General features: G+C 49.0%; 2 protein-coding genes and 1 long non-coding RNA gene across 3 annotated transcripts; 1 reads left to right on the forward strand and 2 right to left on the reverse strand.

Moving 5' to 3' along the window:
- The first annotated feature begins 40,582 nt into the window (after positions 1-40,582).
- Positions 40,583-76,004, forward strand: LOC140405367 (uncharacterized). The gene is made up of 3 exons (XR_011938604.1): positions 40,583-40,682; positions 54,577-54,688; positions 75,213-76,004. It is a non-coding gene; the product is annotated as an uncharacterized lncRNA (long non-coding RNA).
- On the reverse strand, positions 46,535-53,129 carry LOC140405433 (uncharacterized). Its single transcript, XM_072493835.1, has 2 exons — positions 49,576-53,129; positions 46,535-48,302 (listed from the first exon to the last, which is right to left on the reverse strand). The coding sequence occupies exons 1-2, from the start codon at positions 53,114-53,116 to the stop codon at positions 48,271-48,273; spliced, it is 3,573 nt and encodes a 1,190-aa protein (XP_072349936.1). The 5' UTR covers positions 53,117-53,129; the 3' UTR covers positions 46,535-48,270.
- Positions 76,005-78,065: 2,061 nt separating the features above from the next.
- On the reverse strand, positions 78,066-112,113 carry LOC140405434 (5'-AMP-activated protein kinase subunit gamma-1). Its single transcript, XM_072493837.1, has 12 exons — positions 112,067-112,113; positions 102,259-102,365; positions 98,926-99,007; positions 96,638-96,696; positions 95,522-95,567; positions 92,623-92,677; positions 91,322-91,448; positions 88,580-88,745; positions 87,923-87,960; positions 87,696-87,842; positions 82,983-83,076; positions 78,066-81,882 (listed from the first exon to the last, which is right to left on the reverse strand). Exons 2-12 carry the CDS (start codon positions 102,328-102,330, stop codon positions 81,857-81,859), a joined length of 912 nt encoding a protein of 303 aa, XP_072349938.1. The 5' UTR covers positions 102,331-102,365; positions 112,067-112,113; the 3' UTR covers positions 78,066-81,856.
- Between the last annotated feature and the right edge of the window lie 32,066 nt (positions 112,114-144,179).

Raw genomic sequence — 144,179 nt, forward strand, 5'->3', positions numbered from 1 at the left:
GTGGCGGGGGGACCTGCTGGAATTCTTGACGCTTGAAAAGGTCAAATTTGAACTGAGGGGAAGGACGGAGGGGTTCTACAATTCACGGGCGTTATTCATTATGCACTTTCAAGAATTGAATTACACGAACATTAGGGGGGCGGGGGCTGGGAGGGTCGGGGGGAGGGGGGGCTGTGTGTGTTAATGGTGACTATGGGTGATTCCTGATTCCTCTTTGCCATTTGTTTATGTGAACATGCGGGCCAATGTTTGGGGTCTGGTGGGAGGATGGGATCGTTGTTATTGATATGGGGATTGACATTACATTCGTTACGGATTATTGTTCATTGTTGAGTGTACATTTGGGAGAAAATGTGAAAAAGGAGGAGAATAAAAAAAATCTTTTTTTTTAATCCTTCCACTTATCACTTTAGCCCCCTGGTTCTTGACCTCTCTGCTCAAGAAAATAGCTCCACCCTATCGATTTTATCGAGGGCCCTCCCTAATATTTTACACTTCCGTCTCCTCTATTACCAAAGAAAACAGTTCCAGCCTATCCAATGCTTGCTAACGGTAAAAATGCCCCATTGCCGGGCAGCAGGATGACATAGTGGTTAGCACTGCTGCCTCATGGCGCCGAGGACCCGGGTTCGATCCCGGCCCCGGGTCACTGTCCGTGTGGAGTTTGCACATTCTCCCCGTGTCTGCGTGGGTCTCACCCCCACAACCCAAAGATGTGCAGGGTAGGTGGATTGGCCACGCTAAATTGCCCCTTAATTGGAAAAAAAAAATTGGGTACTCTTAAAAAAAATGTTTTTTCAATTCTCCATTGCTGACAACATCCTTGTAAATCTGCTGCTATAACCCACACGGGACTTACAGGTACGATTAACTACCCCGTGGATCTTGCAGAGTACGAGCTCCCCCGATAAGGGAGTGGGGGACCCTTATCAATATTTGGCATTGTATCAATAGAGTCGCCCAGTAAGGCACCCACTAGAGAAGACTCCGTAGTGAGCTGTACATAATAGTTATTATAAAATAAAGTAGGTTTTTGTTGCGACCAAACTCGATGTGAATTCTTTGTTCCCCTTTCAAAATCGCCTCTGGATCCTCTCTACTACAATCACACCCTTCCTGTAATGTGGTGACCAGAACTGTACACAGTAGTCAAACTATGTACTATTGGACAATCCAAGCGAAACCAACATGCTCTGTACACCTTCGCAAGAATGAAGTGTATCCTGTATTCCTTCTTAACCACCTATCTATCTGCTCCTCATTTATTGCCCATCCCTAATTGCCCCTTGAGAAGGTGGTGGTGGTCTTCCGGTTGCAGCTTTGCAGAGCTAAGTCGCACGTGCGGCAGCTCCCGCTTGGAACAGACTTTTGGGCTCTTTTCAGGGCCCCCAACAGCATTTTGTCGACGTTTCCCGGTGTGGGAAGAAGACTGCAACATTCCCCCGACACTGTATGGCTTGGACCAGTAGCGGGGCGACTAAAAAGTGGTGGTGAACCCAAAGAAAGTGCGAGGGAGGAAGAGTAAGATGGGGGCGGGCGGGGACCAGGCAGCGTGGATGCAGTGGGCGCAGGAGCAGCAGGAGGTTATCCAGCGCTGCTTCAGGGAGATCAAAGCGGACCTGCTGGAGCCGATGAAGGCTTCTATCGACAAGCTGCTGGAGACCCAGACGGCCCAGGGGGTGGCGATCCGTGAGGTCCGACAAAAGATCTCCGATAACGAGGACGAGATCTTGGGCCTAGCGGTAAAGGTGGAGGCGCACGAGGCGCTCCACAAGAAATGGCAGGAGCGGTTCGAGGAGATGGAAAATCGGTCCAGGCGGAAGAATTTGCGGATTCTGGGCCTCCCGGAGGGGCTGGAGAGGCCGGACGTGGGGGCCTATGTGGTCACCATGTTGAACTCGCTGATGGGAGCGAGGTCCTTCCAGGGGCCCCTGGAGCGGAAGGGGCCCACAGAGTGCCGGCAAGGAGGCCCAAGGCTAATGAGCCTCCGCGGGCGGTGCTGGTGCGGTTTCATCGGTTCGCTGATCGGGAGTGCGTGCTCAGGTGGGGGGGACCGGGTTGCTGCTGCTATGGTCAAGGGGGAGCTGGAGCGAGTAGAGGGGGTTGGGGCGGGGGTCTGCCGCCGTGGGGAACGGGCCGGGCGTGGGGTGCGGGCGAGTGGCTGGCCGAGGCAGGGTTATGGCTAGTCGGCGGGGGAGCGGGGCGGGTAGCCCCCTGATCCGGCTGATAACCTGGAATGTAAGGGGACTGAACGGGCCGGTCAAGTGGGCCCGCGTGTTCGCGCACCTGAAGGGGCTGAAGGCGGATGTGGTCATGCTCCAGGAGACACACCCGAAGGTGGCAGACCAGGTAAGATTGAGGAAGCGGTGGGTAGATCAGGTGTTTCACTCAGGGTTGGATGCCAAAAATCGGGGGGGTGGTGATCTTGGTGGGAAAGAGGGTGTCGTTCGAGGCGTCGAGCATTGTGACAAACAATGGTGGCAGGTACGTAATGGTAAGTGGTAAGCTGCAAGGGGAGAGGGTGGTGCTGGTCAATGTGTATGCCCCGAACTGGGACGATGCGGGTTTTATGTGGCGCATGTTGGGTTGGATCCCGGACTTGGAAGTGGGGGGCCTGATAATGGGGGGAGACTTTAACACGGTGTTGGATCCAGCACTGGACCGCTCCAGGTCTAGGACGGGTAGGAAGCCGGCGGCGGCTAACGTGCTGAGGGGGTTTATGGACCAGATGGGAGGGGTGGACCCTTGGAGATTTGCAAGGCCGGGGGCGAGGGAATTTTCATTCTTCTCACATGTCCATAAGGCCTATTCACAGATCGACTTTTTTATTATGAGCCGGGCGCTGATAGCGAGAGTAGAGGATACTGAGTACTCGGCGATAACCATTCCGGATCACGCCCCGCATTGGGTGGACTTAGAGCTGGGGGAGGAGAGGGACCAGCGCCCGTTGTGGCGCTTGGAGGTGGGGCTGCTGGCGGACGAGGAGGTGAGTGAACGGGTCCGAGGAAGCATAGAGAGATACCTGGAGGTCAACGATAACGGGGAGGTCCGAGTGGGGATGGTATGGGAGGCGCTGAAGGCGGTGGTTCGGGGAGAACTGATCTCCATTAGGGCCCACAAGGAGAGGACAGAGCAGAGGGAGAGGGAGAGACTGGTGGGGGAGATGGTGAGGGTAGACAGGAGGTATGCGGAGCTGCAGGAGGAAGGATTGTTGAGGGAGAGACGTAGCCTCCAGGCCGAATTCGACCTGGTGACCACCAGGAAGGCGGAGGTGCAGTGGAGGAAGGCCCAGGGGGCGATTTATGAGTATGGGGAAAAGGCAAGTCGGATGCTGGCACATCAGCTTCGGAAGCGGGACGCAGCTAGGGAGATCGGGGGAGTTAAGGACAGGGGAGGGAGTGTGGTGCGGAGTGGGGTTGGCATCAATGGGGTCTTCAGGGACTTTTATGAGGAACAGTATCGGTCCGAGCCCCTACTGGAGGAGGGAGGGATGGGCCGCTTTCTGGACCAATTGAGGTTCCCGAAGGTGGAGGAGGGACTGGTAGCGGGATTGGGGGCCCCGATTGGGCTGGAGGAGCTGGCCAAAGGGATAGGGAGCATACAGGCGGGGAAGGCACCGGGGCCGGACGGGTTCCCGGTCGAATTCTATAAAAAATATATGGACCTGTTGGGCCCGTTGCTGGTTAGGACTTTCAATGAGGCAAGGGAGGGGGGGGTTTTGCCCCCGACGATGTCCCAGGCACTGATCTCCTTGATCCTGAAGCGGGGCAAGGATCCCCTGCAGTGTGGGTCTTACAGGCCGATTTCATTGCTAAATGTAGATGCCAAGGTGCTGGCGAAGGTCTTAGCCACGAGAATTGAGGATTGTGTGCCGCAGGTGATCCACGAAGACCAGACGGGGTTTGTGAAGGGGAGGCAGTTGAACGCGAATGTGCGGAGGCTCCTGAACGTTATTATGATGCCGGCGAGGGAGGGGGAGGCGGAGTTAGTGGTGGCGATGGACGCTGAGAAGGCCTTCGATAGGGTAGAGTGGGGGTACTTGTGGGAGGTGCTGAAGAGGTTCGGGTTTGGGGAGGGGTTTGTCAGGTGGGTTAGACTGTTGTACGAGGGCCCGATGGCGAGTATGGCCACGAACAAGAGGAGGTCTGAGTACTTTCGGTTGCATCGAGGGACAAGGCAGGGGTGTCCCCTGTCCCCCCCTGCTCTTCGCACTGGCGATTGAACCCCTGGCTATGGCACTGAGGGAGTCGAGGAACTGGAGGGGGTTGGTGCGGGGTGGGGAGGAGCATAGGGTGTCGCTCTATGCGGACGACTTGCTGCTATATGTGGCGGACCCGGTGGGGGGAATGCCGGAGGTAATGAGGATCCTCAGGAAGTTCGGGGATTTCTCAGGGTACAAGCTCAACATGGGGAAGAGTGAGTTGTTCGTGGTTCACCCAGGGGACCAGGAGAGGGGGATTGGCGAGCTCCCACTAAAAAGGGCACAGAGGAGCTTCAGGTATTTGTGGGTCCAGGTGGCCAGGAGCTGGGGGGGCCCTGCATAGACATAATTTCATGAGGCTAGTAGAGCAAATGGAGGAGGGGTTCAAGAGGTGGGACGTGCTGCCGCTGTCCCTGGCGGGTAGGGTGCAGTCAGTAAAGATGTTCCTGTTCCAGTGCCTCCCCATGTTTATCCCGAAGGCCTTCTTTAGGCGGGTCAACAGGAGCATAACGGGGTTTGTGTGGGCACGAGGGACTCCGAGGGTGAGAAGCGTGTTCCTGTAGTGGAGTAGGGATGGGGGGGGGGGCTGACACTGCCCAACCTCTGTGGGTACTACTTGGCCGTCAATGTGGCGATGGTGCGCAAGTGGGTGATGGAGGGGGAGGGGACTGCATGGAAGAGGCTGGAGACGGCGTCTTGTGAGGCTACGAGTCTGGAGGCGCTGGCAACGGCGCCGCTGCCGCTCCCTCCAAGGAGGTATACCACGAGCCCGGTGGTGGCGGCTACCCTCAAAATCTGGGGGCAGTGGAGGCGGCACAGGGGGGAAGTGGGGGCCTCAGTGTGGACCCCGATACGGGGAACCACCGGTTTGTCCCAGGGAGAATAGATGGAGGGTTTTCGGGGTGGCACAGGCCAGCGATAAGAAGGTTGGGGGACCTGTTTGTGGACGGGAAGTTCGCGAGCCTGGGTGAGCTGGAGGAGAAGTACGGGCTCCCCCCGGGGAACACCTTTAGGTATTTACAGGTAAGGGCGTTTGCTAGGCGGAAGTGGTGGAATTCCCGCTGCTGCTGCCACGCACGGTACAGGGCAGGGTGCTCTCGGGGGTGTGGGTTGGAGAGGGGAAGATCTTGGCAACTTACCAGGTGATGCAGGAGGAGGAGGAGGCCTCGGTGGTGGAGTTGAAAGGTAAGTAGGAGGAGTTGGGAGAGGAGATCGAGGAGGGGACGTGGGCAGATGCCCTAGGGGGGGTGAACTCTTCCTCTTCGTGCGCGAGGCTCAGCCTCATACAGTTTAAGGTGCTGCACAGGGCACACATAACCGGGACAAGAATGAGCCGGTTTTTGGGGGGTGAGGACAGGTGCGTTAGGTGCTCAGGGAGCCCAGCAAACCATACCCATATGCTCTGGGCATGCCCAGCGCTGGAGGAATTTTGGAAGGGCGTAGCAAGGACGGTGTCGAGGGTTGTAGGATCCAGGGTCAAACCGGGCTGGGGGCTCGCAGTATTTGGGGTTCTATTTTATTTTTGTTTGTCTATATTGGGGGATCGGAGGGGGTGTATATATTTGCTATGTTTGCTATGTGTTTCGGCGGGTGTTAATTTATTATTTATGTATAGGGGGGAGGGGGGCACGGGGGTCGTTTTATTTTGTTTTGTATTTAATTCTCTTGGGTTCCTTTTTCATTTTGTTGTTGATATTTTGTGAAAACTTCAATAAAAATTATTCCAAAAAAAAGAGAAGGTGGTGGTGGGCTGCCTTCTTGAGCCGCTGCAGTCCATGTGGTGTAGGTACACCCACCGTGCTGTTAGGGAGGCAGTTCCAGGATTTTGACCCAGCGACAGTGAAGGAACAGCGATATATTTCCAAATCAGGATGGTGAGTGTCTTGGAGAAGATCCTATGGGTGCTGGCATCCCCATGAATCTGTTGCCCTTGTCCTCCTAGATGGTGGAGGTCACAGGTTTGGAGAAAGTGCTGTCAAAGGAGCATTGGTGGGTGCATTTTGTCGATGGTACACACGGCTGCCACTGTGCGTTGGAGGTGCGGGGAATGAATGTTGAAGGTGGTGGATGGTGCTGATCAAATGGATTGTCCTGGATGGTGTGGAGCTTCTTGAGTGTGGGATAAGCTGCACTTATCCAGGCAAGTGGGGAGTGTTCCATCACACTCCTGACTTGTGCCTTGTAGATGGTGGACAGGCTTTGGGGGGTCAGGAGGTGAGTTACTCACCGCAGATTTCCCAGCCTCTGACCTGCTCTTGTCGCCATGGTATTTATATGGTGAGTCCAGTTCAGTTTCTGGTCAATGGTAACCCCCAGAATGTTGACAGTGGGGGATTAAGTGATGGTAATGCTATTGAATGTCATGGGGAGATAGTTGGATTCGCTCTTGTTGGAGATGGTCATTGCCTGGCACTTGTGTGGCGTGAATGTTAATTTACACTTTTTAGCCCAAACCAGATCTCGTTGCATATGGAAACGGACTGCTTCAGTATCTCAAGTATCTGAACAAACTCTCTGGAGTTAAATCACACAGCTATGGAACAAGATTCATTTTATATTTTAAATCACTTGTATTTTGTGTAAAAAAAAACAGAGTATGAAAAAAATCTGCTGAGAAAATAACATTGAACGATAGATTGTTATTTCGTTTTGCATTTGCTACTTTTCTTCACTGTTGAAGACATTGAGTGATGCTATGATACAGTTCCACAATTGTGCTGCTATGGGAAGGGATGGCGTTTGATATATAACTGAACTAAGTAAATGAGGAATGTTAGCTTCAGGGAATTGGTGCTGTCTGTGCAAGTGTTGGATGTACAATTTCCCAGTAATTGGTTATTTGTCCCGTCGGAGGATTTTGACTCTCTTCTCTTCCAAACAATGTAACACACGCTGGAGAACAAATGTTTGATCCTTTCAAATATTAATATTCATCGTGTAATTGATCTGCTTAAATAGAGAGAGAGCATGAGACTCCAAACTTTTTCAGATGAGCAGGACAGGGCACAGTTGATGGAGGCCAAGAGGGCCATGTTCATGACTAGGGAAGAGTTAATTGTTCGTAACCATATAAATATGATTGTGCACATCCTGCGCTAATGGCCCCATGGGTTCCATCTACAAAGCCCTTGCACACATGGGAAAATGATTGGCAGCTACTGGCAGGAACCAACAATGTGCGCATCCATAGCGCATTCAACATGGGAAAACATCTCAAAACACTTGCAATATAAGCAAGCAAAGATTGGCATCTGTTGCCACCATCAATAGTAAAGGTACACATTGGATCTCGTCATGTCTCTTTTCACCCTTTCCACAGAACCATAGAAAGGTTACAGCACAGAAAGAGGCCATTCAGGCCATCGCATCTGCACAGGCTGGAAATAAACCAGCCCATTCAGGTCCCACCTTCCAGCACCCAGTCCACAACCTTGCCAGTTACAGCACTTCAGGTGCAGATCCAGGAACCTCTTCAATGAGGTGAGGGTTTCAGCCTCAACTACCAACCCAGGCGTGCAGATTGCAGGCACCCACCGCCCTCTGGGTAAAGCGGTTTTCCCTAAAATCCCCACTCATCCTTCAGCCAATCATCTTCAAACTTGTGGCTCCTTCGACCTGAAAATACACGCCGCATGCAAATGAGTAATTTACAAGAGATAAGACGGGATGTTCCGACCATTCCCGCCGTGGGATCTTCCTCTCCTACAAGGCCTCCATGTCCTACTGTTCGACCCAACTCCTGAGAGGGTGAATTGTCAGTTACACTGGACTGCACCTTGGATGAAGGAAGCGTGTGTGCAGGAGCTGCAACAGTACACTGACCTTGGAAGTGCTTCACACGACACTGATGTACTTCCTCTTGGCATGGTGGTTAGCACAATTGCTTCACAGCTCCAGGGACCTGGGTTCGATTCCCGGCTTGGGTCACTGACTGTGTGGAGTATGCACGTTCTCCCCGTGTCTGCGTGGGTTTCCTCCGGGTGCTCCAGTTTCCTACCACGGTCCAAAGACGTGCTGTTAGGTGAATTGGCCCAGATTGCCCCTTAATGTCATGCGGTTACGGGGATAGGGTGGGGGGAGTGGGCCTAGGTGGGGGTGTTCTTTCAGAGGGTCGGTGCAGACTCAATGGGCTGAATGGCCTCCTTCTGCACTGTAGGGATCCTGTAATTCTATTCTATGATTCCCAGTCCAGATGGCCTGGGACACAGCACTCACTTGCCATGTGATCAGTTCCCAGCAGATTGAACATGCAGGATTGAGAGAGGGGAGTGAAATTTGATGGGATACCATCCTTTGGTGTACCCCCCGCACACTCAGGGCTAGCTGCTAAAGACTTTGGCATAGCCTGTTATTGGAAGCAGGGGCCTGCAATTCCAACCCCAGCAATTCCAACCCTGTGCTCCCCCGTAAGGAGTTCGGGCAGACTGGGCTTTATAAATAGAGGGAGAGAGGGCAGGAACAATGGAGTTAGGGGACACATTCATGAAAGCCCTGCATTCTCAGCTGGAGTATTGTGTCCAATTCTGGGTACCACCCTTTCAGAAGGATGTGGAGGTTTCAGAGAGGTTGCAGAATAGATTTGCGATTGCGGTTGCAGAAGCTCAGCTATGTGGATAGATTGGAGGAGCTGGGGCTGTTCTCTCTGAGGAGAAGTAATAGAATATACAGTGCAGGAGGAGGCTATTCGACCCATTGAGTCTGCACCGACCCACTTAAGCCCTCACTTCTGCCCTATCCCACTGAATAACCCCTCCTAACCTTTTTGGACACTAAGGGGCAATTTAGCGTGGCCAATCCACCTAACCTGCACGTCTTTGGACTGTGGGAGGAAACCGGAGCACCCGGAGGAAACCCACGCACACACGGGGAGAACGTGCAGACTCCGCACAGGCAGTCACCCAAGCCGGGAATCGATCCCGGGACCCTGGCGCTGTGAAGCAACTGTGCTAACCACTGTGCTGCCCGTTCTTAAAATTTCTTTTGTGCATTCAGTTTCGGTTGCCCAAGTACAGAAATGCCAGTGAAGTTCGGAAAGCAGGGTGAGGCCGGAGATTGGAAACTATTGTTGTGAGGAGACTTGCAATGCTGGCACTACCTGTTCTAGGAAAAGGAAAGGCTTAATCGGATGTTTTTCAAATTCTGACAGGTTTTAAGCATTTCAATAGTTTTATAGCTAACTAAAGAAATTAATGTCACTAGCTTTCGGAGCGCTGCTCCTTCCTCAGGTGAATGAAGAGGTCTGTTCCAGAAACATATATATAGACAGATTCAAAGATGCCAGACAATGCTAGGAATGCGACCATTAGCAGGTGATTAAATCTTTACAGATCCAGAGATGGGGTAACCCCAGGTTAAAGAGGTGTGAATTGTACCAAGCCAGGACAGTTGGTAGGATTTCGCAGGCCAGATGGTGGGGGATGAATGTAATGCGACATGAATCCCAGGTCCCGGTTGAGGCCGCACTCATGGGTGCGGAACTTGGCTATAAGCTTCTGCTCGGCGATTCTGCGTTGTTGCGTCCATGCAGACGCTGCGACAACGAATGAACGGACATCGCGCGACAATCACCAGGCAGGAATGTTCCCTTCCAGTCGGGGAACACTTCAGCAGTCAAGGGCATTCAGCCTCTGATCTTCGGGTAAGCGTTCTCCAAGGCGGCCTCAGAATAGCGGGGGTGCCGGAGAATCACCATTTTGGGTGTCTCCAGCGATTCTCCGGCCCGCGAAACTCGACCGGGCCGTTCCCGCCGCTTGGGAGAATCGCGGGAGGGCGTCGGACCGGCGTCCCCGGCAATTTCGGCGGCCCAGGCGATTCTCCCAACCGGCGTGGGAGTGGAGAATCGCGCCCATGATCTAATTCCTAACCCCATCCCTTTAACTCACCCCCACCCTCTACACACACACACACACACAAGACAGCCAAACAAACACAGAGGGAAAAAGAGGGGTGTAAAAATAATTATGAAAGTATAAAAGATATTCTAACGCACCTTCCTTTAGTTTAAACTTTCAGTTTGAGGTTCCTGCTTTCAGTCTGTAATGGTTTTGCACTGTAGATTCATCCAGGTTCTCCGTAGGTTCAGAAATACAGCAGCTATGCAGCTTTCATGGAGAAATGGAGAGAGACACACAGCTTCTTCGCTGAGTGTCTAGAACCCTGCTGTCTTTCCCTTGGTTCTCTGAAAACCATCCAACTTGGGTAGGCCCCAATCACCGCCTGTCACCGGGCAGAATACAGCCTTTCGAACCAAGCCCCTCCGATCTCTCGGGTGCCAGAAAGTCTGAGTTCTGCTGTTCGAAAGCTAGCACAGTGTACTGCTTTGTAACTTTTGAGTTCCTCACCGCCTCTGCTCGACATAAAGATTTAGGTCCATTAAACATCTATGGATCAAAATTGGTAGCAGCAAAATAAAAAGAAATGGGAAATAAGGGCGGACCCTGACATAAACCAGTTTTCCTGCTTCATTCATTGTCTCATAGTGGTGGGCAACCTTTGGCCCCACCGGGTACTGAGTACGACCCACGAAACACTTTGTTAACCATTGACCATACTCAGCATTGCCAGATTCTGCTGATTTTTCTCCATGTCGGGTTTTTCTTCCTCCGGGTATGATTGGTAGACACACAACACTGGGGCACATGAGGTGAGGTGCATGCTGGTTATGCACAACATTGACTGCCCAACCAAAACGTAAATATTTGTGTTTTTACCATTTGACCACAAGATATAGGAGCAGAAATAGACCATTCGGCCCATCGAGTCTGTTCCACCATTCAATGAGATCGTGACTAATCTGAACTGTAGAAGTCCTACAGTGTAGAAGGAGGCCATGCAGCCCATTGAGTCTGCAACCGACCCTCTGAAAGGGCTGCACGTTAGCATAGTGGGTAGCACTGTTGCTACAGAGAAGCAGGGTCCCAAGTTCGATTCGATTCCCGCTTGGGTCACTGTCTGTGCGGAGTCTGCACGTTCTCCCCGTCTGCGTGGGTTTCCTCCGGGTGCTCCGGTTTCCTCCCACAGTCCAAAGACGTGCAGGTTAGGTGGATTGGACATTCTGAATTCTCCCTCTGTGTACCCGAACAGGCGCTGGAGTGTGGTGACTAGGGGCTTTTCACAGTAACTTCATTGCAGTGTTAATGTAAGCCTACTCGTGACAATAATAAAGATTATAAAGAGAAGAAAGAGCACCTAACGTAGGCCCAGTCCCCCACCCTATCCCTGGAACCCCACCTAACCTGCACATCTTTGGACACTAAAGCACTCTTTAGCACGGCCAATCCACCTAACCTGCACATCTTTGGACCGTGGGAGGAAACCGGAGCACCCGGAGGAAACCCACGCACACACGGGGAGAGCGTGCAGACTCCGCACAGACAGTGACCCAAGATCGGAGTTGAACCCGGATTCCTGGCGCTGTGAGGCAGCAGTGCTAACCACCACTGTGAAGCATTGTGGATAGCACAATTGCTTCACAGCTCCAGGGTCCCAGGTTTGATTCCCGGCTTGGGTCACTGTCTGTGCGGAGGCTGCACGTTCTCCCCCGTGACTGCGTGGGTTTCCTCCGGGTGCTCCGGTTTCCTCCCACAAGTCCCAATAGACGCACTGTTGGGTAACTTGGACATACTCAATTCTCCCTCTGTGTACCCGAACAGGTGCTGGAGTGTGGTGACTAGGGGCTTTTCACAGTAACTTCATTGCAGTGTTAATGTAAGCCTACTCGTGACACTAATAAAGATTATAAAGAGAAGAAAGAGCACCTTACCTAGGCCCAATCCCCCACCCTATCCCTGGAACCCCACCTAACCTGCACATCTTTGGACACTAAAGCGCTCTTTAGCTTGGCCAATCCACCTAACCTGCACATCTTTGGACACTAAAGCGCTCTTTAGCACGGCCAATCCACCTAACCTGCACATCTTTGGACTGTGGGAGGAAACCGGAGCACCCGGAGGAAACCCACGCAGACACGGGGAGAACGTGCAGACCCCGCACAGACAGCGACCCGAGATCGGAGTTGAACCCGGATCCCTGGCGCTGTGAGGCAGCAGTGCTAACCACCACGCTGCCCCATGAAGTTGATGACAGTTCCATTAAGCTATGCATTATGAAGCATTGTCCATAACTCACGATGACATTTTCGGTGGGCATTGTATGCTAATTCTCTTATTCATGGACTTATGGTTAGTGGACAAGGCCGATTTCAATCTTGCGGCCCACTAAGATGAAGGAGGGTCACTGATGCGGCCCACTCACTGACCTCGGTTGCTTATCGTTACGGCAAGCAAGCCTTGGGTGTCACTGCCGACTGATATGGGCTCATTGGGATTCAGGGCACCCTGCTCCACGCAAACCACATTCCAGAACCATGAGAGCACTGCGCACCGGAGGGCACAAATGGGTTAATCTCATGCACGGAGCAAAAGCAAAGAAAGATGGCATGATGGAGAGGCCTCTGGGAAATGCCAGGCAATCCCATCAGGCAGTGGGGATAAATTTGTCCATGGAGGGGTGTCTATTTGAGTAGATGGGACAGCACTGCATGTCAGCAGCTTCTGTGAATGAGCTATTGTTTGTAAGGATTGGAATCAGTGTTAATTACATCAATTAGTTACAATGGATGTGTAATAAATAGCGACTTAGTGTCTGATTGCCCGCTGAGCCTTCGAGATTAATTCAGCCCCTGAGATGGAGCTGAAAGCAGTGATGGACAATTCATTAAGCCTGAAATGCCACACATCTTACCCATGAAGATTTGCATTAGACACCCGTGGCTGTGCAGAATTGTCCTGATTGTTCTCCCTGGCTATTTGGCGAGCATTTAAACTGCGAGCCTTTTAACAGAAAGTAGGTGCGCACTGGTTCAGAAATGTGTGGTGCCCAGGGGATTAGCCATGGTTGCTATGGCTGGGCATCACAGCAGTTGCAGAATGCAGAGTGATGTGCAGGGAAGGCAGTGGGGCAGGGGCGTACAAGGTAAAGCCATTTTCCCCACATTGAAATGGACAGAGAGAGTTAATTACAAACGGCTGAGGGAACCTTGGAAACAATAACCACCTTGCTGTTGGCGTTTCCCCTGCACTGCAGCTAAATTCTTTCCATGGATTACTCCAGATTTTTGTTTTGTTTCGTGTGTATGTGCGGAAGGCACTCTGCGAGTGAAAATGTGGTCGGCCCTTTGGAAAGAGGGAATGTCGATCTTTTCCCACACTCCCATATCCTCCCCTGTGACATGAGGTGACCACAGGAAGCCTTGGGAAGGTGGGGGTGGAATCTATATATTATTCTGAAGCAAGGCCCTGATTCACTGCTTAATGGTGTGTGTCTCGGTCTTGGAGCAATCAATCAGATATGTGTGTGTCAAACTCTTTGAATCACATCCCCCCCCTCCCTAGAATTAACCCTCAATGTGATGATGGAGCCTGTTCAACACCAACAGGGGGACAAGTGTGGGGTGTGTTTGAAAACCCGATGGTAACTGTACACCACGTTTAAAGTTGAGCGCGAATTTGAAACATTTCCGTAAGGTTCTCCTGCGGTCTGTTCCCACAGGCCGTCCTTCAGTTTCTGACACCCCCCCCCCAGCTTCCATCAGACTGGGTTAGCCAGCTATGGGACAATAGGGGAATGATTGTACCCAGGCTGGATGTTTGGACATCACACTCGTCGAGAGGGGTTCCTGCAGTACAGTCCCAAGGTGAGGTCCCTAATCGGTTCCATCGTCAAGGCCCAGAGCCCAATCGAGTCGCTGCCGGTGACTCAAACCTGAAACCAGTAATTCAGGCCTGGCAGTGGTCCATGTGTATGGCTTATCCGTCCATTGGCTGGCCAACAACTGGGCCATTCCCGGGAGCAGTTAAGAGTCAACTACATTGTTGTGGATCTGGAGTCGCATGTAGGCCAGACCAGGTAAGGACGGCAGATTTCCTTCCCTAAAGGTGAGCATGGGCTGGCACGGTGGTCGGCACTGCTGCCTCACAGCGCCAGGGTCCCAGGTTCGATTCCCGGCTTGGGTCACTGTCTGTGCGGAGTCTGCACCTTCTCCCCGTGTCTGCGTGGGTTTCCTCCGGGTGCTCCGGTTTCCTCCCACAGTCCAAAGGTGTGCAGGTTAGCTGGATTGGCCATGCTAAATTGCCCCTTAGAGTCCAGAGATTGGGTAGGGTTACGGGGACAGTTTGGGCTTAGGTAGGGTGCTCTTTCAGAGGGTCGATGCAGACCCGATGGGCCAAGTGGCATCCTTCTGCACTGTCTGGGTCCTACGAGTCCACGACATGAGTGAACCAGGTGGGGTTTTACAACAATCGACAATGATTTTATGATCATCGTTAGACTTTTAATTTCAGATTTATCTTGAATTGAAATTTCACCATTTGCCGTGCTGGATATTGAGCCCAAGCTCCCCGCCCAGCCCCCACCAGAGCATTAGGTCCGGGGCCTCCTGCAGATCATTAGCCTGCTACAGCCCCCCCCCCCCCCTCCCTCCCCGCCCCCACCAATCAGAGCATTAGCTCAGAGACACCCCCCACGCTTTCCCCCAGCATTAGCCTGGGCCTGTTCCCAGCTTCCCAGAGCATTACCCCAGACCCCCACTCCCCAGCCAGCCTCCCCCACCCCACCCTGAGCATTATTCCCCCCCCCCCCCCCCCCCCCCCAGAGCATTACCCTGGGGTCTCTGGATTACTGACCCGGTGACAATCCCATTATATCATCACCTCCCTAGAATATACGCAGAGGACATCTTTGCAGAATAACACCTCCTTCAAACGTTTCATTCTGCAATGAATGTGATGCCAAATCATTACAATTAAAGATTGCAGTGTGATACTTCCCTCGAGTGTGCCCAAAGCCACAGGGGTTACTTGCAGCATATTCCCTGGGTCAAGGCCAATGTCGGGGCCTGGCTGAGCTGGACATGTGTCAGCCATGGCTCGGGGCACAGGTGCCTCCGAGTGAGTGGGAAGGCTGTTGGTTCTCGCTCCGGGACTCGAGCACAGAGATAGGGACCGACACTCCAGTGCGATACTGAGGGATTGCAGCACTGTTCCTGCCTTCCAGGTGAGGCATTACACACCAAGGCCCTGTCTGCCTTCCCGGGTGGATGTGAACGTCCCCATGGCACTATTTTGAAGTAGAGCAGGGAGGCGAGTTCTCCCCGGTGTCCTGGAACAATATTTATCCCTCAATCAACATCACAAAAACAGGTCATCTTGTCATTACCACATGGCCGTGTGTGGGATCTTGCTATGCGCAAATTGGCTGCTGCATTTCCTGCATTAAAATGGTGGCTACACTTCAAAAAGTACTTCACCCTCTGAAGTTTATGTTTGAACCCTGACGTTAGATACAGATTGACATCTATTTGGTCATTATGAACATAGAACATACAGAATTTACAGTGCAGAAGGAGGCCATTCGGCCCATCGAGTCTGCACCGACCCACTTAAACCCTCACTTCCACCCTATCCCCGTAACCCAATAACCCCGGCAAACCTTTTTGGTCACTAAGGGCAATTTCTCACGGCCAATCCACCTAACCTGCACGTCTTTGGACTGTGGGAGGAAACCCACGCACACGCGGGGAGAGCGTGCAGACTCCGCACAGTCACCCAGCGGGGAATCGAACCTGGGACCCTGGCGCTGTGAAGCCACAGTGCTAACCACTGTGCTACCGTGCTGCCCATATGTGCTGCCACCAACGTTGTCATGTCTGCATTGACATCGTGCATGTGCACTCAAACCTGGATTGTGATTGAAAGAAACGTGTGAGGAGTTTAATTTTTGTAGATTTTAATCAATGTTTGCCTGGGATTTGTAACCTGGGCAGACAACGTTCCTCTGAACGGAAGGTTCTGTCAGTTTTCTGCCCTGTGAAGTGAATCAGAGAGCACAATACTGAGCTGGCGATATCACCCGTTACAATCCAGTTGTCCAAAAATACTGTGACAGCTGCCGTTTGCTATTTCCCCTGCTGTGCAGAGTCTGCCAGGACTGGAGCAGAAACAGCCTCTCCCGACATCAGCTCTGAAACTGCCTTCAAGAACACACATAGATTGTGATCCCGGACACAAACATTCAGTAACATTGAAATCTGTGCTCAAAATTAGTTCCTGTTTGAATTTGGCCAATATTGCTGCAATACTGTCCGTGAAGCTGTTTCTGGTATCGTTTCTTGAGCTATTAGTCACAAGGTTAAACTTAAAATCGAACTTAGGTACTTAACTATACCACTCTGCTCTGCACGCAACCCCTTTCAGAACGTAACACACAGGTCAGTCGAGGAAGGTCGTTCCCTGATAAATCTGCCGAAGAGCAGGTTTACTGTACAGCACCCCAAGTCGACGCACACCTAAAACCTCTGCGATCTTCTGAAGCTCCAGCAACTACAGTAATACATCACAAAATAAAGACTTATTCTGGCGCTGTGTGAAATAGTGTTAGAAACACTTGTGGGGTGAGAGGGGAAAGAAATGTGTTCCGAACATGGCCCCACAACCAGTTTCCTTCCCCTTTGTTTCCAGTTACAATGTGGTTTCCAGCAAACTCTTGTACAATAATCTCTTACTGTGTTGCGTTGTATATCCCATAACTGCAGAGACAAGATGCAAACAAATATCAAAGTATATACCAACAGGTACAAACGGGAAATTCAAACGCATGATAGGTTAATCACCATTGGAGTAATGTCAAGCCCATGTGATTGGATGATGACAATGTGACATCACAGGATTGCTCTAGAGACCATACTGAATCAGATCAGGTCCACAGCACGGTAGCACAGTGGGTAGCACAATTGCTTCACAGCTCCAGGGTCCCAGGTTCGATCCCGGCTTGGGTCACTGTCTGTGCGGAGTCTGCACGTTCTCCCCGTGTCTGCGTGGGTTTCCTCCGGGTGCTCCGGTTTCCTCCCACAGGCCAAAGATGTGCAGGTTGGGTGGATTGGCCATGCTAAATTGCCCTTAGTGTCCAAAAGAAGGTTAGGTGGGGTTACGGGGATAGGGTGGAGGTGTGGGCTTAAGTAGGGTGCTCTTTCCAAGGGCCGGTGCAGACTCAATGGGCCGAATGGCCTCCTTCTGCACTGTAAATTCTATGATTCCTTGGCAGATGCAGCATAATGTGGATAAATGTGAGGTTATCCACTTTGGTAACAAAAACGAGAAGGCAGATTATTATCTGAATGGCTATAGACTGAGAGAGAGGATGGGCAACGAGACCTGGGTGTCCACCAGTCGCTGAACGTAAGCGTTGCAGGTACAGCGGGTGGTAAAGAAGGCAAATGGTATGTTGGCCTTCGTTGCGAGAGGATTCAAGTATAGAAGCAGGGATGTGTTGCTGCAATTATACAGGGCCTTGGTGAGACCACACCTGGAATACTGTGTGCAGTTTTGGTCTCCTTCTCTGAGGAAGTATGTTCTTGCTCTCGTGGGAGTGCAGCAAAGGTTTACCAGACTGATTCCAGGGATGGCGGGACTGTCATACGAGGAGAGATTGAGTCGGTTAGGATTGCATTCGCTGTAGTTCAGAAGAATGAGGGGGGATTATGGAAACCTATAAAATTCTAACAGGACTAGACAGGGTCAATGCAGGAAGGATGTCCCCGATGGTGGGAGTTCAGAACCAGGGGGCACAGTCTGAGGATACAGGGTAGACCAGTTAGGACAGAGATGAGGAGCAATTCTTGATCCAGAGAGTGGTCGGTCTGTGGAATTCATTACCACAAGAAGCACAAACATTGTATGTTTGCAAGGAGTTGGTATAGTTCTTGGGGCGAAGGGGTCCCAAGGATATGGGGGGAATGCGGGAACAGGATACGAAGTTGGACGATCAGCCAGGATCAGAATGAATGGCGGAGCAGGCTCGAAGGGCCGAATGGTCTCCTCCTGCTCCTATTTTCTCTATTTCTATGCCTCAATCCTTACTTTACATTTGACTTTGTCAGTGCCATTTGTTGACTTCTCACCTTTGATCAAACAATCCCCATTGGTTCCAACAGCGTGAGAGAAAACTGGTGTAAAATGAATAACTCTCTGTGCTGACTAGAAGCCAAGACTCAAAAGATTTTTAATCCTGTTTTTCTGGTAAGTGTTATCATTCGTGGTGAGAATCAGTGGAAGATAGATTGGTGGTGAGGAATCAAATTGCACAGATTCACCACAAGTGTAGCTTCAGACACTTACTGATGTCCATCCAATGCTGTCACCCCGGATCACTTACAAATAGCGTGAGACATTTTGGGTTGGTGCTATTGGGAGCTCAAAGAAGAGCATTATGTAACGTCTAAGAGACATTTGAAATGATCACTTCTGAAGCTTGCAAGCACAGCATTTTGCGGGGAGGGCGGGGGAACTCAAAATAAAGGGTCTCCATAGAAAGAGAGGTTTACATTGTGGATAGTACTTGGTAGATGAGTTGAAACTAGGCTCTCGCTAATGAGCCAAGATTAGGAGAGCACGTTCACGTTCAAACGCCCTAAAATGCCTCCCAGCGGGGCGGCACGGTGGCGCAGTGGTTAGCACTGCTGCCTCGCGCCATCGAGGACCCGGGTTCGATCCCGGCCCCGGGTCACTGTCCGTGTGGAGTTTGCACATTCTCCCCGTGTCTGCGTGGGTCTCACCCCCAAAGATGTGCAGGGTAGGTGGATAGGCCACGCTAAATTGCCCCGTAATTGGAAATTTGTTTAAAAACGCCTCCTAGCATCTACTGTCTGAAGTTATTTGCATGAATATTGCAATGGCTTAAATATGGAGACAGAACGGGGAACAAGATTGCTCCAATTCTGCTTTTATGTTGCACTTGGAGCAATTGCGCACAGGACATGACTTTCTCGAGTTTGTTCTGATAAAGTAGTGCAACGTAAAACATGCACAATGGCTCTGTTTGGGTATAGAATAGGTCCAGGTCCAACACTGAAATAGTGCAGTTGTCCCACTGAATAACTGCGCCCGCACTTTGCAGAATCCATGACCTCCTCTCCTGCCCAAGAGCAGCAGATACCTGGGAACCCCACCACCTGGAGGGTCCCCTCCAAGCCACTCACCATCCCGACTTGGAAATGCATTACCGTTGTACAGTGCTGCTGGGCGGCACGGTAGCACAGTGGTTAGCACTGTTGCTTCACAGCGCCGGGGTCCCAGGTTCGATTCCCGGCTTGGGTCACTGTCTGTGCGGAGTCTGCACGTTCTCCCCGTGTGTGCGCGGGTTTCCTCCGGGTGCTCCGGTTTCCTCCCACAAGTCCCAAAAGACGTGCTTGTTAGGTGAATTGGACATTCTGAATTCTCCCTCCGTGTACCCGAACAGGCGCCAGAGTGTGGCGACTAGGGGCTTTTCACAGTAACTTCATTGCAGTGTTAATGTAAGCCTATTTGTGACAATGAAGATTATTATTATTAAAATCCTAGAGCTTCCTCTGTAACAGCCCTGTGGGTGCACCTACATCACATGGGCTGCAGCGGGTTCAAGGTGGTGGCTCACCCACCACCTTAGGGCAATTAGGAATGGGCAACAAATGCCAGCCTTGCCAGCGACAAATCCTGTGAATGAGTAAGAATAAAACAAAGACTTTTTTCTGATGTTTGGAGAAGGAAGGAACATCATTTAGGTATTTTCCTCAAAGTGCGTTAAAACTATTAATTTTTGGTGGGGGTGGGGTGGGGAGGGTCATGACCTTCCTGGCATTCTGCACCCACTAAGATTCATGGCTGCGAATGCATTTGTTTGCTTATTTTCCAAGCCCTCATTTTAATGCCTTTTGCGGACAACATCCAACAATGATAGGTTTCGGCCAGTGAGTCAGCAGATATGCAGCTTAACCACAATCGTTACAACTTTGTGATTGTCCAACAAAGTCCGGAAGGTCACCAGAGCTGGCCGACGATTGGCTGGAGAGATGATGAGCACCGGTTTTCCAAAGACAAATGAGATCACTTGTGCGTGTTTCTGAATGGGTGGTCAACAATGAAGTCACCATTATAGAGTTGCCTTTGTTTACGGTGGAATCCTCTCTTTTCATGAAGAACTCCAGCAGTGATCTGGGCTATACCCACCTCAAGCGTGGCAAATGTGAAAGGACAGCTATTTGGGTGTAACAATGATATACCAACATGTTACTTCTATAACTTATTTCACATTTCCATGGGGCAGGATTTCCCCGCCACTCCCCCCCCCCCCCCCCGTGGTGATATGCATGTGCACAGTAATGTATATAGTTATCTATTAATGTATATAGTTCTCGATACAACCTCCAACCAGCAGGTGCCAATAGAGATCCACCATGTGACTCCAGAGATCCGGCAGTTGGTAGTAAGTCGTACTAGAGGACAGTTACACTCGACGTAGCTCCAGGAGAAGTCACTGAATTCATTTATTCGCTCCCATTTGTATCATAGTTTGTTAGTTACCTTTCCACGTGTTTAGTTTGTTAAACTACCCTACTCGCCAAAGAACTAGATGTTCTGTGTGCATCTATACTACAGCCACAACACAGAGCATAACACCCTCGTTCCCCCACAGCATGTTTTATGGCAGGGGAAGCAGCTCGCCTTGAGCTGGTGGTGGGATCTTCCAGTATTGCCGCTGCCAGCGGGTTGTCCCATTGTTTGCACCCTTTGCCACCAGGAAGGGGGGCGGGGTCCATGGATCCATGTTCTCAAGACTTTCAAAGGACTATCTAATAGGAAGCAGCATTTCTACAGTCTTTCATCACCATAGGATGCCCCAGAGCACTCTCCGGCCAATGAAATACTTGTAATTGTACTCACTGGTGTAATGGCGGGGAAAGTGGCGGCCAGATTAATACACAAAGCAATGCGATAATCGCCAAATCGCCTGTTTGATTGATGTTTGCAGTTGAGGGATAAATATTGGCCAGGACACATGCTCTGCGCTCTTCTTTAAGCAGATCCACAAGATCCTTTACATCAACCCAATAGGACAGTCAGTGCCTCGAACAACTCTTACCTCCGAGAGTGCAGCACCCCCCGGGGTAGCAGCGCCAGCTTTCTAGCTCAGAGGTGAGAGTGAGAACGTGATCTGGATTCCATTCACCAAAATGCTCAACCGCTTTGGGTGTGGATCGTTTGCAATTATGGCACAAGAGCTCAACCCCCTCATTTGCAGCCTGGGAGCATTGGTCATGTGGCACTGATATTCCCTGGACTCCCAAGAGCATCAGGGGGATTTTGTTATTCCTGAGAGAAATCTTCTTCCAATGCAAACTTTGCTGGAGAAAATGGATCCACGGCAGGGATCTGCCCCCAGTTGTGGCGATATGCCTGTGCCCAGTTTTGTATATAGCTATCGATACGACCCCCAACCAGCAGGTGGCGTTAGAGATCTACCATGTAACTCGAGATAGCGGGCAGTTGGTAGTAAGTCGTACAAGGGGAAGTCGCACTAAAGGTAGCTCCAGGAGAATTCACTGAATTCATTTATCTTGTTACCGTTTGCATCACAGTTCATCAGTTATCTTTCCACGTGTTCATCTTGTGAATAAATTATCTTACTAGTCATAAAACTAGATGGTCTGTGTTGGTCTTTACTACGACCATAACGCAGAATATTGAGGTTTCAGTGTGTTTAGAAGCCACAGTTTCCATGGGTCCAACAGCACAGCAGAGGGTTGACTTGCTGTACTTAATAATAATCGCTTATTGTCACAAGTCGGCTTCAATGAAGTTACTGTGAAAAGCCCCTAGTCGCCACATTCCGCCGCCTGTTCGGGGAGGCCGGTACGGGAATTGAACCCGTGCTGCTGGCATTGTTCTGCATTGCAAGCCAGCTGTTTAGCCCACTGTGCTAAATCTATGTGTTGTCCATGGAAGCATGATTAGAGGCCAGGCCATCCCTGCCTCAGTTTGTCCCCTGTCACTAAAGAAGCAGTGAGACCAAGCTGCTTCAGAACAAGTCACTTTGAACACAGAAACAGCTCTCGGCTGCAAAGGTCACAAAATCATTGAACCTCTCGACAAGTGGCTCTTTTCCAGGGTCACCTGATGGGGACATCTGATAGCGAGGCCGTTCTGCATCTCATCCTTGTTTTTACACGGCGAACTATCTAGTTAATACTATCCACTGGCAACTGGGAGAGATCCTGGGACTGTTGTGACACTGGGAGGTGAATGCTATTCTATCGAGTTATGGCGTGTGGTCGCTCTGCAGGCGAGGAGCTGAATGCAACTATAATGAAACGTGAAACAACAAAAGAAAATACTGGACAATCTCAGCAGATCTGACAGCATCTGTGGAGAGAGAGGGAAAGAACTCAACGCCTATGGCAAACTGCTGTACAATCTCCTAACAGACTGCAAAACTACATACAGGCCTGGCTCCTCCCATTAATTGCACCATCTGTAGCTCACTACGTTGCCCCATGCTTAGCTAGGATTAAACACTGCTCCCTCATAAATTATTCACATCTCTCCACAGATGCTGTCAGACCTGCGAGATTGTCCAGTATTTTCTGTTTTTGTGTTAGAAGAGACATGCTAACCTGGTGCGCAGCGGGAGGTGGCCTCCTTGTGAGGAGGTTAGGATTGTATTCGTGGAGTTCAGAAGAATGAGGGAGGATCTCATAGGAACCTATAAAATTCTAACAGGACTGGACAGGGTCGATGCAGGAAGGATGTTCCCGATGGTGGGTGTGTCCAGAACCAGGGGTCACAGCCTGAGGATTCGGGGGAGACCATTTAGGACAGAGAGGAGGAGAAATTCTTTCACCCAGAGAGTAGTCGGCCTGTGGAACTCTCTACCACAGAGAGTAGTTGAGGCCAAAGCATATGTTTTCAAGAAGCAGTTCGATACGGCACTTGGGGGGGTCCAGTCAGCAGGCGGGCGAGAGGGCCATGCTGCCCCTCTACTGCTGCTAGCCTCATGTCTGGCTGGCCTCGCACAGAGGGCACTTGGTGTCCACCAGAATGTCTCAGCTCTTCGATGATCTGTGGGCCCAGTGGGGACTGGGGATGCACCATCACCCTGGGGAACGATATTTTGGTTTAGTTAGTTTGGTTTACTTTGATGTTTTGTTTTCGGAAGGGGTCATTTTTGTTTCATTTATTGATCTTTTGTTTTAGAACATACAGTGCAGAAGGAGGCCATTTGGCCCATCGAGTCTGCACCAACCCACTTTAGCCCTCACTTTCACCCCATAACCCAATAAACCCGCCTAATCTTTTTGGGTCACTAAAGGCAATTTATCACGGCCAATCCACCTAACCTGCACGTCTTTGGACTATGGGAGGAAACCGGAGCACCCGGAGGAAACCCACGCAGACACGGGGAGGATGTGCTGACTCCACACAGACAGCGACCCAAGCCGGAATCGAACCTGGGACCCTGGAGCTGTGAAACCACAGTGCTATCGTGCTGCCCAGAATCCAACGTGACGTATCTGCAGCAGCCATGAGCAGCCTGGCACGTTGGTGATGATGTCCACTGTGGTACCATTCAGAGAGCACTTTGAAGATCGCTGCCTGTTGTTCAACGACCTGAAAATGAGGCACCGTCATTGAAGAGCACAGACAGGTTCTATTGCCTCCTGTAATGTCTGTGCCTGTGTATCTAACACTAATTAGGAACCCTAATTCATCCTGATCGGCAGAGATAGATAGGTTCTTGATTAATAAGGGGATCAGGGGTTATGGGGAGAAGGCAGGAGAATGGGGATGAGAAAATATCAGCCATGATTGAATGGGAGCAGACTCGATGGGCCGAATGGCCTCATTCTGCTCCTATGTCTTATGGTCTTAATTGGAGCCTCTCGAAGGTGAGGCGACCCCAGTCTTCACGGAGGTGGCTTCACAATTGAGAAAAGAGCAACGGCGGCAAGCTTTCTGCTCTGCTGTCTGGGGGACACACGCACAGCTGATGCGAGCAGATCTGTGCACAGATAACTCTTTGTGTACATGAGCACAGAGGCATCCAAAAGGCACATGGGTGTCACGCATGTCACGGGTTCGAGCACACACTAAGTAGCTGACTAAACTCGGCAGATCCACAGACTAGTGAAGACTGACTGCATGCGAGCAGATGTGGGTCTGAGCGATGAGGGGACAAGCTGCCCTGATCACTATCGCTTTGGAAAAACCGAGTTTACAGTAGCCAGTGAACTTTATTGGAGGAATTATAAACACTGCTGTGGGTGGGGGGGGGGAGACACACCACTGCCGTTTGGGGGGGAGGGGGTGTTTGCTGAGGAGGACTTATATCTTCCAGCCTCATAATGCATTCATAATGTTGAAATAATGAGCTTCATGAATATTGGTTTGTTTTAAAGTATATTAAACAGGTTTACACAGGGCAATGTTGACAGGTGCTGGTTTAGCACCGGGCTAAATCGCTGGCGTTGAAGGCAGGCCAGCAGCGCGGCTTCAATTCCCGTACCAGCCTCCCCGAACAGGCGCCGGAATGTGGCGACTAGGGGCTTTTCACAGTAACTTCATTTGAAGCCTACTTGTGACAATAAGCGATTTTCATTTTCATTTCAGGGGACAGCAGTTTATGGTGGAGTTGTTCGCTGGCTTAAGAGTACACTGAGAATGTGTTTATTCCCGAGGGCAAACCCCAGGTGAAGATTGAGTGCATAACCCCCCCCCCCCACACCTTGAGCAGCACTCTCAGCAGATCCCCCCCCCCCCCCCCTCTCTGGTTCCTGCCTCTTTTCACAGCTTCCCTGATGGCCAAGTAGCTACACGACCAGGTCCGACAAGAGGCAAAAAAAAAAACCCCAGCCCAAAGGAATCTCCACGTTCACAACTCAGACAGGGATGGGTTGCTTTGAGTTCGCTTCAGCACCCTCTCAAGCCAGGAGCGTCAGATTCCAGATCCTCGAGGAGCCCTCACTATCCAGAATGCAGGATGACAACTTGAATGAGATGCCGTTGGAGGAAACAAAATAAAAGAGCATGGAATTTACCTACCTTATCTGTCCGACCAAAGTTCATGATTGCTGAAATCATCCCCGTCCTGTCAAATCACTACCTGGAGCGTTAATGACGCACTTATTTATTAAGAGAGTCTGAGTTTCATCGATCTCTCTGCAGGCGATCGGATGAACTCTGAAGTCATATTGGCCAGGGGCAATCGGGGAGAAGAGTGACAGACTTCAAGACGAGCAGCCACATCGTCCAGGCCCAGGGAAAGTTCCAACCTTCAGTCAACCCTTAAATAGATTGGACCAGTACAGAAGGAGGCCATTCGGGCCACATTGTGTCGGTGCAGGCTCTCTGAAAGAGATATACAATCATAGTCATTGAGAGGCCTACAGCGCAGAAAAGGCCCTTCGACCCATTGCTCTGGTCGAAAACAACCAGCTAACCATTCTAATCCCATTTCCCAGCTCTTGGCCCATAGGCCCTGGGATCGCAAGGGCACATCTAAATACTTCTTCAATGTTATGAGGGTCTCCGCCTCCATACCCCTTTCAGGCAGCGAGTTCCAAACTCCCAGCCCCCTCTGGGTGAAAAGGTTTTTCCTCACATCCCCTCTAAACCTCCTGTCCCTTACCTTAAATCTCTGCCTCCTGGTCATTGAGCCCTCCACCAAGGGGAAGAGTTTCTTCCTGTCTACTCTATCTGTGCCCCTCATAATTTTACACATCTCAATCATGTCCCCCCCCCCCCCCCCCCCCCCCTCAGTCTCCTCTACTCCAAGGAAAACAACCCCAGTCTATCCAATCTCTCTTCATAACTAAAACTCTCCAGCCCCGGCAACATCAGTCCCACTCTCCTGCCCTTCCCACACAAGACTGTGAATGTTTTCCCTTTCATTCCCAGATCCCCTTTTCCAAGTTCCTGTTGAATCTGCTTCCACTGCCCCATCAGGCATCACCTTCCAGCTCACTGCAACTCACTGCGTCTAGCAAAATGGTCTCCGCAGCTCTCTCCCCCCACCCTCCCCCCCCAATCGGATGTGGGCGTCCATCGGATGTGGGCGTCACTCGTTAGGCCAGCATTTATTGCCCAGCCCTAATTGCCCCTTGAGCCGGTGGTGGTGAGCTGCCACCTTTAGCCGCTGCAGTCCGCGTGGTGTAGGTACACCCACAGTGCTGTTAGGGAGGGAGTTCCAGGATTTTGCTCCAGCGACAGTGAAGGAACGGCCGATATATTTCCAAGTCAGGATGGTGAGTGACTTGGAGGGGAACCTCCAGGTGGTGGGGCTCCCAGGTATCTGCTGTGCAGCAACAAATCATTGGGTATGTGTGGAAGGCAGGAACAAGCGATTGAGTTGGATGATCAGCCATGATGAATGATGGAGCAGGCTCGAAGGGCCGAATGCCTTCCCCCTGCTCCTATTTTCGATGTACAGTGACACCCCCGGCTACGATATGACAGTCCCCTCACTCCCACCGTACAGCGTGTCTATGCTCTCAGTTTGTCTGCAACAATGTCACAATCTTCCCACACTGGGAGACATTGCGGCTCCAGCACCGGCCTTTCAGGCAAACCTTTGGAAACAGGCCGGCCGACACTTCAACTGTGGCCTTGTGTGGCCTGTAGCACTCCCCCTGCAGCCAGACAGTGCTGAGCAAGCCATTTACCTTCCCAGCTGTAAACAGGAAGTGGGATTCGCAGAACCCATTCTTTCACTGCACAATTCTGATGAGCTTTATAGAGCTCGAAAACTCATCCCAGATGTGTTTAGTCGGCCAGACGGCAAGGCGTTCACTGTTATGATGGCACTATTAAATATAGCAAATCAGCAGCTAGGGAACAATTTGAGAAGCTCTAAAAAAGCACAGAAGATTTTAATTTATCTCAATGTTCCCAGCTCCAGAAACAGGGAGTTGCTATTTATTTATTTTTTAATGCTAAATAAAGATTTCAGGCTTTGCTTGTGAAGGTAGTCTTACATTGCTTCATGACTTGTACCACCCCCAAGCAAAATTCTCACCCTGATATTAGCCTTTGTGTTGATTTCCAGCCGGGTACCCACTTGTGTGTTAGACGATGGTGAAAATCACTTCATCATAGAAACTCTGCCCCTGCTAGATCAATAATCAGAATAGCACTCGATTCATGGCTAGCTACAAGTTCCAATGCCGATCACACTGGCATCTGAGCACTTCTGCATCTTTGGCATTGAAAAAGAAACTTGTTTCGGTATCTTCCAACAACATTTCGAATGACAAACTCTGAGGACAATAGCGGTTAATGAGCAATAACCGTTAATTCTCTCAGTTTCACAAAAGAAGCGTTTCTGTGCTCAGAGGATTTCAGATATTAGTGAACGAACCAGAGGGGAGATGGGGACATTTCTTTTGATTTTGTCTTTAAACTCAGCGAGTTGCTGTGATCAGTTATTGCCATGCAAGTGCCAGCCATTGGCCATCTCATAAGAGAGAATCAAACCATGACATTCAAATAAATAAAATAAATAATCGTTATTGCTACAAGTAGGCTTACATTAACACTGCAGTGAAGTTACTGTGAAAATCCCCTCGTCGCCACATTCCGGCACCTGTTCGGGTCACAGAGGGAGAGTTCTCAGCTGGTACAGGAATTGAACCCGTGCTGCTGGCCTTGTTCTGCACCACAAACCAGCTGTCTAGCCCACTGAGCTAAACCAGCCCATATCATGGCATTACCATCGCTGAGTCCCCCACTATCAACATCTTGGGGGTTGCCATTGATCAGAAACTGAACTGGACTCACCATATAAATACCATGGCGACAAGAGCAGGTCAGAGGCTGGGAATCCTGCAGTGAGTAACTCACCTCCTGAGCCCCCAAAGCCTGTCCACCATCTACAAGGCACAAGTCAGGAGTGTGATGGAATACTCCCCACTTGCCTGGATGAGTGCAGCTCCAACAACACTCAAGAAGCTCAACACCATCCAGGACAAAGCAGCCCCGCTTGATTGGCACCCCTTCCACAAACATTCACTCCCTCCACCACCGATGCACAGTGGCAGCCGATGAACTACAGAAACTCACCAAGGCTCCTTCAACAACACCTTCCAAACCTGCGACCACTGCCATCTAGAAGGACAAGGGCAGCAGATACCTGGGAACCCCATCACCTGGAGGTTCCCCTCCAAGTCACTCACCACCCTGACTTGGGAAATATATCGGCCGTTCCTTCACTGTCGCTGGGTCAAAATCCTGGAACTCCCTCCCTAACAGCACTGTGGGTGTACCTACACCACAGGGACTACAGCGGCTCAAGAAGGCAGCTCACCCCCACCTTCTCAAGGGGCAATTAGGGATGGGCAATAAATGCTGACCTAGCCTTTTCCGATGTCGCTCACTGGGTCCAATAAATGCTGGCCAAGCCAGTGATGCCCATATCTCGTGAAAGTATATATATTTTTAAGTATACAGGTACAAATTAGTAAAAGGGAAAAATTAGGGTTAACACTCAAAAATTTCTCTTCATCTGACGACTAGCCTTCCTAGGTGGAATAACCTAGGAAGCTTTGTGAAATCAAAACTTTGAAATATTGGCTGAAATGAAACAAATGGGAGGAGACTGCAGCCTCTTTCCGAATTCATGGACTAAGCTGAGTCCATTAACCTTCCCAACCCTCTAACGGTTCTTGTGACCTTGCAATCCACATGATGGTCAAATGATTCAAAAGACACGGCGGCACGGCAGCACAGTGGTTAGCACTGTTGCTTCACAGCTCCAGGGTCCCAGGTTCGATTCCCGGCTTGGGTCACTGTCTGTGGGGAGTCTGCACGTTCTCCCCGTGTCTGTGTGGGTTTCCTCCGGGTGCTCCGGTTTCCTCCCACAAGTCCCGAAAGACGTGCTGTTAGGTGAATTGGACATTCTGAATTCTCCCTCTGTGACCCGAACAGGCGCCGGAATGTGGCGACGAGGGGATTTTCACAGTAACTTCATTGCAGTGTTAATGTAAGCCTACTTGTGACAATAAAGATTATTATTAAAAAACATGTCTCCATGAAATGACGGCCCTTTAATATACAAGAAAAAAGCTACAGCATGGCTTAGCATCGATTATATAAAAGAGAACACTGGTTATCTGGAAGCGAACAAGTTAATGTTTCAATAAATGCCTGCAGTTTGATTTTTGTACTATTTCAAATTATTCGGAGTTTGTTTTGCCCTCTTCAGATTTACAAGAAAAAGTCTTTCATTCCGGACCGGCCTCAGAAGCTTTCATGTGACACGACACATATCATAGAATTTACAGTGCAGAAGGAGGCCATTCGGCCCATCGAGTCTGCACCGGCTCTTGGAAAGAGCACCCTACCCAAGGTCAACACCTCCACCCTATCCCCATAACCCAGTAACCCCACCCAACCCTAAGGGCAATTTTGGACACTAAGGGCAATTTATCATGGCCAATCCACCTAACCCGCACATCTTTGGACTGTGGGAGGAAACCGGAGCCCCCGGAGGAAACCCACGCACACACGGGGAGGATGTGCAGACTCCACACAGACAGTGACCCAAGCCGGAATCGAACCTGGGACCCTGGAGCTGTGAAGCAATTGTGCTAGCCACAATGCTACCGTGCTGCCCCTAATATCTTAGGAACCTGTGGCTGGATTCTCCAGTAATGGGGCTATGTCTCCGCGCCTGCTGGCGTTTCACTCTGGACTTTCCTTAAGAAAGTCCTGAGCGATTCCCCTACCTGTAGGGGGCTGGCAGGGCCCCGGAGTGCTTCTCGCAGCTCTGGCTGCGGATATGGGGCCCTGCACTTCCAGTCGGGAGTCCTTCAGTGTGATTTGGACAAGTTGAGTGAGTGGGCAAATGCATGGCAGATACAGTATAATAGAACATAGAACATACAGTGCAGAAGGAGACCATTTGGCCCATCGAGTCTGCACCGACCCACTTAAGCCCTCACTTCCACCTTATCCCCGTAACCCAATAACCCCTCCTAACCTTTTTGGACACTAAGGGCAATTTATCATGGCCAATCCACCTAACCTGCACATCTTTGGACTGTGGGAGGAAACCGGAGCACCCAGAGGAAACCCACGCACACACGGGGAGAACGTGCAGACTCCACACAGACAATGACCCAAGCCGGGAATCGAACCTGGGACCCTGGCTTGTGCTACCGTGACGCCCTTAATTGAGTGGAAGAGCAAAGAACAAAGCCACCTTCACAAGTAGACCGGACACAATGGCCTCCCATCAGAGCCATTCTGAGGAATGGTTATTGACCTGAAATATTTCTCCCTCCACAGATGCTGCCTGGCCTGTTGTATATTTCTGCCGCTTTCTATTTTTATTTTCAGATTTTCAGCACCCGTGGCATTTTGTACAAGACTCACAATTTCTCTGGCACCCGCCCCGCGCTGCGTCGGGACATCCACGACGGGCTGGCAGTCACGGTTGCAAACGCAGCAGCCAACCTGCGCACAGCACGATCCCACGAACAGCACCGCGATAACTGACCAGCGAATCCAGTGGATTGAGGAATAATTATTGACCATGGCGACGGGGCGAAACATCCCGCCCCTCCACGCCCCCCGCCCCCCCCCCCCCCCCCCGCCCCTCACCACCACCCGCAACCCACCCTGCTCGTCTTCGAAATAGAGGCCATGGGGTCCTTTACGGCCACCTGCTCACACTTCGCAACTTGGAAGAGGAATCCTCTGACGGAGCAGCGCGAGAAATAGACGAAAAGAAAGGGAGAGCGAGCAAGGAGATTAGAGACACTGCTACATGTGTTCCCACTCTGTGTGGCTCGCTAGTGATAGTTGGCCACTTGCCCAGAACCTTTGTCTATTTTCATTCTTTCCTTATGTGCTGGGAAAGGTTTTGGTCTGATATTTCAATGTGTCGGTTAATCTTTCTGAGTGCTCCAACTCTCAGGGTGATGTATATCCATAGATATCTATCACGGGAGTAGAGGTTGTTAGTTTAACAACCTGGGTGATAGCTCCAATCAGTGCTCTAAGGTGCAGTGCATTCTGATTAACATCTAGTAGCTACAGAGAGACTGCAGCAAGGTTGTGCATGGCTCTAAACCAAACCTCTCAGTATTGTTCAAGTTTCTCTTTATTCTGCTGTTAAACCAGGCTGTTCGGCTGACAGTCGAAAATCATCTGTAGCCATCTAAAATGGCCACCTGCAAAGGACCATGGGAATTGTGGTCAACTTGGACACAGACAAGTACACAGCCTCTGTGTATTGTGCAAAGAAACCAGACCTGACCAAAACTTGCAACCATTAAAAGTCACTCACCATTTCCCCCAGGACAATAGAGTTTGAATCAAGGAGTTAGAACAGTAGCAGACTAATCGGCCCGACTTCCCCTTATTTGGAAAGGCCTACGTGCCTGGGACAATGATAGCTGGGACCTGCCCAGCCACCGAGGTATCCGCCCCTTAATTGGCCAGGATCAATGAGGGTGATCGAAACCCTATCGATCCATTGGATCTGGAGTTAGGACCGCCCATAAGAGCGCGAAAGAGAAGAAGGATAAGAAGCCCTGCGCACTAGGGATCGGCCTCTTTCGGACCGGCCTGTGTGCGACCAATTGCAGCGTATCAACCAGCCAAGTTCAGGGACCCGCGATCGCTACCTGAAGGACGAGCCCAGCCGAGACGAACCTGACGACTTCCAACCGACCCACGTGGACACTGAGAAAGGCCTTATCCCCCGCACAGAGCCGGTCACCCGAAGTTAAGTAAAGGTCACCTTAGTTATTAGGTCTATTTTAGTGCATAGCCGCATGAATCATTGCACATGGAAATAAGTCTTGTGTTATTAATAAACTGTCTTTGAACTAATACACTAGTTGTGTAGTCATTCGGTCAATATAAGAAACAGCTTGTAGCTCACATAGAAATAAAGAAGAGAACACATCCAATTGTGTTATGAGTCTATTTGCTTTCCAATCGGTGTATGAAGGTCAGTGGGTCACAGGGATGGACGTGTTGGCCGACTAGTGGCTGGAGGGTGGGTGGAGGCAAGTCATGTGATGAAACGTTCAGGAATACATTTGATGATAATTTGGCAACCCTAAGCCAGGGGACAAACGCCTGGCTCAAGACGTCAGAAGGAGATGAGTACCAAAAAAGGGAGATGCGACTGCATTCTGCATCTTTTGCCGTCCGTTCCAATATTAATGAGATGTGAGTTTGACGAGAAAGCACTGCCGTGGTCAGACCTCTGAAGGACAAGTCTCAGAAAGACTCTAGCTTCACTTTCCAGTCTGGAGGACCAGGTGAGCCGAGAAGAGAGGCAACTGTACGTGCCCAAAGCTCCCTAAGCTGCAAAGGAGGAAATGAATACCAAGCAGCCAGTGCACACATCAGCCCTAGACATTCTTGAGCTGGACCTTCTTGACCCCATGGTCAATCAGTCAGCCAACTGTCACCAGCAAGAGTCAGACATAAAAAATGGGAGGCTTCTGTTGAAACACTGTTTCCCAGGAGGAGTCATTATTTATGGGAAAATATTAGAATTGGAAAAAAATTCGAATTGTACTCTGAGTCAATATTCAGTCAGAATCGTACAGCACAGAACAAGGCCCTTTGGGTCATCATTTCTGGCCCAACTCTTTGAGAGCGTTAGGCAATGAGTCCCATTGCCTCTCACCCTATCCCCAGAGGAAATATTTTTCTTCATTTCCCCTGTTTGGCAGTAATTTATTCAGCGACAGAGATCTATTACACTTTATGAATTGGGTTCATGGTTTGAATTACAATGGGTGTATCATTGAACTGAAATGAAAATCGCTTATTGTCACAAGTAGGCTTCAAATGAAGTTACTGTGAAAAGCCCCTAGTCGCCATATTCCGGCGCCTGTTCGGGGAGGCTGGTACAGGAATTGAACCGTGCTGCTGGCCTGCCTTGGTCTGCATTCAAAGCCAGCAATTTAGCCCTGTGCTAAACAGCCCCTTGGAGATGAAAGTTTGTCTAAACATGATAAATGGCTGATGTATCATTACTGGGCGGCGAATGTGGAGAAGGTGCGGAGCTGGGTCAGAGGGGTTGATTCCCAATGGGTCAGAATGGAGGAGAGTTTGTGTAGGGGGTCGGGATTCATAGAACTTACAGTGCAGAAGGAGGCCATTCGGTCCATCGAGTCTGTACCGGCCCTCGGAAAGAGCACCCTACCCAAGGTCAACACCTCCACCCAACCCCATAACCCAGTAACCCCACCCAACACCAAGGGCAATTTTGGACACTAAGGGCAATTTGGCGTGGCCAATCCACCTAACCTGCACATCTTTGGACTGTGGGAGGAAACCGGAGCACCCGGAGAAAACCCACGCAGACACGGGGAGAACGTGCAGACTCCGCACAGACATTGACCCAAGCCGGGAATCGAACCTGGGACCCTGGAGCTGTGAAGCAATTGTGCTAACCACTGTGCTGCCGTGCTGCCCGGTCGATACAGAAAATCAAGAAGCTCACTGAATGCCTCAGCATTTTGGTCCATCTATGCCGAATCTCACTGGGGAGTGTCTTGTTGAAGTTCAGTATGACCTCCTCGCTCTTGTACTCCATATCCCGATTAATAAAGCCCAGGATACTAGGTTTTATTAACCGCTCTCTCCACCTGTCCTGTCACCTTCAATGATCTATACACAAATACATTCAAGTCCGTTAGCTCCTGCACCTCCCAATTTACCCCTTGTTTCCTATCGTCTCTTCTTGCAAAGTAAGAGCTTCTCCTCTGCCCCCACCGTAACAGATATCTGTGGTATGACTGAGCAACATTTAATCGCACTTTGTTGAACATTGGCGCATTTCTGGACACTCCTGTTTTTATTTGTCAGCCACCATCTGCTCCGAGTGGAGAACCAGCAGATTTATATTGTTGAGCAAAATGCAGGCGTACAAATGAAAACCAGTCCTTGAGGTCTAACAGGGTGAGGCGATTCCAGCACATGCTTCAGGTCCAAGGACATGTTACCAAACCTCGTAGGTTTCCTGCTGTGGTTTTGCAGTTGGCTACGACACAGGAGCTCACTGTATGGCATATACGTAAAGCTCGCTAATTTATCTAGCTAATTCTGACCAGTGGTTTGATCTTTTATTGAGGAGCAGCTTTTAAAGGCGGGGAAAGACGACCTGAGCAGTTGTGCGAATATTATAGCGGTGATTTTATGCAAAGATTTTTAACATGTTAGGAAACATATTTAATTCTCCTTGGTGTTTGAGATTCAGAACTGTTGCTCTGGCATTTTCCTCCTATCCTTTCGTGGGATGGGAACATCGCTGTAAAGGCCAGCACTTATTGCTCAGCCCCAATTGCCTTTGAGAATGACTGTAATCCAACTGGGGCAAGTTCACCCACAATGTTTTGGCTCAACTACTTTCCGTGATAACAAATTCCACAGGGTCACCGCTCTCTGGGTGAAGAAATTACTCCTCATCTCTGTCCTAAATGGTCTACCCCGTCTTCTCAGGCTGTGGCCCCTTATTCTGGACACCCTCACCATCGGGAACATCCTTCCTGCATCTACCCTAGTCCTGTTAGAATTTTATAGGTTTCTATGAGATTCTCCACTCATTCTTCTCAACTCCAGTGAATATAATCCTTACCAACTCAATCTCTCCTCATACGTCACTCCCACCATCGTAGGAACCTTTGTTGCACTCCCTCTATCGCAAGAACATCTTTCCTCAGACCAAAACTGCACACAATATTCCAGGTGTGGCCTCACCAGGACCCTGTATAATTGCAGCAAGATATCCCTGCTCCTGTACTCGAATTGTCTCGCTATGAAGGCCAACATACCACTAGCCTTCTTTACCGCCTGCTGTTCCTGCACGCTTACTTTCAGTGACTGGTGTAAGAGGACACACAGGTCTCGTTACACATTCCCGTCTCTCAGTCTATAGCCATACAGATTATAAACTGCCTTCCCGTTTTTGCTACCAATGTGGGTAACCTCATATTTATCCACATTATAGGGCAGCACGGTGGCACAAGTGGCTAGCACTGTGGCTTCACAGCGCCAGGGTACCAGGTTCGATTCCCCACTGGGTCACTGTCTGTGCGGAGTCTGCACGTTCTCCCCGTGTCTGCGTGGGTTTCCTCCGGGTGCTCCGGTTTCCTCCCACAGTCCAAAGACGTGCAGGTTAGGTAGATTGGCCATGATAAATTGACCTTAGTGCCCAAAAAGGTTAGGAGGGGGTTATTGGGTTGCGGGGATAGGGTGGAAGTGAGGGCTTAAGTGGGTCGGTGTAGACTCCTTCTCCACTGTATGTTCTATTATACTGTATCTGCCATGCATTTGCCCACTCATTCAACTTGTCCAAATCACACTGAAGGATCGCTGCATCCTCCTCACAACTCTCCCTCCCAGCTTTGTGTCTGTTATTAATTTCAGAGGGCAGTTAAGAATCAACAACATTGCTGTGTATCTGGAATCATGTGTAGGCCAGACCAGGTAAGGGTGGCAGATTTCCTCCACATTAGTGAACCAGGTGGATATCTTAACAGTAACCCACTACTAGCCTTTTAAACAATTTTGTTAATTAACTGAATTCAAACTCCCCATGATGGGATTTGAAGTGATGACTCTGGAGCATTCGCTCTTGTGTCTGGCTTACCACTCCAGCGACATTACCATTACACTACCGTAATATACTGGCATTCCTTATCTGAGGAAAGATAGACTGGCATTGGAGGCAGTCTGGAGAAGGTTCACTAGGGTGGTCCCGGGTATGGAGGGATTTTTTTATGAGGAGAGGTTGAGTAGGTTGGGCCTGTCCTCATTGGGGTTTAGAAGAATGAGAGGCGACCTGATTGAGACATATCGGATTCTCAGGGGGTTTGACAGGGTCGATGCTGAGAGGTTGTTTCCTCTTGTGGGAGAGTCTAGGACCAGAGGGCATCATCTCAGGGTGAGGGGTCGCCCATTTCAGACAGAGATGAGGAGGAATTTCTCAGAGGGGAGTGAATCTGTGGAATTCTTTATCGCAGAGAGCTGTAGAGGCTGGGACGTTAACTATGTTCAAGGCTGAGATAGACAGATTTTTAATCAGTAAGGGAATCGAGGGTTATGGGGATAAGGCGGAAATTGGAGTTGACGATAATATTAGATCAGCCATGATCTCACTGAGTGGCGGAGCAGGCTCGATGGGCCGAATGGCCTACTTCTGCTCCTATGTCTTATGGACCGTACGCTGGAATTCATGGCACTGTGCTGAGCTCAAGTCATAATTATACTCAAAGACACAGCATTAGAGAACAATGATCGCTAAAGGCAAGTGGCAGGACAAACCAGGAAGATGCAATTGGACTGATTTTATATCTGAATTTGGATCGTTTTAAACCTGCATTCTCAGGCACATGGGGACACCACTACTTGCAAGTTCCCCTCCAAACTTGGGAATATATCACTGTTCCTCTACTGTCAAAATCCTGGAATTCCCTCCCTAACAGCACAATGGCCTACGCCACATGGGCAAGAAGGCAGCTCACCACCACTTTCTCAAGGGAAATTAGGGATGGGCAAGAAATGCTGGCCGAGCAAAAAAGCAAATGGGCAGAGTTCGGGTGAAGCCACTGTGTTTGAGTGTTTTGAGTATCAGATCTGAAGTACTCAGGACCAAAAGTAGAAAGGTATTCCCTTCCCCAACACCCAGCATCCTTCATTTTGATTGACATTTGTTCGACCCTCGCCCCTCCTCTTCCCAATCCAGTACTTGGTGCTGAGGTTGGACGGCAGTTGGGTCTCATCGGAGCAGTCATTCGTCACAAGTGAGCACGGATGGTATCGGTCTATCCTCACTCGAAACACTGCACACTGCCTTTCCTGACAGCAATCATCAGTTGAACCGTGACTCTTGCCCTCTTGATCCAGGATTAACTGAGGCAAAGCTGCAGTCCCCACATCTGAAGTCAGGACAGGCCAGAGACCGGATTTGAGACCCTCCCAATCTGCTTGACCACATCACAGAATCTTCACAGAGCGGGAGGAGGCCATTTGGCCCATCGAGTCTGCACTAGCTCTCTGAAAGAGCATTCTATCCAGTCCCACTCCCTGCCTTATCCCCATAACCTTGCACATTCTCTCTTTTTGAAATAACAATCCAATTCCCTTGTGAATACCTGGATCAAATCTGCCTCCACCACCCAATCAGGAAGTTTGTTCCAGACTCCAAACCACCCTCTGGGTGAAAAATATTTCCCTCGCATCACTCCTACTCCTTTTGCCCATTATTTTGAACCTGTGACATCTAGTTCGTGATACTCTGGAAAGGGAATAGTTTCTCACTATTTACCCTGTTCATATCCCTCAAGATCTTGAACACCTCTATTAAGTTTCCTTCCAGCCTTCTTTCTATAAAGAAAACAGTCCCAACCTCTCCAATCTATCCTCACAGCTACAGCTCTTTATCCCTGGAATCATTCTTGTCAACCTCCTCTGTACTCTCATTACATTCACCCTTTTTTTTAATAATCTTTATTGTCACAAGTAGACTTACATTAACACTGCAATGAAGTCCCAGTGAAAATCCCCCAGTCGCCACATTCCGGCGCCTGTTCGGGTCACAGAGGGAGAATTCAGAATGTCCAATTCACCTAACAGCACGTCTTTCGGGACTTGTGGGAGGAAACCGGAGCATCCGGAGGAAACCCACGCAGACACGGGGAGGACGTGCAGACTCCGCACAGACAGTGACCCAAGCTGGGAATCGAACCTGGGACCCTGGCGCTGTGAGGCAACAGTGCTAACCACTGTGCCACCGTGCACCTCCACCGCATGTTCCAATATATCTTGCATGACCATGAAAAGAACATCCATTCAAAGTTTTCAGACATATGTTTGATCGATAGAGAACTTCCATATTGAATTTTTACCATCAGTTCATTCGAGGATGTCGAACCTGGACAGGAAAGTGGCAAAAAAGTCACCACAGCGTCAAAAAAAAACCAATGAAGGCGGCTAAACTAATTCCTGGAAATGAGAGAGGGTTGGCCGATGATGAGCGATTAAGTCAGGTGAGCTGAGAATGCCTGGGTCTCATTGAAACGTCGAAGATTCTGAGGGGGCTTCGTGGAGTGAATGCTGAGAGGCTGTTTTCCCCCTAGAGCAAGGAGGTCGGCCATTTTGGATTGAGATGAGGAGAAATGTCTTCAATCAGAGTGTTGTGAATCTTTGAAATTCTCTACCCCAGAGGATTATGGACGCTCATTCATTGAGTGTATTTAAGACAGAGCTGAATAGATTTTTGGACACTGAATTAACTAAGGGATATGGGGAGCAACCAGGAAAGTGGAAGCGAGGTAGCCTTATTCATTGGCAAAGCTTGAGGGGCTGAATGGCATACTCTGGCGCCTAGTTCTTATGTTCTTCTAACATTCCCTTTAAGAGATTAATCAGCAAGGAGGTTTTGGGTGTACTTTAAGAGACAATCCTGCACTTTGGTGAAAGGAGAAATGAAAATAAAAGACAAGATTTCCACAACAAATATTGGCCACTCTCAGCAACTGGAAAGTATCCAATTTGAAACTTGTTATTAATTTGTAGATGCAGGGATAAACATTAATTTCTGCTGGGAACCAGTGGAAGAACAGTGTGTCTAAAATAGATTATTTTTCTGCCATCTGCAAATTTCCATTAATTTAACTATTTCTTGGGGCGTACATCTATACTGGAAACACATTTTAAAAGTTATGTTATTTGGAAAGTAAGGCTTGTCTTGAACTCCTCTCAATTAATTGTGGTCTTCCTTCAATTATGTTATTGGAGCTTTACTCAGAAGAAAAAAATTCTCATCTTGCCTGACAGGCTAATATTACGAAATTTTTCCCAAACAGATCCGGAGGTCAATTAGAGGCAAACTGCACCTAAACAGATGCTGAGGTCAGCTAGAGACTAATTGCCCTGAAATAGATCCCGAGGCCAGCTGGAGGCGAATTGCACTCAAACAGATCCCGGGTCAGTGAGAGGCGGATTGCTCTCAAACAGATTTCGGGTCAGTGAGAGGTGAATTGCTCTAAAACAGATCTCAGGTCGGTGAGAGGCGAATTGCTCTCAAACATTTCCTGATGTCAGTTCGGCCAACTAGTTACCCCAAAAGCAGTGAGTCAACCCTCTGGTGTGGGATGGAAGTCACATATAGACCAGGTTTACCTCTTTCAATCATGTGTTGTAATATTCTGTTTGCATGTTTTGGATGGTTGTATTAATGCCTATTGCCCTTGTCATATCCTACTAGCGCTGACTTTGGGGCCTTATATCACACTCGGATGCAAAGAAAGGTCCTCCCTCCACTGCCTTGACCTCCAGTTGCATCAATGCCTGTAGCCCCCAGTGGTTACTGTCCTGAACTCACACGCCATTAATGGCCAGGTCCTCTGGGGCAGTGACGCTGTTGAACATCACGGGGAGATGCCATTGACTCTCGTCCGTGATGGTCATCGCCTGGCATTGGGGCAAATGTCGCCTGCCACTCGTCAGGCCAAACGTGGACAGTGTCCAGACCGGTGAGCTGGCATGGGTTGTTCATTTTCAGAGGAGTTCTGGCTGGAGCTGAACACTGTGGAGTCAGTCGCCAACGGGTCGTCCCACTCCTGACCTCCCGGCGGACGGAAGGTCATTGGTGCAGCAGTTGAAGGTGGCTGGGTCGAAGACGCTCCCCTGAGAAACTCCTTGTGGTAAACCACTGTATTGTATTGTTACAGCCTGGGCTTGTCCCTGCTGGCTCCGCCTGTGGCTCCTCCCCTCGGGCCCCTGTATAAAGGTGGCTGGTCTCCGCCTCTGATCCAGTTCGGGATCAGAGGCCAGGAGGCTTCCTGTTTAGTGTATTAAAGCCTCAGTTACGTTCACCACTCGTCGTGTGCTCATTGCTGGCACGTCACTCCTGCAGCCATGTCCTGGGACTACGATGACTGCTCACTGGAACACTTCCCCCTCGAACCCGGTTCACTTTAGCTACGGCTTAGATTCCTTGGCACGTAACATAGTATCCAGCCCAGGCCGAGTTCAGTAAGTTCAGCCAGGATGGCTGGAGTGGTACAATTGGCCTCACTGTTCACACACAGGTTGCATCCCAGCAGGTGGCAGCACCTGCCGCAGGGGAGGTTTGAAAAGGAATTTGAGTAGCTGCCCCAGGCCAGTTCCTCCCCCTCCACTTCATCGACAATTCGCTCTGCACCTTTTTTTCTTGGCAAGACAGAAACTATTCTGATTTCAGAAGGTTTGGCAGCCGGACCAAGCACAGGTGCATATTGGGAAATGTTCCCCAGTCTCTTGCCTCTTAACCACAGAGGGGAAACGGGTGAATGGGGAAACTGCTCCTCCATTTTGTCGACAGACAATAGAAAAGTTAGAGCCACAAAAATTCCTGTTCCCAACTTGACAGAGCATAAAAATCTGTCATTTGGGCCATGTGTTTGTCAAGTCTGAAATGGAAGCGCCTTCAAAGCACTACAACAGTTGCGACACCCCTATAACCAGGTCCACAAGTCCAGGTGGAGTAGTCCAATAGACCACTTGGACATCATTTAAGGTCGAGACTTGCTTGTGATCGCTGTGTCTCGAAGAGTTCTGATCTCAACCATCTAAAATCCTCATTGTTGTGCAAGAAGTGTTTCCTGAAGGTGATATATGCAAACGCGCGCGCACAATAATTGCTAATGCCAACAGGTTTGGGACATAACGATGCTTTCTTTCTTCTGCCTTTGCGTGAGGACTCTGCTCGTTAAAAGTGGCTCCTGAGGGAAACTTTAAGAATCATTTTCTCCAAACGTTTGCTCTGTGGGTCCAAAAACTGTAGCCGAGAGCTCAGCTGGCTTCAATTTACTTTCATTAGATCAGTCAAGTGAAGTGACCCAAGCAGCAGGCTTGGTGAAAATAATCCGCTGAATAGGAGCTAGCTGTTGCAGCTCATTAATAGTGAACTTAAGTTACTAAGTAACCCACTCATGTATAGTAATGACCACCCCACTGTACTGCATCTTAAATGTATGTGTGCGCTTGATAGAAATGCTGTAGAGGAGACGCCCAGAGAACTAATCTTCAATAGCTTCCAAATCAAACTCATCAAGTCAAAGGTATTTGAAAGCCTTGAATACAAACTTAAGTCACAGAATCGTTTAACGCAATGTTATTGTCTGACATTCTTTATCCAGACAGGCAGCATAGGGAGAGGAGGAGGCCATTTTGCCCATCTGTTCAATGAGATCTATCTGACTCCATAAACCTGCCTTTATCCCATCTCCCTTATTATGTTTAGTTACCAAAAGATTTATCGATCTCCAATTGAAAATAAACAATTGATCTGGCATCAATTGCTTTTGTGTGCAGAAGTGACTCCAAATTTTGCTCCTGGGAGATCTCGCTCTCATTTTTAGGCTTTTTCTAGGGGCAGCACGGTGGCGCAGTGGTTAGCACTGCTGCCTCACAGCACCGAGGTTCCCAGGTTCGATCCCGGCCCCGGGTCACTGTCCGTGTGGAGTTTGCACATTCTCCCCGTGTCTGCGTGGGTTTCGCCCCCACAACCCAAAGATGTGCAGAGTAGGTGGATTGGCCACGCTAAATTGCCCCTTAATTGGAAAAAATGAATTGGGTACTCTAAATTTATTTATTTTTTAATTAAAAAAAAGATTTTTAGGCTCTTTCTTAGGCTCCCCACTCAGCCCAAACAGTTAGTTTGAACTAACTAATCAGGCTCCAATTGCCAGACTGGGCCCAGTTGTGAAGTCGAGGATCGTTTATCATCCTGAAGTTTGCCCGCTGCTGGAAAAGGCAGGCGTGTGAGCGTGGCACAGGAAGATCGGGTTTTCCACGGGACATTCGAATGCACACCGCGTGAGATCCTGCCACTTGTAATCCCAGGCACCCCATGCTCTGAATCAGTGCAGTTCTGGGAAGTGACCTCTTTGGGTGTGTAAGCTCACATGTCAAGAATGGCCACTTGCCTGAGGTTCAGGAGGACTTCCACCAGTTGTGGAATCAGATCCCAGGAGGAGAACATCAGAACAGGTGGAGGCCCTTCAGCCTCTCAAACCTGTTCCCATATTCATTTAGACCAAGGGTGATGTACAGCCCAATTCCAGAGGTCAGATGTCTTCAGAAGAGCAATAAACTGGAAGAAAACATATTGAAATAGATTGATCTTTGTAATTTTATTTATTTTTCTCTGTACAAAGAAATCACTCTGCTTTACACCATTAGAAATAATTACTAATACCCACAATGTGGCAATAATTTGCTGTAGTTCCCAATCTACCACAAGGTGGCAGTAGATGCCAATTCCTTCGCAGCTCCTGTCTGAGCAGTACAATATCGCCATCTATTGGAATTCATACAGCATCAACCGGTTTTCCCTACAGTTTTTCTCGGATCAAAATGAATTTACTCGCAATGAGACTTGGGAGTTTTGCTGCTTTTAAACATCTCCTTGTTGGGGCGTGAGGTCAGCACGGTATCACAGTGGTTAGCACTGTTGCTTCACAGCGCCAGGGTCCCAGGTTCGATTCCCGGCTTGGGTCACTGTCTGTGCGGAGTCTGCATGTTCTCCCCATGTCTGCGTGGGTTTCCTCCGGGTGCTCCGGTTTCCTCCCACAAGTCCCGGAAGACATGCTTGTTAGGTGAATTGGACATTCTGAATTCTCCCTCTGTGTACCTGAACAGGTGCCGGAGTGTGGCGACTAGGGGCTTTTCACAGTAACTTCATTGCAGTGTAAGCATACTTGTGACACCAATAGAGATTATTATTATAGGTGGCACGGTGACACAGTGGTTAGCACTGCTGCCTCACAGCGCCAGGGACGCGGGTTCAAGTCCAGCCTTGGGTGACTGTCTGTGTGGAGTCTGCACATCCTCCCCGTGTCTGCGCAGGTTTCCTCCGGGTGCTCCGGTTTCCTCCCACAGTCCAAAGATGTGCAGGTTAGGTGGATTTGCCAAGCTACATACAAGACCAGGGATGTACTTCTGAGGCTGTACAAGGCTCTGGTCAGACCCCATTTGGAGTATTGTGAGCAGTTTTGGGCCCCGTTTCTAAGGAAGGATGTGCTGGCCTTGGGAAGGGTCCAGAGGAGGTTCACAAGAATGATCCCTGGAATGAAGAACTTGTCGTACGAGGAACGTTTGAGGACTCTGGGTCTGTACTCGTTGGAGGTTAGAAGGATGAGGGGGGATCTTATTGAAACTTACAGGTTACTGCGAGGCCTGGATAGAGTGGACGTGGAGAGGATGTTTCCACTTGTAGGAAAAACTAGAAGCAGAGGACACCATCTCAGACTAAAGGGACGATCCTTTAAAACAGAGATGAGGAGGAATTTCTTCAGCCAGAGGGTGGTGAATCTGTGGAACTCTTTGCCGCAGAAGGCTGTGGAGGCCAAATCACTGAGTGTGTTTAAGACAGCGATAGATAGGTTCTTGATTAATAAAGGGATCAGGGGTTATGGGGAGAAGGCAGGAGAATGGGGATGAGAAAAATATCAGCCATGATTGAATGGCGTTGCAGACTCGATGGGCCGAGTGGCCTAATTCTGCTCCTATGGTCTTTTGGCCCCTTAGTGTCCAAAGATCTACAGGTTAGTTGGGGTTCAGGGGTTACGGGGATAGTGTGGGGGGAGTGGGCCTGGGTAGGGTGCTCTTTCGGAGGGTTGGTGTAGACTCGATGGGCCGAATGGCCTCCTTCTGCACTGTCGGGATTCTACAATCCTATAATTCTGTGGGTCCTCTCCCAATCATAATCTGAGGAAACTGTCTTTTGGAGAATAACAACGTTGCCCGATCTGGCTACAAGTAGTCTCCTTTCGTAGAGAAGGTAAAGAGGTGATTTACTCAAGGTGTTCAAAATCCTGAGGGGTTATGATCGAGTAAGTAAGGGCTTTCCAGTGGCAGAAGGAGCAGTGACCACAGGACACCAGATTGAAGGCGATTGGCAAAGGAACCAGAGGTGGCATGAGCTATTATTTTTTTAAACACATGAAGTTGCTGAGATCTGGAATCGACTGGCTGAAAGGGAAATAGGTTCAATCGTAGCATTCAAAAGGAAGTGAATAAATGCTTCCCTTCATGTCCAATGAGCTGGATTGGATAGTTCCACTAAAGAGGTTTGAATCTGAAACGATTAGCTTTCTTGCCGCCTTATAAACTTTCAGCACCAGGAATCCGATCGCAATTTGACAGATACATCAATAAATAGACACCACAAGCTATTTTGGGGAGAAATAATGTACTGTGATATGAACATATCTTTTATATATACATGTATGACAGGTTCATTTGCATACAATGTTTATAGGATGATGTCTCAACAACACAGTAACAAGTCAAAGTAATGAATTGGAAGTGGGGGTATTACAGTTTATCTGGACTCGGTTCTTCCCTCTGTGTTCCTACATATGCATTACAGCAAGGGTTACACTGGAACCAAGACTATCTCAACTGATCCATCATCTGCCTCGTCCAAAGAGAGTCCATCGTTTTGCGCTGTCTCTGGCTGTAACTCTGATTCGAGGCACATGACTTTGCACAAAGCTGGGCAGCACGGTGGCGCAGTGGTTAGCCCTGCTGTCTCACGGCGCCGAGGACCCGGGTTCGATCCCGGCTCTGGGTCACTGTCCGTGTGGAGTTTGCACATTCTCCCCGTGTCTGCGTGGGTCTCGCCCCCACAACCCAAAGATGTGCAGGGTCGGTGGATTGGCCACACTAAATTGCCCCTTCATTGCAAAAAATGAAAGAATTGGGCACTCTAAATTTATTTTGAAAAGCTTTGCGCAAATAAGGGATGAGACCCCGAGACGTTTAGGATCTCGGGTTAGTGCACTAAATGAAGCGTTGCCCGTTCAGTCAGAGGGAGAGCTATGGTTTTCTCTTCAACCTTCTAGTCGGGTGTGAATGAACCCTTTTGTCAACACAAACAGTTGATGTCTCCAGCACAGTTGCAATCTGTACAGCAGCTTAACTTGTTATGTTTTGCATGAATCGCTGAAATATCACATCAGTGTGACAATCTGTAAAAGTTGCCACAGTCCCAGACGACCGTCGGCTGCTTTCCCCTTTGAGGGGGGAGAGCTGACCGGTGGTTTAACCTGAGGGTCACCACAAGGTGACCAAGGGTCTCAACCGCAAGGTTGAGAAGGCCGGCCGTCATGAATAACCTCAACCGGTACGGGAATTTGACTGGACAGCTAGTTTGTGACGCGGAGCGACGTCAGCAGCGTGGGTTCAATTCCCCGTACCGGCTGAGGTTATTCATGAAGGCCCAGCCTTGCCCCTCGCCTGAGGAGTAGTGATCATCTGGGACTATGGCGACTTTATTTTATACGTTATATTAGAAGTGAATGCAGAGACAAATTTCCATTTTTGTATGGACAATAACGTTCTATTCTATCCAGAAATTAAGCTGATGTGAATTGAAAATTTTCAGGCAAGATTGTGTCAAAAGTCAAACATACTTAAGACGCAAGTCAATTTCAAATGTAACTTCACAGCATCCAAGTGCGCACATTACAATAAGAACCTTTACATCGAAAACCAAAGGATTGGTAATAGCACAAAGCACAGTCTCTACATCCTGATCAATTGCAATTACTTCAAGGGTTAAGATAATACTTTAAAACGAAAATCGTGGCTTCAATTCGTTCAGATCGATTAAGTCACAGCAAATACTTCATTAACTCTAAATTATCAGGCTGCCTAATACTGTCACCATGACTCTGGAGATATATTTGTAAGAGATCGCCCCAGAGACAGTGAAGCAAGTTTCTCTGATTAGGGCCGCACGGTAGCACAAGTGATTAGCACTGTTGCTTCACAGCGCCAGGGTCCCAGGTTCGATTCCCCGCTGGTCACTGTCTGTCCGAGTGGCATCGCATTCAAAGCATTGTCTTGCATCTTTGACTTTGTCTATATATGTGTTTCTGGAACCTACCTCTTCATTCACCTGAGGAAGGAGCAGCGCTCCGAAAGCCAGTGATTCGAAACAAACCTGTTGGACTTTAACCTGGTGTTGTAAGACTTCTGACTGGCATTTAAGTCGAGAAACTGTGACTGGATAAATAAGTTTAAGCGTGCTCTTGCAAATTTTGTGTTAACGTCGTTATTTTGTTACACTCCCCCTGCTTCCAGCAGTGAGCACTCAGTACATGAACCAAGCTGATTTATTCTGGCAATAGGTGGTCTCAAACGATCGATCGCCAGACTGAGCAGAAATATGGCATTCGGTTTGGAATACAAATTATACCTTGATCTTAATCTTCATAAACTTTCAATCCTGCAGTTTATTTTTAAAGGCTGCACAACTCCCCTTCTCAACTTTGACCCTCGCCTGAGGTGTGGTGACCCTCAGGTTAAATCGCCACCGGTCAGCTCTCCCCCTCAAAGGGGAAAACAGCCTATGGTCATCTGGGACTATGGTGACTTTGCTTTTACTTCAAGGTTAAGAGAAACAGGTGACGGATATCAATGGTCTGTGAGTGCATATAAATAAGGGATAGGTCCAGGCAGCAGGCAGTCGAGGGGGGGAGGTGTCTGGCCTGACTGTCTGCCCTTGGCTGTGGCTATATTCACAGCCTGGTGGCCTTGGGGAGGGAGGCCGCAGTATCTACAACCATGCTTCAGACCTTCCATAACCAGTGGCATCATTGACTCCAGTTTAGCTGGGGCTCCTTGATGCCACACTCGGTCAAATGCTGCCTTTATGCAAAGGGCAGTCACTCTCACCTCACCTCTGGAGTTCAGCTCTTGTGTCCATGTTTGAACCAAGGATATAATGAGGTCAGGAGCTGAGTGACCCTGGGCGGAACCCAAACTGAGCGTCCGTGAGCAGGTTATTGCTGAGTAAGTGCCACTTGATAGCACTGTTGATGAACCCTTCCATCACTTTGCTGATGATGGAGAGTAGACTGATAGGACGGTAATTGGCTGGGTTGGATTTGTCCTGTTTCTTGTGTACAGGACACACCTGGGCAATTTTCCACATTGCCGGGTAGATGCCAGTGTTGTAGCTGTACTGGAACAGCTTGGCTTGGGGTGCAGCAAGTTCTGGAGCACAAGTCTTCAGTACTATTACCGGGATATTGTCAGGGCCTGTAGCCTTTGCAGTGTCCAGTGTCGTCAGCCGTTTGGACATCACATGGAGTGAATCGTATTGGCTGAAGACTGACATCTGTGATGCTGGGGATCTCTGGAGGAGACCGAGATGGATCATCCACTCGGCACTTCTGGCTGAAGATTGTTGCGAATGCCTCAGCCTTGTCTTTTGCACAGATGTGCTGGGCTCCTCCATCATTGAGGATGGGGATATTTGTGGAGCCTCCTCCTCCAGTGAGTTGTTTAATTGTCCACCACCATTCACAGCTGGATGTGGCAGGACCGCAGAACTTAGATCCTTGGTTGTAAGATTGCTTAGCTCCGTCTATCAATTGCTGCTTATGCAGTCTGGCACACAAGTAGTCCTGTGTTGTAGCTTCACCTCATTGTTCGGTCTGCCTGATGTTGCTCCTGACATGCTGTCCTGCAGACTTCATTGAACCAGGGTTGATCCCCTGGCTGGGTGGTAATGGTCGAGTGGGGGATATACCGGGCCAGGAGGTTACAGATTGGGGTTGAATACAAGTCTGCTGCTGCTGATGGCCCCACAGAGCCTCATGGTGCTCTTTGAGCTGCTAGATCTGTTCAAAATCCATCCCAATTAGCACGGTGGCAGTGCCAGACAACATAGATGATACATGTTTCATTATTCAGTGTGCGTGTGTGTGCTATTTCCTACACAAGATAACAACCACTGTGTCTTTTACACTACAATGTATGTGATTTCACTTCCATGAATTTGAAGATTTCAGTATGTATTGCATGAGTTAAATGTATGTCCATTTTGCTACCTAATGTATATACTTCAGATACAATGGCCTTCATTAGACATTGAGTGAGATTTTCCAAACACAGGTTATTATTGGCGAAGTTCCGTAAGGAATGGGATTCAGCAATAGGATCCCTGCCTATCTGTAATTTGCATTACATCTCCCCAAACCACCTTGTACAGAATTATTTACAATGGGACCCATTGCAGACACTTACATAAATTGTGTTCCTCTCTAAATTTAGTGTCTTCATTCCGTGCATGCATATTGCCATCGAGCAAAACGAAAGCTTACATCTGCAGTGTTTTTGCTCCTCCTTTGTTGCAGCTCTTGTCACTGATACTGCACTGGATTTCCATCTCTTCTGTACCTACCTCGCCAGTGCGCTTGGCAGCCCTTCCCCTGTCCAACAAACAACCACAATGTTAAGCATGAATGATTGGGAAAGGAGAACAAAATATCAGCAAAAGAAATGAGTTGCCCCTCTCGGCGACCAGTTTGGCGGAGAACAGGCAAGAGTCTCAGTCCATTGAACCAGCTTCTCAAACTATATACAACTGACCTCGGGCTGTATGACTCACATTCAATGTGATCAGTAAATATTACATGTGTCACAACTGTATGAAAATACCTCCGATCTATGTGGATAATTGGAATATCATTGCACTTTCTGTGGTGGTCATTTTGTAATGTTCTTTTAGATATTTGATGAATAAAGCATATTTTTGCTAAAACAAAAATATCCAATGGACGCCACTCCATCCATGAAATCTCCCGTGGGATCATTTGGATGAAGCTTAAGACGAAAAGTGAATTTTGAATGCAACACGCTGGGCAAGTTTCACCTGGAATTCAGTGAGCTTGAGCCAGATTTAATAGGATATGTAAAAAAAAAAAATGCGGATAAATCTGGGAGCGATTACATTAAATGAGGTTTAGGAAGAGAAGAGGGCAGCACGGTGGCGCAGTGGTTAGCACAGCAGCCTCACGACGCCGAGGTCCCAGGTTCGAATCCCGGCCCTGGGTCACCGTCCGTGTGGAGTTTGCACATTCTCCCCGTGTCTGCGTGGGTCTCGCCCCCACAGCCCAAAGATGTGCAGGGTAGGTGGATTGGCCGCACTAAATTGTCCCTTAATGGGAAAATTGAATTGGATACTCGAAATTTACATGAAAAAAAAGAAAGACACGTCGATCGGGATTTAGGGAGATATAGATGTCCGAGCCAAAGTTCAGACAGATATGTTGGATGAGAATGGAAAGAAAATGTCAAATTGGTTTCAGTCTGAGATCTGACAGTCAAGTGAGATTAACAGGAGGTGGAGGCGAGTGTAGGGCAGTGCGCATTAATAATCTCAGAGCTTTTCAGGTAAACTAAAGGTTGAATCTTTGCTGAAGGGGTAAGGCTACACTTGTAACGACCAACGCACTCTGATTTACGTTCAGTAAAATCCACTTAGCAGGACTGTCCTGTAAATGGGGACAAGACTCCAATACAATCGACTTATTCATGAAGGCCCCGCCTTCTCAACCATGACCCTCGCCTGAGGTGTGGTGATCCTCAGGTTAAATCACCACCGGTCAGCTCTCCCCCTCAAAGGGGAAAGCAGCCTATGGTCATCTGGGACTGTGGCGACTTTACTGTTTACAATCAGCTCACAGTCAGGAGGTCACCTACCTGCAGAGTCACTTCCATCTATTTCAGTGTCAGAGTTGCTCTCGTTGTCTGTTGTTTGAAGCGCCTTCTGGGCACATTCCGGACTCCCAGCACCACTGGGTGGCTCTACGAGGTTGGTACTTGTGGCACTGCCATCGCCTGGCAGACTTTCCCCCTGGTCCTCTGACAGCTCCTTCAGCAAGGTCTCTCGTGTGGAGAATTCTTCTGCTTCCATCTCCTGGTGTTGCTGTGTCCTGGAGACTGTATCTACCAACTGTTGCACCTTCTGATCGTCAATGTTTTCCTGCGGGCTCGCTGCCTTTCCTTCCTGTTCTGGAGCGGAGACGTCGCTTTCCCCGTCCATTGTATCCAGAGCTTCCTCACTCTGGCCTGCCTGGTTGCACATGATCACAGTGTCTGAGGAGGCGCTACTGCCCCCGCTGCTCGGAGGCAGCACCTCGCCCTCTTCACCCTTGTCTGGGGTGAAGGGCTGCCCCACCTCTTCACCATCCGACTCCGAATCGGGAGCCGTGTGGCGACGGATCCGGGAAACCGACTCAAACACCATGTCGTGCAGATCCTGAGCAGCTGGCTCAGATCCCTGCTCGCCAACCTTCCAAAGGTCTGGGCGCTCCAAGTCTTCCTCATCCTCTGCACTGGGCCCGGGTGCCACAGGGGCCAAGGAGGTTTCGTCTTCTGATAGTTCTTGCTGTGTTTGACTCTCCTCAGGGATAGGGGTCTTATCACCGGTCTCTCCATTGAACCTCGCCTCATCCAGTAAGTCAGGGGCAACGGCAAGCGGCTGCGAGGCGCCAATCGTTGCTGGTTCGGGATCTTTCTGCCCATCACAGCCTATCTTGCTCTCAAACCCATCCACACGGTCAGCAATCCACTGTCCTGACCTCTTCTCTGTGGGATGCTCCCCAGTCACGTCACTGTGCGTCTCCTCTGGCACAGGCCCCGTCTCCACCAGAAGTTCCCTGGAATCGGTGTCCACATTGGGAAGACCCAGTATACGACTGGCCCTTTTCTCCATGCTTTCCTTCACTTTGGGAGGGGGCGTTGGATCTTCCTTCGTCTCCAGGTCCCTCTTCGTGCTCTCGGAATCTCTGCTATTAGATTGGCTGCCAGTGGTTTCTCTCGATGGCAACATTCCTTGGACTATCCCTCTCACTCTCTCACTTGCGTCTCCCGTTGCACTCCACTCAACGGCCTTCCTGCTGTCAGGGAGGGTGTCCTGTTCAGGGGAAGCTGTGAAACCTTCAACTTCTATCGGGGATGAGAATCTCACACGTTCTTTCTTTGGCGAAGGAATGTATTCCACTTTAACGATTGCAGCGCTGGCGTCGATAATGAATACCCCATCGTGTGTCACGTCTTCACGGTTGAACCGATTGGCTGTCCTCACTGAGGAGTGCAATGGCTCCTTCCATTCTGGAAGCTTCCTTTCTCTCTGCTGATTCGCTACGGTGAGCCGTTTGCCGCCAAAGTGTTGCTCACCGTCCAGCGAAACATCCCAAGCCTGTCTCTTCACAGACCGGGCCTTCCCAAGTACCTTCCATTCCAAAGCCGACACTATCCTGTCATGCCCAATGCCGTCTGGCCCACATCGATTACTGGGTGACACCAGCCCCATTTCCTCTCTCCCGCGGCCTCTGTCCCACTGGGCACCCTCTTGCGCCGCCACCTGCAAGCCCCTCACTGACCATTCAGCGCTCCTTTGATCAAATGTCTCTTTCCTCATTGCGTCCTCAGGGTCTCTCCACCTTGTCATTCCTTCCCCATCTCCAGGAGCAAACTGCTGTCTCGTTCTGTCTCCAAGTGCCTGCTTATTGCCCGCACTGAAGTTGTGGTCTGAATTTGAAGTATAATTCAGATTCCGCCAGCCATGTGTCTCAATATCGTGGTCGGCGCTTCTATATTTCATCGTGTCTGGATGAAACTCCTGCCTGCTTGGGGAAGGGTGTGCTTCCACACAATCTGGAGGCCTTCTTGCCTCCAGGTTGGCAGAGTTCGAACCTTGAAGCTCATCAAAGCGTCTCTCACGCTGGGTCATCCGGGGTGGCTCAAGCCCATCTGGCCAGCTTGGCACATCTGACGTCCTGCCAACTTTGGGCAGTGTATGTGACCTGGGGTCCTGGGCCTTCTGAGTGCAATCGGGCCTCGAGATCAGACAGAAGACAACTTCACCTCTTTTACTTCGAAGGACATCCCCCTTCATCCTGCTCCTCGCCTGGTTCTCTAGATCCTCGTCTCGGAGCCAACCGTCCGATTCAATATGTGGATTTGACGCTTTCATACCTCCGTGTTTGAGATCAGATCGTCTCGGTTTTTCCTTGGCGCTTTTTCCAGACGTGTGATAAAGTGGGAGGCTCACATCTCCTGGGCGCTGTGTAACTCCGGGAGATAGGTATGCCCCCATGGTGCGCCAGCCACCATAACTGGTGCCAGGATCCCGTTCAGTCACCAGTGCACCAAAACGTTCAGGATCGATACATTTTCTCTCCTGATGCACCTGGCCCATTTTCTCATTTCTACTAACTTGGGAACAATTGCGTCTGTCGGCAGGCATGTTTGCAAAGCCTTCCTGAGGAGGTTTAAATCCTAGTTCTGAAGCTGGGGGATAAATTCGGTCTCGTCCGCCATCAAATGGGTCCGGATTTCTGGCTGGAAATGCGGCTTTCACATTTGACCCGGAAACACCATAGCCGCCCTGAGGTTTTCTCTCTCGCCCCAATGCTTGCTGGCGGACATATTGAGGCATCTCATAATGGCCTGGAAAGCTGGGAGTCTTTTGAACAGGAGCTGGACTTTTCTGCACATTCCTCTGGTGGTTCTCCAACTGTGCAACTTTCCTCTCCTGATCCGCTCTCACTTTCATCTGCAAGTACATCTTGTAGCTTGGAGGTTTCAGGGGGCGTTCTTTGTAGCCCTTGCCTTCGAAACTACTGGGCGATGGAAGAATTCTCCTTTCTGATGGCTCTGTCTGGGGGCCAAGCTGTCTGTAGTCCGATAGATAGGCAGCTTCTCTGTGGGGAGAGTGGTCTCTTGTCCAATGCTCTTTAGAAAATGGATAAACTTCAGCCTGTGTGGAATTGGCGGGTTGGTTGAGGGGAGGTGATTGGGGCAAATCCCTTATGTAGAGGGGCTCCCATTCCTCATAGATTGGCTCATACAGTAGAGGCAGAGGTCGACGAATGTGCTTTTGCTGATAGCCCAGTGGCCTTTTGAACTGCTCGGGGGAACCCCAGCCTCTTCCCAAGTTCATGCCGCTTTCCCATGCCTCCTGCGGCCTCATGTAGCACACGTCCCTTTTCTCTTTCGACTCCCACATTTCCAGGTCTTCCAGGCCCCCCCTGTCCCAGTGCCCCGCGTCCCTGGGCGCATTCACGTCTTTGCCCGTCGCTACTTTGCCGGACATGCCGGCCCGTGGGTCGCTGTGTCCCTTTCTGTGGTGCGGGTCCCCTCGATTCGTGGAATCCTGCAAAATGTACGGAATCGGCTCGTTCTGCCTCCTGGAGTTGACATTTCTCTCCGTTCTCACCGAGGCCAGAGGTGGCATCAAAGCGTTTTCCCAATAACTGCAAACAAAAACAAATCAATATCTTTTTTCTGGGTGAAGTGAATGAAATGCAAATTTAACAAATATATCCTTCAAGACTAAGATTCATCAGGCTGAGTATTTGTTCACTGTTCATCATAATCATAACGGGCGGCACGGTAGCACAGTGGTTAGCATTGTTGCTTCACAGCGCCAGGGTGCCAGGTTCGATTCCCGGCTTGGGTCACTGTCTGCGCGGGGTCTGCACGTTCTCCCTGTGTCTGCGTGGGTTTCCTCCGGGTGCTCCAGTTTCCTCCCACAGTCCCGAAAGACGTGCTGTTAGGTGAATTGGACATTCTGAATTCTCCCTCTGTGACCCGAACAGGCGCCGGAATGTGGCGACGAGGGGCTTTTCACAGTAACTTCATTGCAATGCAAGCTGACTTGTGAGAATAAAGATTATTATTAAAGATTATAATTATGGCAGCATGTGGTGCAGTGGTTAGCACTGGGACTGTGGCGCTGAGGACCCGGGTTCGATCCCGGCCCTGGGTCACTGTCCGTGTGTAGTTTGCACGTTCTCCCCATGTCTTCGTGGGTTTCACCCCAAAAGCCCAAAGATGTGCAGGTTAGGTGGATTGGCCAGACTAAATTGCCCCTTAATTGGAAAAGAATATATATAATTGGGTACTCTAAATTTATTTTAAAAAAGATTATTATTAGAAGCCTGCAGCTGATGGACAAACCCATCTGTTATTATATTATGGACGTAGGTGGATTGGCCATGCTAAATTGACCTTTAATTGGATAAAAAATGTAAAAAATCAAACACGGTTGTCCCGAATGACAATGGATCTTGAATGGATCATCCTTTGTATTCTCACGATTGAGGTTAAGTCTGAATGGGACAAGGTAACTGAGGCTGTGGGCATATCCCTCTACCTCTGCTGCTAGCAGTCTTTTTAGCCCCTAAATTGCCTGCTACATCTTGGACACCATTTCTGGGCCTAAGTTCCTAATAGGCACATGGAGCACACCAGAATGACAGGGAGTGGGATAGCTTGATCTTGGTTTTGGACAATGCTCGGCACAACATCGAGGGCCGAAGGGCCTGTTCTGTGCTGTTCTATCTCCCGATCATGACTGAACCGGATGCCAATTTTCCCCTTCCTGTGCACTGGAGGCACAGAGGCACCCCTACGCTCCACTGGCTAAGAGCAGCCACCTCCAGAGAGCCTAATGATCAAACCTGGCCGTGTATCTTAGAATGACACTATCAAACGTGTCTCTAGACTCACCGACAGCAACCTCTGGATCTTTTGTGTTCCTCTGCCCATGGGCGGACTCCGGAAGCCACTGCCACTTTTAGTGGAGCAATAGCAGCCAGTACTGACTGTTTCCCAGTCATTACTAACTACAAAGTCCGGGTCACGAGTTAAATCGCTGCTTTGTAAAAACCCGTTGCTTTTTTTATTCTCAAGGGCAGTTTGGACCAGCGTTGCCACATCCCAAGAAGGAATTCTTAAAAATAAACCAGTACAAATGGAACTTTGAACGCTGGATTCCGGCAATTACACAAGCTGGGATGTTCGGGTAGGTCAATTGTTTTATGATGTGAAGCTACAGATTCTGTAATCAGGAAAGACGTACTAAAGATTGGCCTGCATGGCTGAGGGCATCAGCTTTCAATTTTACTGATACCTTTGACCTTTAATTATCATGTCACACCACGTCAAATTAATTGGCAGATTAGCCTGTTCCTTTACTTTGATGGGTCATGGTTCCACATCTAATCTAATTGTTTTATTTGCATTGCATGTGTGGAAACCGTTCCGACATCAAATGGACATTACAGTTATATAGTGCGTGCTCGAACAAGAGCAACATTTGCCTAGTCTGCCAGGTGAATGACTATTGTGTGCTCTCTAAGAGGCCTATATATAGCTCCATTGAAGGTTAGAGCATCAAGTGCAACAAGGACAGATGACGCAGGTTAGAACTTAGTCACAACTCAAAATATGCCACTAGCTTAATATATGGAGCAGTGTCCCAGCACATGTTCCTATCCAAATCACTTTGGAGATCATTGCTCCAGGCAAGTGACCAAACTGGAACTTAAACACTTACTCAAACAGATTCCTTATCCTCTACAAGATGAACAAATTCATTGGTGCTTACCTGTATCTCCCAGGAAAGGTCCCATATCGACCCAGAGATTCAAAGTTGTCATAATTCCTCATTCCAGAGTTCATTTTCTCTCTTTATTTAAATTTTCACCTTCAAAGGGGAACAAAATGATTCACTCACAAGGAGAAAAAGACGCTTGGATATCAATATACTGCTGAATATCATAGTGCTTTATTCTATATGTACTGAAATGTGCCTATCTTTATACGACAATAATTCCCATTGCTCAAAGCTCCACTTCAGAGCAGCAGGCCTTGCGAACACAGGGATGTGATTCGGGACTGGAAGCAGTACACAACGGCCGTTGTTCAGTGGGGAGCATGATCATTTGAATCAGAAGGTCATGGTTCAAGCCCTGGGCGGCACGGTGGCGCAGTGGTTAGCACTGCTGCCTCACGGCGCCGAGGACCCGGGGTTCGAATCCCGGCCCTGGGTCACTGTCCGTGTGGGGTTTGCACATTCTCCCCGCGTCTGCGTGGGTTTCGCCCCCACAACCCAAAGACATACAGAGTAGATGGATTGGCCACGCTAAATTGCCCCTTCATTGGAAAAAAAGAATTGGGTACTCGAAATTTTTTTTTTAATGGCTCAAGCCCCATTTCAGCGACATCATCCAAGCTGACACTCTCTGACTACAGTACTTCGGGGGGGGGGGGGGGGTAGATTATCTGGTCATTATCGCAGTGCTGCTTGCGGGATCTTGCTGTGCACCATTTGCCCATCACATTTTGTGCTTTACAACAGGGACAATACTTCAAAAATACTCAAGGGGAAATGGAGAACAAAAATAAGAGAACAAGTCAGAGATCATAGAATTATCATAGAATTTACAGTGCAGAAGGAGGCCATTCGGCCCATTGAGTCTGCACCGGCTCTTGGAACGAGCACCCTACCCAAGGTCCACACCTCCACCCTATCCCCATAACCCAGTAACCCCACCCAATACTAAGGGCAATTTTGGACACTAAGGGCAATTTAGCATGGCCAATCCACCTAACCTGCACATCTTTGGACTGTGGGAGGAAACCGGAGCACCCGGAGGAAACCCACGCACACACGGGGAGGACGTGCAGACTCCGCACAGGCAGTGACCCAAGCCGGGAATCGAACCTGGGACCCTGGAGCTGTGAAGCAATTGTGCTATCCACAATGCTACCGTGCTGCCCTTTTCTAGGTGTAGGTCTAGATCTAGGTGTACAGGTCCACAGGTCACTGAAAGGGGCAACACAGGTGGAGAAGGTAGTCAAGAAGGCATACGGCATGCTTGCCTTCATTGGCCGGGGCATTGAGTATAAGAATTGGCAAGTCATGTTGCAGCTGCATAGAACCTTAGTTAGGGCACACTTGGAGTATAGTGTTCAATTCTGGTCACCACACTACCAGAAGGATGTGGAGGCTTTAGAGAGGGTGCAGAAGAGATTTACCAGGATGTTGCCTGGTATGGAGGGCATTAGCTATGAGGAGAGGTTGAATAAACTCGGTTTGTTCTCACTGGAACGACGGAGGTTGAGGGGCGACCTGATAGAGGTCTACAAAATTATGAGGGGCATAGACAGCGTGGATGGTCAGAGACTTTTTCCCAGGGTAGAGGGGTCAATTACTAGGGAGCATAGGTTTAAGGTGCGAGGGGCAAGGTTTAGAGGAGATGTACGAGGTAAGTTTTTTACACAGAGGGTAGTGGGTACCTGGAACTTGCTGCTGGAGGAGGTGGTGGAAGCAGGGACGATAGTGACATTTAAGGGGCATCTTGACAAATACATGAATAGGATGGGAATAGAGGGATACGGACCCCGGAAGTGGAGAAGATTGTAGTTTAGATGGGCAGCATGGTCGGCACGCGCTTGGAGGGCCGAAGGGCCTGTTCCTGTGCTGTACTTTTCTTTGTTCTTTGTTCCTTGTTAACATCACCCTCAGGCAGAGTAAAAAAGGTGACAAGTGGGAGACGGGAGGTGGTCAATGCAGGATTGAGGGTGTTGTACCTAAATGCGCACAGTATACGGAACAAGGTAAATGAGCTTGTTGCGCACATTGAAATTGGCCGGTACGATGTTGTGGGCATCACAAAGACGTGGCTGCAAGGGGATCAGAGCTGGGATCTAAATATCCAAGGATAGATGTCCTATCGAAAGGACAGGCAGATGGGCAAAGGGGGCGGGGTTGCATTGTTAGTAAGGAATGAAGTTAAATCGATAGCAAGGAGCGATATAGGACCAGATGGCATAGAATTTCTGTGGGTAGAGTTGAGGAATCACAAAATCACAACGGTAAAAAGACCCTGATGGGGGTTATGTACAGGCCCCCTAGCAATAGTCAGGATGTGGGGCAGAAAATAAATCAGGAGATAGAGATTGTTAAATAGGTTAGGAGCCCATAGTGTTCAGGGTAAGATCCTGGCATGGATAGAGGATTGGCTGACTGACAGAAGGCAGAGAGTGGGGATAAAGGGGTCTTTTTCAGGATGGCAGCCGGTGACTAGTGGTGCGCCTCAGGGGTCTGTGCTGGGACCACAACTTTTCACAATATACATTAATGGTCTGGAAGAAGGTACTGAAGGCACTGTTGCTAAGTTTGATGATGATACAAAGAGCTGCCGAGGGATAAGTAGTATTGGGGAAGCAGGGAGGCTGCAGAAGGATTTGGACAAGCTAGGAGAGTGGGCAATGAAGTGGCAAATGAAATACAATGTGGAAAAGTGTGAGCTTATGCACTTTGGAAGGAGGAATTTAGGCACAGACTATTTTCTAAATGGGGAAATGCTTAGGAAATCAGGAGCTCAAAGGGACTTGGGAGTCCTTGTTCATGATTCTCTTAAGGTTAATGTGCAGGTTCAGTCGGCAATTAAGAAGGCAAATGCAATGTTAGTATTCATGTCAAGAGGGCTAGAATACAAGACCAGGGATGTACTTCTGAGGCTGTATAAGGCTCTGGTCAGACCCCATTTGGAGTATTATGAGCAGTTTTGGGCCCCATATCTAAGGAAGGATGTGCTGGCCTTGGAAAGGGTCCAGAGGAGGTTCACAAGAATGATCCCTGGAATGAAGAACTTGTCGTATGAGGAACGGTTGAGGACTCTGGGTCTGTACTCGTTGGAGTTTAGAAGGATGAGAGGGGATCTTATTGAAACGTACAAGATACTGTGAGGTCTGGATAGAGTGGACGTGGAGAGGATGTTTCCACTTGTAGGAAAAACTAGAACCAGAGGACACCATCTCAAACTAAAGGGACGATCCTTTAAAACAGAGATGAGGAGGAATTTCTTCAGCCAGAGGGTGGTGAATCTGTGGAACTCTTTGCCGCAGAAGGCTGTGGAGGCCAAATCACTGAGTGTCTCTAAGACAGAGATAGATAGGTTCTTGATCAATAAGGAGATCAGGGGTTATGGGGAGAAGGCAGGAGAATGGGGATGAGAAAAATATCAGCCATGATTGAATGGCGGAGCAGACTCGATGGGCCGAGTGGCCTAATTCTGCTCCCGTCTCTTATGGTTTTAAAAAGTACTTCATGGGCTGTCGAGTACTTTGCCCACGTCGCAAATCAATGAAAGGCGCCGTGTAAACGCAAATCTTTCTTTTGTCAAGTATTAATTTATTTGATACGGAGAAGGTTTGAAATTCAGGAACTTCCAGGAGAAAAGCAATGATAACAAGGAATTGGTGCAAAAAATGTAAATTAAAAAACCAAGCCACCGATCCAATAACGATGCCCAGATAATGACAAGTTTCATCCCTAATGTAAGCTATTTTGTTTTGCAACACCCGTAATTGTTCCATTCGAAATGAGGGAGAATGAAGTAAATCTTCTCAGAGTTGCTCTCTGAACAAGTTTCATACTTTGCTACATGGGACGATTTACTGTAGCATTTGGAAAACACGGAAAATCTCTGTAACTACTCACCAACTGCTCAATGTATAGTGCAGCCCTCCGTATCGCTCTCTCGCTGTGTCGCCTTCCGTTGCTGTGCCCCAGCTACTGTTTAACTCACCGCCTTGCTGGATTCCAAATGATGAGTTATTATTTGAGAGTATGCTCTAATGAAGTCCTGTGTTTTCTTTTCTTCCCCTCTTGGTGCTATGGAATTCAACTCCGAGTGAGATTAGCAACACTTGTCATTTACTGCGAAAGTGCAATAATTACAAACTGCACAGATTGGAGTCAAAAGGACTCTCGGGCACCAACACTCCCACCAAATTCTGCACAAATTCCTCCTCATGTGGAAGTAATGAGTTGAAAGCATCCTGCTCATAGTGTTGATGTCAGCATGTTCTGAAAGTTGTACTGACAGCAAAAACATTGATGGCCACGTTCTTTCCCTCTCTCTCGCTGATATCATTTGGCCATTACCTCATTATTTTTGGGAATGAACACATTTCGGCGTGTTTCGGTGAACTTGTTCCGAGGAAGACGAGGCAAGAATTTGTCCCATTTTGTCACACAGGGTGCTGAGGTGCCATATCGCGGATTGAAGCCATTTCAAACTCCTCCATTGAGCGAAGCGAGAAGGGCCACAGTGGGGGATTGGTAACGGCAAATCAGGTGGAATTCTGACAAATTGCTGCTCGTTTAACATTGTGTTCCTACTTTTGCCTATCTCCAGCCCCGGCCCCAGTTCATCTCTTCACATTTGTTGCGACTGCACTTGTGTTTTATTCCCAAATATTTTAATTTCCACAGATTCTCCTTCGCCCTCTCCCACACTTTTGAGCAACAAGGTCAAGATATTTCTCTGCAACTGTTGCCAATTGGCAGTTCCGCACTCGTCCTGCAAAGCACAGATTAGAGCGAAATGTTTACTTCTCCTAACTCCAGTTGGCGAAATATTCCATTATTAATACAATTAATGTCGCAATTTTTTTAAAATGTGTTGATTGAAAATTTTAAACCTTAAACCTATGCCCCCTAGTAATTGACCCCTCTACCCTGGGGAAAAGCCTCTGACTATCCACTCTGTCTATGCCCCTCATAATTTTGTATACCTCTATCAGGTCGCCCCTCAACCTCCGTTGTTCCAGTGAGAACAAACCGAGTTTATTCAATCGCTCCTCATAGCTAATGCCCTCCATACCAGGCAACATTCTGGTAAATCTCTTCTGCACCCTCTCTAAAGCCTCCACATCCTTCTGGTAGTGTGGCGACCAGAATTGAACACTATACTCCAAGTGTGGCCTAACTAAGGTTCTATACAGCTGCAACAAACAAACCTGGTGGACTTTAACCTGGTATTGTAAGGCTTCTTGCAAAAAACAGTAAGCTGAATATAAACCACTAAACACTACTACTAATAACCCTAACCCCAAACAGAACAATAACACGAAGCTCATTATCTAAAACAGAAATAATATACTGAGCTGCTGTCAACCCCTCAGCACCGCTCCCATTAGCTAACTCTTCGGCTAACAGGGTGGCTCCCGCCAGAAAGTGAAGAAAAATGCTTGCAGCAAAAAGGACACATAGTATAAAAACCCCTTAAAACATAGCACTCCTATATATTTTCACAACAGTTAGAACAAATCGAACAAAACCCCACATAGAATTAAACCCCCTGTCCAAGTCCAACTTGCAAAACATTCAACCCCAACAAGAACAGAAAAATACAAACGTGAACAAGGAACCCCAACAATTCTACATATCAACATGCCCATCCCCACTATCCAAAAACCTCAAACATCCCCGCGTCCAGCCCATGCTTCTTTACAAAGGAATCCACCTCGCCCAGCTCATCAAAAAAGGTATTTTCCCTTAAAAGTCACTCTTAGCGGCGTCAGGTACACAACCCCAAACTGGACTTGGCTTTTATGTATGGAGGCTTTGGCCTTGTTGAATGCCGCCCGCTTCTTTGCCAGCTCACTTGGCATGATGCTCCTTTGCCCATCTCAGGACCCGCTCATTGGGACGGGGCTTCTGTCGAGGTGCCTGGTGGGCTCGATCCAGCTCGGGAGGGGATGTGAGTCTATCCTCCCCCACCATCGTCCCAAACATCTTTGCAAAATGCTGTGTGGGAGCTGGGCCTTCCGTCCCCTCCGGCAGCCCCACAATTTGGGCGTTTTGCCTCCTGGAACGATACTCCAAATTGTTCACTTTGGCCTTCAGCGCTTTATTCCCATCAGCCATCAGAGACACCTCGGCTTCCAGAGAGGCAATCTGGTCACTTATGCCTCTAAAGGGCCACCACCCCCCCCCCCCCCGCCCCCCAGGCCCTGTATCGCCCCCGCCCCCCAGGCCCTGTATCGTGTCACCATGTGCCTTGGCCGTTTTGTTGGTCCACTCCAATGCCAAACGAATGGGAGCCAAGGCCTCTTCCATTGATCGACACAACCCGCCATTGTTTGTCAAATTCTGCCGCCAAGGTGCTAATAAGCATCTCGGCCGTGAGTGGAGTGGCCGGAGTCACAGCGGCTGCCTCCGCCATTTTCTCCACCAACGAGCCCCAAAAGGCCTCTGACTCAGTCAACGAATGGCTACTTTCAGGCTTTTTCCCTCTGGGGTTTCTTGGCATTTCACCCGTGTCGGTACCTTAGCACATTAAACAGGTGGGTTTTTTAATTAAAATACCCCCAAAATGAAAAGGACTAAAAGAGCAGTACCCTAGCGGGAGCCACCTCCAACCAATAAAATGCAAGACGCAAGGGTTTGGCAGACGAAAGAGTTGGATGGGTGACTTGATCAGACTATCAGGACTGGAAAGGGAAGATCAGTATTGCTCAATTTGTTGTCATTGAAAGGACAATTTTGTACTTTTCAAACACACACACACGTACACACTCGCCAAGACTGCTTAACTTCCCCTGACTTGGTCTTCCTTGTCGTATTATGGTCTCTGGGATAACACAGGCTGCAACTGGATGCAGCTTTAACCAAAAGATACTCCAGACCTTGAAGTTAGTTCAATCTGATTTATTGAACCAGTAGCACAGTTAGCACAGTTCTCTGTGAGTTTGACTCTCTACTAACCCAAGTGTGGTTACTCTGCCTGACTGAACCAGACTAGCTCTTAGCCGCGTGCTGGAGGTGTGATACTGTACATACACCCTGACTCACTCTGTAGATGTTCATCAGTGGAAAGAGGCGGAGAGTGCCTTGTGCCTTTTATAGCGAGATACCACCCCTGAGTGTCCTGCCTAATCATTGGTCATGTCCTGTTCTCTGTGTTCATTAGCTGCCTGTCTGTATATTATTATCTGCATATCATGACACTCCTCATTTGAACCTGGATTTAAAGTGAGGTAATTGACTGGAATTAGTGTTCAACCCAGTGCAGGGGGCGGGGCGGAGGGGGGGGGGGGAAGAGGGATGTCAACTTGCAAGCAGATTCCTTTACCACTTATTATGTAAGTTTTGGAAAAGTTTGACTAAAATCCCTAAGCTTTAAAAGGAAAGGATTGTTTATTTTAAGCGTCTGGCCGTTTGTGGGATCACCCTGTGCACAAACTACCTGTTGGGTTTCCCACATTACAATGGCCACGACACTTCAAAAAGAATGTCATTGGCTGTGAAGTACTTTGGGACACTCCATAAGTACAAGACTTTTCCTTGTTCCTCAAACTTGGTTCTGCTGGTTGGTGAGCTTTGAAACCCTGGTCAGGAGCAAGCAACAATTTATCCTCCCGTTTATCCGTCTGACCTGGCACGTCACTCCATTTTCGAATCATGGCTGTGTGTGTGTGTATTTGCCTTTTCATAAAAGTCATCGCATGATGCAATTAGTGTCCCCAAATCACAACGGCCAGCTTTGCATGACTTTGGGGAATATGCTCTCCAGAGAAAACAAAAGATCAAATTGATGTTCCGACTGCATTTTATTATTCTGACAAAACAATTACTTTTTTTCCTTCACAAAGTGAGCACATTCATTTCAACTGCAGGGCGGAACCCTCTTGATAGCAGAGATGCTGAAACCAGCCTGAGGCAATATAGAATTCCTGAATGCAGCGTTAATGATCTGGCAGACGATTTCTCTTGCTTTTAATTTCTCACAGTCTGTCCAAAAACTCCACCGAGGTTGAATGGGGATTTACAGAGAGATTAGCAGACACCAGCTCAGCACAAAGTGATCAAGCAGGGCCTGAGTCCGAGGCCAGGATTATTTCCACAACTGCCCCTCGCTCACTCACAGAACCAGAGCAACATTAAAGCCAATTGTTGAATTTTTGCAATTTATTTAAAAAATGAATTACCGAAAGTTGGCATCAGCTTCCCACTTCCAATGAATTGCATCCTCCACACGCCAACAGTTTAGCTACTTTAGAGGCATGGTGTTTTTACAGCACAGAAAGAGGCTCTTTGGCACATCACCTCCGTGCTGGTCATCAAGCACTTATCTATTCTAATCCCATTTTCCAGCACTTGGCCTTGTATGTTGTGGCATTTCAAGAGTTCATCTAAATGCTTCTTTTTTCCCCCCATCAATTTAAAGTACCCAATTCATCTTTTTCCCCCCAATTAAGGGACAATTTAGCGTGGCCAATCCACCTACCCTGCACATCTTTTGAGTTGTGGGGGTGAAACCCACGCAAACACGGGGAGAATGTGCAAACTCCACACGGAATGGGCGGCACGGTAGCGCAGTGGTTAGCACTGTTGCTTCACAGCGCCAGGGTCCCAGGTTCGATTCCCGACTTGGGTCACTGTCTGTGTGGAGTCTGCACGTTCTCCCCCGTGTCTGCGTGGGTTTCCTCCGGTGCTCCGGTTTCCTCCCACAAGTCCCGAAAGACGTGCTGTTAGGTGAATTGGACATTCTGAATTCTCCCTCTGTGACCCGAACAGGCGCCGGAATGTGGCGACGAGGGGATTGTCACAGTAACTTCATTGCTGTGTTAATGTAAGCCTACTTGTGACAATAAAGATTTTTTTTTTAAAGAAATATTTTAATTCAAATTTTTACATATTTTCAACAAACCCCCACCTTACAGAAAAAAGAAAAACAAAGAACACATAAATAAACATCTTACAACTACATCAGGGCTAATCCACTGTGCTGCCCAGAGTGCCTTATTTTTACTGAGTTGAATCACGCAGCCCTTTCTCTAATTGCATATTGAGGCCTGCAATCATACAACTGAAACCTTCACAACCTGGTCTGGATATCCCTTCAATTGAGTTAACACTAGATGAGACAAGTCTCAATTCACATCATCGAAGTGACCTTAGTCCACAGTAAGGGGAACATACAAAGGAATACCATCGCTTCATTCAATTGGTGATCTTCACAATGGTATAAGATAATGAAAACGCAATGCTGCCACATTTAGGTGCCATCTTACTTGGCCAAACACAAAAAACTGCTCTGCATTCTGTCCAATAGTCCAGGATAGGACCTTCTTACTCCACAACACCTTATCACTTGGAGCTCCTTGCTGCCTGGACAGTAACATTTTCTTTCTAAAAGCCATAGTGCCTGTTCGGGTGCCATCTCGAATACAGAATGTTCTTATAAGCCTTTTTCCTAATTAATTGTTTTCTCTGGCGTCTGTTGAGGGTTCTGAGCGTGTGCAGACGTTGGCAGGGTTTTGCAGTCTGCAAGAGGGTGACCTGTAAACAAGACTTGTTTTACTAGTGTTCCTGTTTCATAGTTATTACTGTTACGATTGTTTAACTGAGTATTATATTTGTATATTATATATTTATAATACCTCGCTATTTGTTGATATAAAGAAGTTCCTTCTTTTAAACAACACATTCACGGCAGCACGGTGGCACAGTGGTTAGCACAATTGCTTCACAGCTCCAGGGTCCCAGGTTCGATTCCGGCTTGGGTCGCTGTCTGTGCGGAGTCTGCACATCCTCCCCGTGTGTGCGTGGGTTTCCTCCGGGTACTCCGGTTTCCTCCCACAGTCCAAAGATGTGCAGGTTAGGTGGATTGACCATGATAAATTGCCCTTAGTGTCCAAAATTGCCCTTAGTGTTGAGTGGGGTTACTGGGTTGTGGGGATCGGGTGGAGGTGTTGACCTTGGGTAGGGTGCTCTTTCCAAGAGCCGGTGCAGTCTCGATGGGCCGAATGGCCTCCTTCTGCACTGTAAATTCTATGTTACATTCAACTATCTTCTTTATGGTCTCAAGTTACCACATTTTGGCGACGAGGAGAAAACAGCAACAAAATAAAACAACATTTTGTGATGTTCAGCGTGGCAACAAGGTTGTGTTCAGTGAGTAGCTAGTTTTCATTGTGGGTTCATGCAACAGCATTTCAAGTTAGCAGCACTATGGCTATGTTTGAGGATGAGAGAAGCGAGGACTGGGCTGAACACGTGGCAAGGTTGCAGCATTTATTTTTAGCAAATAGAAGATGGGGCAAAACAACACTCAACTCTCCTGTGTTTGTGAGTGGGGCAAAGATTTACAAGTTGATGAGGAATCTGGTCCACACCACGGAAGATTATATTTGCAGATTTAGTTGCTCTTGTCCAGAATCACCCATCACCCAAAGCCCTCGGTGATGGTAAAATGATTCACATTTCATTCTGGAAAAGCAGATCAATCGGTAGCTAACTTTGTGCCCGAATTACACCATCAGAACATAGATTTCAGAGCAGTTTTAGAAGATACGTTCAGAGATAGGCTGTTCTGTGGCTTAACTAGGACAGGGCTCATCGTCGGTTGTTGGGTGAAGACAGACTTTTCAGGTGGCTCTGGAAATTTCGTAGGGCATGGGAATGGCAGCCAGTAGGCATGACTAGCTCAGCAAAATCTCATTGAAGGGGGATGAGATCAAGCACGAGGATGGCTGAGGATGTTGTCAAGAGGTATCCTGATGTATTCAAAAATGAACTGGGACATTGCGTGGTACCACTGGGAAGTTGTACATAAATCCTTCGGCTACTCCGCTTTTTCTTTTTAAAAATAAATAAATTTAAAGTGCCCAATTCTTTTTTTTCCCCAATTAAGGGGCAATTTCGCGTGGCCAATCCATCTACTCTGCACATCTTTGGGTTGTGGGGGCAAAATCCACGCAAACACGGGGAAAATGTGCAAACTCCACACAGACAGTGACCTGGGGCCGGGATCGAACCCGGATCCTCGTCGCCGTGAGGCAACAGTGCTAACCACTGCACCACCGTGCCAGCCTGCTCTGCTTTATCAAGCGCAGGACAGTGCCGTATGACAGAAAGTGGAGGAGTTGGAATGGCTGCAAAGGCTTGGAATCATTGAGCCCATTCAGATTTCTCGTTGGGCAGCTCCAATTGTTCCTGTCCTTAAACATAATCGTACTGTGCACATATGTGGTGACTACAAGCTCACCATTAACCAAGTGTCCAGGTTAGATGCCTATCCATTACGTAGGGTGAAAGGTTTGTTTGCAATACTTGTAAGACATTTTCAAAACTGGACACGAGCCAGGCATATCAACAGCTCTTGCAAGAGGAAGATTCAAAGCAGTACAAGTACAACACATAAAGGGTTGTTCAAGTACAATCGTTTGGTTTTTGCCGTGTCCTCCAGTCTGGTGATCTTACGGAGGACGACGGACAACCTGTTGTAAGGCATGCCGGACCTTGCATTCTGCTTGGACAACATCTTAATTACAGGGAAGACTGAGGAGGAGCACCTCAGCAATAGGCGGGACTACGTCTGAAGAGGAGCAAATGCATTTTCCAGGCACAAAGTAGAGGGTATCTGGGCCACAAAACCATTGCACAAGGATTATCTCCTGTGGAAAGGAAAATCAGAGCCATTAAGGAAGCTCTGGAGCCCAGGAATGTGTCTGAGTTCATTTTGGGGCTTAGTAAACTATTGTGGAAAGTTCTCGTCAGACCTGTCTACAGTGTTGGCTCCACTGCACCTACCTCTGCACAAAGACACGGGGAGAACGTGCAGACTCCGCACAGACAGTGGCCCAGCCGGGTTTTTCGAGGAGGTCACAAAGATGATTGATGCAGGTAGGGCAGTGGATGTTGTCTATATGGACTTCAGTAAGGCCTTTGACAAGGTCCCTCATGGTAGACTAGGACAAAAGGTGAAGTCACACGGGATCAGGGGTGAGCTGGCAAGGTGGATACAGAACTGGCTAGGTCATAGAAGGCAGAGAGTAGCAATGGAAGGATGCTTTTCTAATTGGAGGGCTGTGACTAGTGGTGTTCCGCGGGGATCAGTGCTGGGACCTTTGCTGTTTGTAGTATATATAAATGATTTGGAGGAAAATGTAACTGGTCTGATTAGTAAGTTTGCAGACGACACAAAGGTTGGTGGAATTGCAGATAGCGATGAGGTCTGTCAGAGGATACAGCAGGAAATAGATTGTTTGGAGACTTGGGCGGAGATGGCAGATGGAGTTTAATCCGGTAATGCATTTTGGAAGGTCTAATGCAGGTAGGGACTATACAGTGAATGGTAGAACCCTCAAGAGTATTGAAAGTCAGAGAGATCTAGGTGTACAGGTCACTGAAAGGGGCAACACAGGTGGAGAAGGTAGTCAAGAAGGCATACGGCATGCTTGCCTTCATTGGCCGGGGCATTGAGCATAAGAATTGGCAAGTCATGTTGCAGCTGTATAGAACCTTAGTTAGGCCACACTTGGGAGTATAGTGTTCAATTCTGGTCGCCACACTACCAGAAGGATGTGGAGGCTTTAGAGAGGGTGCAGAAGAGATTTACCAGAATGTTACCTGGTATGGAGGGCATTAGCTATGAGGAGCGGTTGAATAAACTCGGTTTGTTCTCACTGAAGCGACGGAGGTTGAGGGGCGACCTGATAGAGGTCTACAAAATTATGAGGGGCATAGACAGAGCGGATAGTCAGAGGCTTTTCCCCGGGGTAGAGGGGTCAATTACTAGGGGGCATAGGTTTAAGGTGAGAGGGGCAAGGTTTAGAGGAGATGTACGAGGCAAGTTTTTTTACACAGAGGGTAGTGGGTGCCTGGAACCCGCTGCCGGAGGAGGTGGTGGAAGCAGGGACGATAGTGACATTTAAGGGGCATCTTGACAAATACATGAATAGGATGGGAATAGAGGGATACAGACCCAGGAAGTGTAGAAGATTGTAGTTTAGTCGGGCAGTATGGTCAGCACGGGCTTGGGGGGCCGGAGGGCCTGTTCCTGTGCTGTACATTTCTTTGTTCTTTGTTCTTTTTGGAAGTGGGAACCTGCACAGGAAAAGGCGTTCAAGGCTGAAAAAGAACTTCTGCAATCAACTAATCCATTTTGATCAAGACAGGCAACGTGTCCTGTCGGGCAATGTCTCACCCGATGGTGTAAAGCCAGTACTTTCTCATTCAATGGAGGACGGGTCTGAAAAACCCATCGGTTTTGCATCTAGAATGCTGACAAAGGTTGAACAGGGATATTCACAGCTGAACAACGAGGGTCCAGCTATCATTTTTGCAGTTGTTGGGTTAGAAGCTGCACAGTAGCATAGTGGTTAACACAGTTGCTTCACAGCTCCAGGGTCCCAGGTTCGATTCCCAGCTGGGTCGCTGTCTGCGCAGAGTCTGCACTTTCTCCCAGTGTGTGCGTGGGTTTCCTCCGGTTTCCTCCCACAGTCCAAAGATGTGCGGGTTAGGTGGATTGGTCACGCTAAATTGTCCCTTAGTGTCCGAAAAATGTTAACTGGGGGTTACTGGGTTACGGGGATAGGGTAGATACATGGGCTTCAGTAGGGTGCTCTTTGTAGGGGCCGGTGCAGACTCGATGGGCCGAATGACCTCCTTCTAACTGTAAATTCTATGATTCTATGTATCTCGAAATAAATGCTTGCAAAAGTGTGTAACAGATGGAGAATTTTGCAACATTAATGGTGAGAGGCGCTTTTACGATCACCCAGACAAGCCGGTGATCAATTATTCTTTTAGCCCTGGAAAAATCTTCTGTTGAGCATATTTAAATAGGTGCCACTATTGAAAAAAATCCCCGAAACAGGTCGCACCCACTTGTCTTGTTGAGGTGCGAAAAACAAGTGTTTAAAATGTTTGAGGGGCAAGCAATTTCCTCTGGGGGGGGAAATAAAGAACAAGGGGGCAAATTCTTAACAAGTAGAGCTGGGCCATTCAGGAGCGGGATGTTTACACAAGAGGCTCGTAGACATCTAGAACTCTCTTCCAAGAGGCAGTGGGGATGCGGGCACTGTGAGGATGCGGGCACGGTGGGGGTGCGGGCACGGTGGGGATGGGGGCACGGTGGGGATGGGGGCACGGTGGGGATGGGGGCACGGTGGGGATGGGGGCACGGTGGGGATGGGGGCACGGTGGGGATGGGGGCACGGTGGGGATGGGGGCACGGTGGGGATGGGGGCACGGTGGGGATGGGGGCACGGTGGGGATGGGGGCACGGTGGGGATGGGGGCACGGTGGGGATGCGGGCACGGTGGGGATGCGGGCACGGTGGGGATGCGGGCACGGTGGGATGCGGGCACGGTGGGGGTGCGGGCACGGTGGGGGTGCGGGCACGGTGGGGGTGCGGGCACGGTGGGGGTGCGGGCACGGTGGGGGTGCGGGCACGGTGGGGGTGCGGGCACGGTGGGGGTGCGGGCACGGTGGGGGTGCGGGCACGGTGGGGGTGCGGGCACGGTGGGGGTGCGGGCACGGTGGGGATGGGGGCACGGTGGGGATGGGGGCACGGTGGGGATGGGGGCACGGTGGGGATGGGGGCACGGTGGGGATGGGGGCACGGTGGGGATGGGGGCACGGTGGGGGTGGGGGCACGGTGGGGGTGCGGGCACGGTGGGGGCGCGGGCACGGTGGGGGCGCGGGCACGGTGGGGATGGGGGCACGGTGGGGATGCGGGCACGGTGGGGATGCGGGCACGGTGGGGGGCGGGCACAGTGGGCAGGCGGGCACTGTGAGGGTGCGGGCACTGTGAGGGTGCGGGCACTGTGAGGGTGCGGGCACTGTGGGGGGGTCGGCACTGTGGGAATGCGGGCACTGTGGGGATGCGGGCACTGTGGGGACGCGGGCACTGTGGGGACGCGGGCACTGTGGGGACGCGGGCACTGTGGGGACGCGGGCACTGTGGGGACGCGGGCACTGTGGGGACGCGGGCACTGTGGGGACGCGGGCACTGTGGGGACGCGGGCACTGTGGGGACGCGGGCACTGTGGGGACGCGGGCACTGTGGGGACGCGGGCACTGTGGGGGGTGGGCACTGTGGGGGGGCGGGCACTGTGGGGGGCGGGCACTGTGGGGGGCGGGCACTGTGGGGGGCGGGCACTGTGGGGGGCGGGCACTGTGGGGGGCGGGCACTGCGGGGGGCGGGCACTGAGGGGGGCGGGCACTGTGGGGGGCGGGCACTGTGGGGGCGGGCACTGTGGGGGCGGGCACTGTGGGGGCGGGCACTGTGGGGGGCGGGCACTGTGGGGGGCGGGCACTGTGGGGGGCGGGCACTGTGGGGGACGAGCACTGTGGGGGGCGAGCACTGTGGGGGGCGAGCACTGTGGGGGGCGAGCACTGTGGGGGGCGAGCACTGTGGGGGGCGGGCACTGTGGGGGGCGGGCACTGTGGGGGGCGGGCACTGTGGGGGGCGGGCACTGTGGGGGGCGGGCACTGTGGGGGGCGGGCACTGTGGGGGGCGGGCACTGTGGGGGGCGGGCACTGTGGGGGGCGGGCACTGTGGGGGGTGGGTACTGTGAGGATGCGGGCACTTTGGGGGGTGGGCACTGTGGGGATGCGTGCACTGTGGGGATGCGGGCACGGTGGGGGGTGGGCACGGTGGGGATGCGGGCACTGTGTGGGGTGGGCACTGTGGGGATGTGGGCACTGTGAGGATGCAGGCACTGTGGGGATGCGGGCACTGTGGGGATGCGGGCACTGTAGGGATGCGGGCACTGTAGGGATGCGGGCACTGTAGGGATGCGGGCACTGTGGGGGGTGGGCACTGTGGGGGGCGGGCACTGTGGGGGGCGGGCACTGTGGGGGGCGGGCACTGTGAGGATTCGGGCACTTTGGGGGTGGGCACTGTGGGGATGCGGGCACGGTGGGGATGCGGGCACGGTGGGGGTGCGGGCACGGTGGGGATGCGGGCACGGTGGGGATGCGGGCACGGTGGGGATGCGGGCACGGTGGGGGGGTGGGCACTGTGGAGGGGGTGGGCACGGTGGGGATGGGGGCACGGTGGGGATGGGGGCATGGTGGGGATGGGGGTACGGTGGGGCTGCGGGCACGGTGGGGGTGCGGGCACGGTGGGGGTGCGGGCACGGTGGGGGTGCGGGCACGGTGGGGATGCGGGCACGGTGGGGATGCGGGCACGGTGGGGATGCGGGCACGGTGGGGCTGCGGGCACGGTGGGGCTGCGGGCACGGTGGGGCTGCGGGCACGGTGGGGATGCGGGCACGGTGGGGATGGGGGCACGGTGGGGATGGGGGCACGGAGGGGATGCGGGCACGGTGGGGGGGTGGGCACTGTGGGGGGGGTGGGCACGGTGGGGATGGGGGCACGGTGGGGATGGGGGCACGGTGGGGATGGGGGTACGGTGGGGCTGCGGGCACGGTGGGGGTGCGGGCACGGTGGGGGTGCGGGCACGGTGGGGGTGCGGGCACGGTGGGGGTGCGGGCACGGTGGGGATGCGGGCACGGTGGGGATGCGGGCACGGTGGGGCTGCGGGCACGGTGGGGATGAGGGCACGGTGGGGATGGGGGCACGGTGGGGATGGGGGCACGGTGGGGATGGGGGCACGGTGGGGATGGGGGCACGGTGGGGATGCGGGCACTGTGAGGATGCGGGCACTGTGGGGATGCGGGCACTGTGGGGATGCGGGCACTTTGGGGGTGCGGGCACTTTGGGGGTGCAGGCACTGTGGGGGTGCGGGCACTGTGGGGGTGCGGGCACTGTGGGGGTGCGGGCACTGTGATCAATCGGCTTTGGTTGGGTACGGGTATGAAAAGATATGGAGCAAAGGTGATCAATGGGGTTGAGGTGTAGATCAGCCAGGAGCTAACGGAACAGGTGGAACAGGCCCCAGGGGCTGAAAAGCCGACTTTGGTCCCATGTGTCTATTAAAACCCAGAACTCACTTTTCCCAAATCCTCGTTGGAAAAATGGTCAAAAATCTCAGAAAGCCCTATAAATCTTGAACACTGTATGAATCCCTCGTGATTGCATCAGTTAATTTTAACCAGTTGCTTGGTAGCAGCGCGGTAGCACAGTGGTTAGCACTGCCGCCTCACAGCGCCAGGGTCCCAGGTTCGATTCCGGCTTGGGCCACTGTCTGTGCGGAGTCTGCACGTTCTCCCCGTGTCTGCGTGGGTTTCCTCCGGGTGCTCCGGTTTCCTCCCACAGGTTCGAAAGATGTGTTCGGTGAATTGGACATCCTGAATTCTCCCTACATGTGACTCCAGACTCACAGCAATGTGCTTGACTCTTAAAATGCCCTCAGGGATGGACAAGAAATGCTGGCCCACATCCCAGGAATAAACAAAAAACATCCACAATAAGGCTGCAGAAGGGCCAAGTCAACAAGTTAGAACAGTACATGAAGAAAGGATTAGAACATGGTGATAGGGTTGATTTTTCATAGAATTTACAGTGCAGAAGGAGGCCATTCGGCCCATCGAGTCTGCACCGGCTCCCGGAAAGAGCACCCTACCCAAGGTCAACACCTCCACCCCACCCCCATAACCCAGCAACCCCAACCAACACTCAGGGCAATTTTGGACACTAAGGACAATTTAACATGGCCAATCCACCTAACCTGCACATCTTTGGACTGTGGGAGGAAACCGGAGCACCCGGAGGAAACCCACGCAGACACGGGGAGGACGTGCAGACTCCGCACAGACAGTGACCCAAGCCGGAATCAAACCTGGGACCCTGGAGCTGTGAAGCAATTGTGCTATCCACAATGCTACCGTGATGACCCAACTACCCATTTCTGTGCTGTAAATTCTGTTTCTGTTGTCATCTGGCTCTTGTACAACTGGTCACTGGTCTCAGCAAGAACGTTTATGGACTTGTCGGAACGTCAGCACCCTGGTACCTCCAGTACACTTGATGAGACAAGAAAACTCCCCAGACATCTCTCAGGACGTTCAATACTGCCCAGGGCAGCACAGTGGTTAGCATGGTTGCTTCACAGCTCCAGGGTCCCAGGTTCGATTCCCGGCTTGGGTCACTGTCTGTGCGGAGTCTGCACGTTCTCCCCGTGTCTGCGTGGGTTTCCTCCGGGTGCTCCGGTTTCCTCCCACAAGTCCCGAAAGACGTGCTGTTAGATGAATTGGACATTCTGAATTTTCCCTCTGTGTACCTGAACAGGCGCCGGAATGTGGCGACTAGGGGCTTTTCACAGTAACTTCATTGCAGTGTTAACGTCAGCCTACTCGTGACAATAATAAACGATTATTATTAATAAAGATTATCATAACCAAACCTCCCCCTGTACAGAGGCTGGTGATCTTTCTCCACAGATGGTTGGTGCTGTGGAGATCAAACAGCTCTGGTTGGGGAAAACTGGCCTATTGAAAATGATAAAATGAAATTGAAATGAAAATTGATTATTGTCACAAGTAGGCTTCAAATGAAGTTACTGTGAAAAGCCCCTAGTCGCCACATTCCGGCGCCTGTTCGAGGAGGCTGGTACGGGAATGATGCAGGCATTCTGATACAAAATGGGGGCAACCAACCAGATATGGTGCGGTCTTATCTGTAACGTAACGGCAGTACTATTTCCCCAGAACCTTCCAAACTAAACACCAGCACTGGAACAGGAATAAAAGCAGCACTTTTTCAGTAAGCTGCATTTAATGGCAGTCAGGTGCATAACGAAGGGCAGCACGGTGGCACAGTGGTTAACACAATTGCTTCACAGCTCCAGGGTCCCAGATTCGATTCCTAGCTTGGGTCACTGTCTGTGCAGAGTCTGCACATCCTCCCCTTGTGTGCGTGGGTTTCCTCCGGGTGCTCCGGTTTCCTCCCACAGTCCAAAGATGTGCAGGTTAGGTGGATTGGCCGTGATAAGTTGCCCTTAGTGTCCAAAAAAAGGTTAGGTGGGGTTACTGGGATTGGGTGGCGGTGTGGGCTTAAGTAGGGTGCTCTTTCCCAAGAGCTGGAGCAGACTTGATGGGCTCCTTCTGCACTGTAAATTCTACATTCTATGATTTGGAGACTTACTGAGAATTTTTGCTTTTTCACGAAAAGCGAAGCCCTATTAAAAGAATCTAATGCCAAATGTGAAGGGCGGCACGGTGACGCAGTGGTTAGCACAGCTGTCTCACGGCACCGAGGTCCCAGGTTCGATCCCGGCTCTGGGTCACTGTCCGTGTGGAGTTTGCACATTCTCCCCGTGTTTGCGTGGGTTTCACCCCCACAACCCAAAGATGTGCAGGGTAGGTGGATTGGCCACGCTAAATTGCCCCTTAATTGGAAATAATGAATTGGGTACTCTAAATTTATTTTAAAAAAATAAAAATAAATTTGGAATTAAGAAGTCTAATGATGATGACCATGAAACTATTGTCATAAAACAAAAAAAACCATCTGGTTCACTAACGGCCTTTCGGGAAGGAAATCCACCATCCTTACCTGGTCTGGCCTACATGTGATCCACAGAAATGCCCTCGGAAATAGCCACGGGCAATTAGGGTTGGGCAATAAATGTTGCTCCAGCCAGCGACATCCATGACTGAATAAGAAAAATCTGCTTCTGATCCAATCTTACTTCATCAAATCCCATCAACATATCCCTTTACCCAAGCTTGCCCTCAAATGCATCTATGGCAATATATAATCCCAAACTGCTCACGAGAGAGGGGGCTGCCGCTTTTTAAGGTCAGCTAGAGCCGACCTTATTTAAGTTTTTTCTAATGATGCCATCAAAGCAGCAGTAGAATGTTGAAGCAAAAATTGTGTCTAATTCATCCAAAATTTGGATGCAAAACTCTGTTTTTGAGTATTAAAGAAAACAAATTGTTGGTATGTAGAGCACTCAATGTTCAGTATAGGCTGTTCATATAGGAGGTTGTACCTTTCTTTTTATAAATTTAGAGTGCTCAATTCATTAATTTTTTTCCCAATTCAGGGCCAATCCACCTACCCTGCACATCTTTGGGTTGTGGGGGCGAAACCCACGCAGACACGGGGAGAATGTGCAAACTCCACACGGACAGTGACCCAGAGCCGGGATTGAACCTGGGACCTCGGCGCCGTGAGGCAGCAGTGCGACCCACTGCACCACCGTGCCGCCCCTTATAGGTCATAACTGATGTTCTGACACAGGATGATTTCTGTTTAATGATTGCAGCAACAATTTCCCACAATCCGATCGCTGAGGTTTCAGGTGGTTGAGGCGAGGGTTCCCAATAAGAAGCTCGTTTGGACCCAGGGACGCTCCCAATTCATTCACTACACTGGGAAGATAACCCACCATCGGGTAACCTCAGGAATTAAGGGTTTTCTTTAATTATCCTTCAACTCCCAGGAAATTTCGGTCGGGTAGGGGGTGTTTTTAACACGATGCATCCGGCATCAAAACTATGTAGGACCTGCTGATGGGTTAGCAGATCTTATCCTGCTCTTCGCTTTGTGATTGAAAATAACTCCCAAGGTTCAAAACTCCAACCTTCCAACTCCAAGCAATTGCACCCCAGAGAGAGAGACACCCATGGTCTCAACTTCCCAGATGTCCCTTGTGGCTCAGTGGGTAGCATCGGCAGGAGTCAGAACGCTGCGGGTTCCACTGCGGAGACCCAAGTGCAGAAGCTAGGCCGACACTTCGGTGTAGCACTGAGGGAGTGAGCACTGCTGGGATTGACGTCATTTAGATGAGGTGTTCAACTCAGGGCCTGGCTACCTGATCAGGTGGGGGTGAGTCCTTGATATCAGGGCAGTTTATGACAAAAAAGTGTCACTCAAAGAAGCTCTAGTCCAATTGAAGTAATTGGCTGGGGTGAATCACGTGGACTGCAGTGGTTCAAGAAGCTGGTTCATCACCGCTTTCTCGAGGGCAACGGGATGGTCAATAATTGTTGGCTTTGCCAGGGACACCCGCATCCCATGAATGAATAAATTAAAAGTACATTTAAAAAAAACTCTTGTGGCACTATTGAAAGGGGAGCGGCGGGGGGGGGGGGGGGGGGCATTCTCTCAAGTCTTGACTGACATTTATCTCTCAATCAACATCTGCTCATTTAACGCATTACTGTTTATGGGATCCTGCCATGCCAAATTGACAGCTATGTTTCCTAAATTACAGCAGTGGATACATTTCAAAAGTACTTCAGATGTCCTGTAGTCAGGCGCATTCTTTAGGTTTTTTTATACCTCCTTCAAACATATATTTTGTGTGTGTGTGCGGAGTCTGCACGTTCTCCCCGTGTGTGCGTGGGTTTCCTCCGGATGCTCCGGTTTCCTCCCGCAGTCCAAAGATGTGCAGGTTAGGTGGATTGGCCGTGATCAATTGCTCCTTACTGTCCAAAGGTTAGGTGGGGTTACTGGTGGAGGTGTGGGTTTGGGTAGGGCGCTCTTTCCAAGGGGCCGGTGCAGACTCAATGTGCTGAATGACCTCCTTCTGCCCTGTAAATTCTATGAAACAATTGGAAGAATCCTTTTCCACAGCATATTTGATCTGTGTCTATGCTTTGCCCATTGATGTCTGTCTTTAATCACGAAGAAAGTGGCCTCAGACGTGCAACGAAACCAAGATGACATGTGAAAAACAAAGGTACCTGGTATTAGACTAGCATATCTTTTGTGTCATTGATCACACCAAGTTGGAATAATGCAACTCGTGTCATACTACATAACAATTTGTATTTATGTAGCACCTCTAACCACATTCAAACGGCCCACGACACTTCACAAGAGCATTATAAAACAAGGTGTGACACGGAGATTAAGGAGATATTGGGTCAGGTGACCAAAAGTTTGGTCAAGAGGGTCAGTTTTAAGGAATGACTTGAAGAAGGAAAGCCAGGAAGAGAGGTTTAGGGAGGGAATTCCAGAGCTTGGGGCCCAGCAAGGTGCAGCCTCCAACATTCGGTGATTAAAACTAGGGGCGCTCAATGAAAAAAATGAATGAAAATCGCTTGTCACGAGTAGGCTTCAATGAAGTTACTGTGAAAAGCCCCTAGTTGCCACATTCCGGTGCCTGTTCGGGGAGGCTGGTACAGGAATTGAACCGTGCTGCTGGCCTGCCTTGGTCTGCTTTAAAAACCAGCGATTTAGCCCAGTGAGCTAAACCAGCCTCTCAAGACAGTAGAATTAGGGGAGCGCAGATATCTCAGAGGAGTGCAGGGCTGGCGGAGATCACAAAGATAGGGAGGGGCGAGGCCATGGAGGGATTTGAAAAAGAGGTTCAGAACTTTCAAATTGAGGAGTCAAAATCAGTCAGCAAATCACAGGAGCGATGGGGGATTGGAATTTGGCGCAAAATGGAATATTGAGGGGCTGCAGAGCTTTGAATGTCAAGTGTACAGAGGACAAAATGTGGGAGGTCGGTCAGGAGTGCGTTGGAATATACACAGGGCATCTCGTCTGAAAATCAAGTCAACAGTGCTTCATTTGGAGCACAAAAATATTCAGGCTGCACCCGTGTTTATCAGCAATTTCATGCAAGACTGATATTTGCAATCGGATAAATCTGGTTTTAAATTGCACTCCGGTTTGACTCCGAGGGTGGCATGCTGCTGGATTAGTACAATATTGGGTGCAGTCCAACAGCCCAACCCAAAGCAGCATTTCAGAAACCATTACACATTATAATAACACACGGGCGGCAGTCGAGAAATGCGGTGTCCCCTTTGTCCAAAATTCAGGTGACTATCATAGGGGGGGTGATTAAAATTAAATGTGACGCACAGTCACAACGAGAGTGTGAAGCAAAAATGAATCACATAATTACAGGCTGAAGGAGCTCAGTCAGAAATCCTGGAAATAAGTGACATGTTTTGAAGAGGTTTATTTTAGTTTTGATATGTTACAATCAATACCTTTCAGTGAGATTTCAAATCTTCACAAGTAAATGCAAAAGGAGTGTAAACACTATTCTACTAGAGAAAGGTTCGGACAATGATCGGAATAAATATCATTTTGATTCTATGAGGGTTTAACCACTGCATTTTAAGTTCACATTGATTCCATTGCTTCTTTTTTTATAAACTGAAACTTAATGGTATTGTATTCATGAATAAAACACATTCAACATCATATAAAACAATTTAACAAAACACTAAAAAAAATGTTTTAAAAACAGAAATCCAGACAGTCTACAGAGCAATGCATAAATGGCACACATTTGGCAAGTTTACCCCAGGGAACTATGTTGCATGGATGTGAGGGAAGGTTGTTTATGTAAAGAATTTTTAAAAATTTTGTTTATACAGTCACAAAGTTATCTTAATGTATTTTTCCTCTAAATTGTGGTACTCCCTTGCTGTCCCTTCTGACTCTACACTGAGGAGTCAGGATGAGTGCAACTTTGTGAAAACATTTCCCATGAATCACCAATAGCGTGATCGTTGATTTACCCCTAACCGCAGTCAACATATCGCCTGGAGGCCCACACGAGAACCGGTGTGTCAGAAAGTAGCAGCAGCAGCAACAAAAGGCCGGAAAACAAAGGGGGAGACGTGAATGAGGAAAAATAAGTTTTTAAATGGAAGCAGAAATTCTCTCGGCCTGGAAATATTGATTTTCGCCACTCGTTACCCGGCCCACATCGGATCTGCAATCCCTGTCAAGAGCGCAAACATCTTGTGATCCAAGGAACTGGACACCAACAACCGGAACAGATCAGCACTGACATTTGCAAATCCTCACTGGCTGCCGTACACCTCTATCCTGGTTAGATCTGTATCTACAGTACAACAGTGACTACACTTTCAAAAGTGCTTCATTGGCTGTTAAAGCACTTTGGGACGTCCTGTGGTCATTAAAGGTGCTATAGAAATTCAAGCCCGTCTTTCTTCTTCAGTGACAGTGTCCCAAAGATCTTACGGCTAAATAACATTAAATGTCGCCAGTTAAGTTCCTAAACATTGGTCAGTCGTGTATCACTAATTATGTGTAATCTGTAATTCCTCAGCCCAACAATTGAAAATACAAAACCGTTCTCAGTGTTGTCTAAATGGTCCAGTGCAACGTGCTGGTGTCAGCAAGAATCAACAATTTCTATTAGAGAGTCTTATTGTGGAGACTTCCCCGGAATTAAAGAGTCAGAATTGCAGTGTGGATTATAGAGAGTTTACCAGAAAGTGATCCATACTCTCGCTATAAAACACATTGTTATAGTGCGACAAATAGGATGCACTATAAATTTAAAAACTTCATGAATCAGGAGGAAACAATATTCACGTGGTTCCCCCATGACAAGATCTCTGGGGCTTTCGTCTGAAGGTCACACGAAACAAAGGCTGCTTTTCGGGAATTTGTTCTCCTTCATTGTGCCATTTTCAACCCAGTCACCTCAGTGAAATTTCGATCCAATGTTCATGTTGTACATTTACAGTAATTTAATGCATAACCGTGACAAGAGAATGACTGGAGTCAACATTACTCTCAACATACATCTGCACTTGCAGAGTTACAAAATCCATAATTCCTTTCCTATTGAATTATAACTGAACAGCTTTGCACTTAATTTTGTACAATTCAAGTTAGCTGCCTCCTGTCTCATTCCAGCGGAGCCCCTGGGGTGAAGGTTGGGGCGGGGGGTTTGAAAGAATAGTTGATCAGAAACTAAGATACTCACAACTGTAACAATTACGCTCTCTTGCACCTTGGGCACACAGGAAGAAAGATAAAGAAAATCACTTATTGTCACAAGTAGGCTTCAAATGAAGTTACTGTGAAAAGCCCCTAGTCGCCACATTCCGGCGCCTGTTCGGGGAGGCTGGTACGGGAATTGAACCGTGCTGCTGGCCTGCCTTCAAAGCTAGCGATTTAGCCCGGTGCTAAACCAGGAATCTACATTTTGCAGTTTTGTTACACAGTAGCTATAATTTCATCAGATCCCACTGGCTCGCCAAAGAATACAGCACAGGAACAGGCCCTTCGGCCCTCGAAGCCTGTACCGGTCATGATACCACCCTTGGCCAAAACCCTCCCAAAAAGTTTGGATTATGCCTCCCATCTTATAAACAGCACCGTGTCTGCCATCAGCAACTTGCCAAAATATGGTCCTAATGTTTCCAACTGCACCAGAACATCTGCATTGCCATATCAGAATATCCAAGATTCCAGACACAACCACCAATCTGCAAACTACCACCTAATTAAAAGGAAAAGAAAAACAGCACAGAACACTACCATACACATTGCACACAATTGGATCAAAGCTCCATTTCTTAAATGGTGTAGTGAGAGGTGCTTGCGTGCTGCACCCTAGGTCCAACCAGCGAATGAAAGCAAACATTTTCCCAATTGGAATTCTCATCACGAGCAACACTTCCAAGCTGGAGCGTTAACATTCAATCAACCTCCATCCAGACTTGGCTTTTTGGAGAAATGTGGGGGGGAAAAACATATCTCGCACTCTCGCATCCACAAGCAATAAAATGGGAAAAAATTATCTGCAACAAAAACGAGATTCAAGCCCAGAATTAAAACATCTGCAATCAACATTTTCCAATGAAGGAAGGAATACAATTTGGCAGTCATGATACTTGGTCAATTTCATATCTGCTCATGTCTTGCGACTTCTGAGAATCTGGGCTGGTCATTCGTCCCAATGATTTGTAGTTTTGAAAAGTCAACGTTTCATATTAGGACCATTTTGGATCAAACAATTGTACTTGAAGCTAAGTTACAGCCTTAAAGAGCTAGTAATTTTAAGACGTGAAATAATTACAGTAATTTTAAGTGAAATTCTGCTGTTGAATAATGTTCAAATAAAGGAGCTAAGGGAAGAGATCCTCTAACTTGAAACACATTCTCTTAACAGGCCTTGAAGGGGGGGTATTCTTGGAAAGGGGCACATATTCACAATCCCCAAATTCTGTTTCAGCCAGGAGCGCAAAAATAATCTAACCGTGCAAATCAGACTGTCAAAATTATTGTGATTGTTTTTTTTGTGGTGTGAATGACATCTTGTACAGAGTGACACATCACAACGAGAGAGTTCTTTCGGAAGAAGTGGTCTGAGACCTGGTACTGAACTTGTTCAACACCTCAGTCATAAAGACTATTACACTGTGTTCACGCCAGCTGGTTTTTGGTAATTATGCTTGTATCGTTCAGAGTTTTGCACACATTTTAGCTCAGAACAATGAATAAAAAGAGCCCCGTCACTGAATCAAGCTGTTCTGGGTTCAACAATTGGGAGGATAAAATCGAGGACAGAACAGGTAATCCAACTTAACTCAAAGTACAAAAAAAAAAGTGATGTTCAGATAATGACATAATCGGTCATGTTAATACACTTTGAAAAGCTATCCACCTGAGGTAGGATGGGATAATTAAAAGAAAGGATTCAGTTCCTCTGACCTGACCTGCAGTATCATTTTCAGTGGGCACAGAGAGTCAATGGCTTTATGTAGAAAGGTGCAAAACATTTCAAAGTTTAACCAAAATTGGAGCAGTAGCCAGGGTCCTTCTCTATTTTATGGATCAGCGCTGTGCTGGTGGAAAACTGTGCCACCATGGGTGCATATCCTAGGATAAAAGATTTCCAGGCTGGTGAGGTCTCTACATGGGGAAGACATCATTGGTGTACGATATACATATCTCTCACTGTCCAAGCTCCGAAGAATCACCTACGGATAAAATTAGACGAACTTTACTTCATATTTCATCGTTTTGTGTTGGCAGACATGCCAAACTTTTAATACACTCTGGAGTTACTAAGTCTTAATGAAAACATGACTGAAGTGGTTTCACAGGTCGGCGCAACATCGAGGGCCGAAGGGCCTGTATTGCGCTGTAATGTTCTATATAATTCTATATAGAAGTGAGGCAGAGAGAGAAAATGCAGATGATAAATTCACTGGGTCACATTTTTAAAATAAATTTAAAGTACCCAATTCTTTTTTCCCCAATTAAGGGGCAATTTGGCGTGGCCAACCCACCTACCCTGCACATCTTTGGGTTGTGGGGGCAAAACCCACGTAGACACGGGGAGAATGTGCAAACTCCACACGGACTGTGACCCCGGGGCCAGGATCGAACCCGGGTCCTCAGCGCTGTGAAGCAGCAGTGCTAACCACTGCGCCAGCGCACTGCCCTTACTGGGTCACATTCTAAGAAAAGGCACAAATAAGGTGTTTTTTTCAGCAATCAGCTAAACGCATTGGAATCGATCTTAAATGAGAATGACAAGACAGACTACTTTTGTACAAGTCTGTTAATATAATTTAATACAGTAACCCTTTGAATATCCAGATTATAGCACGGCGGCAAAAACTGCAATACGAATGTATTCCATTTTTAAATGTCAGCAAAATGATAATTCGATACACACGAGAATGTGTTCCACCTCAAGGGCTTTCTTTGCTTCTCATCTGAATCTTTCTTATGATTCTATGAACTACCACTGCCATCAGTTATCATTCACATCACACACAACACAATGGAGAAAGACGTATTCAGGTCATCTTACACCCATGGCGAACAAAGTTGTGCCAGGCAATCAGTATCTGGGTAAGAGTCTGTCCATACTCCTCAGCAAGAATAATGACTGCAGTTTATGGAGTGGTTGCAGTATTGGTTTGCCTGCCTCCATCAGGGTGGAACACTCTCGCAATCTGAGCCAGAGGAGGTTGATATTACTCCAAATGCTCAGGGGGACAGACATTAAGAGCCACAATTGTATTCCTGCCTGTTTTGAACAACTGGATCCTACAGAGTATGTACTTGCCTCCGCTGGTCAGTACCAGTGCCTGCAGAATATCAGAGAGCGAAACTATGCCCTTCACCACATCATTGTCATCAACCACCACTAACCGATGAACCTGCAAACAGAGACAAGTGGTTATTCTGAACAATCTAGGAAATGGATAGAAAAATTATTACAAATTAATGCATCTTAGCAATAGTTTCCCAGCTCTTGTCATTACACTAAAAGCAAACCTTTTTTTTTATAAAAGACTTTCCCTCCAGGGAGACGTTGGCATAATGGTATTGTCACTGGATGGGTGGTCCAGAGACCCGATACTCTGGGGACGTGGGTTCAAATCCTGGATGGTGAATAATTATCTGGAATTAAAAGTCTAACGATGATCATTGCCGATTGACGTCAAAACTCAGCTGTTTTTTCTAACACCCTTTTGGGAAGAATCTCAGCTGTCTGACCTACATGACTAGATCCACAGCAATGTGGTTGACTCTTAAACCGCCCTCTGAAATGGCCTCGGTTGTATCAATAATGACTACAAATAGGCCTATCTTTCGATAGCTCAGCTGGTAGAGCAGCGGATTGTAGATGATTAAAAATGATTACAAAGTCTAAAAGAAACCAGACAGACCACCCGGCAGGCACGAGAAATGACAACAGCAAACCCAGCCCTGTCGACCCTGCAAAGTCCTCCTTACTAACATGTGGGGGGCTTGTGGCAAAGTTGGGAGAGCTGTCTCACGGATGAGTCAAGCAACAGCCTGACATAGTCATCCTCACAGAATCACACCTTACAGACAATGTGCCAGACATCACTATCACCATTCTTAGGCATGTCCTGTCTCACCGGCAGGACAGACCCAGCAGAGGTGGCGGCACAGTGGTATATACAGTTGGGAGGGAGTTGCCCTGGGAGTCCTCAACATCGACTCTGGACCCCATGAAATCTCATGGCTTCAGGTTAAACATGGGCAAGGAAACCTCCTGCTGATTACCACATACTGGCCACCATCAGCTGATGAATCAGTGCTCCTCCATGTTGAACATCACTTGAAGGAAGTATAGAGGGTGACAATGGCGCAGAATATACTCTGGGTGAGGGACTTCAATGCCCATCAAGGGTGGCTCGGTAGTAACACCACAGACCAAGCTGGCCGGGTCCTAAAGGGCATAGCTGCTAGACTGCAGCAGGTGAAGAGGGAACCAACAAGAGAGACAAACATACCTCACCTCATCCTCACCAATCAGCTTATCACAGATGCATCTGTCCATGACAGTATCGGTAACAGTGGTCACTGCACAGTCCTTGCGTAGACAAAGTCCCGTCTTCACATTGAAGATACCCTCCATCGTGTTGTGTGGCACTACCACCGTGCTAAATAGGATAGACTTCGAACAGATCTAGCAACTCAAGACTGGGCATCCAGGAGGCACTCTGGGGCATCAGCAGCAGCAGAATTGTATTCAACCACAATCTGCAACCTCCTGGCCCGGTATATCCCCCACTCTACCATTACCACCCAGCCAGGGGATCAACCCTGGTTCAATGAAGAGTGCAGGACAGCATGCCAGGAACAACATCAGGTATACCGAAAAACGAGGTGTCAACCTGGTGAAGCTACAACACAGGACTACTTGTGTGCCAAACAGCAGAAGCAGCAAGTAAAAGACAGAGCTAAGTGATTCCACAACGAATGCATCAAGAAACGGCTGAAAGCACTGGATACTGCAGAGTACCAGCAATATCCCGGCAATAGTACTGAAGACTTGTTCGCCAGATCTTGCTGCACCCCAGCCAAGCTGTTCCAGTACAGCTACAACACTGGCATCTACCTGGCAATGTGGAAAATTGCCCAGGAGTGTCCTATACACACAAAGCAGGATAAATCCAACCCAGCCAATTCCCGCCCTATCAGTCTACTCTCCATCATCAGCAAAGTGATGGAAGGGTTCATCAACAGTGCTATCAAGCAGCATTTCCTCAGCAATAACCTGCTCATGGACGCTCAGTTTGGGTTCCGCCCAGGGTCACTCAGTTCCTGACCTCATTACAGCCTTGGTTCAAACATGGACACAAGAGCTGAACTCCAGAGGTGAGGTGAGAGTGACTGCCCTTGACATCAAGGCAGCATTTGACCGAGTATTGCCATAAGGAGCCCGAGCTAAACTGGAGTCAATGGGAATCAGGGGGGAAACTCTCCGCTGGTTGGAGTCATACCCGGCACAATGTAAGATGGTTGTGGTGGTTAGAGGTCATCTCAGTCTCGGGATATCGCTGCAGGAGTTCCTCAGGGTGTGTCCTATGTCCAACCATCTTCAGCTGCTTCATCAATGTCCTTCCTTCCATCAGAAGGTTAGAAGTGGGGATGTTTGCGGATGACTGCACAATGTTCAGCACCATTCACGACTCCTCAGATACTGAATCAGTCCCTGTCCAAATGCAGCAAGACCTGGACAATATCCAGGCTTGGGCTGACAAGTGGCAAGTTACATACGAGCCATGCAAGTGCCAGGCAATGGCCATCTCCAATAAGAGAGGTTCTAACCAATCGCCCCTTGTGGTCAATGGTAACCCCCAGGATGTTGATAGTGGGGCATTCAGTGATGGTAATGCCATTGAATGTCAAACTGAACTGGACCCAGCCATATAAATACTGTGGCTACAAAAGCAGATCAGAGGCTGGGAATCCTGCGGAGAGTAACTCACCTCCTGACTCCCCAAAGCCTGTCCACCATCTACAAGGCACAAGTCAACCTGTGTGTGATGAAGCACTTGCCTGGATGAGTACAGCTCCAGCAGCACTCAAGAAGCTGGATACCATCCAGGACAAAGCAGCCCGCTTGATTAGCACCCCTTCCACAACCACTCACTCCCTCCATCATCGATGCACAGTGCCAGCCGTGTGTACCATCTACAAGATGCACTGCAGCAACTCACCAAGGTTCCTTAGGCAGCACCTTCCAAACCCACGACCACTACCATCTAGAAGGACAAGGGCAGCAGATACCTGGGAACCCCACCACCTGGAATTTCCCACTCACCACCATGACTTGGAAATATATCGACCGTTCCTTCACTGTCACTGGGTCAAAATCCTGGAACTCCCTCCCTATCAGCACTGTGGGTGTACCTACACCACACGGAGTGAAGAAATTCAAGGAGGGATGAGCAACAAATACTGGCCTAGCTCTCTTTATTCCAGCTCTCTTCCCTCCCTGCACCATCCCGGAGCTCTGGAGGAATGAACCCATGCTCGGTTTCTCTCTGCATTGTGCAGAGGGTGCTGGGCAGATATCACGCGTTTAAGAAGAAAAACAACAGATTGCAACTGGGAGGAACAAACATGGCAAAAGCTCGAGGGCTGCCAAGTTGCTTTGTTTTTTCAGCTCATCAATGCTGGAGAGAATGTGTTTCCTGGCTCGCTGGAAATGCTCCACAGAAACGTCTACGCAATACAGGATCACAGTTTAAACGAAACGTGAAGTTAAGTCATTCTTAACTCAATGAAGCGAAAGGTACTCTGCCCCTTGCACGAATTTTAACTTTAGTTAGTAATGAAGCATTCTTCCAACCACGCTGCTATTTGCTGGAATGTGCTATGTTCTGTTCAAATCTCCCAACAAGGTCAATGATTAAATCCCGAAAAAGTACCCAATTATTTTTTCCAATTAAGGGGCAATTTAGCGTGGCTAATCCACCTACGCTGCACATCTTTGGGTTGTGGGGGCGAAACCCACGCAGACACGGGGAGAACGTGCAAACTCCACACGGACAGTGACTCAGAGCCGGGATCGAACCCGGGTCCTCGGCATCCTGAGGCAGCAGTGCTAACCACTGCACCACCGTGCCGCCCTAAGGAGTGTTTTAATGACTAGAAACAAGGGCATAGAATGCTGGAAGTACACAGCAAGTCAATCACCAACTGCAGAAATGAAAGGTTGGTTTCACGTTTTGGATGTTAATTCCTGAAATCAGTTCTGCTGGAATGCCAGCCGATCGTATTTCTTGACAGAGACTGAATGAAGGGACGCCCTTTTCAGTTTTAAGCTAATGCCAAAACGTCTTAGTTGTTTCTCGCTGTCACACCGAGAGTGTAACACTCCAAACAAATGGCAATTAACTAAAGACAAAGATTGTCCATTTCATGCTTTGAACAGGCAGACAAAGCACACCTCCAGTAGCATTTGAAACTGTGCTGGAGATGTTTCTGCATGCACAGAATGGTAGGAAGAGGTTAAAGGCAACAGCAGCATTACATAACCAGCTGGTTGTCTTCAACGCACTCCAATTCATGCCAAATTTTACAGTTTTCCTGGAGTAGTTGAACAATGAATTGTCTCATTAAAACAAGAATGCTCTTGTGATTCAGGCAATGGGGCTGCTAAGGATGTGGTTTGCACTGTTTAAAATTCTCACCACTACAAAGACGGTAGGTTCAGTGCCTGCCCCAGCATGGAGACGAGTGAAGCGAATCTGGAAGGTGCCAAGTTCATTCCCCAGTCCCTTCAGGAGCGGCGAGTGACTAAATTTGCCCTCAGTGCTTCCAGGGAGGGAGGGGGATGAGGAGGCAACAAACAAGCCAGGGCTGCCACTCTTAGCCACAATCCAATGATCCTGCCTAGACTCCAGCAGGAACAATTGACCTCTTAGCTGATGAACTGGAGACAGTTCAGTGGCCATGGAACTATATCTCAATACAATTTTGAGTTGTTCTTTTAAAGCTTGTTTTCCTGTACCTCTGCTTCCACAAGCCGGTTGATAATTGTCTCGAGGGTTTCATGCTTGTAACACTTCAGGACACCTTCAAAGTACTGTGAGCGGTGCAGCAATGCTTTGGTGACAGTAATGTCCAGGTTGTTGTATGTCTTCTCTGCAGCCAGGTTCTGAAGCACAAACTTTTAATTAGAGAATGGTCGTAAAGCAATAAAAAGAATGCATGGTCGAGTCACTGCAAAATACTTACAATGACGTCAAACTTAGAGTAGATATCTCCCACTCGCCCTGCACAGAGAAAGTTAGGAACAGTCAGCATAAAACAGGAGGTGCTCCTCAGGCCTGGAGTATATTGGAGTTAATCATTTGAGTAGCGATTAAGTTGAATGTGGCAAATAATTTGCTGGTCTTCGCTACTCACTGCTGCAATAGTGAACGACTGAATCTCTTTGATTTGGGATGGTCCTCATGACTTATTTCAAGAGGTGTCATACATTTTCCTTAGGGGCCAAGTTGCAGTTCCCAGGATTTGTCCATTTGGGCCAGATTTGTTTAAAAGCAGTAGAGAAAGATACACTGGGTGAATTGCGGTCAAATGAATCGGGGCTATTCCAGTCTTATTTTCATCTTTGACTAATTATCCATACTAGTTTATTATACTTTACTCCCCATACCAGCCCAATCTCAACATAGTGAGGTTTAAACCTGTATCAATGAAACAGTTAAAAGGGCATCAAAACTAAATTTCATTGGATTAAGAATTACTTGGCCATTATTAAGAAGTTGTAGTGTGGGTCAGCAGTTACAACGAACCTCGACAACGATCTGCTTTACTTATGCGTTCAGCTAACCAATGGCATAGCTAATTGTGTTGAGATGGTGGTTAGAATTAAGAATTGAATTTTACCGGATTCATCCACAACAGGCAACGCAGATACTCTCTTTTCCACAAAGATACCCAAAGCCAAGTAAATGGGAGTATTTTTGTTCACCACTGCAATGTTCTTGTACGTTCCAATGTTCAACTCTTCCAGCGTTTTGGACATAAAATCTGGCTTGGGCATCTCGGAAATCTGCAAAATTAGGTTAAGAAAACAGCAAACACTTAGAAATAGCGTCAAATACCCCAAATAAACACACACCGATGTACAGCGCTACAGAAAAGCACAAAGTTGCATGTGGTTTTGAATTAGCCACTTGTGTATTTTTTTTTCTAAATTAACACATTAAAACTGACGCAGGCTTTTGTTTTCTGGTCTAAAATAAATTTGTTGTCAGAGAGGTGCACAGCACAGAAAAGGCCCTCCTGCCCATCGAGTCTGTGCCTCCGTCTCCCCCACTCTGCCCACTAAATGGTGAAGAAACTCCAAAGCCCGCCATTGTGGCTCAGTGGGTAGCACCTGCCTCACTGAATCACAAGGTTTCACGTTCGAGTCCCACTGCAGGGCTTGAGCACAAAAATTAAGGTTGACACTCCAGTGAAGTGCCGAAGGAGTGCTGCACAGTCAGCGGCGCTAACTGTTGGAAGAGGCATTATCTGCCCACTCGGGTGGATGCCAAAGATCCTAATGGCGCTATTTCAAAGCGCAGGGAGTTATCCTTGTTGTCCTGACCAATATTTGTCCCTCAAATAACATTATCATCTGGTCATTATCACCTTGCTGTTCGTGGGATCTTGCTGTCCGCAAATGGGTTGTCACATTCCTGACATTATAACGACACTTCAAAAGTACGTCATGACTAGACATTGGTCAATGGCAGCAGCAACTCGGGGGGTTGCTTTATTTTTGTTATTTACACTGGAGGGTCTGAGGGGATGTATATACCTGTTGTGTTAAGTCGGGGTGTTAATGTTAATTTATTATTTATGTACAGGGCGGAGGGGGGTTTGGAGGGTTGCATTTTCTAGACTGTGTTTTGTACTTAACCCTGTTGGGTTCCTTTTTCATTTTGTTATTGATATTTTATGAAAACCTTACTAAAAATTATTTAATTTTTTTAAAAGTACGTCATGACTGTAAAACGCTTTTAGACATTCGATGGTCATGAAAAGTGCTGTAATAGGGCAGCACGGTGGCGCAGTGGTTAGCTCTGCAGCCTCACGACGCCGAGGTCCCAGGTTCGATCCCGGCTCTGGGTCACTGTCCGTGTGGAGTTTGCACATTCTCCCCGTGTTTGGGTGGGTTTCACCCCCACAACCCAAAGATGTGCAGGGTAGGTGGATTGGCCCGCGCTAAATTGCCCCTTAATTGGAAAAAATGAATTGGGTACTCTAAATTTAAAAATAAATAAATGAAAAGTGCTGAAATGAAATCTTTCTTCAGATTTATTTAGTCACTCTTTACATGGCTCGAATAATGGAGGAAAACAAGTTACTAGGTGGATTGGTGTCCATCACTCAAGCCACTCTGGCTGGTATATCCATGGAAAATCAGTGAACCAGACTACCTTTACAAAAGATAAAATATGGGAGGATAAGAAAGAGGTGGGCATGGGTTTCAGTGAACATAGGACAAATATCTACAGTTAGGGGGAGAGCGGACTGGTGGTCATTTAACCCAAGGGTCACCACACCTCAGGCGAGGGGCGAAGTTGAGACGGCGGGGCCTTCATGATTCCCACGCTGCTCTGCTGTCCAGCCAACTGAGCTCAACTGGCCACATTATTATGGATCTGGAGTCACATGTGGGCCAGACCAGGTAAGGATGGTAAAGGACATCAGTGAACCAGATGGGTTTTGATGTCAATCGATGATAGTTTTGTGGTCACCATTACCGAGATCAGCTTTCAATTCCAGATTTATTAATTGGATTCAAATTCGACTTGCTGCTGCTGTGGGATTTGAACCCGTGTTCCACAGCATGAGCCTGGGCCTCTGAATTACTAGTCCAGTGACATTACCACTGTGCCACCGCCTCCCCACCAAATGAAGTGACACAAGACATCTACTGATACAAAATGTAATGGGCATCGAACAAAATACTATGTGAATGATAACCATTTCTTTGCCACTCCACATGGGATAGGCTGTGCAAAACATGGAATGTGAGATTTTATCTGAAGCCAAAGGGGGGGATTATTGTATAACAGAAATACTCCTGTTAGAGACAAAATAGGAGCTCTGCTTCCATTGCAGTATAAATCCGACATTTAGGAATTCTCCCAACGCCCCATGTTAGTGTTAGAGTTTCTGCTCAGTGATACATCCGTCTCTAAATAATAAGATGTAATGATGCAATTGCAACTGTGTGTGACTAAATTCTGAAGATGCCACGGGCAAATGGATCAAATCTCTGACCTTCACGGCAGTGGTACACAGTGGTACACAAACGTCAGCTTCGTCAGAATGACTCTGGGCTGCAGTGACAATGGCCTACATTCCAAAATTACTCCTGCTGCAGACACAGGGTGATTAAAAGCTGCAAAATAAAAAAACAGAGGCTCCCTTCTCTCTCCATCGATGCTGTCAGACCTGCTCAGATTGTCCAGTATTTTCAGTTTTTGTGTCAGATTCCAGCGTCCCCAGTATTTTGCTTTTATTTTAGGCCAGATCTTCGGATGTGCTGTTTCCAATGCGTTTAAAAACGATTGTATCATGCCTGTGTGGCAGATCTGAATTCTTCTCACTTTACTGGTCTGAGGCACTTACAAAGAGTTTGAGAAACTTCAGGATGCGCTTGTGTGTCAGAATGTAGAGTGTATTCCCTGTTAATGGATCAACGACCGGAAGACGGTGAATTTTGTTCTTGATCAGCGATGAAACGGCATCGTACAAGCTGCAGCGATAGAAAAGCTTGTGAGGCACAAGGATTCATTTAAACTCAGAGCCGTCTTTTAAACTTTTAAAATATTCACAAATGAAACTCTAAAAACGTATTAATGATTAATAACATTGTAATCAAGTAGAATGAGAACGGACAGAAATAAAAGGAGCTCGTAAATCACAATGCTGCAGTCCCTGAGCAAGCTTGTGTGAACCAAATGCCGCCAAGGCATGACTAACACTGGAGTTGGTGTGCCTACTGGAGGGTACACACGGCTGCCACTGTGCGTCAGTGGCGGAAGGAGTGAATGTTTAAGTTAGTGGATGGGGGTGTCATCCATCTACATTAGGAGTTTCTGTCAATAATGTAGAAATGAATGACGTATGACTAAAGCTGTAAACCCACTCATATGGATCTTAAACATATTTCTCTTTCAATAACGGTTTCCTCTGCTTCAAATTATTTTTCTCGTTTCATCCTGTGCGCGTCTCCGTCCCCTCCTGCCTGTCTGAAACCTGCCCCCCTGCCAACAGCCTCCTTCCATCTCTCTCCAACCCCTGCCTGCAGCCCCAGCCCCCAGTCAAGCAGCTACCTCCACTCCCGAGCTTGCCAATCTCTCTCTGCAGCCTCCAGTTCCTCACGTTTCTCTCCCTCACCCTCGTTCCTGACAACCTTCCCTTCCGCCCTTCACCCACACATCATCCTCCTGGGTCTTCAGCTCCCATGGTTGTTTTCTTCCCGTTTGCAGCCATTAGCACCGTCAGGGTTTGTTCCCTTCGCCTGGGCTTCCCTACAGCAGCCTCACCCTTTCCCCCGGCCTCCAGCTCTATTCTGATCCCCGTAATTTTGAATGCTGAAGGGGAGTGAAATAGGAGTAATGGAACGTTTTGAATGGAGGGGGAAAAAAACATGGTGCTTTCATCTTCTACACATTCCCAAAATCCTTCCGAAAGAATCAAAACATTTCAAACTCCTATATTACTCAACAAAATGTTCTGTATTTCAGTGCATGAACAAAACTGCCACCTGAACGAACCCTTTGCAAGATGTGGTAACACGGGTCTTACACGAGACTGCATTAACAATTCAGAGCATTCGGACCAAACGATTTTGCTGAAACGTGACCAAATAATCAGGTGGAATTCATGTCAAGTCAGATTCAAAGCACGCTGCTCCATAACATTACCTGGCATTCGGGGAAATGCTCACCAATGGTTTGAATGAATCTTGCAAGTAAACCTCTGATAAAGAAACAAATCAACAAGTGCCAATGGTAAATATATATCAGAAACTGTCACAATAAATGAAAGGAACTTTTATAAACTTTCGACAGTAGAATATTCAGGGCACAGGTGGGACCACACCAGGAGTATTACGATAATAACAGACAATGCTGGAAACACCTGCGGATCTGACATCTGTGGAGAGAGAAATAGGGTGACTGTTTCAAGTTTAAATGACTCGTCTATCTGTTCCATAGAAGAGTCATATTGCACTGGAAACGTTAACTCTGTTTCTCTTCCCACAGATGCTGCCAGAGCTGGGGGGTTTTCCCAGCATTGCCTGTCTGTATTTCAGGTCTCCAGCACCCACAGTATTTTCCTTTTATTCTAAAGCTCTGTATCCAGTTTTGGTCTCCTGACTTGAGGGATATTCTTGCACTGGAAGCAGTTGAGAGAAGGTTCACCAGGCCAATTCCTGGGATGCGGGCCTTCTCTGGGAGGAAAGGTTGAGGCCTATACCCATAGCAGTACAGAATAATGAGAGGTGACCTTCTGAGAGGGCCTGACAGAGTGGATGCTGAGAGGATGTTTCCCCCTCATGGGGGAATCTAGAACCCAGGGGGCACAATTTCAAAGTAAGGGGTTGCCCGTTTAAGACAGATTTATCACAGAATTTACAGTGCAGAAGGAGGCCATTCGGCCCATCGAGTCTGCACCGGCCCTTGGAAAGAGCACCCCACTTAAACCCACACCCTATCCCCTAACCCAGTGACCCCACCCAACCTTCTTGAACACCAAGGACAATTCACCTAATCTTTGGACTGTGGGAGGAAACCGGAGCACTCGGAGGAAACCCACACAGACACTGGGAGAGCATGCAGACCCCGCATACACAGTGGCCCAAGCCGGGAATCGAACTTGGGACCTGGAGCTGGGAAGCAACTGTGCTAACCGCTGTGCTACCCTTACATGAGGAGGAATTTTCTCGGAGGACTGTTTGGAATGCCCCCCCCCAGAGAGCAGTGGAGGCTGGGACATTGAATATATTTAGATTGACAAGGGGGTAGAGGGCTATTTGGGGGGGGGGGGGGGGGCCGAGAGAGAGGAACAGAGTTTCATGCTTCAGGGTGATCAGTGACTCTGCTACTTAAAATGTCATTGATCTGATATGTTATTGAACATAGAACATACAGTGCAGAAGGAGGCCATTCGGCCCATCGAGTCTGCACCGACCCACTTAAGCCCTCACTTCCACCCTATCCCCTTAACGTCATAACCTCTCCTAACCTTTTTGGTCACGAAGGGCAATTTAGCACCGCCAATCCACCTAACCCGTGTGTTTTTGGACCGTGGGACGAAACCGGAGCACCCGGAGGAAACCCACGCAGACAAGGGGAAAAGGTGCAGACTCCGCACACACAGTGACCCAACGTGGAATCGAACCTGGGACCCTGGCGCTGTGAAGCCACAGTGCTAACCACTGTGCTACCCACTCTTTCTCTTTTGTTCAAGTGTTTCATCTACTTCCCAGAGTGAACATTCTAAATCAAAAAGCAATTTGTCGGGGGAGGGGAGTCACTTAAGACACCAATTATTGTCCTCCCTGCCTGAGAGTCAAATTCGACGAAATGTCGAACCTCGACTGCTGCCTGGCTGCGATCAGCCAATTCAGCACAGGCCAGGGCTGGAATCGGAGACCTTCATCAGTTGGAAAGAACGTTTGCCCACTGAACCCTACCTCCCCGCCAGCACACACCACTTTTATGTATTTCTAGTGCAGTCCTGCACAGAGTTCCACACAGCCAAGTAGCAGTCAGTAATTGAAGCAACCATTTTCTTTAAAGGGGTAAATATTGTACTACATTCAGGGAAATAGTGATTCTGCTCCTAAATTAGCAGTGTGGAGGAGTGGGGAGAAGGGAATTCCAAGCATGCTTCCAATGCCTTTTTTGCTAAGCTCAGCTGTGAATAAGCAAAAGTGGACAGGAAGCAGCTATCTTAAGGTAAACAAGTGGCAGAACAGCGAGGAAGCAAATTTGATTCAGGCACAAATGGTCTCCTTCAGTGCCATAACTTTCTAGGGTTCTATGAAGTAGATAATGCAAGAGGCACGTAAAAGGCCGCCCATTAGGACCCCCACCCTCTTTTTTTTTTAAACAGATCAGAATTCGGATTAACCTTTTTACATCCTGGAATTTTTGCAGTTTTAGGTTTGAGCACATTAAAAATGGCTGAAACGGTTTAATCTTTCTGAATTTTCATTCTTTAAAATACACTGTTCAATAACTTAAGACGAGGATCCACAAATTAGGAAGCAATGGAATGATCCAGGTAGAAGACTCATAGATTATCTTAGCATTTACAGTGCAGAAGGAGGCCATTCGGCCCATCGAGTCTGCACCGGCTCTTGGAAAGAGCACCCTACCCAAGGTCAACACCTCCACCCTATCCCCATAACCCAGTAAACCCCACCCAACACTAAGGGCAATTTTGGACACTATGGGCAATTTATCATGGCCAATCCACCTAACCTGCACATCTTTGGACTGTGGGAGGAAACCGGAGCACCCGGAGGAAACCCACGCACACACGGGGAGGATGTGCAGACTCCGCACAGACAGTGACCCAAGCCGGAATCGAACCTGGGACCCTGGAGCTGTGAAGCAATTGTGCTAACCACAATGCTACCGTGCTGCCCTAAGACGACCAATTGCAAGCAACAAAGACTTCTTCCAGGGGCTTAACCAGAATGTGGGAGTCAACATTCTCCCCTGCCCCATGACATCCATATTACAACCCCCCCATCCCACCCCACCAAATTCCATCCACCAACCCTTGCTCTCTCTGTTACCCTACTTTTACCTCTCCATGTCTCTATTTTGTGTTCCTCCAGTTCATAAATCTGAACCTGTGTGGAAGGGAGGAAAAAAAAACATAGGAAATTAGCCACAATCCCCAGAAATGAATTGCTAAACTGCTGTCTTCGCCACCAGTTTGGTTGCCTCACTCGCCACATTTCTTCCCCTGCCCTTCACCTTAAAGTAACTCAAGCCATTGGCACGGCACACAAAGTGCTTTTGAAAAATTAATTTACGGAATGTGGGCGTCGCTGGTTCGGCCAGTATTTATTGCCCATCCCGAGTTGCCCTTCAGGTGGTGGTGGTGAGCTGCCTTGTTGAACCGCTGCGGACTGAGGTACAGGTAGGTACACCCACAGTGCTGTTAGGGAGGGAACGCCAGGACTTCTGCAAGGCTCATTCAAGTGAAAAAGTCTTGCATATCGCGCCTTTCGCGATGACAGGGTGTCTCAAAGCCTTTTATAGCTCAAAATGCAGTCATTGTTGCAATGTTGGAAACCTGGTGGGCGATTTGTGCACAGCAAGCTCCCACAAACGGCAATGTGTTATTGACCCGATAGGATGTTTACATAATGAGGAACACACATTGACCAAGCCAGCGGGGCGAACTCCCCTGCTCTTTTTCAAAATCGTGCCACGGGATCTTTTACAGCCACCTAAGGGGGCAGATGGGGGTCCCTTAAATAGAGGCCAGCCTCCTCTTACTTTTTACTTCAGTACTAAAGACAGATTTCTGGGTAGGATGTCTGAGTTACCCGGTCTTAGCCAGACAAGTAGCAGGGCATCTACAATTAACCTTTGCTTCACCCCAGGGTTAAGGGGGCAGAAACGGGATCATGTGGGCGAGATAGCAGTGGGTGCCCGGTACTTCTAGAACTGCATCCCAGAATGGGAAACCTTCAAGGCAGGCAGAGCCAAAACCAGAGGAAAGACTGAACAGAATCTGTACAGTATTGCACTGAAGACAGTGATAAAGCAGGCTGGGCTGTGACTCACTCTTGCATCAGCTGATTGCAAAACAAAAGCTCACTGCGAGCAACAAATGTCCTTCTTAAAACCGCAGTATTTACGATTAATTGTGTAACCCCAGCCTACACACACACACAAAGAGCAAACGTACCAGTGGTGACTTGTAGTATCGGTGTAAAATATTAATGAAATCGGTGATGGTAAGCATGCCTGTAACAGAACCAGTCAAAACAAAAAGCAGATTATTTCTGTTCATCGCATTTTGGAGATTACAATTTTCACTTGCAAGCATTACATTGAACCGTCAACTTCCTGGTTAAACATGCAGGCAATATCTTACACAGTACTGTGGATGAGCACGAGAGTGAACAACTATCAGTTTGTTTCCGCTACCTTTTACAACTGATTCACAAAGAAATTAAGCCTGTGACCCGGGTAACTGTACGCAGTCCCTAACAATGCATCTTTGTGGAGCTTGGCGAACCACCACTTCTACTGATCAATCCCTGCAAGGAATCCAGGTCATACTGAAAACTCTGCTGCTTTGATTCAGCACCCTCTTCCCCGAGTGCAGGACCAAACACAAACGGTGTGCACTGTTAGGTCCGGCAAGGTGACCTGGAAAATGTGGCGTCACAGGTTAGCAACCCTGCCAAAACAAACCAGCTTCTAATGCATTCAAAAAAAGTGGTCATCTGTGGGTAACACCGTTCATTTTTAATAACTGAAATAATCCACTATCCAGGCCTCTTTTCAATCATCACAAGTGCTGGCAATGAGCAGCACTTTGCTTCCCATAAGCACAACAGAACATTTGGATTTGCGGCAAAGGAAAGGGCACGGGAAACATGGCTCCCTGCTTGTGCTGCTGTGAGAACAGAGCCAATCTTGCTCTCACTGGGGCAGTGATAAAAGGAGGTCATTAAAAACCAGTCTTCACAGCCATGTTGTCCAGGGCTGCCACTCGGCACACACTTTACTCGACAGGAAAGTGAGCAAGAGCTTTGTTGCCTTGGTGCAATTTAAACAACCTGCACACAAGTGGATTCTTCCAGTTCAAACGACAAACTCTGCCGCTGGAAATCAGGAGGCCAGCTAGCGGAGCCCAGATGCAAGTGAATGCCAGGAGACTCCTGACCTACTTTGCTGAATCATTTGGGAAGCAAAAACAGACATTTTGCAGCACACACCCCAATTTATGAATCGGACATGCGGCGAATCATGTCCTGGCAAAGCACAAGCCAGGAATGGTGCAAACACAATCCTCAGGACACACTGAGCCAACAGCAGGCCAATGACTATATCTGACATGGATATGGCTGGGTGGAAATATCATGGTAATGGTAACATTCGAATCCAGGAATGTAATTATGAAGCATCGACTTCCATCCGACAGCTCAAATTCCGAGTGTCTAACCAGAAATTCACAGTCTTGCGCAATTTGGTTGACTTATTGCAATAATTTAATTACTTTCTAATCATAGCCGCGTTAACACAGTATTATCAAAATTAACCAATCTTACTGGAAGGTCCTACATCTTGCAGCACAGTTTAATAAAGACATTTTATGTTTAGCCTCAATGTCAATGAGTTGAGACGGTTTCCAAGGAAAATCATCGATGCTTAATACATAAAATTTATAGCACAGAAGCGGGTCATTTTGCCCAACTGATCCATACTCTATTTTTTCTATCAATTTAGAGTACCCAATTCATTTTTTCCAATTATGGGGCAATTTCTTGTGGCCAATCCACCTACCCTGCACATCTTCGGATTGTGGGGGTGAGACCCACGCAAACACAGGGAGAATGTGCAGACTCCACACGGACAGTAACCCATAGCCGGGATCGAACCTGGGGCCTCGGTGCCGTGCGGCAGCAGTGCTAACCACCGCGCCACCATGCTGCTCTTCCATGCTCTTTACATATGTGCATCTTTTGCTTTAAGAGGAAACAAATAGGTAATTTCTGCATTTACTATACACTTTTGCCACAGAATCCACAGAGGAGGAAACACTGATACATTGGCAGAGTTGCATGCATGCTTGAAATTACAGACTGGGGCTCAGTATAAATGGATGAGCCTTCAGTGTGACTGAGAACATCAAAAATCCCTTTACGGTGCATCAGGCCCCGGGACGGGAGGACTAGTGCCGACCCCCTGCTTCTTATGCCTTCCCCTAGCCGGAGAATACCTCATCTTGCAGCCAGCCGTGCCAGCTTGTCAGATGGTGGATTACCCGCCTGCAGGTACAGGCCGCAGCCTGTAGCGATTGGAGGGGGTCCATCAATTCCGAACCAGCACTGCAATTACAGCACAATCCACTAATTGGAACAGTTGGTTGCTATTGTAGCAATACGGTTTCTTTTTAGTCATTTCCACAGAACAGCTTCCTGGGAATGACTGCAACAGAAATACTGCAGCATCAGAAGAACTCACCCACAAAGCTTTGTGTTTTGCTATCCCAGAGTGGAGCAGCACGGACTCCATTTGAAACCAGAGCAAAGAAAGCCTTCTTCACCTGCATGAGAGGAGGAAAAGCAAAGACTGGAAATTCAGACAGCCATGCAGTGGCACAGGCATAGAAAACCCAATGCTTCCTAATGGGATCGGCGTTGAGATCTAGCCTCGACTGATCATTTCATTCCACCCGACGGCTGGACGTGACAGAGCCATGGACAAATTTAGTTCAATCATAAATGCGCAGAGCTGCGCACCTTACTGTCCGAAGCCAAGTCAATAAGTAACCCGATTAGACATTTAACAGGTGCTATTTTGTGTGTGCAACCCAGAAAGTAATTCTCGAAATTACTCAGCCAGGTCAGTTGCAGCGTACACACACCGGTGTAAACTCTCTGAAGTCATTTTGTGCCAATTTGCTTCTACTAGTTGATTTCACTCAAGATCACCTCGAAAGCTTGCCTGCTAGGGGAAGTGGAAATGTCACATTGGCACAGAGCACGAGGGTGCTCCGACACTGGCTATTGGGATTGGAGGTCAGATTGGTGTAGCGGGAGCTGTAATCTGCATCAAGCCCGGAACCTAATTTGAGGGCTGAATGGGAACGTTGAATTCAAAACGGCAGCAAACTCCCATTCCCAGCGACAACCTTCCTCATTTACAGGACAAATTCTTAACTTCACTTTTTGGGGAAATGTGCCATGGGGTGCAGCCTTGCCATACAAAAGTGAATGCTACTTAGAAAAGTGTTCTTATTTAAACCAGGAGAGAACAAGTTTGGATTTAATAGCGACCTTGCACAGCGGAATTACCTACCAACACCTTCTATTGGTGCTCACACACATGAAGCACACCCACATTTTTCCACATTAACTATTGTGAACGGGAAGCCCCACACAATGCAGAAACCTGCCATCGCCTGCAATGCGTATCTAATCTATAATTATGTACAAGCCTGACACCTACATCTCTGGAGTAAAGTTAAAATATGTCATTTAAAAATAAAACTTGGGGTCCTCTTGGTACTTGAGTCACATAGACATAGAAGGTGCTGGTTTTGATGCCTTGTCTGGATAGGGTTAGCTGAAATCAGCAAGGGCAACAGCACAAGTATCCAACTTGACACAACATCCACAGGATGATGGAGGTAAAAATAAAAGGCCAGGCAAGACTCTGACACCTGATTGCTAGCCAGTGATCCTTGCTTAAAACGCACTTGTGGAGGTGTTGGGCAATAACTAGATGAAGCCAGACTGTGATGCCCCCTCCCAATGTGGAATAGCATCATATACAAATGGGAATGATCATTTTGGACAATGCACAGGAGAGCTGCGAACATCCACAGAACATACCCAAGAGACGGTCGCTGGCTTCAGGAGTGCAGAACTATTCATAAAGGAACTAGGAAATGTCACATCATTGAACTGATCATTCAGAGGGGCAGCACGGTGGCAGTGGTTGGCACTGCTGCCTCACAGCGCTGAGGACCCGGGTTCGATCCCGGCCCCGGGTCACTGTCCATGTGGAGTTTGCACATTCGCCCCGTGTTTGCGTGGGTCTCACCCCCACAACCCAGGGTAGTGTGCAGGGTAGGTGGATTGGGCACACTAAATTGCCCCTTAATTGGACTAAAAAAATAATTGTGCTCTTTAAATTTTTTTAAAGCCCGCTTATGCAGAGCGTTAGTGTGGTGGCTCGAGACAGACACTGGAGGTTTCCAGGAATAAACAAAGGGGTTTATTGATGAACGGCAAAGGCAGTTAGATAACAGGCACAGAACACGATACAACAGGTCTCCCTGGCAACACATCCCGGGGTCCTGCTCCTGTGCAAACTCCCCACTGGCTCGGGCTTCTGTGCTCCCGCGCGATTGGCTCAAAGTCGGTCACATGGTCAGTGGGGCTTGCCACCTTAAAGATGTCATGCTACCACAGCTCATATGATCCATTAACATGGAGAACAACTGATCCAATTAAATGAGATCTAATTATGTTCTCCACATTAACATTCCACCAACTTTGCCCCTTGGCCAGTTAAAAAGGAATTTCATGGCAACATTGCAAGCTCTATTCTTGAGGGTAGGCAATCAAAAAGACAATAAGCTGATTTTTTTGACAATTATTATCAATGAACGTTTGTGTCTACAGAAGACCACCAGGCTCATTTTCGGCAAACTTTTCAACTCCTGAGAACTCCAATTTTACTTAGGAAAGTAGCAAACGAAGGAGAAAATGAAGGTGTGGATGAAAGCTCTGTCATGTGACAATTATCTTTAGATGTTAAAATTCTCCCCAATACGCATCTCAATTTATTACGCGAGTTTAGCCCCTTCAGAGCGTCCCAAACCATTTCGTCAGCTAAGTGGGAAGTCAATTTACACGCTCTCCAGCCTTTTGCCAACCTGGAGTCTGACTCAAAGAGATGGTTGTGACTCCCCACGGTAAATTGATCCTCCAACTTAATGACTTGCTTAAGGGGCAGACTATTAGTACACCAAATACACACAGTAGCTTTGTCTTTTTGAGGGAACTTCTGGGCTTTAAACAATAAGCGACAAGTCCGACATCCTATAACAGCTTCGCTCAATTGGCATCGCTCTCAACTTGCAGTTAAAGACGATTGTGCATTCAAGTCCAACTCGAAGATTCGAGTGCATAACTTTGATTCAGAGCATCCAATCTGCAATCAGGTCACATGCAGTCCTCAAACCCAGGCAACCCAGCCAAAATTGTATTCATCTCAGCAACTTAATGCATACGAATACAAGTCAGAATATCAATGTAAACTTGATTTGCAGTCCAAAAACACCATTATATACACCTATATAGCTCGCAAAAGTTTGGATGCATTCAGGCGATCGCTCGAGTGGAGTACTGAGAGAGAGCTACATTTTTAGGGTGCTGGTCCCTTGGATAACATGTTAAATCAAGACTTTGCCTGCCTTGTCCATTGATTCAGGGGGTGCTCCAGATCCTGTGGCACCATTCAAAGAGCAGGGAACTTTCCTGCTACTGTGCTCAATATTCTGTCCTCGAGTAACATCATCAGAAACAGATTAACTGATCATTCAACTTATTGAGGTTTGTGGTGTTTTTTTATGCATTAGTGGTTTGTCTATCTCAAAGTCGTCAATTGTAAATTTGCAAAGTGTTTGGAAACGTTGAAGCACGGGATAAGAAAGGCTATCTGCAGTGCCTTCGGTATATCAGCACTTTGAGTTTGGGACTAATGTACGCGTACAGGCTCCATCGAGTAGGAATAACTGCAATTGTTCGACACGCGCAAACCATCAACTCTGCACCCTTACATTACCTGGAGAGAAGTGTCAAATACCACAAGCTTGGAACTGGTGGGAACAAGATCATAGCATCTGCGGGACTTCATAAAGCGGGTGTAGACCTCACTGTTGGAGTCGTTCACTGCAATTAAAGAAAGTGTGTTAACAGGTCCAGCTTCTTCAACGTGATATTACTTCTTTCAAATGTTCAGAACTGGCTAGAATCAAAGTGGTGCTGTGCAAACAATCTGCTCTAACAGACAAAAGCTCCTGCAATATGTTTTTCAAAAAAATGTTAGTTCTTTAACTTCAGTTTTCTTCTCTTTGACTCTATCAACTCATTCTCTGGCTCAGAGGGTGAATGGATAATCTGCTTCCAGGTTTCTGTCAATGACAGAGTTCGGACTCCAGATTACTGTTGGAAAGATTGCAGGTTCGGACACTGGGCAAGGGTAGATTTGGATTTGGTTGTAATTTAGGACCTGGATGGCACGGTGGCGCAGTGATTAGCACTGCTGCCTCATGGCGCCGAGGTCCCAGGTTCAATCCCGGCCCTGGGTCACTGTCCGTGTGAAGTTTGCACATTCTCCCCGTGTCTGCGTGGGTCTCACCCCCACAACCCAAAGATGTGCAGGGTAGGTGGATTGGCCACGATAAATTGCCCCTTAATTGGAAAGAAATAATTGGGTACTCTAAATTTATTAAAAAAGTAATTTCAGACCTCGTCCTTTCAGAAGAATGGGGGGGGGGAATTTAAAAAATGACAACTTAAAAAATACTGCACCCAACTCATCTACATTTTGGTTTATCTAGAAATATAGAGGTGGTCAGAAAGCATGAAAAAAAGCAAATTGGAATCACCACAGATTAGCGATGACACCATTGCAGCATAGAAAATGTGTCTTCAGGCAATGTTTGTGGCCACAGAAACAATTTGAATAGACAAATTTAGATCTTTTGTTTCTGATCGCTAGAATGATATGGCTTTGTTCAGCGTGCAGTAGAGATGAGAAAATTGTTTGTGTTTTGAAAAGCGAGCATGACCTGACACATGAACTATGAAAATTACAAAAGTGCTGAGCTATGGAGTGGTCTTCAGCATAAAATTTACATTGGGTAGCTAATACAACGCAGTTTATAATATACAACACAAGATGTATATTTTTGAAAGCTGCATAAGTCCTGATTTCAATGACAGCTTTCACACTGGGTGTACAGTTCATTCAATTTTAACTAAATGGATAGTTTTACAAATTGACAGCTCATTTTTAATTCTACGAGTGGGTCTTCAGCATCTTCTGCCATTTCCCATTACTTTCAGCAAGCTTCCAATTCCGAATATAGTCTCAAAGTGAGTGTGGCTACTTGGCCCAACCAACCCGACCTTCTATGGAAACTTCCACATCATTTAACTGCCTCTTGAAAGACTCCAGAGTTTTTCCCAGGTATTTCCACTTCGTCAGTAAAGGTTTCCCAACATCAGCACCAAACTCTCTCTTTCTTAAATCAGTTTCGACCCATGTCCCCTTGTCTTACAGTCATAATGTACTTCGAAAGAGAGTGCAGGATTAACCGTTTCTGGTCCACTTAATTTCTTATATACCTTTATAGGGTCTCCACTCTTTTCTGGAATGAAGCCAGGGTTTTCGAATCTTTGCTCATACAGTGCATTCAATTCTCCGGCACCAGGGGAATAGCCCCTGCCTGCAATGTTCCCCAGATTTGGGCGTTTTCTTTGTGCCCCAGTACATACTGAAGATGTGGCATGACCAGAGCACTGTACACAATACCACAAACAGCACAATGCCGGGGACTTGTAGACTGCTGATTCACCAATATAGCTCCGCTTTATTTGCTTATTGCTGCTTTACGATGATTGATCGTTCTCTAGATCTCACTCAGCCGTTTCCCTCAGCAAGGTCTGCACAATGTCCCTCACTGTGTGTAACACCCATTTATCTGTATTGAATTTTTTCTGCCCACTTGGCAGGGTCTTCAGGGGTTCCTCAGCTGCCTGATCAGACTCTGCCAACCGATTTGTGTGCGCGATGAAACCAACTTTTATTGAGTTTCTAAATCTGGGTCACTTTGATGTATTTTGGCGTATGCGCCACCATGATATGGGAGTTCCTGTATTGGGTTGAACCCAGCAGTATAAATGTACATTATGTAGTAATGTGGACACAGTAATGCTGAGCTCAATGATCAGCTGACTCCACTCCACAACATGCACAAAGAGGTTTCTGGCTGCTATATTCCAGAAGGTGGTCGAATCACCCAGAAAAACTGTGAAACAAAGTGAGGAAGGCGGTGACGGCAAAAGAGGGGCGAGGCTGAATAAACCCGCACAGGAAGAAACCTGGGAGTGCAGTCTTGTGCAAGCGGTGTACAGTTTTGTTTTTATACATGAAGCTGAGGACAGGTATAGGGGTACAAGGAAGGATAACAAGAGATTACCAAGAAGGGAATGAGTGACACCACCCAGGAAAACGAGTTAAAGTGAGATACCCCAGAATTAGGAGCACATTCAGCCCGATTTGCATCGGTGACCAAGTATCCTGAACACTGTGTTGGCTCAATGGTACCAGGTAAGGGACAAAATATAGCAAGTCGGTGAACTTCTGTAAAGGGAGAAAAACTGTTGGAATGCAGTTCACACCTCAGGATAGAAGTTTTAGAGAGAGAACGTGAGGAGTTACATTCTAAAACTAAGTGCGAAGCCTTGCGGGTTACCAGCTTGACTTAGTTGGCCAACTCTGACCAGTGTCAGCAGGTTGTGGGTCTTGGCCAACACCCCCAGTGCAGGGCTGAAGGATTATTACATCGTCAGAGGTGACGTCTTTTGGATAAGACAATGAATGGATGCCCCACCTGCCTATTCAATTGGACTTAAAATATTCCAGGGCATTGTCGGAAGAATGGGAGGGAATTTCTGCAAAATCCTGATCAACATTTCTCCCTCATTCAACACCATCGCAAGAAACAAAACAGATTTAACTGATCATGCATTTAACTTGCTGCGAGGATAAAACTGCTGTTGACTGCTGCGTTTGCGTACATACCAACGGCTGATTTTTAAAAGCAATGAATTGATTGCAAGGTGCAAAGAGGATATAAACCTAAACTAAGAAGGAGTGATGAGAAACCAGAACGAGAAAAAAAAAGGAAAATTGCAGAAAGGATAAATAAAGAAGGAATGCTGTTGAAGACCCACTTAACCAACTACAGTTTATATATGTACAAATCCTAAACCATGCACATTAAAATGTCTGAGCTCAAGGCTTCTGTGGTGATTGAGAATGATTATACATCAAATACTCAGAAACACGATTAACTTTTAATGATGGAGGTGGAGGAGAGCTCAGACATCAGACACACCTGGAAAGTAAAGAAAGTAGATTCATTGGCATGGTTAAGCATTCCAATAAAAGTATGGAGTGTGACGGGAACAAGGATAGTTCCCAGGATTGGCTGCAGACTGCTGGGTCAAAATGAACGGAAATATGGAGAGATAAGGAAATAGAAAAATAATTTTAATGAGGGATTTTAGCCAACTTGAATGCAAACTGGGGATGCCCAAGTGGTCTAGAATTTGAGCTAGTGTACATAATTCTTAACAACTTTCTGACTGCGTCAGTGAAGCCATGATGAAGAATGCACACAACCACTTAGTAAAGGCAAGTGTGCCAGATAGTATAAAGGAGGTAAAAGCAGTGACACCCCAGGTGATCTCATATGACCATAAGTTGAGGAAACTACTATCGTAAACTGATACTCAGCTTCACGGCACTGAGGGGGTGACTGTGATGTGACTTGCATGATGGTCCAAGAGAGACACAAGGGGCAAAAGCAATTAATCCTTTGGAACAGGTCAGGAGTGAAATCTATTACGTGCTGACAGTCATCAAGAAAAGAAAGTCCCACTGAATAGGAAATTAACCAATGTGATACTGATGTTCAAGAATGGCAATGGAACGAGCCCAGAGGACTGAAGACCTACATGTCCAGCGTCAATACCAAGTCAAATAGTGGAACTAATTGGGAACAAACCTGAACATTGCCAACATGAAACTCAATTAATGATTTGCCGTCAGTGTTGCTCCGGCTCCATTCGGAGAGGCCAATCTGCCCTGTCCAACCTTGAAGGAAGCGGCATTCCAAGTGGAAATGGAAAAGTCCCGTGATTAATTCTAGGGGTGTTCAAACAGTGACCAGGGAGGCACATGGTCCCAGAGTCCGAGCAATCCAGTCCACGAAACCCAGACAGCTCAGTCCTATTTGCGCTCAATTCCTGTTTGCTGCTTTGCCGCTGTTTGAATGATGGCTGCAGAGGCTTAGAAAGGACAGTCCACAGCGCTCATGCCTTGCTGATGGTTGAGAGAGAGAGAGAGAGAGGGGGGGAGAAGGAGGAGGGAATCGAGTCTGGCAGAGCAGCCAAAAAGTTACAAAACAGAAACACAAGATGCACAAGTGTGCAGAGCTATGACAAATGAAATTCAAACCGGATACAAGCTGGGGTTGCCAACCCTCCAGGATTGGCCGGGGCGTCTCCGTGAATTGGAGATCAATATCCGAGACACCGCTAAGTGCAATCGTGGAGAAAATTCATCAGGATGTAAAAAAAAAAAGATTGTTTTTGTGTCACTTTCTTTGAACATTTGTCTTTATCAGATCTTAAAATATTGAAAATGAGGGGGGGGGGGGTGGGGGTTATTGAGTCTTTTCTGCTTCCAATTGGCGTAGGAAAGTAGTGCATCGCAAGGATGGATATGTTGGCCAATTATGTTGGCTTGGGGGGGTCATGTGATGTAACCTCCAGGAATACATTTTTTTTAATAAACACATTTTATTCAAACTTGTATCAAAGTAGGTTACAGCAAATAAACACCCCGGGAAACATTCTTCTCAACAATCAACTATAGTTTGTACAGATTTTTCTCCTTTCCCAATTTTTCACAACCCCAAAACATGTGCGCATGATTCACTGGCCCCCACCCACACCTCTCACACTCATCTGCTACCCCCTGAAAGAAACCCACTCATTCTCGCCCGAGTCATATGCACCCTGTGCACCACCTTAAACTGTATCAGACTCATCCTTGCACAAGAGGAGGTCCCGTTTATCCTACGCAGTGCCTCACTCCATACTCCCCAATCGATCTCCATTCCCAACTCCGCTTCCCATTTCTCCTTGATCTTCACCACCCGCTCGCCTCCCTGCTCCCCCAGCCACTTGTGTATATCCCCAATTCTTCCCTCCCCTTCCACATCCGGAAGCAGCAGTTGCTCCAGCAGGGTGTATCCCGGCAATCTAGGGAACCCCTTCCAGACCTTTTGTGCAAAGTCCCTAACCTGTAGATACCTGAACTCACTACCCCTCGGCAGCTCTACCCTCTCCCTTAGCTCCTCCAGACTGGCGAACACTTCCTCCAAATACAAATCCCTCACCTTGACCAGCCCCACTTCCCTCCACCTCCTGTATACACGATCCATCCCCCCCCCCCCCCCGGCTCAAACCCATGATTCTCGCACAGCGGCGTTAGCACCGACATCCCTTCCACCCTAAAATGCCTCCTCAGCTGATTCCATATCTTCACCGTGGACTGCACCACTGGGCTCCCTGAATACCTACGCGGAGCCATTGGCAATGCTGCCGTCACCATAGCCCTCAAACTAGACCCCTTACAAAATTCCTCCTCCATCCTAACCTACTCTACCCCGTCTCCTTCCCACCACCGCCGCACCTTGTCCACATTCGCCGCCCAATAATAATGAAGCAAGTTTGGTCCAGGAATACATTTAATCACAGTTGGCAACCCTAGATACCAAGATCTTGCAGAGTGGAAGGTAAACGTGGCAGATGCACCTAATGAATAGTAGCAAACTATATCGGAAGGAGGACCAAAAGAGATCATATAGTAGCTTCAACATTGGCTGCAACTGGGGCAGCACGGTGGCGCAGTGGTTAGCACTGCAGTCTCACGGCGCCGAGGTCCCAGGTTCGGTCCCGGCTCTGGGTCACTGTCCGTGTGGAGTTTGCACATTCTCCCCGTGTTTGCGTGGGTTTCGCCCCCACAACCCAAAGATGTGCAGGGTAACGCTAAAGATCTGGGGGCAGTGGAGACGACACAGGGGAGCGATGGGAGCCTCGGTGTGGTCCCCGATTAGGGATAATCATCAGTTAGTCCCAGGAAGGATGGACGGGGGGTTTCAGAGCTGGCACCGGGCAGGGATTAGAAGAATGGGGGACCTGTTCATCGATGGGACTTTTGCGAGCTTAGGGGCGCTGGAGGAGAAATTTGGACTACCCCCGGGAAATGCCTTCAGGTACATGCAAGTGAGGGCGTTTGTGAGGCGGCAGGTGAGGGAATTTCCGCTACTCCCGGCACAGGGGATTCAGGACAGGGTGATTTCGGGCGTATGGGTCGGGGAGGGCAAGGTGTCGGCGAAGAGGGGGAGGCTTTGGTAGAGGAGCTGAAAGGTAAATGGGAAGAGGAGCTGGGGGAGGAGATTGAGGAGGGGCTGTGGGCTGATGCCCTAAGTAGGGTTAATTCCTCTTCCTCGTGTGCCAGGCTTAGCCTGATACAATTTAAGTTCACAGAGCGCATATGACGGGGGTGAGGTTCTTTGGGGTGGAGGACAGATGTGGGAGGTGCTCAGGAAGTCCGGCGAACCATGTCCATATGTTTTGGTCATGCCCGGCACTGGAGGGGTTCTGGAGGGGAGTTGCAGGAACTGTATCTAAGGTGGTGAAAGTCCGGGTCAAGCCAAGCTGGGGGCTAGCACTATTTGTAGTGGACGAGCCGGGAGTGCAGGAGGCGAAAGAGGCCGGCATTCTGGCCTTTGCGTCCCTAGTAGCCCGGGGGAGGGGGGGGTTTATCTGGGGGGCATTTGAGCAAGAAAACACATGAATGATCCGGAAAACTGACATGTACGGGAGGAACCCAATGTACAAAGCTCTGTATCATATTGATTTGCCATGTTCATGTCTTGCTATGCGAACTCTCTTTCTTTTTGTTACAGGGTGGGGGGGGGGGTTGTTTGTAAGGTTGAAAATTTTGTTACAAAATTCTTAATAAACATTTTTTTTTTTTTAAAAAGATGCGCAGGGTAGGTGGATTGGCCACGCTAAATTGCCCCTTCATTGGAAAAATGAATTGGGTACTCTAAATTGAAAAAAAACATTGACTGCAACCAGTCATTGCAAATCAGCATACGAAGCAAGGGCAATGCTAAGGTCTATTGGCAAATTATAAGGCTGCGACAGGCAGTAGTCACCAACCCATGGCTCCTGAATCTCACACTGCTCTATAACATCTCATTTGTGGCTCCCAAACCTTTCCAGTTGGATCACAGTTGACATGAAAAAGGCTGAAAAAAATGAAGTCAAGAAAATGCCCGACCCAAGTACAAGTTTCCTTCTGAGCTGGTCCTTTACCTAATCAGCAAATTAAAGTCTCTCCACAGTCAGGCTTCAAAAATAGCTTTTTTGGGGGGGGGGATTATTTCAGCATATAGATAGCAATTTTGGCCTTAAAAAGATAAATTAAAAGTTGAAACTACCCAGAACGCTGCAGATCATGGTTGATCGGATTGTAACCTCGGCTCTACATTCCTGCTGACCCCCGCCTTTCACCCCCTTGTTCATCAAGAATCTACCCGCCTGGAGACAGGGAAACCATCACTGGAAGAGGGGGGAGTGGGAATTAGAGCTGGGCCTAGGGCTGGAGAGAGGGGTGTGGAGTGATCCTGCATAGAGTGAGCTTTACCTCCTCCTGCGCTAGGTTGAGCCTGATACAATTTAAAAGTACATAGAGTGCACTTAACTAAGACGCGTGTGAGTGGGTTCTTCCCTGGGGTGGAGGACAGGTGCGAGCGTTGTTCAGGGGGGCCTGCGAATCACTCTCACATGTTCTGGTCCTGCCCCAAGTTAGTTGGGTTCTGGGTCTCACTTTTTGAGATCGTGTCAGAGATCGCTGGGATCAAACTAGAGCCGTGTCTGCTGGTGGCGATCTTTGAGGTCTCAAGTTTTCTCAAAGCTCCTTGAAAGGGTAGGGGTGGGGGTGAAACGTCTTGGCCTTTGCCCCCTTGGTGGCTCGGGGGGGCGGGTCCTGCTTGGGTGGAGATTGGCGGTGCCACCCAGGACCTCGAGCTGGCAGAACTCCTGCGATTGGAAAAGTTTAAATATACCGAGAGGGCCGGAGGAAAGGTTCTATTCCAGGTAGATGTCGTTCATCACTTTCTTTAAGGGCCTGTTTGTGGCCAGCAGTTAGGGGGATGGGGCAGGAGGGTTAGGAGGGGGAGGGGATAAGGGAGGGAGGATAGTGGGGCTGAGGGGGGATAGGGAATATAGGACTGTTGCTGTTATCTTATTAAAAGAAAAATGACCAACTGTTTGTATGATAAAAAGCCTTTGTATGTAAGAATTTGATATTTGGAATAAAATATATTCAAAAAAAAGCTATCCACCCTCTGAGAAATAATTCCTCCTCATCCCTGCCTGAAATGAGCAACCCCTTATTTTTAAACAGCGACTTCTGGTCCTAGCTTATCCCACAAAAGGAAACATCCTCTCCACATTCAGCCCTGAAGATCTTAAAGATTTCAATCAAGTCGCCTCTCACGCTTCTAAACTCCAGCAGATACAAACCCAACCTCTCCAACCTTTCCTCATAAGACAACCCGCCCACTCCTGGATTTAGCCCAGTAAACCTTCTCTAAACTGCTTCCAATGTATTTGCAATCTTCCTAGAAAAACACCATTGAGCGAAATAAAGCTTTTCCAGTGGTCTAGCCAAACCATGGTTATAGATAATGGATAAAATCTGAACAAGCATATATGCGAGACACACAAATTCTTGGGATGCAAAACTCGGATCTTTGCCGAACCTATAAATACAGGATTGAAATCCCAAGAAATTCAACTGTCATTGTCAAAAATGGAGACAATTTAAAACAAAACCGCATCAAGTAAGTGCATAATATTCTTTAGATAAACTATTTTTTCTTCCTAAAGGTTGCTTTTACTCCATTCTTTAATTTATTTTGTCTTGAGGCTCCCTAAAGTTTTTATTTTGGCTTTTTTTTTTTAAAAAGGCTCTTCAGGTTAAAAAAAAGTAACGGTTGTCGACAACTGATCTGTGACCGTTGTGCTGCACAATGCTCTACCTTGAATATTTTGCTCAATCTAGTCAAGACATCCGAGCTTGGAAACATTGAAGGGAAGGACCACAAGACTGACTCCTGATGACAGAGCGCCCAGTTCGGGGGGTAGGCTAGAAACATAGGCTAGATCCCTCAGACTTGAAAGGAAGTGACCAGCAGGTCGTACACCCTGAGCACTATTTCAGGCTGAACCACAAGTGTAGAAGCGGTCCTAACCAACTGATGTCAAGTTAACACTTCTTCACAGAGTGAGCAACACCTGGAATGGGCTCTGGGTAGGGCAACGGAGGCAAAAACTCTGGAGTCATTCGAGGGGCAGTCAGCTGCTGTGGGAAATTAACTAAACAGCTCCCCTCATCTCTTACGACTGTTACAATCTAGTTCAGAAACAGTAGAGATCCCAGCACCACTCCCGAGGACCCTCCACTCTGTCCATTGCCCCCAACTCCATTAACTAGTCCCCACTAATTCCCCTCGCAGCCAATTTGATATCCACATTTTGCTGGGATGTTTAAACTAGCACTGAAAATAACATGGACACAGTTGCATTCTTCCCACCCCCTCCCAAATAAAGCGCTAGACCGCTGAACAGTGCTCCGAGGGTGCAGGGCAGTGCAAACAGCTGCCAACATGGGGTGGAAGGAAACCTTAGAATAAAATGGCTTTAAATGAATATACCATCTCCAGCAGAATTCAATTTGTCCAAGTCTTCGAAGACAGCAATAGCCTGTGGGTAAAGGGAAAGACAAATAATGAAACTATTTGTTAATGCACCTTGTCAAAAATCTGAATACTTCAAAAGGGACGATGTTATTAGCTTTGACAACTCATTATTGGGATAACCAAAGATTATGGATATCTACCTGAACGGTCATCTGGGTACAAATGCCCTACCTACAGTCACGAGTGGAGGGACAATATTCTGTTTGAACTGGTGCAAGAACTGTTTAAAAAGATAGGATTCACGAATGGAATACCTTCCCAACTGCGGGTCTCCGTGCTCAATGCTTTTTGCGAGGCTAGAAGCTGGAGCAGGAACCTGAGCTGGCACAAGGCAGAGGGTACAACGCAGAGCTCACTGCATCAGTTTGGGAGAGTTTGGATTTTGTTTAAGCAAGGCTGGAGCGACTTCAGCCTGAATCAATTGCGCAGGCAAGGCAGCTGCAAGCAACAGAGAATGAAGGAAAAAGCGGTGGTCTGTGCTTAAGTCCTCGAGTTGCTGCACATTCCAGGGAAGTGCATCCCAGAAGCTCAAATCTCCGGCCAGTGATATCAATCGAGATCAAAACACTGGAAAGAAATTGAAAGTGGAATGGGAAAATCAGTGAGTATTCAAGAGACAGCACAAGGATTGCAAGTGCCTTCACAGAGCTGGGTTTGCATTTGAAGCAGTCAAAACACAATCACAAACACACAAAAAAGATAGCAATGATGCTTGGTTTACGAGTTAAACATGGAAGTTAATGAAACAACACAATGATGGAAATCAACAGGTCAGTCAGTTACGAGGAAATGCATCAGCAACACACCCTCCCAATCACCATTAATTGAGCCATGTGTAACAATGAAAGTTTACATTGATGCGTAGCATGACCAGTTTTGCACCAGGTTTACAAACGCTGCTTTTCTATTGATCTGTAACTGGTGATCAAGTGAAAGCAAAGCAGATGGGATTTGGTTAGATTGGCGGCTCAGGGTTGCCATTTTGCTTTGTTCTTAGCGCTTGTTGCTGCCCTAATTACAGCCCTCCAAGCGGGAGTTGCATGACCTTCAGCGTACTAGCACATATCCGTTGGCATTACTCATGGTGCCGGCAATTTGATGAGGGCGTGAACTCAACATTACAATTCTGCAGTTCTTCCTCGATGCTCGACTACAAAGCTGGAAAAAAATATTTGTATTAAGGGCTCCCATCTCACTGAGGAGGCTACAGGTCAATCCACATCCAACAACCTGCTCTGTAAACTCTGCAATATATCGCAATGTATGGTATGTCGGACATCAACTAGGGGTTTCAAAAAACAAAGAACAAAGAAAAGTACAGCACAGGAACTGGCCCTTCGGCCCTCCAAGCCTGTGCCGACCATGCTGCCCGTCTAAAGTAAAATCTTCTGCACTTCCGGGGTCCGTATCCCTCTAATCCCATCCTATTCATGTATTTGTCAAGATGCCCCTTAAATATCACTATCGCCCCTGCTTCCACCACCTCCTCCGGCAGCGGCTTCCAGGCACCCACTACCCCGTGTAAAAAATCTTGCCTCGTACATCTCCTCTAAACCTTGCCCCTCGCACATGAAACCTATGCTCCCTAATAATTGACCCCTCTACCCTGGGAAAATCCTCGGACTATCCACTCTGTCTATGCCCTTCATAATTTTGTAGACCTCTATCAGGTCGCCCCTCAACTCCGTCGTTCCAGTGAGAACAAACAGAGTTTATTCAACCACTCCTCATAGTTAATGCCCTCCATACCAGGCAACATCCTGGTAAATCTCTTCTGCACCCTCTCTGAAGCCTCCACATCCTTCTGGTAGTGTGGCGACCAGAATTGAACACTATACTCCAAGTGTGGCCTAACTAAGGTTCTATACAGCTGCAACATGACTTGCCAATTTTTATACTCAATGCCCCGGCCAATGAAGGCAAGCATGCCGTATGCCTTCTTGACTACCTTCTCCACCTGTGTTGCCCCTTTCAGTGACCTGTGGACCTGTACACCTAGATCTCTCTGACTGTCAATACTCATGAGGGTTCGACCATTCACTGTATATTCCCTACCTGCATTAGGCCTTCCAAAATGCATTACCTCACATTTGTCCTGATTAAACTCCATCTGCCATCTCTCCACCCAAGTCTCCAGACAATCTAAATCCTGCTGTATCCTCTGACAGTCCTATCGTTATCCGCAAATCCACCAACTTTTGTGTCGTCTGCAAACTTACTAATCAGACCAGTTACATTTTCCTCCAAATCATTTATATATACTACAAAGAGCAAAGGTCCCAGCACTGATCCCTGTGGAACCCCACTAATCACAGCGCTCCAATCAGAAAAGCACCCTTCCATTGCTACTCTCTGCCTTCTATGACCTAGCCAGTTCTGTATCCATCTTGCCAGCTCACCCCTGATCCCATGTGATTTCATGAGGGAGCTTGTCAAAGGCCTTACTGAAGTCCATATAGATAACATCCACTGCCCTACCTGCATCAATCATCTTTGTGACCTCTTCGAAAAACTGTATCAAGACACAACCTCCCCTTCACAAAACCATGCTGCCTCTCGCTGATACGTCCATTTGCTTCCAAATGGGAGTAGATCCTGTCTCGAAGAATTCTCTCCAGTACTGATGTAAGGCTCACCGGCCTGTAGTTCCCTGGATTATCCTTGCTACCCTTCTTAAACAAAGGAACAACATTGGCTATTCTCCAGTCCTCCGGGACATCACCTGAAGACAGTGAGGATCCAAAGATTTCTGTCAAGGCCTCAGCAATTTCCTCTCTCGCCTCCTTCAGTATTCTAGGGTAGCTCCCATCAGGCTGTGGGGACTTATCTACCTTAATATTTTTCAAGACGCCCAACACCTCGTCTTTTTGGATCTCAATGTGACCCAGGCTATCTACACACCCTTCTCCAGACTCACATCCACCAATTCCTTCTCTTTGGTGAATACTGATGCAAAGTATTCATTTAGTACCTCGCCCATTTCCTCTAGCTCCACACATAGATTTCCTCGCCTGTCCTTCAGTGGGCCCATCCTTTCCCTGGCTACCCTCTTGCTTTTTATGTATGTGTAAAAAGCCTCGGGATTTTCCTTAACCCTATTTGCCAATGACTTTTCGTGACCCCTTTTAGCCCTCCTGACTCCTTGCTTAAGTTCCTTCCTACTTTTCTTATATTCCACACAGGCTTTGTCTGTTCCCAGCCTTCTAGCCCTTATAAATGCTTCCTTGTTCTTCTTGACGAGGCCTATCTCGTTATCTAAGGTTCCCGAAATTAGCCATATTTATCCTTCTTCCTCACAGGAACATGCCGGTCCTGAATTCCTTTCAACTGACATTTGAAAGCCTCCCACATGTCAGATGTTGATTTACCCTCAAACATCCGCCCAAAATCTAGGTTCTTCAGTTCCTGCCTAATATTGTTATAATTAGCCTTCCCCCAATTTAGCACATTCACCCGAGGACCACTCTTATCCTTGTCCACCAGCACTTTAAAACTTACTGAATTGTGGTCACTGTTACCGAAATGTTCCCCTACTGAAACATCTACCACCTGGCCGGGCTCATTCCCCAATACCAGGTCCAGTACCGCCCCTTCCCTAGTTGGACTGTTTACATATTGTTTTAAGAAGCCCTCCTGGATGCTCCTTACAAACTCTGCCCCGTCCAAGCCTCTAGCACTAAGTGAGTCCCAGTCAATATTGGGGAAGTTAAAGTCTCCCATCACAACAACCCTGTTGCTTTTATTCCTTTCCAAAATCTGTCTACCTGTCTGCTCCTCCATCTCCCGCTGGCTGTTGGGTGGCCTGTAGTAAACCCCCAACATTGTGACTGCACCCTTCTTATTCCTGATCTCTACCCATATAACCTCGTTGCCCTCTGAGGTGTCCTCCCATAGTATAGCTGTGATATTCTCCCTAACCAATAGCGCAACTCCTCCACCCCTTTTACATCCCTCCCTATTGCGCCTGAAACATCTAAATCCTGGAACGTTTAGCTGCCAAGCCTGTCCTTCCCTCAACCAGGTCTCTGTAATGGCAACAACATCATAGTTCCAAGTACTAATCCAAGCTCTAAGTTCATCTGCCTTACCTGTTATACTTCTTGCATTAAAACATATGCACTTCAGGCCACCAGTCCCGCTGTTTTCAGCAACATCTCCCTGTCTGCTGTGTCTCAGAGCTATACTGGCCCTATTCCCTAGTTCTCCCTCAATGCTCGCACCTTCTGACCTATTGCTCCCGTGCCCACCCCCCTGCCATACTAGTTTAAACTCTCCCGTGTGACACTAGCAAACCTCGCGGCCAGGTTTAGATGCAACCCGTCCTTCTTATACAGGTCACACCTGCCCCAGAAGAGCTCCCAGTGGTCCAGATAACTGAAACCCTCCCTCCTACACCAGCTGTTTAGCACGTGTTTAGCTTCTCGATCTTCCTATTTCGAGCCTCACTGGCACGTGGCACAGGGAGTAATCCCAAGATTACATCCCTAGAGGTCCTGTCTTTTAACTTTCTGCCTAGTTCCCTGAACTCCTGCTGCAGGGCCTCATGCCCCTTCCTGCCTATGGCGTTAGTTCCTGCCTATACACTACTGAGAAAATTGTCCTGATCCAATCAACAAAATACAAAAGTATACTTTAACACAAGACCCTGCTCCCATGCCCACGTCTGTCGCTGGCCAGCTGCAATGTTCCAGTGAAGCTCAACGCAAACTGGAGGAAGAACATCTCATCTTCCGGTTAGGCACGCTGCAGCCTTCCGGTCTCAACATCGAATTCAACAACTTCAGATGATCAGCTCTACCCCACCTCAACCCATTTGTTTTCATCCCATTTCATTTTAACTGTCTATTACCTTTTATTTATTTCTTGTCTTTGTTTATATATATTTCCCCCCCCCCCCCATTCTTTCCCCTATCTTATCCCCTCTTTCCTTACCTTTTCTCCCCTTTGCTTCCCCCTTTTCTCATTTTACCTCTCCCACTCATGTCCCCCCCCTCCCCCCACGTCTACATCTGTCACAGTTTACCCTCTGATTTTAGTTTCTCTGCTGTTTGGCCTTTCACACCATTTATTCTCTCTGGGGACTGCTATTAGCACACTCTTCCCTTGGTTTCGTTGGCCATGAGCACACTCTTCCCTTGGTTTCTGTGGCTATTGGCACTCTCTTCCCTTGGTTTCTGTGGCTATTAGCACACTCTTCCCTTGGTTTCTGCGGCTGTTAGCACACTCTTCCATTGGTTTCTGTGGCTATTGGCACTCTCTTCCCTTGGTTTCTGTGGCTATTAGCACACTCTTCCCTTGGTTTCTGTGGCTATTAGCACACTCTTCCCTTGGTTTCTGTGGCCATTGGCACACTCTTCCCTTGGTTTCTGTGGCTATGAGCACACTCTTCCCTTGGTTTCTGTGGCTATTAGTACTCTCTTCCCTTGGTTTCTGTGGCTATTGGCACTCTCTTCCCTTGGTTTCTGTGGCTGTTAGCACTCTCTTCCCTTGGTTTCTGTGGCTATTGGCACTCTCTTCCCTTGGTTTCTGTGGCTGTGAGCACTCTCTTCCCTTGGTTTCTGTGGCTATTAGCACAGTCTTCCCTTGGTTTCTGTGGCTATTAGCACTCTCTTCCCTTGGTTTCTGTGGCTATTAGCACACTCTTCCGTTGGTTTCTGTGGCTATTAGCGCTCTCTTCCCTTGGTTTCTGTGGCTATTAGCACTCTCTTCCCTTGGTTTCTGTGGCTATTAGCACAGTCTTCCCTTGGTTTCTGTGGCTATTAGCACTCTCTTCCCTTGGTTTCTGTGGCTATTAGCACACTCTTCCCTTGGTTTCTGTGGCTATGAGCACACTCATCCCTTGGTTTCTGTGGCTATTAGCACTCTCTTTCCTTGGTTTCTGTGACTATTGGCACTCTCTTCCCTTGGTTTCTGTGGCTATTAGCACTCTCTTCCCTTGGTTTCTGTGGCTATTAGCACTCTCTTCCCTTGGTTTCTGTGGCTATTGGCACTCTCTTCCCTTGGTTTCTGTGGCTATTGGCACTCTCTTCCCTTGGTTTCTGTGGCTATTAGCACACTCTTCCCTTGGTTTCTGTGGCTATGAGCACACTCATCCCTTGGTTTCTGTGGCTATTAGCACTCTCTTTCCTTGGTTTCTGTGGCTATTGGCACTCTCTTCCCTTGGTTTCTGTGGCTATTAGCACTCTCTTCCCTTGGTTTCTGTCGCTATTAGCACTCTCTTCCCTTGGTTTCTGTGGCTATTGGCACTCTCTTCCCTTGGTTTCTGTGGCTATTGGCACTCTCTTCCCTTGGTTTCTGTGGCTATTAGCACTCTCTTCCCTTGGTTTCTGTGGCAATGAGCACTCTCTTCCCTTAGTTTCTGTGGCTATTAACACTCTCTTCCCTTGGTTTCTGTGGCTATTGGCACTCTCTTCCCTTGGTTTCTGTGGCTATTGGCACTCTCTTCCCTTGGTTTCTGTGGCTATTGGCACTCTCTTCCCTTGGTTTCTGTGGCTATTGGCACTCTCTTCCCTTGATTTCTGTGGCTATTAGCACTCTCTTCCCTTGATTTCTGTGGCTATTGGCACTCTCTTCCATTGATTTCTGTGGCTATTAGCACTCTCTTCCCTTGGTTTCTGTGGCTATTGGCACTCTCTTCCCTTGGTTTCTGTGGCTATTAGCACTCTCTTCCCTTGGTTTCTGTGGCTATTAGCACTCTCTTCCCTTGGTTTCTGTGGCTATTGGCACTCTCTTCCCTTGGTTTCTGTGGCTATTGGCACTCTCTTCCCTTGGTTTCTGTGGCTATTAGCACTCTCTTCCCTTGGTTTCTGTGGCTATTAGCACTCTCTTCCCTTGGTTTCTGTGGCTATTGGCACTCTCTTCCCTTGGTTTCTGTGGCTATTGGCACTCTCTTCCTTTGGTTTCTGTGGCTATTAGCACACTCTTCCCTTGGTTTCTGTGGCTATTAGCACTCTCTTCCCTTGGTTTCTGTGGCTATTGGCACTCTCTTCCCTTGGTTTCTGTGCCTATTAGCACTCTCTTCCCTTGGTTTCTGTGGCCATTAGCACACTCTTCCCTTGGTTTCTGTGGCTATAAGCACTCTCTTCCCTTGGTTTCTGTGGCCATTAGCACTCTCTTCCCTTGATTTCTGTGGCTATTAGCACTCTCTTCCCTTGATTTCTGTGGCTATTGGCACTCTCTTCCCTTGATTTCTGTGGCTATTGGCACTCTCGTCCCTTGATTTCTGTGGCTGTTAGCACACTCTTCCCTTGGTTTCTGTGGCTATTAGCACACTCTTCCCTTGGTTTCTGTGGCCATTAGCACTCTCTTCCCTTGGTTTCTGTGGCCATTAGCACACTCTTCCCTTGGTTTCTGTGGCTATTAGCACACTCTTCCCTTGGTTTCTGTGGCTATTAGCACTCTCTTCCCTTGGTTTCTGTGGCTATTAGCACTCTCTTCCCTTGGTTTCTGTGGCCATTAGCACACTCATTCCTTGGTTTCTGTGCCTATTGGCACTCTCTTCCCTTGGTTTCTGTGGCTATTGGCACTCTCTTCCCTTGGTTTCTGTGGCTATTAGCACTCTCTTCCCTTGGTTTCTGTGGCTATTAGCACTCTCTTCCCTTGGTTTCTGTGGCTATTGGCACTCTCTTCCCTTGGTTTCTGTGGCTATTAGCACTCTCTTCCCTTGGTTTCTGTGGCTATTAGCACTCTCTTCCCTTGGTTTCTGTCGCTATTAGCACACTCTTCCCTTGGTTTCTGTGGCTATGAGCACACTCTTCCCTTGGTTTCTGTCGCTATTAGCACTCTCTTCCCTTGGTTTCTGTGGCTATGAGCACACTCTTCCCTTGGTTTCTGTGGCTATTAGCACTCTCTTCCCTTGATTTCTGTGGCTATTGGCACTCTCTTCCCTTGATTTCTGTGGCTATTAGCACTCTCTTCCTTTGGTTTCTGTGGCTATTAGCACTCTCTTCCCTTGGTTTCTGTGGCTATTAGCACTCTCTTCCCTTGGTTTCTGTGGCCATTAGCACACTCTTCCCTTGGTTTCTGTGGCTATTAGCACACTCATCCCTTGGTGTCTGTGGCTATGAGCACACTCATCCCTTGGTTTCTGTGGCCATTAGCACTCTCTTTCCTTGGTTTCTGTGGCCATGAGCACTCTCTTCCCTTGGTTTCTGTGGCTATTAGCACTCTCTTACCTTGGTTTCTGTGGCTATTGGCACTCTCTTCCCTTGGTTTCTGTGGCTATTGGCACTCTCTTCCCTTGGTTTCTGTGGCCATTAGCACACTCTTCCCTTGGTTTCTGTGGCTATTGGCACACTCTTCCCTTGGTTTCTGTCGCTATTAGCACTCTCTTCCCTTGGTTTCTGTGGCTATAAGCACTCTCTTCCCTTGGTTTCTGTGGCCATTAGCACTCTCTTCCCTTGATTTCTGTGGCGATTGGCACTCTCTTCCCTTGATTTCTGTGGCTATTGGCACTCTCTTCCCTTGATTTCTGTGGCTGTTAGCACTCTCTTCCCTTGGTTTCTGTGGCTATTAGCACTCTCTTCCCTTGGTTTCTGTGGCTATTAGCACACTCTTCCCTTGGTTTCTGTGGCCATTAGCACTCTCTTCCCTTGGTTCCTGTGGCCATTAGCACACTCTTCCCTTGGTTTCTGTGGCTATTAGCACACTCATCCCTTGGTTTCTGTGGCTATTAGCACTCTCTTCCCTTGGTTTCTGTGGCTATTAGCACTCTCTTCCCTTGGTTTCTGTGGCCATTAGCACACTCATTCCTTGGTTTCTGTGCCTATTGGCACTCTCTTCCCTTGGTTTCTGTGGCTATTGGCACTCTCTTCCCTTGGTTTCTGTGGCTATTAGCACTCTCTTCCCTTGGTTTCTGTGGCTATTGGCAATCTCTTCCCTTGGTTTCTGTGGCTATTAGCACTCTCTTCCCTTGGTTTCTGTGGCTATTAGCACTCTCTTCCCTTGGTTTCTGTCGCTATTAGCACACTCTTCCCTTGGTTTCTGTGGCTATGAGCACACTCTTCCCTTGGTTTCTGTCGCTATTAGCACTCTCTTCCCTTGGTTTCAGTGGCTATGAGCACACTCTTCCCTTGGTTTCTGTGGCTATTAGCACTCTCTTCCCTTGATTTCTGTGGCTATTGGCACTCTCTTCCCTTGATTTCTGTGGCTATTAGCACTCTCTTCCCTTGGTTTCTGTGGCTATTAGCACTCTCTTCCCTTGGTTTCTGTGGCTATTAGCACACTCTTCCCTTGGTTTCTGTGGCCATTAGCACACTCTTCCCTTGGTTTCTGTGGCTATTAGCACACTCATCCCTTGGTGTCTGTGGCTATGAGCACACTCATCCCTTGGTTTCTGTGGCCATTAGCACTCTCTTTCCTTGGTTTCTGTGGCCATTAGCACTCTCTTCCCTTGGTTTCTGTGGCTATTAGCACTCTCTTCCCTTGGTTTCTGTGGCTATTGGCACTCTCTTCCCTTGGTTTCTGTGGCTATTGGCACTCTCTTCCCTTGGTTTCTGTGGCCATTAGCACACTCTTCCCTTGGTTTCTGTGGCTATGAGCACACTCTTCCCTTGATTTCTGTGGCTATTAGCACTCTCTTCCCTTGATTTATGTGGCTATTGGCACTCTCTTCCCTTGATTTCTGTGGCTATTAGCACTCTCTTCCCTTGATTTCTGTGGCCATTAGCACACTCTTCCCTTGGTTTCTGTGGCTATTAGCACACTCTTCCCTTGGTTTCTGTGGCTATTAGCACTCTCTTCCCTTGGTTTCTGTGGCTATTGGCACTCTCTTCCCTTGGTTTCTGTGGCCATTAGCACTCTCTTCCCTTGGTTTCTGTGGCTATTGGCACTCTCTTCCCTTGGTTTCTGTGGCCATTAGCACACTCTTCCCTTGGTTTCTGTGGCCATTAGCACACTCTTTCCTTGGTTTCTGTGGCTATTGGCACTCTCTTCCCTTGGTTTCTGTGGCTATTAGCACACTCTTCCCTTGGTTTCTGTCGCTATTAGCACTCTCTTCCCTTGGTTTCTGTGGCTATGAGCACACTCTTCCCTTGGTTTCTGTCGCTATTAGCACTCTCTTCCCTTGGTTTCTGTGGCTATTGGCACACTCTTCCCTTGGTTTCTGCGGCTATTAGCACACTCTTCCCTTGGTTTCTGTGGCTATTAGCACACTCTTCCCTTGGTTTCTGTGGCTATTAGCACTCTCTTCCCTTAGTTTCTGTGGCTATTGGCACTCTCTTCCCTTGATTTCTGTGGCTATTAGCACTCTCTTCCCTTGGTTTCAGTGGCTATTGGCACTCACTTCCCTTGGTTTCTGTGGCTATTGGCACTCTCTTCCCTTGGTTTCTGTGGTTATTGGGACATTCATCCCTTGGTTTCTGTGGCTATTAGCACTCTCTTCCCTTGGTTTCTGTGGCTATTGGCACTCTCTTCCCTTGGTTTCTGTCGCTATTAGCACACTCTTCCCTTGGTTTCTGTGGCTGTTAGCACTCTCTTCCCTTGGTTTCTGTGGCTATTGGCACTCTCTTCCCTTGGTTTCTGTGGCTATTAGCACGCTCTTCACTTGGTTTCTGTGGCTATTAGCACACTCTTCCATTGGTTTCAGTGGCTATTAACACTCTCTTCCTTTGGTTTATGTGGCTATTAGCACACTCTTCCCTTGATTTCTGTGGCTATTAGCACTCTCTTCCCTTGGTTTCTGTGGCTATTGGCACTCTCTTCCCTTGGTGTCTGCGGCTATTAGCACTCTCTTCCCTTGGTGTCTGTGGCTATTAGCACTCTCTTCCCTTGGTTTCTGTGGCTATTAGCACTCTCTTCCCTTGGTTTCTGTGGCTATTAGCACTCTCTTCCCTTGGTTTTTGTGGCTATTGGCACTCTCTTCCCTAGGTGTCTGTGGCTATTAGCACTCTCTTCCCTTGGTGTCTGTGGCTATTAGCACTCTCTTCCCTTGGTTTCTGTCGCTATTAGCACACTCTTCCCTTGGTTTCTGTGGCTATTAGCACACTCTTCCCTTGGTTTCTGTGGCTATTGGCACACTCTTCCATTGGTTTCAGTGGCTATTAACACTCTCTTCCTTTGGTTCATGTGGCTATTAGCACACTCTTCCCTTGGTTTCTGTGGCTATTGGCACACTCTTCCCTTGGTTTCTGTGGCTATTAGCACACTCTTCCCTTGGTTTCTGTGGCTATTAGCACACTCTTCCCTTGGTTTCTGTGGCTATTAGCACACTCTTCCCTTGGTTTCTATGGCTATTAGCACTCTCTTCCCTTGGTTTCTGTGGCTATTGGCACTCTCTTCCCTTGGTTTCTGTGGCTATTGGCACTCTCTTCCCTTGGTTTCTGTGGCTATTGGCACTCTCTTCCCTTGGTTTCTGTGGCTATTAGCACTCTCTTCCCTTGGTGTCTGTGGCTATTAGCACTCTCTTCCCTTGGTTTCTGTGGCTATTAGCACTCTCTTCCCTTGGTTTCTGTGGCTATTGGCACTCTCTTCCCTTGGTGTCTGTGGCTATTAGCACTCTCTTCCCTTGGTGTCTGTGGCTATTAGCACTCTCTTCCCTTGGTTTCTGTCGCTATTAGCACACTCTTCCCTTGGTTTCTGTGGCTGTTAGCACTCTCTTCCCTTGGTTTCTGTGGCTATTGGCACTCTCTTCCCTTGGTTTCTGTGGCTATTAGCACACTCTTCCCTTGATTTCTGTGGCTTTTCGCACACTCTTCCATTGGTTTCAGCGGCTATGAACACTCTCTTCCTTTGGTTTCTGTGGCGATTAGCACACTCTTCCCTTGGTTTCTGTGGCTATTAGCACTCTCTTCCCTTGGTTTCTGTGGCTATGAGCACACTCTTCCCTTGGTTTCTGTGGCTATTAGCACACTCTTCCCTTGGTTTCTGTGGACATTAGCACACTCTACCCTTGGGTTCTGTGGCTATTAGCACACTCATCTCTTGGTTTCTGTGGCTATTAGCACACTCTTCCCTTGGGTTCTGTGGCTATTAGCACTCTCTTCCCTTGGTTTCTGTGGCTATGAGCACACTCTTCCCTTGGTTTCTGTGGCTATTAGCACTCTCTTCCCTTGGTTTCTGTGGCTATTAGCACACTCTTCCCTTGGTTTCTGTGGCTATTAGCACTCTCTTCCCTTGGTTTCTGTGGCTATTGGCACTCTCTTCCCTTGGTTTCTGTGGCTATTGGCACTCTCTTCCCTTAGTTTCTGGGGCTATTAGCACACCCTTCCCTTGGTTTCTGTGGCTATTAGCACTCTCTTCCCTTGGTTTCTGTGGCTATGAGCACACTCTTCCCTTGGTTTCTGTGGCTATTAGCACTCTCTTCCCTTGGTTTCTGTGGCTATTAGCACACTCTTCCCTTAGTTTCTGTGGCTATTAACACTCTCTTCCCTTGGTGTCTGTGGCTATTAGCACACTCTTCCCTTGCTTTCTGTGGCTATTAGCACTCTCTTCCCTTAGTTTCTGTGGCTATTAGCACACTCTTCCCTTGGTTTCTGTGGCTATTGGCACTCTCTTCCCTTGGCTTCTGTGGCTATTAGCACTCTCTTCCCTTGGTTTCTGTGGCTATTAGCACACTCTTCCCTTGGTTTCTGTGGCTATTGGCACTCTCTTTCCTTCGTTTCTGTGGCTATTGGCACTCTCTTCCCTTGGTTTCTGTGGCTATTGGCTCTCTTCCCTTGGTTTCTGTGGCTATTCGCACTCTCTTCCCTTGGTTTCTGTGGCTATGAGCACACTCTTCCCTTGGTTTCTGTGGCTATTAGCACTCTCTTCCCTTGGTTTCTGTGGCTATTAGCACACTCTTCCCTTGGTTTCTGTGGCTATTAGCACTCTCTTCCCTTGGTTTCTGTGGCTATTGGCACTCTCTTCCCTTGGTTTCTGTGGCTATTGGCACTCTCTTCCCTTGGCTTCTGTGGCTATTAGCACTCTCTTCCCTTGGTTTCTATGGATAATAGCACTCTCTTCCCTTGGTTTCTGTGGCTATTAGCACTCTCTTCCCTTGGTTTCTGTGGCTATTAGCACACTCATCCCTTGGGTTCTGTGGCTATTAGCACTCTCTTCCCTTGGTTTCTGTGGCTATGAGCACACTCCTCCCTTGGTTTCTGTGGCTATTAGCACACTCATCCCTTGGTTTCTGTGGCTATGAGCACTCTCTTCCCTTGGTTTCTGTGGCTATGAGCACACTCTTCCCTTGGTTTCTGTGGCTATTAGCACACTCTTCCCATGGGTTCTGTGGCTATTAGCACACTCTTCCCTTAGTTTCTGTGGCTATGAGCACACTCTTCCCTTGGTGTCTGTGGCTATGAGCACACTCTTCCCTTGGTTTCTGTGGCTATTAGCACTCTCTTCCCTTGGTTTCTGTGGCTATTAGCACACTCTTCCCTTGGTTTCTGTGGCTATTAGCACTCTCTTCCCTTAGTTTCTGTGGCTATTAGCACACTCTTCCCTTGGTTTCTGTGGCTATGAGCACACTCTTCCCTTGGTTTCTGTGGCTATTAGCACTCTCTTCCCTTGGTTTCTGTGGCTATTAGCACACTCTTCCCTTGGTTTCTGTGGCTATTAGCACACTCTTCCCTTGGTTTCTGTGGCTATTAGCACTCTCTTCCCTTAGTTTCTGTGGCTATTAGCACTCTCTTCCCTTGGTTTCTGTGGCTATTAGCACTCTCTTCCCTTAGTTTCTGGGGCTATTAGCACACTCTTCCCTTGGTTTCTGTGGCTATTAGCACTCTCTTCCCTTGGTTTCTGTGGCTATGAGCACACTCTTCCCTTGGTTTCTGTGGCTATTAGCACTCTCCTCCCTTGGTTTCTGTGGCTATTAGCACACTCTTCCCTTGGTTTTTGTGGCCGTTAGCACTCTCTTCCCTTAGTTTCTGTGGCTATTGGCACTCTCTTCCCTTGTTTTCTGTGGCTATTGGCACTCTCTTCCCTTGGTTTCTGTGCCTATTGGCACTCTCTTCCCTTCGTTTCTGTGGCCATTAGCACACTCTTCCCTTGGTTTCTGTGGCTATTAACACTCTCTTTCCTTGGTTTCTGTGGCTATTGGCACTCTCTTTCCTTGATTTCTGTGGCTATTGGCACTCTCTTCCCTTGATTTCTGTGGCTATTGGCACTCTCTTCCCTTGGTTTCTGTGGCTATTGGCACTCTGTTCCCTTGGTTTCTGTGGCTATTAGCACTCTCTTCCCTTGGTTTCTGTGGCTATGAGCACACTCTTCCCTTGGTTTCTGTGGCAATTAGCACTCTCTTCCCTTGGTTTCTGTGGCTATTAGCACTCTCTTCCCTTGGTTTCTGTGGCTATGAGCACACTCTTCCCTTGGTTTCTGTGGCTATTAGCACACTCTTCCCTTGGTTTCTGTGGCTATTGGCACTCTCTTCCCTTGGTTTCTGTGGCTATTGGCACTCTCTTCCCTTGGTTTCTGTGGCTATTGGCACTCTCTTCCCTTGGCTTCTGTGGCTATTAGCACTCTCTTCCCTTGGTTTCTATGGATAATAGCACACTCTTCCCTTGGTTTCTGTGGCTATTAGCACTCTCTTCCCTTGGTTTCTGTGGCTATTAGCACACTCTTCCCTTGGTTTCTGTGGCTATTAGCACCCTCTTCCCTTGGTTTCTGTGGCTATTGGCACTCTCTTCCCTTGGTTTCTGTGGCTATTGGCACTCTCTTCCCTTGTTTTCTGTGGCTATTGGCACTCTCTTCCCTTGGCTTCTGTGGCTATTAGCACTCTCTTCCCTTGGCTTCTGTGGCTATTAGCACTCTCTTCCCTTGATTTCTATGGATAATAGCACTCTCTTCCCTTGGTTTCTGTGGCCATTAGCACACTCTTCCCTTGGTTTCTGTGGCTATGACTCATCTTTCATTCCCTCACCCTGTAGTATAAATATCTCCCACTTTCTATGCCTTTCAGCTTTGACAAAGGGTCATCTGGACTCGAAACTCTTAGCTCTTTTCTCTCCCTACAGATGCTGCCAGACCTCCTGAGATTTTCCAGCATTTTCTCTTTTGGTGACAAAAATATACTTCTGGTATATACTCTTCAATCACAACTTTCATTTGCTCCTAACCAGTGACAAACCTGAAATTACCATCAGAGCTTTTGCCTCCCAAAAATCTACCAACGTCAGTTTTGACAATTGAACTTGACCTAGCCTCAACAGGTCTTTGTGAAGGAAGTTTCATATTCCTGTTGCCAGCGCTTCATCCTGGTATTCTATAGCACAACATACGCTGGGAAGACAAGCTTCTGGCTGTTTTCACAGCTTCAGTGAACACTGGAGAAAGGTTCCTGATCTCACTGAAACCCAAGTGAAGAATGTGCATTGTGTGCTTCAGTGGAAATGGCACCCACCCACCAATCATTATCCCGAACTAGCAATAACATGGAGGGGTCATAGTTCAAAAACAATCCTCCAAACGAGTGCAGACCTCACAGCTAATATAATCAAACTTCACATTGGGGTCATGATGGAAAACATTCCAGGCAACAATTGGTGTGGTGCTGGGTGAGTTAGAGAAGATCAGATCTAACTGTCCAAATGATCGGGACAGCACGGTGGCACAAGTGGCTAGCACTGTGGCTTCACAGTGCCAGGGTCCCAGGTTCGATTCCCGGCTTGGGTCACTGTCTGTGCGGAGTCTGCATGTTCTCCCCGTGTCAGCGTGGGTTTCCTCCGGGTGCTCCGGTTTCCTCCCACAGTCCAAAGACGTGCAGGTTAGGTGGATCGGCCATGATAAATTGCCCTTAACGACCAAAAAGGTTAGGAGGGGTTATTGGGTTACGGGGATAGGGTGGAAGTGAGGGCTTAAGTGGGTCGGTGCAGACTCGATGGGCCGAATGGCCTCCTTCTGCACTGTATGTTCGATGTTGTTCTATGATCAAACCACCAGCGCTGGATAGGAAACACAGACCTGCTTACACTGCCCTCCCAAGAAACAAACTTCAGCAGCAGTCCACTAAAACCTTACGCATTTTCTCCCTCGAGACTCAACTTCATTTGACGGCCCTCGCCTGCTATGGGGTGTGGGCCACATTGCTGTAGAACTGAGTCGAGGCTGGCTCAACAGGATTTATGCCGATGGCTCGGTATAAAACACCCAAGAGAGCGAGCGAGCTCCATGTTCCAGAATCAGGTTTGAACATTGGAGTCATACGTACGTCACTGCGAAGCATCACTGTAAAGGTGGTGACATTACTAGACCCGTACAAACTCAAGTGTGGCCTCAGGAAAAATCCACAACCTTTTCAGAATTAGTTAGGAATTGTACTGCTGGACACAGTATTAGGCACTGCACAATTCAAACTGTACAACTGCATTTACAGTGTCTTCTTAATGAATATTCTGGGAACCTTTCACCTATTAAGTTCATAAGATATAGGAGCAGAATTAGGCCATTCGGCCCATCGGGTCTGCTACGCCATTCAATCAAGACTGATATGTTCCTCATCTGCTATCTCCAATGTTACAGACCAGGAGCTGGATTGCAAAATCAGCCCCCTATTGTTAGTGCTATTAAATTGGGGCTCCTACAGCTCCAAGACCAACGAATCTGCAACTGGTCCACAGAGAGCAAACGCCACTGCCTCAAACTCGGGAGCGGGCTCCCGGGATTGGAATTCAAAGATTGGGATAAAAATAGCCCATATTTCTAAACATTTGGCTAGCTCAAATAGTTGATTAGCAGCCGTTGCAAGGTCACAGCTTGAAGCGCTAACCTCTCAGCAGCCAGCCTACATTCTCAGCATTCCCACATTATGGAGAGGCTTCCTGGGCATCATCCAACTGATCCGGACTTGTTTTTGAGGCGTTTCATTATGAAACACCTTTCCAGTTGAATTCAGACTCTCGGCGCTTGTTTGAAAGTAGAAAGATGGCCAGCTGGCACTGCTGCCAGCTTTTAGAAAAAGGTGCCGTGGCTTGATTGCCAGGCTGTGTTCGCTTATTTCAGTCAAGGCAGCAGAATGACAATTGGGTTCAGGGCCCTTGCCCAGCGAAGAGGAAGGACGAAAACATAATCAGCCAGGGTGACTGTTCCTCAATTGCTACCAGTTGGAAAATGCATGCATGTGAATGGCAGTCAGAACAGATGAGGGCCTGGTCATGACTCTCCCATAACGGAGCAGATTCAACTCCTCACAAGCCCAGAGAGAAGCCGTTTTTAAATATCTCCTGGGATGTGAGCATCGCAGACTAGGCCAGCATTCATTGTCCATCCTTTTTTTAAAACATAAATTTAGAGTACCCAATTCATTTTTTCCAATTAAGGGGCAATTTAGTGTGTTCAATCCACCTACCCTGCACATCTTTGTGTTGTGGGGGTGAAACCCACGCAAACGCGGGGAGAATGTGCAAACACCACACGGACAGTGACCCAGAGACGGGATCGAACCTGGGACCTCGGCGCCATGAGGCAACCGCGCTAACCACTTGTGCCACCGTGCTGCCCTATTTATTGCCCATCCTTGATTGCCGAGAGAACATGGTGTTGAGCTGCCTTCTTGAACTGCTGCGATCCATGTGGTAATTAAAGTGGGGGAAGAGACACAAAACAGATTCTAAGTCATTACCGTAGCCCTCATCGCTTTTAGGGGGCATGTTGGTCTCATTTCTGTAGGGGGCCTTCCTACATTTTGGGCGGCACGGTGGTTAGCACCGTTGCTTCACAGCGCCAGGGTCCCAGGTTCGATTCCCGGCTTGGGTCACTGTCTGTGACGTTCTCCCAGTGTCTGCGTGGGTTTCCTCCGGGTGCTCCGGTTTCCTCCCACAAGTCCCGAAAGACATGCTGTTAGGTGAATTGGACATTCTGAATTCTCCCTCAGTGACCCGAACAGGCGCCGGAATGTGGCGACTAGGGGCTTTTCACCGTAACTTCATTGCAGTGTTAATGTACTTGTGACATAAATAAAGATTGTTATTATTAATGTTGTTTGCACATTATACATCACGGACAATAAAACAAAAAGATAAGTGACGAACATGCAATAAAAACAGGACATGATATAGCAACTGCCTCTCTTAATTTGGGGAGAGGTGGTGGTGTGGTCGCAATGTCACTGGACTAGTGATTCAGATGCCCAGGCTAATGCCCTATTTCTGAAGATCAGTCATATTGGACTGGAAACGTTATCTTGCGGTTCTTGCGCCACAGATGCTGCCAGACCCGTTGAGTCTTTTCAGGCCTTTTTTCTTTATTAGTAATGCTCTGGGAAAGTGGGTCCAAACCCCACTGTGGCCGCTGGTGGAATTTAAATTCAATTAATAAACCTAGAATATAAAGCTAGCCTCAGTAATGGTGACAACTGTCAGCGATTGTCCTAAAACCCCATCTAGTTCACGAATGTCCCTTTAGGGAAGGAAATCTGCCATCCTTACCTGGTCTGGCCTACATGAGGTTTCAGGCCCACAGCAATGTGGTTGATGTTAACTGTCCCTCTGAAATGGCTGCATGAGACACTCAGTTCAAGGGTAATTAGGAATGTTTGGCCTTGAGAGACGCTCACATAGAATTTACAGTGCAGAAGGAGGCCATTCAGCCCATCTAGTCTGCACCGGCCCTTGGAAAGAGCACCCTACTTACGCCCATGCCTCCACACTATCTCCATACCCAGTAACCCCACCTAACCTTTTTGGACAATAGGGGCAATTTATCATGGCCAATCCACCTAACCTGCACATCTTTGGACTGTGGGAGGAAACCGGAGCACCCGGAGGAAACCCACGCACACACGGGGAGAACGTGCAGACTCCGCACAGACAGTGACCCAAGCCAGGAATCGAACCCGGGACCCTGGAGCTGTGAAGCAACGGTGCTAACCACTGTGCTACCATGATGATTCTTTCATCCCATGAAAGAATTTTAATATAGTCAGCAGATGCATCTAGAGTCCCCTCACCAAGATTAATGCACCACAGCAGAGATGGAAAAACTGATACAAACTGCCAGACTCTGAAATCAGCACAAGCTTTTAGGTGAATTAACTACCAGGCTCGGATTGCCTGGCAGGTTACAAGCAGTGTTTTTGTAACTGATTCATGTTATAATGGTGAATGGTTCGTCCCATTTGCCCAGGACGAGCGGGGACCGTGCTGGTAATTAGAGAACAGAAACGCAAGAGTACTTTTATCTGCTACAGCGGTCTCCTGAACAAACAGAATGGGCACTTCGACCTCTTCAGGAAGTGTGCACAGCAGCTGGTGAGGCTGGAGTTCATGGGAAAATGTATCTTTAACCATAACACATTCCCAATGTGAATATTTAAAAACTGGAGGTATTCAAATGCCTTTGCTGTAGATTGGGCTGGAAAGAATGAGTCAACATAACCCAATACAAACATAAAAAACCTTGTGTGCAACATCTGTCCACTCACTTTCCATCACTGTGAATGGGGTCAATCTGGAGCAGGAAGTATGGGCACTATTGACAACTCCAGTTGACTCAAACATGTAGCACTGCTGCCTCACGGCGCCGAGGACCCCGGTTTGATCCCGGCCCAGGGTCACTGTGGAGTTTGCACATTCTCCCCGTGTCTGCGTGGGTTTCGCCCCAACAACCCAAAGATGTGCAGGGTAGATGGATTGGTCACGCTAAATTGCCCCTAAAAACAATTGTTGGAGTTTGCACATTCATAGAATTTACAGTGCAGAAGGGGGCCATTCGGCCCATCGAGTTTGCACCGGCTCTTGGAAAGAGCACCCTGCTTAAGCCCACACCTCCATCCTATCCCCGTAACCCAGTAACCTTTTTTTGGGCACTAAAGGCAATTTAGCATGGCCAATCCACCTACCGTGCTGCCCATTGTCTGCATGGGTTTCACCCCCACAATCTAAAGATGTGCAGGGTAGGTGGATTGGCCACGCTAAATTGCCCCTTAATTGTGGAAAAAAAGAATTGGGTAACGGGGGCAGCCCCTTAAAGGGGTACTGCCTTGAACAAAAATAAAGAGCAAATCAAAATCAAACCAAAATGTGATTAAAGGGGTTGATAAAGCACCCCAGACCCTGCGGTGCCCACTGCGCACGGAAGGCCTCAATGGTGCCTGTGAACACCGCATGCTCCCTCTCCAGGGACACCCGGCTGTGAATGTAGCCGCAGCAGATGGGAATACAGTCTGGTCGGTCGACCCCCTCGGTCGCCCGCTGCCTGGACCGGTTTAAGGCAGGTTCAGCCAGGAGCAGGTTCCAAGACATGTTGTTCCAGTGCTAGTCCCCATGTTCAACAGCCAATTAGCTAGTTACCACTCAGTTACCACAGTGGCCGCCATATTGCCTTGTTTCACTCATCTCGGTCCAACTCTGTTTAATCAGACCATCTTGTTTCATATTACGCTGAAGCTGCAAACACACTGCACGAAAGATCATGGGTTGACAGCTTGATCATTCCATTTGTTGTTGGAGCTACTGTGTTAGCATCAACTCAGCACAGGTAAAAAGGAACATCCCACTTGGCCTCCCCCATTTAATAAAAGCACCAAGCATCCAGCTCACGTCACACAATGCACGGCTCCCGCTTGGCTCCCCCATTTAATAAAAGCACCAAGCATTCAGCTCACGTCACACAATGCACGGCTCCCGCTAGGTTAACAGCGAGAAATATTAGTTACCGCCTCTGGTGCTGCTCATGATAAATCAAAGTATACGCTGTCTTGTAGCAAGAGAAATGCACACGATGTTAAATATAGATCGCCTGTGGTCCTGCTCACAGACAAACGTTCGGACAAATGTTGCATCTGTGTCGTCCACTAGCCGTGCCCCTCTCGGCCTGTCGGACATTTTGCCTTTGCTCGCTCCTTTCCTTCTGACTGGCACAAGGGCATGGAGCTGAAGCTCTGCCAACCACAGGAATGATTTTGCTTGTCCGTCTCTTGGGAGGGTTCTGAAGTGCGGATGGTCTTGTTCCACTTGCAATGGATAGCTGGGGACTGAGGCCTGGGTGGGAAAGGAGCAGGAAGCCAAAGCTTTGAGGTGGGAATGAGGAATTGAACTAAAGAAAAGAGCATTAGACTGGGATGACCAGTTAGAATAGTGCATTATAGACATTAATTTGGGTTGCAGGGAGTGAATGGGGAGATTGGGTAAAACATGGCGAGAGGGGGATGGGTAGCTATTAGGACCGGTTCTTTGCACAAAGGATATTGTAAAGAATGCTGGGAGAAAGAGGCCCAAGGGTAGGAATGTGTAATGGGTCTATCAGGATCAGTGGTTGTGGAGGTCAGGTTACATGGCCAGGTCAAGGAATGTGGAAAAAGGACCTATAAGAATCTTGTATTTGTCACCGTTACCTTATTTGGTCGTGGGTATGTAAAACCTGAGGCTGAATCCATATGTATGAAAGCAGATTCTGTGCTCCCTTTGTTCACTTGCTCTGCGGATCCCAGGAACAGTGTTGGTCCTGCTGTTATCAGAGTGAGTCTGGCTTGCAAGTTATTTGAAATAAAATAAAACAATACCTACGAATCCGAACTCAGCCTTTTGATTGAGACCAGACTGGACAGAAATAACTCAATTTCATCAGGAATGGAAGAGTGAGGGGCTGGGAGATGCACCAATATTGCTGTGTACCGTACTTCTCACTGGGCTGTACCTATTATTGCTGTTTTATCATAATCTGCATTTTACTTGCATTCACTGTTATTGCGAAGTGAAAAGCCCTGGGCCTGGGGTTTTTCTGTGTTGGCCTTTGAGCTGGGCAACTGAAAGTGATATCTGGCTTGAAACCAGGAGGTCCTGACGTTGAGTTGATGGCCAGCAGGCAGCAAGATTGCTGGTGACAAATTAAGTTGGGAGTTTGCACATATTGTATTGTTACCTCTGGCACAGAGATGGGCACAGCAGGCTGTTTATCAGTGCACGTATACACCTGGTTCCCAGCAATGTCCCTCATAGCTGCGATCAAGAATTCGCCAAAACATAAACGTCCCCCTCCAAGCAGGATTCATGCCAATAGGCTAAACCCTCCTTGGTAGTAGACTAAATACGTCCTAATTGGATGAACACGTTCTGCGAGCTCTTTCTCAGAATGGAGCCTCACTTTAGCTATTCACTTGAGTGATTATTTTTTAAATAAAGTGGACCAATGCACATTGAATTCCTCACACTGACCGACTGGGGTGAACTGTGCCAGGCACAAATGTGTCGTCAGCCTTCCGAACGTCACAGATTGCAAAGAGGTGGAACATGTTCAGAGTCCAGAGATAAACAGCAAAGGCACAGCAGACAGTGGAATCAAACTAGTATGTGAGCCTACCAGGACAGAGAGGCAGAGAGAGAGCGAGCAAGAGAGACAGAGGGAGAGCGAGAGAGAGAGCAAGAGAGAGCGAGAGAGAGAGCAAGAGAGAGAGAGAGAGAGAGCAAGAGAGAGAGAGAGAGAGAGCAAGAGAGAGAGAGAGAGAGAGAGCGAGAGCGAGAGCGAGAGCGAGAGCGAGAGAGAGAGAGAGAGAGAGAGCAAGACAGAGAGAGAGGGAGAGCGGCAGCAGAGAGAGAGAGAGCGGCAGGAGAGAGAGAGAGCGGCAGGAGAGAGAGAGAGAGAGAGAGAGAGAGCGGCAGGAGAGAGAGAGAGAGCGGCAGGAGAGAGAGAGAGAGAGAGAGCGGCAGGAGAGAGAGAGAGCGGCAGGAGAGAGAGAGAGAGAGCGGCAGGAGAGAGAGAGAGCGGCAGGAGAGAGAGAGAGAGCGGCAGGAGAGAGAGAGAGAGCGGCAGGAGAGAGAGAGAGAGCGGCAGGAGAGAGAGAGAGAGCGGCGAGAGAGAGAGAGCGCGGCAGGAGAGAGAGAGAGCGCGGCAGGAGAGAGAGAGAGCGCGGCAGGAGAGAGAGAGAGCGCGGCAGGAGAGAGAGAGAGCGCGGCAGGAGAGAGAGAGAGCGCGGCAGGAGAGAGAGAGAGCGCGGCAGGAGAGAGAGAGCGCGCGGCAGGAGAGAGAGAGAGCGCGCGGCAGGAGAGAGAGAGAGCGCGGCAGGAGAGAGAGAGAGCGCGGCAGGAGAGAGAGAGAGCGGCAGGGGCGAGAGAGAGCGGCAGGGGCGAGAGAGAGCGGCAGGAGAGAGAGAGAGCGGCAGGAGAGAGAGAGAGAGAGAGAGAGAGAGCAGCGAGAGAGAGCGGCAGGAGAGAGAGCGGCAGGAGAGAGAGAGAGCGAGCGAGAGCGGCAGGAGAGAGAGAGAGAGCGTCAGGAGAGAGAGAGAGAGCGACAGGAGAGAGAGAGAGAGCGGCAGGAGAGAGAGAGAGAGCGGCAGGAGAGAGAGAGAGAGCGGCAGGAGAGAGAGAGAGAGAGAGAGCGGCAGGAGAGAGAGAGAGAGAGAGAGAGAGCGGCAGGAGAAAGAGAGAGAGCGGCAGGAGAGAGAGAGAGCGGCAGGAGAGAGAGAGAGCGGCAGGAGAGAGAGAGAGAGAGAGAGAGCGGCAGGAGAGAGAGAGCGAGAGAGAGAGAGAGAGTAAGAGAGAGAGAGAGCAAGAAAGAGAGAGAGAGCAAGAGAGAGAGAGAGAGAGAGAGAGAGAGAGACGAAGAGAGAGAGAGAGAGCAAGAGAGAGAGAGCAAGAGAGAGAGAGAGAGAGCGAGAGGGTGCGGCAGGGGCGAGAGAGAGAGTGCGGCAGGGGCGAGAGAGAGAGAGCGGCAGGGGCGAGAGAGAGAGAGCGGCAGGGGCGAGAGAGAGAGAGCGGCAGGGGCGAGAGAGAGAGAGCGGCAGGGGCGAGAGAGAGAGAGCGGCAGGGGCGAGAGAGAGAGAGCGGCAGGGGCGAGAGAGAGAGAGCGGCAGGGGCGAGAGAGAGAGAGAGCAGCAGGGGCGAGAGAGAGAGAGAGAGCAGCAGGGGCGAGAGAGAGAGAGAGCGAGCGGCAGGGGCGAGAGAGAGAGAGAGAGAGCGAGCGGCAGGGGCGAGAGAGAGCGAGCGGCAGGGGCGAGAGAGAGAGAGCGGCAGGGGCGAGAGAGAGAGAGCGGCAGGGGCGAGAGAGAGAGAGAGAGAGAGCGAGCGGCAGGGGCGAGAGAGAGAGAGAGCGAGCAGCAGGGGCGAGAGAGAGAGAGAGCGGCAGGGGCGAGAGAGAGAGAGCGGCAGGGGCGAGAGAGAGAGAGCGGCAGGGGCGAGAGAGAGAGAGCGGCAGGGGCGAGAGAGAGAGAGCGGCAGGGGCGAGAGAGAGAGAGCGGCAGGGGCGAGAGAGAGAGAGCGGCAGGGGCGAGAGAGAGAGAGCGGCAGGGGCGAGAGAGAGAGAGCGGCAGGGGCGAGAGAGAGAGAGCGGCAGGGGCGAGAGAGAGAGAGCGGCAGGGGCGAGAGAGAGAGAGCGGCAGGGGCGAGAGAGAGAGAGCGGCAGGGGCGAGAGAGAGAGAGCGGCAGGGGCGAGAGAGAGAGAGCGGCAGGGGCGAGAGAGAGAGAGCGGCAGGGGCGAGAGAGAGAGAGCGGCAGGGGCGAGAGAGAGAGAGAGCGGCAGGGGCGAGAGAGAGAGAGAGCGGCAGGGGCGAGAGAGAGAGAGCGGCAGGGGCGAGAGAGAGAGAGCGGCAGGGGCGAGAGAGAGAGAGCGGCAGGGGCGAGAGAGAGAGAGCGGCAGGGGCGAGAGAGAGAGAGCGGCAGGGGCGAGAGAGAGAGAGCGGCAGGGGCGAGAGAGAGAGAGCGGCAGGGGCGAGAGAGAGAGAGCGGCAGGGGCGAGAGAGAGAGAGCGGCAGGGGCGAGAGAGAGAGAGCGGCAGGGGCGAGAGAGAGAGAGCGGCAGGGGCGAGAGAGAGAGAGCGGCAGGGGCGAGAGAGAGAGAGCGGCAGGGGCGAGAGAGAGAGAGCGGCAGGGGCGAGAGAGAGAGAGCGGCAGGGGCGAGAGAGAGAGAGCGGCAGGGGCGAGAGAGAGAGAGCGGCAGGGGCGAGAGAGAGAGAGCGGCAGGGGCGAGAGAGAGAGAGCGGCAGGGGCGAGAGAGAGAGAGCGGCAGGGGCGAGAGAGAGAGAGAGCGGCAGGGGCGAGAGAGAGAGAGCGGCAGGGGCGAGAGAGAGAGAGCGGCAGGGGCGAGAGAGAGAGAGCGGCAGGGGCGAGAGAGAGAGAGCGGCAGGGGCGAGAGAGAGAGAGCGGCAGGGGCGAGAGAGAGAGAGCGGCAGGGGCGAGAGAGAGAGAGCGGCAGGGGCGAGAGAGAGAGAGCGGCAGGGGCGAGAGAGAGAGAGCGGCAGGGGCGAGAGAGAGAGAGCGGCAGGGGCGAGAGAGAGAGAGCGGCAGGGGCGAGAGAGAGAGAGCGGCAGGGGCGAGAGAGAGAGAGCGGCAGGGGCGAGAGAGAGAGAGCGGCAGGGGCGAGAGAGAGAGAGCGGCAGGGGCGAGAGAGAGAGAGCGGCAGGGGCGAGAGAGAGAGAGCGGCAGGGGCGAGAGAGAGAGAGCGGCAGGGGCGAGAGAGAGAGAGCGGCAGGGGCGAGAGAGAGAGAGCGGCAGGGGCGAGAGAGAGAGAGCGGCAGGGGCGAGAGAGAGAGAGCGGCAGGGGCGAGAGAGAGAGAGCGGCAGGGGCGAGAGAGAGAGAGCGGCAGGGGCGAGAGAGAGAGAGCGGCAGGGGCGAGAGAGAGAGAGCGGCAGGGGCGAGAGAGAGAGAGCGGCAGGGGCGAGAGAGAGAGAGCGGCAGGGGCGAGAGAGAGAGAGCGGCAGGGGCGAGAGAGAGAGAGCGGCAGGGGCGAGAGAGAGAGCGGCAGGGGCGAGAGAGAGAGAGCGGCAGGGGCGAGAGAGAGAGAGCGGCGGGGCGAGAGAGAGAGAGCGGCAGGGGCGAGAGAGAGAGAGCGGCAGGGGCGAGAGAGAGAGAGCGGCAGGGGCGAGAGAGAGCGAGCGGCAGGGGCGAGAGAGAGAGAGCGGCAGGGGCGAGAGAGAGAGAGCGGCAGGGGCGAGAGAGAGAGAGCGGCAGGGGCGAGAGAGAGAGAGCGGCAGGGGCGAGAGAGAGAGAGCGGCAGGGGCGAGAGAGAGAGCGGCAGGGGCGAGAGAGAGAGAGGCAGGGGCGAGAGAGAGAGAGCGGCAGGGGCGAGAGAGAGAGAGCGGCAGGGGCGAGAGAGAGAGAGCGGCAGGGGCGAGAGAGAGAGAGCGGCAGGGGCGAGAGAGAGAGAGCGGCAGGGGCGAGAGAGAGAGAGCGGCAGGGGCGAGAGAGAGAGAGCGGCAGGGGCGAGAGAGAGAGAGCGGCAGGGGCGAGAGAGAGAGAGCGGCAGGGGCGAGAGAGAGAGCACGGCAGGGGCGAGAGAGAGAGAGCGGCAGGGGCGAGAGAGAGAGAGCGGCAGGGGCGAGAGAGAGAGAGCGGCAGGGGCGAGAGAGAGAGAGCGGCAGGGGCGAGAGAGAGAGAGCGGCAGGGGCGAGAGAGAGAGCGGCAGAAGCGAGAGAGAGAGAGCGGCAGGGGCGAGAGAGAGAGCGGCAGGGGCGAGAGAGAGAGCGGCAGGGGCGAGAGAGAGAGAGCGGCAGGGGCGAGAGAGAGAGAGCGGCAGGGGCGAGAGAGAGAGAGCGGCAGGGGCGAGAGAGAGAGAGCGGCAGGGGCGAGAGAGAGAGCGGCAGGGGCGAGAGAGAGAGCGGCAGGGGCGAGAGAGAGAGCGGCAGGGGCGAGAGAGAGAGCGGCAGGGGCGAGAGAGAGAGCGGCAGGGGCGAGAGAGAGAGCGGCAGGGGCGAGAGAGAGAGCGGCAGGGGCGAGAGAGAGAGCGGCAGGGGCGAGAGAGAGAGCGGCAGGGGCGAGAGAGAGAGCGGCAGGGGCGAGAGAGAGAGCGGCAGGGGCGAGAGAGAGAGCGGCAGGGGCGAGAGAGAGAGCGGCAGGGGCGAGAGAGAGAGCGGCAGGGGCGAGAGAGAGAGCGGCAGGGGCGAGAGAGAGAGCGGCAGGGGCGAGAGAGAGAGCGGCAGGGGCGAGAGAGAGAGCGGCAGGGGCGAGAGAGAGAGCGGCAGGGGCGAGAGAGAGAGCGGCAGGGGCGAGAGAGAGAGCGGCAGGGGCGAGAGAGAGAGCGGCAGGGGCGAGAGAGAGAGCGGCAGGGGCGAGAGAGAGAGCGGCAGGGGCGAGAGAGAGAGCGGCAGGGGCGAGAGAGAGAGCGGCAGGAGAGAGAGAGCGGCAGGAGAGAGAGAGCGGCAGGAGAGAGAGAGCGGCAGGAGAGAGAGAGCGGCAGGGGCGAGAGAGAGCGGCAGGAGAGAGAGAGCGGCAGGAGAGAGAGAGCGGCAGGAGAGAGGGCTGTTGAGCTAAATGGCCTGCTCCTACTTCTTACGGTCTTAGGAACCATGTCTTGCAATACAGTGGACCTGGACATTTCTGAGCCCTCTGTTAAGCATACCTCAGCTGCACTTTCAGAAAGGGTTCACTTTGTTTGCTGTTGGCTTTATGGCTTCCCCGGCCCAGAGGCCTCCTGGCGCCTTCTGCTCAAGAAGCCACGAGGTCAGAGAATTTGTTTCGGCTGCCAACTCGAAACTTTACAGCAAACATCAAACAAAATGGCAGCTGAAGCCAAGGCTGTAAAAAGTCGAACCTCCATTACAGGCGATTCACTGAATCCTTCGCCAGAGGCAAAATTTGATCGGGCAGTGCAGTTCCTTCGAGAACTCAATATACTTTCCGAAACACAGAATTAGCTCAACATGTGTGGGCAGTGAGAGGGCTGCTGTGGTGTTAAGCTGGCACTGTGTGGAACTGGTGTGGCACATCCCTACCGTACTGCTGAACCCGCTGTGCCAGGGGGCGAGGTATTCGCTCATTAGTGTAAAGAATGCCACTTTTGGGCTCCATCAAGAAAGGCCAGCTGGACTCCCATTGCCCGATGACCCTGTGGGTATCAGTATTGGCAGGAGGAAGTAACCCATTGGTTGGCAAGTTGGCGCATTATTGAGCAGTGGTGTTTGCTGCTGTGTAAATATACAAACAGACCCTCAGAATCAAGTGTGATTGAATAGAAAATGCAACTGAATCTTTAGGGAAAATGTAGGCTAGCAAGTAAAAGGAAAGTGATGGTAAACAGCATCGATATGTGGCCTCACTAATGCCCTGTACAACTTTATCAAAACATCCCTACTTTTAGAATCCATTCGCAACAACATTTCCATTTGCCTTCTGTTGTACTAACTTTGAGATTCATGTTTTTGTACAAAGAGATTCAGATCCTTCTGTACTGCAGAGATCAGCAATCTCTCTCCATTTCAATCAAATGTAAATTGCACGTGAAGATGTTCACACAAGCAAGGCCAAATGGACTGCTGGCATCCACAGAACCTCAGCAAGTGATAATGGGTTTTTTTTTTTAAAAAGGGAAAAAAAACATTCAAGTAAGCTTAACTACACAGATATGTAGAAATCGACCATTGAGGTCCATGAAAGGCATCCAGATGCTGTCAGTTGGACTTCCAGCAGTGGCTATTGCCAGATTCAATCGAAATGGTATGCAGCACCGTAACTACAATTGTGGCAACACAATAGCACAAGTGGAGCACTGTGGCTTCACCGCGCCAGGGTCCCAGGTTCGATTCCCCACTGGGTCACTGTCTGCGTGGAGTCTGCACGTTCTCCCCGTGTCTGCGTGGGTTTCCTCCGGGTGCTCTGGTTTCCTCCCACAGTCCAAAGACGTGCAGGTTAAGTTGATTGGTCATGATAAATTGCCCTTAGTGACTACAAAGGTTAGGAGGGGTTATTGGGTTACGGGGATAGGGTGGAAGTGAGGGCTTAAGTGGGTCGGTGCAGACTCGATGGGCCGAATGGCCTCCTTTTGCACTGTATGTTGTGTGTGTGCAGTTAGCAAAAATGCTCTGTCCTAAAAGGGCTGAATGGAGATCAACACGTTTTCTTGAGATTAACATTTTACTTTGCTAACGTTTCCTCATGAGACCCCGAGCAGGGTTTAAAATAGATCAGAGTCTGCCTTCCGCGCATGTTCAAATTACAAACAACAATATTTCTTGCACAAGTTGTCTTGACCCACAGCACAATTTAGTCCAATTCAGTGCAAAACTCCACGGCTTTCTAGTAAGGTGAGACTTTTGTTGATCCAACATTAGAAATCAGTAACTTCCTTTTTCTTTCAGTTCTCCTCGTCTTCATCCATTGGGCGATTCACTGGTGTTCTGAATCCACTCCGAGGAATTTAAACAGTTGCCCGGTTGTGCTGGAATCCCTTGGAGAGTAGATAGACATGTAGAAAAGGAGTTTAACCACAGCTCCACTGCCTCCGGCTAGTGGGATTACTGATCAAATGGAGAGCCCATACCAGGCAGCAGCTTGTCCAAATCAGAAATGAAAGAATGACAATTCTATCTGTCCACAGCAATAGCATTTCTGTTGGGCCGTTTACATCTTTGGGACATCCCGAAGTTAGCGGGTCAGTTTTGGAATGCAGTCACTGTTATGCGCGCATTCCAGCCAATATACACTCAGCATGGCCCAACAAAATGCTGGAAATGAGAGAGAGAGATCCACACCACGGCAGGTTTCTTGACGGGAGTCATGTTGGAAACCTGCTGGTGTAAATTCACATCGCAATTCTCCCAATGTTGGGTCATTCTTCCCACTGCTGGTGGCGTGAACACCATTTGCATCTCATGAATGTTCATTAAGACAGCGGCCCACCAGCATCCCGTCAGGCCTTTCAATCTCGTGTCATGTCAGCAGGAATTTACGTTGGCCTAAAACCTGATTGCTAAAGAGTGGTGTGCACGAGGCAGTCCCTCAGCTTGCCCGAGACTTTGAGGTCAGTGCAACAACTTCTGTCGTGGTGCTGCGCTACTCCTGAGGCGCAGACTGGTTGCTGCCGTCCATCTTCATGCGAGACTCATGGACCCTTGTGTCACTGTTCTCAGTTCAGTACACCTTCCCCGTGCTGCCACACAGCAGTGTCTATCTGGACATGACTGTGCTGTGGGACCCATGGACCCTCCTGTGTCACTATCTCAGTTCAGTACTGTGCCTGCGGGGATCACCTTCCCCGTGCTGCCACACAGCAGTGTCTATCTGGACAGGACTGTGCTGTGGACCCATGGACCCTCCTGTGTCACTATCTCGGTCAGTACTGTGCCTGCGGTGATCTCCTTCCCCGTGCTGTCACACAGCAGTGTCTATCTGGACAGCACTGTGCTATGGAAACCATGCAGCCACCGCAACAAAGGCCCACAGTTTGACCTGGGTGGAGTGTGAGGTGAGGCTAGAGGTGTGGCCTAATATAGACAAGAGGCGCAGTGCGGAAGAAGGGCTTTGCCGGAGGGGGGGTTACGAGAGCGGGAGGAGGGGTAAGGCAGATGAAGGTGAACAATGGAAGGCAGAGAGAAGACCCAGGGGGTGGAAGCTGGACCCTGACAAGGCTGCGTGAAAAGCTCACACACAAGGGGATCAAAGGCACACTACATTGTTTACTGGAATGGCTGGAGACTCCAGGGGCAATGGGCAGAGGTCGAAGTGGGGCACTTCGCAGGTGATGGGCTCGGGAGAGGGTGGTTGAGTTGGGGAACAGACTTCTTGAGGCCCTCTCCTTTTCTCTCTGGGATGTTGACGTCCTGTACGGTCTGGCAAAGACAGGTGGACTGGAAAGAGTGAGGAGTGTGCTGGACTGGCATTTACATGTGGCACCAGGACCTTCAAACCAATCAGCTGAGGGTAGACGGACGAATCAGCTGGAGTGCCAGGAGAGGCGGAGGAGAACCCACTTGTGCATAATTACTGAGGTTCCAAATGCAGAATCTGAGGTGGGATCCCACTATTCTGGTCAGCAGGACAGGCAGCACCGGAGCCACCCGCTCCCAGCCACAAAATGGGAGAATTCCGCCCCATGTTTCAGGTCTGGGAACTTCCATCAGAACTGTCAGCCAAAGTGGAACAGGAGGAACGCTGAGAAAGTCTTCGGTATCATCATCCTCGAAATGAGATGATCGAGAGAGATCCTCCTCGAAATACATTCAGCCCCTTCTGCTGTTGTGCCAATGCAATGGCTGGTCTTGTACATCAACTTCACTTCCCTCAATTCCTTCATGCCCAAGAATCCAGCAAGAGCTAGCTTGAACATCCACAGCAATCCTCTGGACTAGAGAATTCCAAAGATTCACAACCCTTTCGTGTGAAGAGATTTCGCCTCATCTCTGTCCAAAATGGCCGACACCATACCCTGAGATTGCACCTCCCATGTTCCAGATGTTCCAGCCAGGGGGACACATCCTTCTCGCATTTACCCTTTCCAGGCCTCGAAGAATTTTATCCGTGCTCTGGATCAGAAAAGGCCCGAGCACAGGTTTAAGCTCCACAATGATAGCAGGGCCAGACAGTGCAGGCACAAACTGAAACAAGCACATTCTTGAAAACAGAGCATTGCAGAACTGACACAAAGAAGTTCAGGTGAGACACAGATTCATCCAAGCACTAAATGTCTGTCACGTGCTTGCAATAATATATTTTTATATACTTTTCTTTCCCAATTAATGGTTAATTTAGCGTGGCCAATCCACCTACCCAGCACACCTTTGGGTTGTGGGGGTGAGACCCACGCAGAAACGGGGAGATTGTGCAAACTCCACACGGACAGTGACCCGGGGCCGGGATCGAACCCAGGTCCTCGGCGCAGTGAGGCAACAGTGCTAACCACTGTGCCGCCCAATACTGAAGGTGCTTGGCATGCTGCAAGACTAGAAGTGGCACCACTGCCTCCTGGTGCACAGGCCGAGTACAGCTGGCTGTAACCTGCACATTCATCTGACAGTTTCACTCAATCTGGTCGGCCAGGAAGGCCCAGTTAACAAGGCGAGCCGTCCTCTCTGGCGTCTCTTCCAGTGGCAGCCAGCTGCCCAAGACCCAGGCATCAACATCTGGCAGTGCTGATCCAGTATAAATGCAGCTTTGAGGAGGAACTTAGTACCACTGCCCGCCAGGCCACACAAGATCATAGCTTGCAATGATAAACAGACATACTTGAGCATGGTGCAGTTGCCTGAGCCACACAATAACTGTTCTTGGGCTGAACAATATACAGGAGAAAGCTTTCTCCACCCCCCCCCCCCCCCTCCCCCACATGAATAATGAAATGGAATTGAAGTCACTGCCAATGCTGCAATGGCTGTTTAGCAGCACTCAAGAAATCTAATATCAATTTTAATACGAGACGTACCAAAAAGCAATTTTGCTTTGAACAGTTCATTCTTACAACAGAATACTGTCGACTTACCAATAGAACTTAACACTACAGAATTAAAACAGCAGAGCAA

This window comes from Scyliorhinus torazame, chromosome X (genome assembly GCF_047496885.1).
Source record: "Scyliorhinus torazame isolate Kashiwa2021f chromosome X, sScyTor2.1, whole genome shotgun sequence".
NCBI lineage: Eukaryota > Metazoa > Chordata > Chondrichthyes > Carcharhiniformes > Scyliorhinidae > Scyliorhinus > Scyliorhinus torazame.

What these genes read in the sequence shown, in the direction of transcription:
- LOC140405433 (XM_072493835.1), bottom strand. Translation starts at nt 53,116, where the DNA reads ATGCCACCTCTGGCCTCGGTGAGAACGGAGAGAAATGTCAACTCCAGG. An exon ending in AGATGGAAGTGACTCTGCAG is followed by an intron (nt 48,303 to 49,575) that starts GTAGGTGACCTC and finishes TTTGTTGGACAG; the next exon opens with GGGAAGGGCTGCCAAGCGCA.
- LOC140405434 (XM_072493837.1), bottom strand. Translation starts at nt 102,330, where the DNA reads ATGAAGTCCCGCAGATGCTATGATCTTGTTCCCACCAGTTCCAAGCTT. An exon ending in CAAAACACAAAGCTTTGTGG is followed by an intron (nt 96,697 to 98,925) that starts GTGAGTTCTTCT and finishes GTTCTGTTACAG; the next exon opens with GCATGCTTACCATCACCGAT. An exon ending in ACCGGCTTGTGGAAGCAGAG is followed by an intron (nt 83,077 to 87,695) that starts GTACAGGAAAAC and finishes CTCTGTTTGCAG; the next exon opens with GTTCATCGGTTAGTGGTGGT.